This window comes from Pieris rapae, chromosome 24 (genome assembly GCF_905147795.1).
Source record: "Pieris rapae chromosome 24, ilPieRapa1.1, whole genome shotgun sequence".
Taxonomy (NCBI): Eukaryota; Metazoa; Arthropoda; class Insecta; order Lepidoptera; family Pieridae; genus Pieris; species Pieris rapae.
In genome coordinates, this window is record NC_059532.1 from 2,399,670 (window position 1) to 2,521,565 (window position 121,896).

Here is a 121,896-nt window from a genome sequence, read left to right on the forward strand (position 1 = left end):
ACAGAACGTCCTCCCACCAAATATATAAATAAATAATTAATATATTTATGAATAGAGATAATATTATAGTACAATCTTAATTCTAACTTAAATCTAAATTATATACTAAAAATTAAAACTAAGAATATCGTCTCTATCCACTTCACGGAAACTTGAACGCCCACTCGATAAACCGTATGACGTCAGACCGCCGCCAGACGACCGGCGCCACACAATGCCGTCCTTTGCACCTTACTTGTCAATAACAAGATGGCGTCTTATAATATTATCTAGCTAAAAATGATGCTTAGATCAATATTTCCTTCTTCTTTCTCCCAATCTCAACTATGAGGTATGAAATCAAACCGCCTGATCACGGCGGAGACGATGGTACTCAATTGGTGATTCAACCTCCCGCAATGTTGTGGTTAAAAAACCACCTCCACTTTTAAAAAAATATTTACGGCCAACTCTGTGAGCCGATTTTTAAATTAAAAGTACTCACTCATATACAAGACAATCCACACTACACAAACACAATGAACATAATACTACTAGTATGTTGAGTAGGCATTTTTGCTTGCTTGAGTACCTAAATATGTATATACGTAGCATATGTGTGCATACTAAGTAGAACTTGATTCTTACAAGCGCAATATCTGGGAAATAGAGGGGTCTTAGAGGAAAAATCATAGGGACCATTTTTATAGAGAATTTTAAGATCTACAACTTTGCTCTGAGGTAAAATTTACCGTTTTCGAGAAAAATCCAAAAAACCTAAAATTTTGACCTTGGGCCCCCAATAAGTCCCTAAGCTCACATGGGACTGATGGGGACTTTTGACACTTTTTTCCTTGTGGTAAACCTAAGGTCTCTACGAAGATTTGGCTCTGTCGGAATTTTCTTTATTTCAATTGTCTAAAATGACCGGACTGTAAGAGATTTTAATTTGTCAATAAATATCAACAATTCATTTTGTCATACATTTCCCCTTCTCCCAAAAAACAATATTATGGTTGTGTTACTTGTATAGTTTCCACACAAAACTTTGTCTAAAATGTTTACAGGGGTGGCTCCGGGCATACAATGATTAGTTAACATTTTGTCGGAGGACTGATATAATTTTTCCCTGTATCATCACTTAACAACAAAATTTCACTTTTATATAGAAACTGTCACTAACACTATCTAGGCTTACTTGTTAACAATAGTGGTTCCACATTTGTCTCATTAAAATGACACTGACAGTTATTGGTCAAAGACAGGAAGCGTTGTTCATTGTATTGAGACAACAGAATCTCATCCATGGCCGATATGTGTTCCCCTATTTGTTGGGCACAACTGTATTTATCTGTCATGTCTTCAAGGGAATCATGAAGACTTGTAATCCTCGTATTTTATGTAAAAATGTCAGCTTCATATTTATTTTTTACAGAGTCAACCTCACTTAAAAATATTTTACATTGATTAATTACATTCCTATATTTGTTTGATAAGTTTATGTGATTCCTGTAAATATTATGCCTTTTATTAATCTTTTGGGTTTTTCAATGAATTTTTGCAATTTAATATATTTCTTTAATTTGTTTTTGCTGTTACAATTGAATTGAGTTGGTGTATGCGATTCAGAGTCATCACCAGTCAAGTCAATTGTTGCAGTGGACCCGATACAGTATTTACCTTTATTTAACATGACCAGTTCTTCATACAGACTTTGAGTATGAGAAGATTCTAACTGTTAATTTTAAGTTCGAGCTGTTCAATTGTTTTGTAGGCACAAGAGAGTTAAGAGTCTCAAGTGACTCAGCTCGTACGCTCTCGTTCATCGAGTCGCGCGTTAGTAAAGGAACGGCAACGGACTTTAGATTTAAAAAAAATTTATTTAAATGAACAGAGTGACAGCACTTAAGAACTAAACAATAATCAACTTAATATCTATTTCCTCACGGATTTATACATTCAAAATTACTTACTAAGTATTCACTTTTGCTGACACACAACCTACATTTGGTTTAGTGCTAGTAAAGCTTATATGAGTAGGGTTGGTACTCTTAACTCGTTCGGCTGACAGTGGCGCGAAAACAAAGGACGGGCTACACTGTAGTACCGTAAACTCCGAATAAATTCAACTATTTGGTATAAAACAAATATGGTGATTAACCAGTCAGTAAATGTATAACGTCGAAGTATGAATGAATTTTTTTTTCGAATGAATTAGTGAATGATCTTAATCGTATTACGCGATTACGCTCAAGATTAAATCTTAAATATTTTCAATCTGGATTAAACGGACCAAAATAGAATATATTTTTTTTGTTAATTTTAAATATATTTAATTTTTATTGAGCTGTAAGTACACTGGTTGGATCTAGACTAATCAACATGAAAAATATTACAAACAAAGCAAACGGTTATGACTACTATACAGAAGTACAATATTAATGTATGGCTCTTGTATGAATGCGATATCAGTGTTATTGTTGATGAAGTTTGGGATTCAGTTATAGCAACGGTATCCCTATCATTTTCTTTGAAAATTATTTTATACTTATCACATGCTACTATTGCCATAATTTCAATTTCTGTTTTAGTTACTTTTTGGACAATACAAACATATTTGTAATATCTATGTGAGGAAATTAAACTTAAATGTGTTGCAAAATATTTATTTTAAGAAGCAATATGTAAAGTTTGCTATTTCAGTTTAAATCACTTTTTATTCTATTTACTAAGAACAAACAGTTAAATTTAAACAGTTCAAATTAAAAATGACTGATACATCATAGACAAACAAAACTAGTTTCTTTATCACATACTAACACAGAAAACTAAATTAAATTTATAAAAACAAAATAGATAAATAATAATCTAAATAAAGAAATATCACTAGGTATTTCCTAGTTTCCGGTTCTCCTACCCCCAAAAATAAAAATAAAATAGCATTACATAATAATGCTAATAATTATCTTCATCCTCTATAGTCTACTGTATGGTGGGATCAGTTTTGTAATATCGAATAAGTTTGATTCATTCTTTCTGTGCACTTTTGTAAATAGAGTCCGATTTTTTTATTATATTTTCACTTTTCTTTAATAACCTCTTATCAGTCTTAAGTTTTCGTGCTTTTTCAGTCTTCCTTTTTTTCTGATTCTCTAATTCAGTCTTTTTCTTCTCGTTGTTTATAGAATGTTTGTAGAAATATTCAAGGTTGAGAGATTTTCAGTTGGTGGTAAGACTTTAGTTTTTCTCAGTAGGTCTTCAATGTTTTTATAAAATTGAAACAATCCAATATTTTCGTAATTTTTTTCTAAAGCAATATATTTACCGCTTTAGTATTTCTGGATTAAATACCAAAAAGCGAAATAGACATTGTAAGATTCCCCATCTCAGCTTCGAATAAAGTTTCATTTATTATTTTTTCAGCCAACAACTGTTGCTGTTTATTTTTAAGTCTCGAAGTTTCAATGCTACCATTTTTCCGAGAATGTCGTAGCGATCCTCTTGATATGTCGGCCATTTGAAGTGGTCCTGAACGGATTGCAAAACGTATTTTGTTAGATCATTACTTTTCCGCTTGTTTGCCGATTAGATGCCGAACCATGAGCAGGCGAAGTTGAAGCAGTAATTGAGGTGAAAGCCGCAGGACTCTGAGCAGAAAGATTTTCAGTAACATCTAACCATACTCATTGTGGCACATCGGAGTACATGTGAATTGAGAACATACTCTTTGTGGTTAGGATTTTGGAGAATATCTAAAAATTAAATAAAAGCTTTTAAATAACAAGACAGAAAAAACATTAGTACGCCTACTTTTAACATATTTTTATAAAAGAAAGAAAAAGAGACTGAACGAATAACAAAGATTTACATTTGTACCTTATTAGTACCTTGTCATGCAAAAACATGTTATATATTTCACACACAAATCGCGTTCGTTCATTAAAGGGTAATTTTCTTAACTTTTTAGCTATAAGTTTTCCATGGAAGTCAAATTCATAATCTTCTTGAATTTGTCGATTGCTCATAGTTTCTTTTAGTGTAGAAAGAGCATGTTTGACTGTTTCTCCAGCATCTAACAATTCTGCAGGGTTTTCTGTTCAGACAGGCAACTCTGTTCCTTTGAGAGGGGGGCGATTTTGAGAGGGGCGTATCCCCCCTGTCGGTAATTAATGCCTGTTCTAACATGTTCAATAATAGTCTGCGGTGTAGCTTCAGGACCGCCGCTGACTACTATGGAAGGGCCAGGTGTGGGTTTCGGGGAGGGGGAGGTGGTGGCCGCAATTGTGGCATATGACGGGGCTGTATCTTTGGTGTGGTGAGAAATGGGTGTAGCGCGGGTTTGTTTCTTTAATGAGTCTATTTTATTAGTTATTTGTGCTATACTATTCTTGCTGTCCTGTAGTACCTTGGTGTGTGCATCGATTTTGGCCGTAAGGGCGTGTGCAGCTTCGGTGAAGGCTGCGATGTCAGGCGTGGGCTGAGGGACTAGGTGGGGTTCAGCTTGGGGCGAAGGTAGCGGAACGACGGGTGAGACCGCTAGATCGTAGAGTTTTTGCACCGCTTTCTCGATGGTCGCTTTAAGCTCTGTTTTAAGATTTCTAGATGTGTTCAGGGCCTCCCTGGCCTTCTGGAGCCACAACTTAGCCTCCGCGTGTGTAGTTAGGTTTGAATTAACTAGACGCGGGGCCCTAGCGGTGGGTCCAGACCCAGAAAGAGCCGCGAAAGAGAGGTCGGCGAGAAATTGACCTAGCGGTCTACTTGTTGGTATGGAGTGTTGTAGTGTATTATTCAAACAAACAAACCAAACCTTCCGTGGGTGGAGCGGAATTTAAGGTGCCGTTGGGTCGGTTGCCCTTAAGATTGTTTCACGCAGAGTGAATGAAAATTCTCTCAGAATTTGCCTCCGACGCACCGTTTGTCCGCTAGAAAGCCGACAAACTTAAGCGGTACGGTAATGGTGTCGGCGGCCCTTTCTTGCAAGACAATTAAAATGAAAATATTGACTAAGAAAGCAACAAAAATTACTATTGAAATCTATTTTAGATAATCTAAAAAATGGTGTGATAAGAAAAATGAGCTGTTAAACAAATTATTGGTGCTAGAAAGTGGCAAACTTTTAAGGGCTCGACCACTTTCTGCAAATACCCTTATTTTGGAAAAAAATTAAGCAAATTATTAAATGTTGTATATAAAATGAAAGCCCTTTAAAAGGCCGTTTTAATGATGTATGACACGGTATCTCACCACCATTTATCACCATTATCACCGTTTTCCTTTTTTTATTGGCTCTGGCTCCGGATGTAGTGAACGGAACCGCTTGATCTGGGTGTTGTCAGTTGCGTCTCAATTAGGTCCTTCTAATGGGTATATGTTGGTGGTGATGAAAAATGGTTTGAAACCACTTTCCCCCCAAAAACTGTTTTTTACTGGATTGAGGGGATATTTCTTATCCGATTTTGGTGACCAGAATGTCTACGGATAGCCCTTGTTCTGGCGGATTTTAAAGAGATTTTAAAAAAATTATAAAATATAAAAGCGCCGCTGAATGGGGGGCTAAATACTAGTTTTTGCCCCCTAAAAATTCTGATGATTGTCCAAAAATTACAAATTTAGTATCAATCGATAGGTCTCTTTAAGGGCTATCTAGATATGTTAGTAGTAGGCTATCTGTTATAGATCTGTCCTGAGAGTTAATTACCTTTTAGTGGTTTTCTGGTCACCAAAACCTCAAATCTGAGGCCTTATCCTCAATTTTGGTGTCGAAATGTAGAGCTAATTGAGCTCTACACACTGACTTTGCACTTGTTTCTCACTTTACTGTAACTATTTTTAATTTTGAAAAAACTGTTTTTTTTGACTGTTTTTTGTCTATAAAAAATGAAAAACTAAAAAATTTTGCACTGAATTTTACACTATTGTGATTTACACGATTTTTCTGCGTCTATTGGTATACTGCACTTCACGGAAAACTGATGAAAACTATTTTTAAGGAATTGTTTAAACTTTTTGGCTCACGGAGCGACGCGGTCTACGCTAACAAAGCGGTCACAATACTGCCGGCGGATGTGTAGAGGAGGATTAACGTGCTCAACCTGCAAAGCATTAGTACGGTAGGATTTCATTTCGCCTAGAATTCATGGCAGTGTCAGGAGAGGGCAGGTCTATAGGCGTCTGGGAGAGCGATTTTCTCAATGCTGCTTTGCAGTAACCTTTGCCTATGGTTTGGCGGTTTTTGCATGATGTGGGCCGGTATCTCGTTGGAGGATAAAACGCAACTCGTTTTCGTGTCTGGAGAAGGCCGAGGAGCAGGACTGACAGCTGATAGATACATCATAAATATTCTCCTGGAACATATTGTGCCCTACTCAGGATTTGTTGGCGAAAACTTCATCCTGATGCACGACAATGCTCGATGCCACACAGTGCGCGTTACTCAGCAGTTTCTTCGAGAAGTCGATTAGCTTGCGCTCAGCCCAGACATAAATCCCATCGAGCATTTATGGGATGAGCTCAAACAAAGGGTACGAGCAACAAATCCAGACCCATCGAGTCTTGAAGATTTGAAAGCAGCTTTGTGAGAGGAGTGGGAAGGTATTCCTCAAGACACCGTCAAAAAATTAATAAGGTCGATGAAGAACCGACTATGGGCTGTTATTATAGCTAGGGGGAGCAATACCAAATGCTGAACTAATAAATTTTATACTTATAAAGAAGAAAAACGTGTTTAACCCTAGATAACTAAACTATATTTACAGTCACATAGTAACTAAACATTCGTCAAGCAGACTACGCAATAAAAAACGTGAATAATATTCAAAAGTATTTATTAGAAATAGTAATTTGGCACATGGCAATTAAGTTTGGTTTTTGTTTTGGCTTTAATTTGTGCCAACTGGGCACAAGGTACTTCGCCAGTGTCGTGTAGATGGAGAAGGCACGAAGGAGATTGATCGGTAAAATTTTAAAAAACCTAAAAAAAATAGTTGGAATTCGATTGCTAGTTTAAAGACACAGACAACACAAACATGAGTAAAAACATGATTAAATACTATTTGCTACTTATGAATAATTTATATATATATATATATATATTACAATTTAATTTTATTACTTGCTATATATTTACATAAAAATCTGCAATATGGACTAAACACAAACATTAACAAACATTTAACACTTAAAGGACGGGGGACTTTAGGGGGAAGAACGTCATAGAGAGGATAGGTTAGTTAAGGACAGTTGAATAGTATGTGAGATACAGTGCCTTCATCTAAGCCACACTCACAGATAGAGTGATCCCTTATCCGAAGCTTGGCTAGATGAACAGGAGTGCAAGCATGACCAAGACGCAGACGTGAGATTGTGGACGTAATCGAGCGATTTGCATTCCGATAATGACAAAACCAGGGTTGTCTTGGTATGTTTGGTTGTATTGATGCATAAAACTTACCCTTAACCGATTTTGAGTCATTCCAAAAAGTATTCCAGGTTCTGTCCAGGTATGTCTTTGCAAGAGCACAAAGATCATGTGCTGAATTTTTGAAATAATCTAAAGAACCTGACTCAACAGCTGCTTTGGCAGATGAATCAGATGTTTCTAAAATGAAAATGAAAATATTGACTAAGAAAGCAACAAAAATTACTATTGAAATCTATTTAAGATAATCTAAAAAATGGTGTGATAAGAAAAATTAGCTGTTAAACAAATTATTGGTGCTAGAAAGTGGCAAACTTTTAAGGGCTCGACCACTTTCTGCAAATACCCTTATTTTGGAAAAAATTTAAGCAAATTATAAAATGAAAGCCCTTTAAAAGGCCGTTTTAATGATGTATGACACGGTATCTCACCACCATTTATCACCATTATCACCGTTTTCCTTTTTTTATTGGCTCTGGCTCCGGATGTAGTGAACGGAACCGCTTGATCTGGGTGTTGTCAGTTGCGTCTCAATTAGGTCCTTCTAATGGGTATATGTTGGTGGTGATGAAAAATGGTTTGAAACCACTTTCCCCCCAAAAACTGTTTTTTACTGGATTGAGGGGATATTTCTTATCCGATTTTGGTGACCAGAATGTCTACGGATAGCCCTTGTTCTGGCGGAGTTTAAAGAGATTTTAAAAAATTTATAAAATATAAAAGCGCCGCTGAATGGGGGGCTAAATACTAGTTTTTGCCCCCTAAAAATTCTGATGATTGTCCAAAAATTACAAATTTAGTATCAATCGATAGGTCTCTTTAAGGGCTATCTAGATATGTTAGTAGTAGGCTATCTGTTATAGATCTGTCCTGAGAGTTAATTACCTTTTAGTGGTTTTCTGGTCATGGTATATATTACAATTTAATTTTATTACTTGCTATATATTTACATAAAAATCTGCAATATGGACTAAACACAAACATTAACAAACATTTAACACTTAAAGGACGGGGGACTTTAGGGGGAAGAACGTCATAGAGAGGATAGGTTAGTTAAGGACAGTTGAATAGTATGTGAGATACAGTGCCTTCATCTAAGCCACACTCACAGATAGAGTGATCCCTTATCCGAAGCTTGGCTAGATGAACAGGAGTGCAAGCATGACCAAGACGCAGACGTGAGATTGTGGACGTAATCGAGCGATTTGCATTCCGATAATGACAAAACCATATATTAGGGGCTGTCATACTGTAAGCATCGTAATTGTGTAGCTCCGTATTATTGAGTGCTAAAAAATAATTTCGTACACTGTTCTTGAGACTGCGACGTCACAAAACACAAATTGAAGTGTCGTCCGTGTAGTGGAACTACCGATTTCACACAATATCACGTAAGTTCTTGAATTTCAACAAAAGTATCTCCAAAAAGTGATAATTAGAGGTTAGAAATCCACCAATCATATTGAGCATAGACAAAAGATCAATGACATTGACACTTGTCACAGTAACAGCTAACTAGTGTTGCCAGAGCAAGTAAATAAAAACTACCACTAATTACGTTCCATAACACGCAGATTTAGTTTACAAGAATGGAGGATCAGTTTCAACTATTGTTTGATAAAATGAAGAATGAAACAATTTGATAATGTTTGGAGTAAATGAAGGCGAAAGGTCTACACAAGAATTAATACAAAATACAATACATATTTTCAAAACTGACCTTGACATACAATTACAAGAACATGAGATAAACAAAATATATCGTCTAGGAAAGGGAAAGTCTTCTGGAAAACCAAGACCAATTCTGATTTCCTTTACGAGCGAATGGAAGAAGAATGAAGTTATGGGAAAGAAGAAAAACTTTAAAAATGTATATGTTACAGAAGACTACACAAAGGAAGTAATAGAGAAAAGGAAAACGTTGCAGGCGCAGCTAAAAGAGGAGAGAGAAAAGGGAAATATCGCGTACCTGAAATTTGACAAACTAGTAGTAAAAGGAAAAAATACTAACATAAATAAGGAAAAGCGCAAAAGAGAAACATCATCATCCCCACAAAACAATGCTCAACCAAGGAAACAACAAACTCTAATGCCGCCGATTAACAATAGACCAAATGCTTTCGACGTAATGAGGATTAGAGCTAATTCTCTTTCGTCTCTTCCCGCTAAGACAACAACTAACAAAGAATAACAATTAACTGTCGGTAAACGGAAAAATAAACAGCTCAACATGAACCAACATAAAATAACAAAACAAAATACTTCCCCAAGCCGACTGGTCATCGTGGGGAAAAATGACCACGACCCTCTAAAGGAAAAAAATAACACTAACATGAAAAACAAAGTAAATGACATCCACATAGCAACTATTAACTGTCGATCTCTTAGAACACCTGAAAAACTCCAAGAACTAGAGCTGGCAATAGAAGAGTTAAAGTGGGATATTATAGGTATTAGCGAAATGCGCAGATTTGGAGAAGGTATAGAAAACCATGGCAAATACGTACTACATTATAAAGGGGAGACGCCCGGGCTGTATGGAGTTGGATTCATGGTGAAAGTAAATCTAGTCAACAACATAGAAGAACTTAGTGGATTCTCGGAACGTATTGCAATCCTTAATATAAAACTGCCCGTGAACGGAGATAAAGAAGAGAGATGGTCTATTATACAGGCATATTCACCAACTGAATCTGATAAAAAAGAGGACGTAAAAACAATTGAGGAATTCTATGAAAATCTCCAAAACGCTATTGATAACGCACACAAAAACGTCATCGTGATGGGAGACTTTAATGGACAAATTGGGATTCAAAATAGTGGGGAAGAAAATACCATAGGAAACTATGGGTATGGAAATAGAAGCAAAAACGGAACAAGACTAGTAAACTTTGCACTGGAAAACAGATTAAGTATTCTAAACAGTTTTTATAAAAGGAAACCATCAAAAAAATGGACATGGATCTCACCCAATGGACAATATAAGAATGAAATCGATTTTATTATGTCTAATAATAGAAAAGCCTTCAAGAACATTTCGATCATAAACAATTTAAACTTCCACACAGACCATAGGATGGTTCGAGTTGCGATGTCAGGAATGTTCAAGAAAACAAGACGATTTCAAAATAAACAATTAGCGGTACAATACTCAGGTGACCCTAAACTATTACTTAATAATCTTCAAACATCTCTAGATGCCGCGGAATTAGAGAAGAAAGAATATCCATCGATACAAGAAAAGTACAACCTATTACTAAATCAACTAAAAACAGTAACCAGAAAAACAAACAAAAGTATCAAGAAAGAAGTCTCACTTACAATCAAACAATTATTACAAGAACGAAAAGAACTTTTACGACAAAAGGAAATTAAAGGAAACCGCCAAAGAGTAACAGAAGTAAGCAAAAAGATCAGTGAACAACTTAGGAAAGAAAGAAAAACTAAAAGATCTAATACAATGAAAAGTTACATAGAAAAGACAGGAGGAATAAAAAAGGCATTGAAGGAGTTAAACTACAAAAAGGACTGGATACCAAGTATGAGAAAGAAAGATGGTAATAGTACAGGTAAAAGACTCGAAATATTAAAAATCGCTACAGAATTCTACCGAAACTTATACCGAAGTCAAAAAGAGAAAGACACTATAAAAGAAAACGACGAAATAACTAATGAAGAATATATACCGGAAATAATGAAGGAAGAAACCATAAAAGCAATAAATACACAAAAACTCGATAAAGCCCCTGGATCTGATCTTGTTACAAACGAACTTCTAAAAGCAACGTTACCAGTAATCGCTCCAAGACTTACAGATATATTTAATGAAATTATCAATACGGAAAACATTCCAGAGGATTGGACAAAATCTACAATTATACTACTACATAAAAAAGGTGACAAAGGAGATATAGCAAATTACAGACCAATCAGTTTAATGTCCAATATTTACAAAGTGTTTTCAAAAATAATATTATCTAGAATCACAAACACACTTGAAGAAAATCAACCCAAAGAACAAGCTGGATTCCGTAGACATTTTTCAACAATAGACCACATACACGCCCTTAGACAAATACTCCAGAAATTTAAAGAATATAACAAAATTTACTACATAGGGTTCGTGGATTTCAACAAAGCATTCGACACACTTGAACATAGATTTATCTGGGACGCACTAAAAGATCAAGGCGTACATGCAAAATACATACGGATACTGAAAAACGTATACACAAAAAGCACCACACAAGTAAAATTAGAATCTATAGGCGAAGAATTTCCGGTTGAGAGAGGTGTACGCCAGGGAGACCCAATTTCACCAAAAATATTTGCAGCAGTTCTGGAAATGATATTCAGAAATCTGGATTGGACGAATAAAGGACTAAATATAAATGGCGAAAATCTGAGTCACCTACGCTTTGCAGACGACCTAATCTTATTTTCGGAAAACCCGAAAACCCTAAAGGAAATGTTGCAACAGTTAGCGGAAGAAAGTGAGAAGGCAGGCCTGTCAATGAACTTAACGAAAACAAAAGTAATGTCTAACTCCTCACAAACAGAGTCCATAACAGTAAATGATGAAGAAATAGAGTATGTAAAGGAGTATGTGTATTTGGGACAGTTAATATCTACTGAGGAATGTATGCAAAAAGAAATAGAAAGAAGAATAACTAATACTTGGAAGAGATATTGGTCACTCAGTGAAGTCATGAAGAACCAGGATATGTCTATGAGGAACAAGAGGAGAATATACAATATGTGTATCTTACCATGCTTACTATATGGGTGCCAAACATGGGCATTGACAGAAGAACAAGCAAGGAAAATAAAAGTTTGTCAGAATGGAATGGAGAGAAGCACAATAGGAATTAAAAGAAAAGACCGAGTTAAACTAAAATGTATCAAAAACAAAACAAAATTTAAGAATGCATACACAACATACAGGTGCTTAAAGTGGAGGTGGGCTGGGCATATGATAAGAGAGAAGAAGGAGAAATGGACGAGAATAATAACTGAATGGCAACCACGAGATAGTAAAAGAAACAGAGGCAGACAGACTAGAAGATGGGAGGACGACATCAAAAAAGTGGCGGGCCCAATATGGACGCGCATAGCGAAAAATAGAACAGAGTGGAAATCTTTAGAGGAGGCCTATGTCGAAAGACAAGCTGAAATGTAGAAACGACCGTTTACCGATACCTGATTTATGAAAAGAAAAGAAACTGTTAAAAGTTATAAACGTATTTGTAAGAAAAATTACTGTAAAAATAAGTTCAGCAATAAAGGCTATTTTATTTTATTTTATTTATTTTAATGACAAAACCAGGGTTGTCTTGGTATGTTTGGTTGTATTGATGCATAAAACTTACCCTTAACCGATTTTGAGTCATTCCAAAAAGTATTCCAGGTTCTGTCCAGGTATGTCTTTGCAAGAGCACAAAGATCATGTGCTGAATTTTTGAAATAATCTAAAGAACCTGACTCAACAGCTGCTTTGGCAGATGAATCAGATGTTTCTAAGGTTACTTCGCACGTTTCACCTGCATGAGGCTGAGCACACCTGTAACATCTAGCCTTAGATCGGCAGGCCGATTTGATATGACCAAAACGGCAGCAGTTTAAGCACTGTATGATAGGAAGTCTGTAGGTTTCGACAGGGAGGGAAGCGTGGTACGAGTAAATCTTATCCGGGAGCATTTGCCCCCTGAAAGTAAGGACGACGGATTGGGTAGGCACCCAGGTGGTGACACCCTCAGTAACTAATTTTCGGTTCAGTCGCCTTGACTTTACTACCTCACCACATCCAGGAGGGAGCTCTAATGAATCCACAAGCTCATCCATTGACCAGTCCACCGGCACACCCCTGACCAATCCCATTCTGGTGATGTTATAAGTAGGGATAATAGCTTTAAACTTGCACATACCGAGAATCGGGTTGACCAGAAAGTTGTTGGCAGCTTCAGCAGAAGAGAATTCAACTGTAATTTTGTTACGGCCTACGTTTTTTACGCCATCGTGTATGACAGAGCTTATTTTGTGTTTATGCATAAACTGATCGAATGTAATAGCACGTAAAGAGGCTCCGGAAGATGGATCCTCTACTTCCCGGGAGACTTGGATAATGAACGGACCTTTATCATCATTAGAGTAAGACCGAGGGCCATCGGAGAAGGACGGGTGGACATAAAGGTGTTGAACAGACGGGTTCGCCTGAGTGGGATCCGTAATTGTTTTTTTAGAGGAAGGCACATTTCTCTCCTCTCCTTGTCGTTTGCGAGACGTAGAAATGGTTCCCGGGTCGGGGGGCTTGGGGTCAGGATCTAGATCCATTTTACCGTCTATATTAGTATAAATTTTATACTTTACCAGCACCAATAGGGTTAGTTTTATCTAGATAACAACAATAACAACTATTTCAGATTTGAAAAATCACAGAAACACCGAAAAAACATCGAGATCTCACTAACACGTGCGTCAACCAAAAACCTTTTTCAAGTTTGGTTTAATAGGAACTAATTATAATAATAAATGACTATTCTACACAGCTACTACACATGTCTACATTGTGTGAGCCACAAATTGCATTTTTGCATTTTATGCACCGATGTTTCGTCATTCTTCGAGCCTTTGACGGACATAAATAACATATTTTGCGCACGTTTGAAGCAGAAGGAACAGGAGCTTCTATATTAGAAGAGTCGCCGAGAATGTCTTGTATCATTACTTTGATATCACGCCTCAAAGTCACTGTCTGTATTCGTTGACGTAGACCACAAATAGAACTGTAATCTAAGCGGTAGCGTAATCACACGCGTGGCTTCTTCTGAAGCGCGGGCGCATGTCGAATGGTCCCCCTCCTTCCACACTTTAATATTGTAAAAGAGACAGAGTGGTGTCTAAGAAATGGGTGCGGTTAGGACAGAGAGGACTTTAGGTGATTGGATGGCGTGAAGATATATTTACCTGTGTCCGCCGTGATTCGCCAACGTGAACTGGCTTTCGATCTGTGCGAACCATAGCACGGGTTCTTCGGGCCAAAATGGCGGCACTTTAACACTGACGCTATTGATCACAGGAGCGTCGCGCACGTCTTGATTGTCCATCGTTACTGTTTATTTATATATATTTACATTAGAAATAACGAAAAACCAAGACTTTACACACTATATATACACTAAGTCGGGCTCCGGCCTTTTAAGTTTTTATTTTCACAATGTTCAAATCACGTCGGGGCACCAATATATGGGGTGTAGTATTGGTAGAAATGAAACCCCATATATTACTTATTAAATTAATACAATGTATCGTTTAAGACTAGGTGTTGTAATCCATGTCGCGATACATGGCAAAGGTGCGATCGTACTGTTACGCGGTAATTGATTGGGATCTTTTTAAAAGAAAGATTTATTGATTTCAATATAGGTATATTATAAATTCACAATGGAAATAGCACGAAATAGAACAATTAAAAAATATGTCTGCTCGGATAAGAGTTAGGAGAGCGACTGACTTGATGGGAAAAATGAGAGGTTGTTGTTGCATGGGGAGAAATGATGACTTGGGTTTAAAGCGGGATGTGTCAGCAATATGGTATGCATTGAGGAGTTGTAACAGTACGACCCGCCGGCGACGGAGCTAGGAACGACTAACGTCTCCCGCGCAGTGCTGCCAGTCCCCACAAATATCTCCAGTGTGGTCAAGGCCACTTGTAACATCTGGCCTTTGACCTGCATTGGACCTTGGTGTGCCCAAAGCAAATAGAAGAATATACATATAATTTAACAGGCATAAGTTATAGCACATAAATATGCATCTAGGCAAAACCATTGTCCATCATGTAAACACAAGTTTTGTGAAGGTTTCCATGAAGTTGTGTTATTAACCATTACTTTGTAGTTAAGTCTCCTTGTTTTTAGAATTTCCCCACACCCAATGGGTACAGTTTTCCATAATGTCGTCAGGAGACCCTTCAGTTGGTACTCCCCTAACTAAACAGATCCTTGTAATATTTAAGGTTGGGATATTAGTTTTTTTTTTAAGTGACAAAGCTGTTCGCGTCTGTATTATTACTAAAAGAGAGGGTCATTTTGTTTCTACCAAGACGTTTCAAACTATCTGCCGAGTACAACTAGGTATATTGTACTATCATCATCAGCAGACTGTATTTTCTGCGCATGTACTACAAACGCGCCGTGGTCATTGGCATCATAAGTAGCCCTACCAATTTGTGTGTTGGTTTTAGGAGAAATTCTGGTGGAAGGAACCGGTTTTGAAGTAGTATAAGTGTAAGGAACACGTGAAGGAAAACTAATAGTGGTCTCAGCTAATACATCTTTACATTGACAGTCTGAGAGTTTAGAAGTTTCCGAATTACTTTTCCGTTTTCTTTTGTTGCAATTTGAGTGTGCGACCAGCCAGGCTCCCGAAGATAAACCACTCCTTATATGGAAATTGTATTCGTTTTTACAACAAACTCCCAAGCGAAATTAGAGAACTATCACTAAATAAATTCAAAGCTCTTGTTAAAAGTAAAATAAATAAAGCCTTTTATAAATGTGACGAATACTTAAATGATCCTAATCCTTGGGATTGATTTGCTCCAGTTCAAACAATTTGTATTAAAAACTTGGCGATTGAAAAGAGTTGCGGAAAGTTTCTTGCCAGTTCTTCTTACCCGCTCTACGCCCTTGACTTGCGAACTGGTGGTAAATGTAAATTTACGATTAATTTAATTTGTTTTTCTTGACGTTCATAATTGTACATGTTTACCTAAATGAATAAAGATATTTTGATTGATTGATTGATTGATTGGTCTTGGGTCACTTCCATTTTCCCTTCAGTGAAAAAGGTAAAGCATCACATACTTTTGTCTTTTTTCACTAGTAAAATTAATTTACTTTAGAAGGACTGAACGAGCGACTGCTACCAGTATCTATAAGAAATTTTGAATTTAGTTCTGGAATTGATATGTGTGGTAGCTTTAAGAAGATGCTATCACAGTAATTCAGATTTATTATTTCGGAGTGTTCGAATTCGAGGCCTCTTCCTGAAAATTTACCTGCTCTGATTCGATTTCTTCGTTATCTCTAGAACTTTCTTGATTTTCTAACAAATTAAAATTATGACACACGGCTGTTTCACTTGATTCGTAGAAATCATAATCGTTAGGATCGTTTTAATAGTATGGTTCGTAATAATATTCAGAGTCATTTATCATATTTTGTCTTATCGGCGCGGTTCGCATAGAAACGTCTGTGTTAACTGGTTGTGGGTTCTGTTTTTGGTGTGGTATACCGAACCTAGGACCCTGCTGTGGCTGGTAACCAAATTTATAATTATGTTGGGGTGAACCAAATCAACCATTATTTTGAGGTGAAATTCCAAACCGATAATTATTGTGTGGGGGAATTCCAAATTTATAGTTGTTCTGTGGTGGTATTCCGAATTTAAAGTTGTTCTGTGGTGGTGTTCCGAATTTAAAGCTGTTCTGTGGTGGTATTCCAAATTTAAAGTTGTTCTGTGGTGGTATTCCGAATTTAAAGTTGTTCTGTGGTGGTTTTCCGAACCTAAAGTTATTTTGTGGGAGCATACCAAATTTTAAATTATTCTGTGAGGGCATTCCGTAATTAAAGTTATTTTGTGGAAGCACATTTGATGCTAAATTATTTTGAAGAGAAATTTTGTAGAGGGGGTGCATTATTTTTCCACGATTTATTTTTAGTCGAATATTGATAGTGAAAATTAACCTCTTCTGTAACAACACTTAATGCACTCCCTAAATTAGTACAGCCTTTTAGGCGAACGATGCGTAAAAGATCTTCAGTTAAATTAAAAAGGAATATATTAAGAGCCGTAAATGATTAATTTGGCTGCTTTTATACCCTCATCGGTTATTTTGTGTATTATTTTACACTACAATTAGTAAAATTATATTTATCTCTTTTTCACTTGCGATATTTGAGTCATGCCATTCTATTTTAGCGATACATTGTGATGTAGTGTGTATTGTAGTTATATTTAGTTATTCATGTGTGCGTTAGTGTGGCGTTTTTGAAGATAAAGTAACGTGAAGATAACGTAACGTAGTAAAGGCGGTTGATCAAATAAAACAGTCTAAACACAGTTGGTATTTTTTATTTGAAACAACTTTGTTACACTTTATAAAAAATACATATAACATATCGGTTGTCGAGAAGATTCCGATTTCCTCCAAACACGAGTTTTTCAAATTTCATTTGCAGTATATGTCGAATAAAGCATTGGTATTTCATTCATTATTGATGTGCAAGGAGTTGTAAACTTCATTTTACAATTTACCCCAAGATCCGTCTGTTATTACGGTCTATCGCCAATTGTTTTTCTTCTTTGCCTGCTTCAAGCATGTCTTGCACAGCGAAAGCTGTGTGTATATCACCTAACTTACTACATATTTTGATATAATAACGCTCAGACATATTAGGCATATTTAAACAAGCAGATATTTCGTCCAATTGGGCATATTCATTCAGAGTTTGGAAAACACCTTCTACTGCATTGGGATTTATATAATCTTTTTTGTTAGTTTCTTGAGAATAAATTATCTTTTCTATATTATACAAAATGAAAACTTGACATGAACCCTACCCTTTTTTCTTTTATAAATCCATAGAGGTGAAATTACTGTCAAATGCATGATGTGACAGTTGCAAGCTGACTGAAAAGATAAGCGATGTCGAAAACTCAATTTCCCTCTAGTTATTTATTTCGTAATCCTACAGGTAACATAAATTATATATAATTACAAACAAATACACTGTAAATATAGCCAAAGATGGAATACCTATATCTGAAAAATAAAGATGTTACTAATCAATGCTTGCTAAATTTTTGTGGTATTCTTCGAAACCACTAAAGAGGGGCATAGAGGAGTTTTATCTATGCACCCTTTACAACGATAGCTTGTCTCTTTTCTAATATTTTTTTTATTACAGACTTTGCACTTCAGGAAGACAAACTTCTTTTTTATTCTAGGTCTAGATGGCATTTGCTCCGGCCAGTGACCACTCATTATATTTTCACCTTCAGTGGCGTTCCTGGGCTGAAAAGCAGTCGATGTACGGGATCTAAATCTCCTATTATCATAAATACTGCTTGTATTGATGATACTTACTCCTTTCAGATTGAGATCACCGATATCAATCATTATCTTGATGAGTTCAATTTTAAATTATTCTGTGAGGGTATTCCGTATTTAAAGTTATTTTGTGGAGGCACATTTGATGCAAAATTATTTTGAAGAGAATGGCCGGGTTTAAAATGAATTCGTTGAGAAATTACAGGTTTAAAATTGTTTTGTAGAGGGGTGCATTATTTTACCACGATTTAACACAAACTATTATTATTATTTTATTTATATTGAGCACAAACTTTGAATCCACATCGATACAAAGCCAAAATTTTATTCTAAACTTATCAGGCTTGTTAGCAATGTATTGAAGAAACCTGCATTTAACCTTATTAGAAAACAGTTGTTCGTCTACTGTAATATTTTATCCTGGCTTGTAGCAAGATAAGCAGTTCTCAATAAATTTCTTCCAAACGTCTGATATTAGTGCAGATTTGTCTTGTTGAAGTCATGAACTTCTTTCAGATCTATGAACAAATCGCAAAAATGTCATAAATTCTTTGTATCTGTCACGAGGTATAACTTTTGAAAAAAAAATTTACTCCCCAAGTTTTACTCCATAGCTCATTTACTGGAATAATTTTTTGCACCGTAGGCACCTCGAGCATAGCAAATAGCGATAAAACTTTCCAGCTGTTCCAAAGTTAGTATCCAATTATTATTAATAATAATAATAATAATAATTTATTCATTGCACGAATATGGTACAAAATGTCAAGGTGGTACAATTGTGGCCTAGTTGCCTATTAGCTTCTTCTTGAGTACATGTCTGAATATCGATACCTTAATTTGCAAACCAGCTAACTCCATACAAGCAAATTTTTCAGGAGACACTTAAAATGTTATAAAAAAATTTCTAGACTACTTATGAAAAAATTTAAAGTACCGTTGGTAAATATTATCGTAAACTGTTATTTACAACACTATAAAATTCTTTATACTGTTTCATTACGATACTACAGCATTTTTAGGAGTTATCCGTTTTTCCTTTTCTGTAAAAGTATGTGGTCTAGGAGTTAGCTGATTTATTTCATAGATTAATTAAAAAAAAGTTTTTTTTTGTTTTAATTAAATGAAAGTATACTTAAAAATAATCATAGAATTATAAATACAAGATTAAATTGTACACAATTTTTTTTTAATTGCTGTAGCGTAGGGCGGGGCTTAAAGGTCCGCGGGTAAAAAGGTCCATCACAAATATTTCAAAAACAAGTGAAGTATCATTCTTTCTAACGATAGTGATGGAATGAAGCCGGCGCGGGGGGAGTAACGCGCCATCGCCGACTAGAGGTGAGTCGTACTCGGTTAAAGACAGACCAAGTCTTACGAGTACAAGTACTTTAAAAAACTAGTTACAAATACTAGTTCCACGAGTATTTAGTAAAATGCGACTGTGTCAGCAAAATATAGGAATTGGTTAAGTAATCTTTAAATATGCTGTTGGTCCACAGAGCACATAACATTCACTGAGTATTTAATGTCGAAACTAATATGAATAAACTCCACAGAGCACAGAACATACACTACGGGCCCCCACGCACTAGGCAGCCAGAATATTTGCGCAGCCAGTTATAACAGCCAATCAACGACTAGTCTAGATCCTTCCGTCGAGCAATATGGACGTGGAAGAACTTATAATTATTGCTTACCTATCTCGTAAAAAACGCAAAATAAAGAAAAGATACTGGATTCATCCTCTTTTTATAGAAAGACGCTCAAAAGGCTTATTCCAAACCTATTTCAAAGATATTCGCGCATTCCCAGACCGGTTTTTTAACTACACGAGGATGTCAGTGCAATCGTTTGATAACCTTTTGGGAAAAAAACGAAATTCAATCAATGGCATTGATACTCTTATGCGAGCTTGTATAAAACCTGAAGAAAAACTGGTGATAACTTTGAGGTGAGTACGAAAATGAAAGATATTGTTAATCAGTCTCTTAACATTTATTAGGTATTTATTTCTTACATGTATGGTAATGAATTACCTAGTTCAAGTTGTCCTGTGTAGTAAATAATTCTAGTAATTCAGAACCCTGAGACACATCTGTTGCATTTGTGTCAGTTGGTGATAACGCATCAGTATAAACAGTATTATCTTGCCTGTCTGGAACAGCCGTAGAATACCCACGGCGGCCTTCAGTGGTCGAGGCTTCTGGTCTATAATTCGAGTGTGTCGAGTATCCATAGCGATACTGCCTTGCCTGCCTGCCTGCTTGTGGTTTCCGGTCCATATTCAGTCGAGTATCCTTGACCTTGGCGATATTGTCCACTGAACGTTGTTTGTGGTCTATATGATCTGGCGGCCGATGCCCCTGGTTCATAATCAACATTACGTTGGCGAAACGGACTAAATTCGGAATCGTGAGTTTGCATTTGAGCTCTTTTTATAACTTCAATTAACTCCATTTTTGTAGAAAGCTTACGATGTCTCGGGATGTTTTTAAAATCATCTAGAAGTGAAAGTATAAACAGTCTATCTGAATCACTCTTGCTGTCTTTCACGCTCTTTTCTCATTACAATACTTTCCCTTAATACCTGCACCAAATTATCGTCGTCACTTGTCTTCTTCTTTTTGGAAACAGGTCGTTCACCTTGAGTACTACCGCTGCTAGCGTTGGTTTCGGCAGTGCGTGTTTCATCCATGCTATTTTGAGTTTCATTAATTACCACGGTAGGCCGAAGAAAATGAAGTTGTTCGAAATATACGTATGGACTCTTACGCGAAGCTGCACTTGCTCTGTAGAGAAGAAATACATAACAAACCTGAAAATTATATTTGTTCTTTGTTACAGATATCTTGCTACAGGATGTTCTTTAATGGAATTGAGTCATAATTATCGGATTGGACATACAACTGTCCGAGATATCATACATGAAGTTTGTATGGCGATTTGGGAGAATATGAGACAGTCATCGTTTCCAGAATGTGCCCCCGTTGCCCGCAAAGCACGCACGCCGGCGGCTCGGCGCACGGAAGTGTGCGCTTGCAGTCCGCGGTGCCATGGTCGCCTAAGCACTTAACGCAACGCGCCCTGGCGAAACAGTTACGGGCTGCGTGCCCGTAGAATTGACAGCGATGACACTGTCGTGTAAATGAATGTTTGAGGGGAGTTTCGACCCTCAGTCCAGAGAGCTTGCAACACTCTCTGAGACCGAATATCTTTTTCCCACTCGGGGTGAGGTCTAGCACTACGAGTACCATATCGTACTCTTCTTTGGTAGTGCGTTGGAGCATTCTGAATACCTCCCTAACGGGGTACCCTTGCTCTACTAAGTCGGTTTGGACTATCCCGGAGTCTATTTCCTTCGGAATGCCCTGATAACTACCCTAAGGACGCGCTCCTCGGGTAGGGGGAAAGTATGTCCTCCGATACCTTCAGAGCGAAGGTGGGAGGTTAGAAAACGGTGGTGATCCGGTGACAACACCTGTACGCATAAATTATCCCGCAGCGTACGGGCTTTGTAATTTATCGACTTAGTGTCGAGAAGCTTAGAGAGGGCGGGCCATACACCCTTGTCCCTAATGTAAACGGGCGGCGGTGTTTTAATACGGTCCGCGGGAGCGGACGGCGCGGGTTTTCCTGATAAAAGGGAGCTAAGATCCCTCTTAGGAGGGCTTGAGGGCTGGGTTGGCCTCTTGGCCGGAGGACCGCCTTTAGCCGAGCGCTTTTTCTTGCGCCCTACCGTTTCGAAGCCGTCTGATTCGTTCGACGACGTTTCAGCCCGTAGGAGTTTGGGTAAATAGAGCCCCTACGGATGTGACAGGACCCGTCCAACAGTGGACCTGTTTTTAGCCGGTTGCAAGGAAAGTAGTTGGAGTACCTACTCCCTATCGCGTGCCTACTAGGAGGCCCGGCCGCCAACAGGACTTGGAGGAAGCGGAGGGGCTGTTACGCGCCTTGAAAAAGGCACGGTGTATGCACCCCGGACAAAATGCCATCGATGGCAAGCATATAAGAGTGATAAAACCCAGCGATTCAGGGTCACTGTACTATAATTATAAAAATTATTTTTCCATTGTTTTGCTGATACAAATCTACCACCGTAGAATAGTTTATATGAGTGTTGCCCAAATGCAAGACTAAGATAGACTTGAAGCGATGCTCAATTGGAAATGACTGAATTTGAAATAAAAACTCATATTTATAAGCACACAAGCCGAAGACCGACAAAGAAAAATGCGGCATTCTTTGATAGAATAAACCGCTCACCGTTAGCATCAATAACAAAAATGTGGCCATTCCTGGTCCAACACTTGCTTATTCCGAACCGCCTTCTTGCTGCCATAAACACATTATGCCTGGTTTTGGTCAGAAACTCAGATAAGGTGATACCGGTCACCTTTAATCCAGTCTTAGCCAACCAAATCTTGTCCTTGTCACAATGTTCCCGTAGCTTAATTAGTACTGGGCGAGGCTTGCCATCACGTCTTATGCCCATTCTGTGACATCGACTAAAACTAGCTTCACTTATGTTTGGGCATTTGAGCAGCACGGATAACATGTTAGCTATTGTACCTGGGTTCTCATCCTTTGTTTCATTGATGCCATGTAACAACAAACACATACGTCTGCTGCGCATTTCCTGCTTTTCTTGCACCTTGGAAAGAATTTCCATTTGTCCCTGGAGATTCTTGAGGCAGAACAGAACGGAACTTTTGAAAGCCTCAAACTCCCTAGTGAGCGGTGTTTGCTCGAGGGACCATTCCTGTGCTGCTGGAACTCATCCATTTTGGAGGACACCATTACTGACACATCAATCAATGACTTTTTTAGCTCCTCCATAATTATAATGTATGGTTGGGTGTTCATATGAATGTTTTGTGTCGGATTTATTGTTTCTTGTGCGGTACATGGCTGAATTAAATCTATCTGAACGGGGCGCAAGGGATAAATTCCTGCAGCTCTAAATCCACTGGCAGCTTTTTCAAGGTTACTACAACGGTTACTACGTACGTACGGTACTTACGTATTGTGTAATGGGCTGTCCAAATCGCTCTGCCATGCGATTCTCACATTCTTGATTGTATGCAGTCTTGATAGGGCCAAAATATGTCAAGTCCAAGGGTTGGAGTCTATGTGAGGTGTGTGGTAGCAGAGATAGCATAATGATTCCATGTTCTCTGCAGAGTGAAAATGCATCAAGACTTATATGACTCTCATGGTTATCTAAAATAAGCAAAACAGGGTCTTTTTTTGAAGGCTTTGCATACATAATAAAGTGGTGTAGCCAATCCACAAATAGGCTTTCATTTATCCATCCAGAGTCTGACACAGCTCCAACCATATTAGGGTTACTACCATGCAGTAATTGTGGATTCATACGCTTGCTTTTATATATGAAAAATGGAGGAATGTACACTGAACACACATGAACTAAATTCACAAACAACTGTTGTTGTAGACCCCCTTTCAGCAGTTGTTGCCTTAGCAACTTGTTTCTGACCTTTTACTGCTACTATTCTCTGATTTTTTTGGACCGTTGATATACCTGTCTCATCGACGTTAAAGATTTTATCAGGTTGAATATGATGTTTGTTTTGTATGCAAATTATCATACAAATTTTTAACGTCAGTTTCATTGAATGCAGTGATACGATTCAGTGAAGTCGCCTCAGGTGTTCTCAGAGATATGCTGGGATGTCTTTTCATGAAATTGTAGTACCAGTCTTTTCCAGCTAGCTGTTTCACTCGGTCGAATTTGTGTGGAAGTTTGTTCTTCTCGGCATATTAAAAGCTTCTGCTGCTTTGCCGAGAGTGAGTTTTTTGGTTTTAACATCGTCTAAACCTTTTTTGAGATCTTCTAAACTGTACTTCAGTTCGGTCTTTCTTTTGTAAGACGAGTACGAGGTATCTGAACAATAATTAAAAAATGTTGAACGGGGAACCAACACAAGGGAGTGGGGTAATACCGACTATTTCTCCAGATGGTGCATATTTAAGAGCTCGTATGTCGGTAACCTGGAAAAGAGAAACAGAACTTAACGTATCGATCCAATATAGTAATATGAATTAATTAAATGTAAGTAATTTACCTTAGGATCTCCTTTCATTTTTCCTGGTCTTATCCAGTTGTAAAACTGTAAGTTCTTGAAGTTCTTGAAGAATAGTTTAGGTATTCAACTATATACGGTTTTGATTTTTTTGCATTCTTGCAAAAAGTGATGTACTCGGCTGGAACATTTATTACTTGATTTATTAGTTTTTTTTTCAATCATTGCGTGCATACTGTCAACCTCCATTTGGGTGTGACCTACTTCCAAATATTTTTGCTCAATTGTCACATTATGCAGCATGGCTATGTTGAGGAGAGCGTTGCTTAAAATGACGTTTCTGTTATGATACGTACACCCATCAGTATACAAGGTTATGTATCTGTTGTAATCTCCGTTTCCAGATTTTAAGTAAAGAAATTAGTTAAAATCGTTGCAAATATCGTGGACACATAGCTTAGTCTTGTAGTAATTTGATGACACATTAGACCGCGGCGCTTAAAGTACTGCTGGTATAGCTGGTAGGTCTGCAGTAAAGACAAAATCCTTTTTTTATTTATCAGATTCTTTGTCCATTCTCGCATCGTTCTTTTTATTTACATGGTCGTCATAAGTCTCTTTGGTAATATGGCCCAGCTTGTATCCATTACAGGTGTCACACAAATCTTTCTTTGGTCTAAATAAAGCTATTTTTTGTATGGTTAGGGTGTTTGTAAAAGTGGCTATAGATAGTGTTTTTTGTGTTTCGTCGCACAATAGTCTGTGTATATTTTATAAAGTTGCTGTTTGGATGAAATGTCTGGTTGTATATATGTCAAAGTCGGCCTTTTTCTACAATAATGTGAAGGCATTTTAGGTAACTCATCTAAAAACTCCTGCAACATTTTAATTTCTTGATCAAATGGTATTTTTGACGAAAAGTGGAGTTAGCTGGTTTGCCAATTCAATCATCAATCACAAGCCTCCACGAATCTGATATACTTACCGTGAAATTTCTTCTTGCATATGAGGTAGGCCCTGCTTGCTCAGTTATGATATTGTGCTGTGCTCGGCGACCACTTCGAGTTGACTCCACTTGAAGTGACCACGACGTACCGTCGGTAGAGGTGATAAGACCTTGAAGTTCAGAATCATCTGAACTATGACTCCTACCACGGCCTCGACCACGAATCGTTTAGTGCTCCAAACAGCGCTTACTGCCTGTCGATTCTGTTAAACCGTGATTTCAACACACAACTCATTTCATAAACCGCGCTCCCTTCGTCACTCACTTCATTTTTGGAATCTCACGGTATTCTGTTAAGCAATTTCACTTTTCGTTTTTGTGAGTGAAGGGAGTTGGTAGATGACTTACTAAGTGAGTTTTTTTTGAATATCGTGACAATTAACCCATTTTATTTATAAAAAGAGTTAATTGTCAAAATTTTCATAATAATAAACAAAATACATGTTTACTATTTTATTCGATAAAAATAAAAAATAGAATACGTACATCAATCATGTTTTGGGGGACCTAGATTAAATTCAAATTAGATAAATACACTTGTTTAATGTAGTGTAAATATAAAAACGTTTTGCCAATTATAACCTTATGAATATTGTTAAGATGATATTGATATTGACCGTAAAGCCCATCTGGCAAAGGGGCCGCTTAAAGCTATAAATTTATTTATTAGTACATCTTAAGTTACGTGTTTTATTTATAACTTCCAATGAAGAGTTTATATTTAGTATTTACTATAACCCTACAGGCGACAACTGAAAGCCGTGGTGTATGTGAGGGACAGACAACTTAAAAACATTCATTATATTTCGGCACGAAACAAATGATACCCAGCATCTGGATATATTATCACAATTTAAGAATATTATCTTAACAAAAATATTATCTATCATGTCACTCTTAAAGTGATACTCTCCGCAAATGGTCTAAGGATTCAAACTAAACAGGATGGATAGATATCTTAAATTTCAAAATGTTACTAAAGGTGAGTACCAAAAAAAAAAAAAAAAAAAAAAGTATTTTATTGAATCACAAACATTAACATACATGTAAAATTGAGGTAGCCCCAGTAAGTTAAATAATACTTGTGATGGAGCAACCTCGCAACTTCCCTTAAATTATAGATTACAATGTTTGGACCAAAACAACTGAAATATGACTTGAGAAACTTAGTTACAAAATATATTATTTTTCTATTTATTTATTTTTGAATTAAAAACTAACTAAATTAAACAAATAATAACGCACGGCCTTTGCGTGCGTGCGTGTGAGTGCGTGCATGTGTGTTTGTGTGTGTGTGTGTGTGTGTGTGCGTGCGTGCGTGTGTGTGTGTGTGTGTGTGTGTGTTTATCTGATTCTCGTCAAAATTAATTCTGTTTCTTCATATGTGATAGTTTTCAACCACCCAATTACGGTATTCTTACAATTATATAATAACATCGGATATATATTTAATTTCTGATTCAGTTTATTATAGATGTAGGCAGCCTGTGTAGTATATTGACGTTGAGCAAAAACTGTGTGCACGCGTGGGGCGTATGCTACAATATCTTTACGTCTCTTCTTTAGTTTACCTGGACTAAATGGTAGTGTTTTGTGCATACGTAGGGTGATATGCAAAATGTATAATTTTCTAACGCTCAATAAACCACTATTTCTGTAAAGGTCATCGGTAGAGTATCTATATGGTTTGTAGTTCATTACTTTAATAAGGGCCCTTTGAGATCTCTCTAAATCTAAAAACTTAGTTTTAGTTGCTCCTCCCCATACGGGAATGCAGTATATTATAATAGATTGAGCCAGGGCTAGATAAACTTTATTAAGCAATGACGCGGGCATGACGTAGCGTAAGTTTTTAAATATCCAAATAAGTTTTCTAACCCGGGCCATAATTGTTTCGATGTGTAAGTGCCATGATAACCTTTGGTCCACTGTAACTCCAAGATATTTGGTAGAGTTGACACGTTCTATGGTCTGACAGCTACAATTCTGGGCAATCGGATCACCACACCTATGAATCCTAACTCCAAAGTCGTAACCCGGCTGAGATCTTTGATTCGCAGTAAAACATATAAAATTTGTTTTATTAACATTAAGTGAAAGTAAGTTGGTATTAAGCCAGCCAGCTACTTCAGCCAGACCTAGTTCAGCTGCGGATTTCACAGCCATCCAAGTCGCTCCCGTGTACACAATCGCGGTATCATCCGCGTATGAGTAGATCCGTCCGCCATTGCTCCGAATATTACAAAGGTCATTTATATATATCAGGAACAATGTCGGGCCAAGCACGCTTCCCTGCGGGACGCCATATTCCACGGTTTCTTCTTCACTTATCAAATTATTAATTTTAACTTGTTGTTTTCGACCTTGTAGATAACTTCTAAAAAGGGAGAGAGCTGTATCACGAATTCCTATGGCTTCCAGCCTGCGCAGAAGAATGGGAACGGAAACGGTATCAAATGCCTTTTTAAGGTCCAAGAATATTGTTACGCATTTAATACCTCTGTCTACATTATCAATTATGTCATTAGTAAGTGCAGTCACTGCATCTTGTGTAGACAGGCCCTTCCTAAATCCGTATTGTGTGTTGGATAAAATTTTGAATTTATTTAAGTAATTGACCAGTCTATTGTTCAGTAACTTTTCTAATATTTTAGAGATACATGGCAGTACGGATATAGGACGGTAGTTATTGACGTCGTTCAGGTCCCCACTCTTATGCACAGGCGTAATCAACGATCTCTTAAATACGGCTGGAAATATTCCTGTTTTGAAGCAGGAATTAGCCAGCTGGCTAATGAGCGGGACAATAAAGTCTCTGGACATTTTCAAAAACTTTGTGGGTATACCATCCCAACCAGGTGCGCTCCCAGAATCGAGACCCATGAGTATAGCATCCACCTCACGAGGACTAGTCTCAAGAAGAACAAACGAAGACACCCGAGAACAAATGTCTGTAGTTGTTGGGTTACCGAAGTTAAGTAAAATGTCCTCAGCTAAAGTTGACCCTATTTTAACAAAGAATTGGTTGATACGGTTTAGTGAGTCAAGCGGATTCGGAGTAATATTCAGTAGACATGTATTTGAGGATTTGGGGGTTTTAAATTGAGTTACTTCATTAATTTTTATCCAAAGCTGTTTAGGATTTTTAACTGAGTTAGCTATTTGAGTTTTATGAAATTGTCGTTTAAGTTTTTTAATTAAGTTTGAACAGAAGTTACGAAAGCGTCTAAATGTTATTTTTAAGATTACGTTAAAAGGATTTTTCTTTAGTTTAAGTTGCATTTTATTGCGAAGTTTAATACAGCGTAGGGCTCCTAGTGATATCCAAGGTTTAAGAATTCGCTTGCTATTAGAGATTGTCTTAGTTTTAGTGTTACAAAGTAATATGGTTTTTATTTCATGGATAAATTTATTAGCCAAGGTCTCCGGATCATTGTAAATATTGAAAAATGACATGTCTGAGTTAAATAAGTCTTTACACGCGTTTTCAAAGTCAATAGAAGTTGAATACCTATGGCAGTTTCTAGTTACAGTTTTTTGTGCTAGGTTTAATACTACCATGGCATGGTCCGTGATAGTTGTAGTCAAGACAGCCACAAAAGCAGAGCTCTTAAGTTTATCGAATTTCAGAAAAACATGGTCGAGGCAGTTCGACTCTCTAGTAGGTAGACAGTGCCCGGGAAGCAGCCCATGTCCTGCCAGCATGTTTAAATAATTTAATCTATTGTGACGCTGTTGTAAGGATTCAGACACTCTACCTATTAGGTTGATGTTTATATCCCCAGTTATTATAATATTTTTAGGTGTAGTAATAGTATCGAGATAACTATTTAGGGAAGTTATGAAATTATCTGCACAGGCGTGTGATGGGGAACGATATATACCTATAATAACGTATTCGGCGATAATTAGCTGTATAGCCGAGGCGTGCGAGAGTGAAACTTTTGTTACCCGACAGAGATGGTTGTTTTTTATGTATGCTACAACGCCATCATTTTGATTGAGCTGATTTGTAGTATGATATGAAGAGTAATTACGGAGGAGTGGTAAGCGTTTACTATTATTTAGTCTGCACTCTGTAAGGATCATTACATCCACATCATGATTCATTTGCTGTAAATTTACCTGAAGGTCGTCAAAATTACTGTAAATACTTCTAATATTTTGTGTCAAGACAGTGAAATTATTTTGCTCAACGTAGTTACTAAATTCTTCGATGTCAATTACGCGTGCAGAATGGCGTAGCTTGCCCTTTACTCTATTGAATAATTGCATGTAAGTACCGTTGCAGGATAACGATGTTTTGAGAGTACATATAGTGCTATTGAGACAGTTAAACTTATTGTGTAAGAGTGTGTATGATTTTGTGTATGTGTGTTTAAGTGTGTATGTATGTCCGTAAAAAAGGGATTTTACACTGAATAATACTTTTAGATACCGTAGATTACAACTTTTTGAACTACTGTTACTTGGTTTATCAAAACAATGTAGGTTAATTATAAATGCTAAAACTTTAAGTATGAATAGACTAATAATTATTTTCTTAATACTAATACATGCACAAAAAATAAGCGATAAGAATAGTAAGAAATAAAAAGAAGTTTCACAGTATAGTCACGTTTCCTGTAGCAAAAGGTGTACCTGGGCTTCGCTGTTAATGAGGATAACCCGAGAATTTTCATCTTTCTTGACGAAGACTCGGCCATGTTTAGTCCAGCAGAATTTGTACTCTTTTGATTTTGTAAGGTCTCGGGCCAGGAAAAATAGTCGGGCTCCTTTTGATGTTAACTGTTCCGATATAAAGACAGGGGTTTCTTCATTTTTGGTAAATCCGAGATGTTTAGCCTGTATCTTTGTTTTATTTTTAATATTGTAGCTCTTGACTTTCAGAAGTAAATCCATTTTAAGAATCGATGAGGCTAGTTCGACAATTATGGGGGTGTTATTTACCCCAGACTTTCTACTCTGGATTCTGTAAATATCTTTTATGTCTTGCTGACTCATATTAAAATTTACAGATTTTGAGAGACACAATACCATATTAATTAAGTCGTCTCTATTTTCGTTTCCGTTCTTTGGCACATTTTTAATTTCAATACATGTCTTCCGAGTTGTCCTTTGCAGATCCTCTATTTTATCTTCTAGGATATTAATATACTCCCTATCTTTCTTAGTCTGTACCTCTAGTGATTCTATCTTCTTCTGAAACTCTTCTTGTTGAGCAAACAAACGCGTGATTGATGTTTCTATGTTACTGTTAGTTAATTGCATTTCCTTGAGATTGTTATTAATTTCTCTAAGTTCTTGTTGCTGAGTCTTCGTAAATGACGCGAACAATTCTTTCATGTATAATTTAAATTGAGAAAAATCCGAAGGTTCAGCGGGTGAAGTATGCATTTCCTGTTCTCTTTCTACTCTGCACCTTTTATTGACCCTACTATTTCGCATGGAAATAAAATTCGGTGGTGTACTTTCAATACCTGCTTCATTTATGTTACTGTCAGATAACGACTTATTTAACTGTGTTGCGGACATTGTACCAGGGAATAATGCACAGCAAAGTAACCACTAATGCGTATCTTACAACGGGCCAATTAGTCACAAGGTAATTAGCGAAAGGGGTGTCGCTAATTAGGTAATTATCCAGTGGCGCTTGTGAAAGGTGGAGCTTAGCGGTGAGTGGTCGCCTTCAAGGTCACGTATGACCAATAGTTAATAATTAGGTGTGTTACCCGTACTTCTTGTTCGCTGCGCAGGCGCTGGTTTGTTGTCGCCGATCTCAGGTACCAGGGTGGCAGGATCGTTTCTCTGTCTACGTAGTCTTCACACGTTGGGTATCTTCACACGCCGGTTACCTCTTGTGATTTTATGCGCTCCTATTTTCTTCTTTGAATTTAGTGTTACCAAATTTATAATTTAATATTTAAATAAACTTTTACAAGGGGTCCACTACACGTCTACACCTATCGGCGGTCCGGGGGAAGAGAAGACCAAAGGTTTCATATAATATTTTGATCAGAATAAATGTATAATAATCAATTTGGATCAAATCTATAAGCTTTCAATTGCTCAAATTCATACCAGTGTAAGTGATCAATATTGATTTTTATTGATATGTTGGAAATGACATTGCTATAACTTATTTTATAAATATAGAAGCAATCAATATTAAAAAAGTAGTTATTGCTGCTGACTCCAGTTTAGCACTAAACATACCCTTTATGAGCCTGAACCATTGATTTGTTTCATTTATAAATAATTGTTTTAATCCAAATCAAAGAAAATCTAGGGCAAACCTATATTAAGATATAGGATTTTTATTCATACTATTGAATCAAATATTATGTGCAAAATAGTGTAATAAGTGCCTTTGTTACCATAAAACTCTTAATAATATTTGGCTTATTTATGAAACTAGTTTTTAAGAAACTTTACTCAGTGTTTAGTCATGAGTTGCAATAAAGGAGTTGAAGAGAGAAGACGCGTTTGAATTTAATTTAACAATATGTGGTATTAGTATAGTGGTAGTGATTGAATATTGAACCTTAAGTGACCGAACATTTGGTCTATAATCGAGCCGGATGAAGTAAACGTGCAAAACAAAAAAATAGTGAGCTCGGCCGCATTCCTTAGATAAGAAACCGGTTTTTGATGCATTGAGTGGTCGTTTTTCGCATAGAAAGAAAAAATGTGAATAAGTGAAGAATAAAGACGTTTTGAAGTTTTAAGATATATTTAAAATATAAACATTATATATATATATATAAATAATAATGACGTCAACAGTGCTGAACAGCAAGTGCTTTTAAATAAACTAGAAGATTTAGCCTCTAAAATTAAAAAAACCGAAGTAAATTTTAAGAAAAGTCCGAAGTCAAGAATTACTACTGGATATATTCGTGCGAGGCTGGAATGTATTGAAGATTATTGGAGGTTATTTAATGTAGCACATGAAGATGTCGTCATGCACTCCAAGGGAGCAAAAGGGAATATTACCCTATTTTCTAAACGAAGAATATTATAAATATGAAGAGATGTATTTGTATTTTAAAGCCGATATGTTGGACATATTAAGTAAGAATGTGATTGGTAGCCAAGAAAGTTGCAGTAACCACCAGAGGTTAAGCACCGAAACAAATTCATCTTGTGTAAAACTGCCTCAAATCGAATTACCCGTATTTTCCGGTAATTATGAAGATTTCTTAACTTTTCAAGATTTATTTTTAACCCTTATCCACAATAATAATTCGCTTGCCAATGTACAAAAGTTGCACTATCTGAAGTTAAGTGTCACCGGCGAAGCAGCTGCCTTGTTAAAACATATTAGTGTAACAGAAAATAACTATGACCAAGCATGGAATATTTTAAAGAAGCGTTACGGAAATAAGAGAATAATTATAAATTACATATTAAAAACTGTTTAACCTACGTAAAGTCAACACACAGACATCAAATCAAATTAAAATAATTTTGGATACAACAAGTGAGTGCTTAAATAATTTAAATAACTTAGGAATATCGACCGAGTCTTGGAGTCCGATTATAATACATATTGTGGTAAATAAACTTGATCAAGATACGCATAAAAATTGGGAAGAACACATATACAAAGATGACTCCGACTACTTACCAACTTGGGAAGACCTAAAGAATTTTCTAGAATCCAAGTATCGAACTTTGGAGCTAGTAAACACAACTAACCAAAACTGTTCAAAAGATCTAAGACCAATAGTACAAAAGAGTTTTACATGGCTAAAGAAGGTGTTGATACTAAGTCTTCATGCTCCTTATGTAAGTTCCATTACATTTATAATTGCAAAGATTTTATTAAGCAAAGTGTGGAAGACAGACATAATATTGCATTAAAAAACAACCTGTGTTTTAATTGCTTGCTACCAAATCACAAGGTGACTGAATGCAAGCGACACATTTCATGTAAGTTATGTGGGAGAAAACATAATTTTCTTCTGCATTTAAAAAGGAAACAAGAAGCTCCTGCATCACTAAAAACAACTTCATTGACATCACAAGATATTGAAACAAAGGTAGCATCACATTATTCCAGCGAAGAAAAATCGAGTCAAGGTGTTTTATTGGCTACTGCACTAGTTCACGTGAAATCAAGCTCGGGTGACTATCATACACTCCGTGCCCTTGTTGACCAGGGTTCAGAAGCGACTTTTGTAACAACCAGAGTCGTTGAACTTCTTAACTTAAAGAAAGAGAATGTCAACGGCACAGTTTCGGGTATCGGTGAAGAAAAGCATTGCCTTAAGTCTAAAGTCCAGCTATCAATTAAAGCTAATTCTACTTACATTTACACTGAAGCCTACGTTCTAAAAACTATTTCATCATTAATACCTGCGAAGAAAGTAATTATGAATAAAAGTGATTTACTAAATATTGAGTTGGCTGACCCTACCTGTTTTATGCCAAGTCGAATTGATTTATTATTGGGTGCTGGTGATTTTGCAAAAATAATAGAAGATGGGTTAATCCGTCTTGAATACGGTTTAGTAGCTCAGAAGACTAGTCTTGGTTGGATACTGTCTGGGAAAACCCTATGGTCCAACTATCTTTTTGGGAAATTGACAAAGATTTATTTGAGAAGAAAGTTATATACACAAAAGAAGAAGAAGAAGAATGTAAAAGAATTTACTCAAGCACAACCCAAAGAGACATTGACAGTAAATATATTGTACAACTACCACTAAAGCGAAGTAAAGAAGATACTATTAAGCAAGTATCTAGAGAAAAGATTAAATAAAGATTTACAATTAAAAGATGAATATACAAAAGTTATTTTTATAACTTTTGTATATTCATCTTTTAATTGTATATATCGATTTGGGTCATATGAAAGAGCTTGAAGATCAGAATGACTGCAATACAATTTCTACAACATCTACCTCATCATGCGGTAGTAAGACAAGACAAAGATACTACGAAGGTTCGAGTAGTCTTTGATGCATCGGCGAAAGGTTTTCAAGGATATTCCTTGAACGATACAATGTTGGTTGATCCTGTAATACAACAAGACCTTCGAAGTTTAATTATCACATGGAGACAACATTATATTTGTTTTGTCGGTGATATAATGAAGATGTATAGAATGGTGAAGATGTCCGAGGAACACACAAAATTACAATGCATCGTTTGGCGAGACAATTCAGATGAAATATTAAAAAGTTACCAATTAACGACTGTAACATTTGGAACGGCTGCAGCTCCATTCCTAGCTGTAAGAACTCTATTAAGGTTAGCCGACGATGAATGTTCTAGTGATGTTAAGTATTCTGAAGCTATGAAAGCAATAAAAGAGTCATTTTACGTTGATGATTTAATGGGGGGACATGAAGATGTAGAGAGGGCAAAAAAGTTATGTGTTGACATTAAAGAGATATTAGAAAAAGGCGGTTTCAAAATAAAAAAATGGTCAAGTAATTGTAAAGAATTACTACAACACATTCAAGAAAACTACAAAATTGAAGATTCATTGGAAATTAAATTAGACAAAGTTATTAAAATCTTAGGACTTACTTGGGATTTAAGAGAAGATGCATTTAAAATAACAGTTAACTTACCTTTACTTACCTATTCTATAACAAAAAGAAATGACTTACCAGCTCTACAACACATTAAAGTGCCTCGTTGGTTTCATATGTCATCATACACGAAAGAAGTACAAATTCTCGGCTTCGCAGATGCCTCAGAAAAGGCGTTTGCAGCTGTTGCTTACCTGCGAGTAGTTGATGAAAATACTGCAATCTATGTATCAATGATTGCATCTCGAACAAAGGTGGCTCCTCTAAAACAGCTTTCTATTCCAAGACTTGAATTGTGTGCTGCTGCATTGCTGTCAGAATTAATGGAAGAAGTCACTGAAATACTAAAAGTTTCCATCGATGTTTACGTGTACACCGATTCCATGGTAGTGCTATCTTGGCTTCAATCTCAGCCGGGTAGATGGCACACATTCGTCGCCAACAGAGTGGCAGAAATACAAAGATATCTTAATAGTAGCAAGTGGAATCACGTACAATCATATGAAAATCCAGCTGACGTTGCCTCCAGAGGAGTAAAATCCAGTGAACTTAACAACATTGACTTATGGTGGAATGGGCCAGAATGGCTTAAACATGAAAGAATACAAATCTTAAGAAATTATTCTATACCTCAGACCTATGAAGAAGAAAAAGAAGGAAGTGAAAAAGAAGGTTTTTATCATACCAACATATTACAGGAAGACGAAAAACCAATATGGGAACGATTTTCAACCTTAAACAGATTGAAAAGAGTTATATCGTACTGTATGAGAATGAAGCAAGAAGTTACATATAACAACCAAAGAAATGGAAAATACATTACAAAGGTGTGTTCATTTTTATCAAGAAAGAATATATCAAAAGGACATCGAAGACTTGAAGAAAGAAAGAAAAGTCAAACCCAAAAGCTCACTGTCAACATTGTGTCCTTTTCTAGGTGGTATATTAAGAGAAGGAGGAAGACTGCAGAATTTAGAAATTTCTGAAGCTAGTCAACATCCAATTATTTTATCTCAACAAGTGTTAACGTTTTGACGTTTGAGTAGCACAAATAGAAGCATGTCTAAACTCCCGCCCCATATACCAAAAGAGAAAGATTTCATGTTATGATATTTTTTGCATGATATTTTTTATTAATACAGTCCACTATTCGAAAGGAAGTTTTTCAAGTATTGTTACATTTTTTTATAAGGTTAATAAGCATTGTTATTTTTTGTATAAAGTTAAGTAAGAAGTTTAAGTTCAATATAATATAATGTAAAGCTTTAAGTTAAAAACAATATGTTTTGGTGAGCGGTATGTTTAGTCATGAGTTGCAATAAAGGAGTTGAAGAGAGAAGACGCGTTTGAATTTAATTTAACAATATGTGGTATTAGTATAGTGGTAGTGATTGAATATTGAACCTTAAGTGACCGAACACGAATTACAATGGTATTCCATACATTCTTTTTAAACTTCACAAGACACTACGCTTTAGGTTATCCTAATCAAAATAGTTTTAGTTTTTGTGTGTTTGTATTAATTACAATTAATAACTTGCAGAAAACAATATAATTAAATTGCTATTGCTATGCAATATTATTGTGTATATAGGTATGGTCACATACAACATCTCACTATTTACAATTTTAACAGATAACAATTGTATTACACCCATCAGCGGTAGTCATCAAGAACAAAGCAGATAATGAACAATGATGGAAAAGAAGATATATTAAACTGAGATCAACAATTGATTTATATGAAAAATTGTATGACTGTGTTTAAGATAATTGTGTACTTCATAATCTTTTTTTTGTATTTAATAATATTATATTAATAAAATGATTTATTAAATCTACTATTTATTTCATGACTGCCTAATAAAAACGTAGTAACCTTAAATACATGGATAAGGAGAAATAAAATATATATATATGTGTGTTTCTGTATAGGTAAATTAAAGAACAGAATAAAACTTATACAACATGATTTAATGTCAATAATAAACTTTTAACACACTACAAAATCACTTTCAGTAATACAAACTTAAACTTAAGTATAATAAAAACTAATCAAACCCAGCCTCACAAAAAGCTAATCAATTACTACTTTATTTTGTAGACAAATATATTTATTTATTTTAATATATTTTCTAATCAGTTCAGAAAAAGTAATTGTTATGAACAAAAAAATTAAAAAGCTTAATAAGTACTTAAACTATCATGTACATAATGATGGTGTTTTATACTTGTGTAAAGCAGAATAATGTTTTTATTCAAAACCTTAATGTTATACCTATCAATATTTATAAAGATATAAGAACCGCCAAATTTTTAAATATTTGGTTGTTCGGGCTGTGATATCATTTATTATAAATTGAAGGATAGTTGAAATTCAATTATTTGAAAATATTTGCACTATTGTGTCTTTCTATATCCAGGGTCTTTGTCATTGATACAAATGTGATATTCTTCAAAGGCAGAAAAATCAACCAGGATTTTTAGACCATTGGAACTCTGAAATTATTACATTAATAATTTTAGTATACTTTACCTACTTATAAAATAGGATGAATCTACTGGAAACAAGAAATGATGAGTCCATTGAAAAATTGGTTCTGACATAAAAATTATATTTTATTGCTAAAATAATCAAAATGTTTACCTTAGATTATCTATTTATTAGACTCTTCGTTCATCTCAGCAGGCCATATAGGAAATGTTATAGGTTTCGTAAATACCACATAAGTAACGTCTTGGGTATTGGAAAAAAGCGATAGTAACCAACGGCGAGAAACCAATTGGTCGTTTCATGCATTTTTCTTCGCCATCAATAGATATTGTATTAAGTATATTTTAATTATTTACATAATTTATTTATTGAAATAGAGGTTTAAAGTGGACGGGCCTTCTGTAAATAAAAATATATAAAAAAGTTTATCGTAAAAAATGCTATATTTATAAATATTAATTTATAAACTTACCACATATATATAGATTGTCCCATATTACAATATTTTCACATAAAACAGCCTTTAACTTCGCTACAAAATGGCTAACTCACTTGTAAATCATGGTTTCACCTAGGAAAGAGCAACTTTTAATTTGACGTAAAAAATCGAGTTCACTGCCGATTTTAATTCACACGAGATGTCAAATGGTGTCATCAGAATGCGAAATAACAAGACTATTTGAGCATAAGTGATGTGAGTCTTAAATTATAGTTCCAAATGTAAACAATCTCACTTGAGCGGCGCTTTTGTCGCGGTTATTGTTTATCAGAATATGAAATTGTAACCTGACACCTCTTCAGGAGTGATTTGAGTGCGGAATCCGCTGTGAGAATTTGTAAAGTGAGTTACAGAATCGACAGGCTGTGCTTTAATCGTTTTGATATCGGACTCCGGTACACGAAGGAAGAGAGAGACGCCTGTTGGGTCCTGTGTTCTCCTTTCGTGTGTAAGAGGCCATGATCTGATGTTTAAGTGGCGGTTTTGCCTCGTTAGAATTCTCATTTGGCTCTCCGTACTGCCAGTGTACTCTGTAAACATGTAACAGACACGGAACCTTTCTTGGGATTGCCGACTGAGGCTGAACCACCAGTTTATTATCGATTATGGGGTTGTTGATGACATCGCAGGTTCTGGTTAGCCACCTCCGTACCAAATCTTAAGGACACCGTCCGAGAAATGGTCCAATGGATTTCCAAACGGATTGAAATCCATGCGTCCAGGCCAAATGGACGGCGTCTGCGGCCGTCAATGTCAAAAACGTGCGCCACGCCATATGGAAGCAGTCCGAATTGTCCGTGAATGGGCAAAACGGCGCCCATTTTTTTAAGATTATTGTTCCAGTTTAGGATTTGATGTCGATGGTGGTGCAGGTGCTGTGTATTTGTCAAGCTTTATAATTTTTTTTAATTATGTCTTTGTCCGCGCGTGACTTTGTGTTGGAAGTAATAGAAAAATATAAATCATATCCATGTTTATGGCAAGTAAAACATCTTGATTATCACAACAGAGAAAAGAGAAATGCAGCGATGAATGCTTTGTTGGAATTGTTTAAAACAAAGGATCCAGAAGCCATACGGTTAGAAAAAAGATTACCACTTTAAAAAATTGTTTTAAAAAAGAATTAAATAAGGTATGTGTTGTAAATTTATAGAAAATTATTAGTTTCGGTAGTTATATGTAATATGTGTAGACAAATAAAATAACACAATAAAATAGAATATTTATTTCAAGTCTTCGATCATTAATATAGGTACATTAAAATTAGGAGTTTATGTTAACATGATTAACGAATTGTTTAATTACTTATTTATTATATTTGAACCGACTTTATATTGTGTTACAGGTTAAGGCGTCAGAAAGATCTGGTGCAGGAACAGCAGAAATTCATGTCCCTAAGTTGTGGTACTACAGTGAAATGTTCTTCTTAGCAGATGTGGATGTACCAAGGGTCCCAAGATCAGTGAATTCCATTCTCGATGACATGCCATTTGAAGATAGTGCTGAGGTACATGCATATGTTATACTATTTTATCATCTTGCCAACTGACACTACTTTCTTCATTAAAACAAAGGCTTCCCTTACATTTTTTGCATTACTGCTGGCATTCCTATTTGTAATATTTAATGAAGTAAAACCGATTGCAGAAGTTGAATCATTAGTATTGATGTCAATATCGAATACATTATCCATTGAATAAGGGGAGCTAGATTTTCTAAGAAAATTGTGAAGGAGACAGCAAGTTAAAACAACTAGGTCTATTCTGTCTAAACGTAAGTTTATAGCAGTATGAAAGATTCTAAAACGGTTTGACATAATACCGAATACATTTTCTATTATTCGCCTAGCTCTTGACAACCTATAATTGAAAATTTTTCTTTCTTTTGTCAGAGCTGCTCTGCTAAATAAATGGCTTCATAAAATCACTTCGTAGAGCAAAAGCTTCATCCCCCACAAATACAAAAGGTAGTTTAGTGTGGCTGTTTTGACACCTGTCATCATTGGGGATGTTAAGTTCCTTTCTCAGTAATTTTTCATAAAAAAATTGTATTCTGTATGGCTCCTCCATCTGAAACTCGACCATTTGTACCAACTTCACACCATATAAATTCATAGTTGGCATTTGCACAAGCCATTAGCACAATGCTATTGAAATTCTTGTAATTCCAAAAATAGGAACCACTACCTGGAGGTGGTATTATCCTTATATGCTTTCCGTCTATAGCCCCTAAACAATTAGGAAACTGCCATCTTTCTTCAAAGTCCTTTGCGATTTTCCTCCATTCTTCTTCAGTATCTAACAGTAACATAAACATTTTTTTTTTCAGATGAGCGATGATGAAACTGAAACCAATTTACCAATTAATGTGCCATCGCCACCTTCACAAAGTAGCGTGGCTTCATCATCAAGGACTCCAAAAAGAAAAACCAAAGCCCAAGCTGACAATGTTTTAACAAAGATAGCCAGGAAATTGGATGAACCTGTGAAAATGAAACAGCAATATGACTCATTTGGTGAACATATTGCAGAAAAATTAAGAAATTTGCCGGCAATGATGGCTACATACCAAAAAATAATTAATGATGCAATATTCATGGCTGAGACCAACAATTTAACGATTGATTCGCACATTGTGAATAATTCATTAAATGAGCCTGGATCTTCACAACAGCACCATAATTTATTGCATGAAGCATTTGTTGCCACTATAGACATAGGTTCAGACAACATTAAATAATTACTTTTAAATATGTTACTTTTACTGTAATAAATGATTGTAATACTTGATAATGAAAATACTAAATACACATTGTATTATTTACTTACCTTCATATAACTCTTCAAAACCGTTATGATTGCCTTGCAAGTTTCTGGAATAATAGTTCCCAGGCACTGTGCAGAAATTGCAGTTTCAAATTTCAGATTTTCATATGTCGTTCCTGAGGCTAAAAAACGAAGTGTAGCACATAGCCTTTCGTGAGCAGTTATGGCTTGCCTCATATTAGTATCATTTTTTTTTATTATTGGCGTCACAAGTCCAAGTAATTTGAAATACGTCTGTTCGTCCATTCTTAAGAAGTTTCTCCAATCAGTGGGCTCTAGAGACAATTCAGACAATAAGTTGGTATGTGTAAAAGTATTTCTTTGTTTCAACCAATCCTTCATTCACTTTCTCTTAGGTTTTTTTAATAAAATACACACAGCTGCTGCCACCAGTAAAGTATTGTTATCCATAATATTATTTATTCCCGTTCCGTACGATTGCAAAGTTCGAAGTGGCGCCATGCATCCAAATGGAAGTATTTGTGAATGGTACCGTGATCTGGATATATTTCCATTTGGAGTGCATCCAAACGGAAGTCTACTAAATGGACGTATCGTCAGTGGCAGTCTTTAGATGATTTATCGATCAATTTGGTGGCATGAGGTGCGGCGCGGGGCGGGCGGGTTACGCGCCGCTTGCTTGCCGGTGCGCTATTGGTTCGTCAGTTAACCTTTGCTTCCCGCGCTCTGTTCACGTTACGTTTGTTCTCAAAGTACTACCACACACAAAAGTTTTTAATTACGAAATGGTTTTTCACAGAAAAGTGAGAAAAATGATTTATGATGTATATTGTTATTGAAGAGAGAAGCTGATAATAATTCAGTTGATAATTTAAAACAATGCATGAAACGAACCGCAGTGGCAACAAAATGTTCCGTGTCTACAGTGAGACGAATTGTTAAAAGTTCAAAAGATTCAGAATTTCTGACTGTCTTCCGAAAAATTTAAGAGGAAAAAATAAAAGGAATAAACAAAAACCAATAACAGATATTGACAGCTTTGACCAGGGTGTAATAAAAAGAATCATCCACAATTTTCACGTCACTGAAATTGCCTACCATAGGTAAGTTGAGAACGAAGTTACAGGAAGATCTACATTTCCAAGGATCTGCAACAAGTCTCAGGCGAATAATAAAAACTTGGGTTTTAAGTGGAAAAAAACAGAAAACAATAGAAAAATTTTAATTGAGCAGTCACAAATTCGATTTCAGAGGATTGATATATCTGAGAAAGATAAAAAAATAGAGAGGAAGGAAGACCTATCATTTACACTGATGAATCATACATCGATAGTTCCCATGCGTCTCACCATTCTTGGACAGACAGCCCTACCAAAGGCATTAAAAAACCTATATCTAAAGGTAACCGATTGGTCATAGTCAAACATAGTCAGACATCAAAATAAAAAGGAAATGAACTGGTTAAATTATTTTAAGTAATTAATTTGTTATGGAAGAGCTGGGAACCCTAACACAGGTATATTTACTTAAAAGGGTTCCCAAATCTTACACTATGAACCAACTTAAATGAATAAAGACTATTATTATTATTATAGTGCACGCGGGTGGAGAAGCGGGTTTTGTGCCGAACGCTTTGCTGACATTCAAAGCCGGTACAAAAAGCGGCGACTACCACGACAACATGAATTAGAATAGAGAATTACGAGCGGTGGCTCCGTACTAAAATAATACCAAATTTACCGCCTAATTCAGTCGTGGTAGTCGACAATGCATCGTATCATAACAAACAACTCGATGCCGCACCAACGTCCACCACTAAGAAAGCAGACATGCAAACCTGGCTCCAACAAAAAGAAATTAAATTTGATGAATCCATGCTAAAGCCGGAGTTATACAACTTAATAAAAAAATATAAAGAACAATTTAAGAAATTTAATATCGATGCTATATGGAACTGTTATATCATAGCCTTGCACCCTATGTGGCTGACATACTAGTACCTTCTGTTTAGTCAGCATTTCTCAACCGAGAGGTAAAATGAATAATTAAAATATGAAGCAGTTCGGTATCATCCTTCGTCGCGCACACACATTTGTTGGCTTTCATTATATCGTGTAATTAAATAAAGTTGTGAAAAAGTGAATTCATCTTTCTTTTTTTAAAATCCCAATTACTGGGATACTTCTAACAGAACGAAACAGGCCATGCGGTACTTCGTTTGCCTCCATATCACCCGGACCTTAATCCCATCGAAATGGCCTGGTCCCAAATTAAAGGATATGTCGCCAGCAAGAATGTAAGTTGGAACCTTGCACGGATAACTGACTTAATTAATGACAAAGTGAATTTAATGGGAGCAACAGAATGGTCGAAGTTATGCACCAAGGTAAAGGAAATAGAGGCCGATTACTGTAAAAGCGATCATGTGGTAGATATGATGACAGAAACATTTGTTATTCACGTAGGGGATGATGATTCTGAGTCAAAGGACGATGAGAGCTCAAGTGACGGAAGCGACGATGATGAAATGGCCACCTCTAGCACCAACACCGCGTCCTCATCTGGATTTCACGTCACCCATGACGATTTAATGGAAGGAGTTTCACCTTTACTTTAATTTTTTTAAACATTCTAGATTAAACATTTTAAACTGCACTCAACATGTTTTAGTTCTATTTACTATTCCATATATTTATAAATGTACCTAGCATTAATCAATATACGAAACGGCGAGCAAAAAGATCGTAAAAAAATAAAACAATAGGCCTAGTATAGTACTTGCGTGCGCGAAGTTACCCGCTCCACTTTCTCCAAGCGCTCTTTTTACGTGCCGCGGCCTGTACAGATGACGCATTTTTGGCATTGACGCTTTGTGACATTATTGAAACGTGTGAAGCAATAAATGAAAAACTAATGGTCTAAGATCCAGCCCTAAATCGTCCTGCACCGGGGTGATTAATGAACGAAACATATCCTGATCAATCGTGACCTGTGTAATTCTTGTATCTCCTGTTCGTTTTGTAATTCTCTATTTGTAAGATTAGCTTTTTAGTTTTAGTTAGTTTTTATAATATATATAGTTATAAATAGATTAAGGTTCTATATATTAATATAAATTTATCTTGTTTTTTATATAACTTCTGCACTTCTTGCACCCATCATTTTTTTTTTTAATTTATTTCTTTTCTTACTAGGGTTGCCTGGAAGAGATCGCTTGTTAGCGATAAGGCCGCCCGTTGCATGCCTTGTAATTTATATATATTGTGTTGTTTGTATTTCTTTAGCAACGAAGTATAAATAAATAAAAATAAATAAATAAATATTTTAAATGAAATTTAAAATATTAAAAAATAAATAAACAATGGGTTCGCTGAAAAATTCCTGGACAGGCTATATTAAATGATTGATTAAAAAATGATTTTTTATTAAAAATTGTACTGATGAGATTAATAAGAAAATCTTATACCAGCTGAAAGTATGAGACTTGCAGAATGTGCAATTGTTAGGTTCTTTATTTTTTTCCTGGACGGAAACAAGGTTCACAGGTATACATCAATAAATTTTATATCAATGTGAGCGCTGTTTTATTGCAAACACGTTGATATAAGGTTCACTGCAAAAATGTTGGTTCTAAGTGCGGTTCGCGAATTTCGACAATTTGAATTTTAGTCCGGCTGGGAACAGCCGGTCGATTCTGTTACAAATTCTCACTGCGGATTCCGCTCTCAAATCACTCCTGAAGGTGTCAGGTTACAATTTGGTATTCTGATAAACAACAACCGCGACAAAAGCGCCGCTCAAGTGAGATTGTTTACATTTGGAACTAAAATTTAAGACTCACATCACTTACGTTCAAAAAGTCTTAGTGTTTGGCATTCTGATAATACCATTTGACATCTCATGTGAATTAAAATCGGCAGTGAACTCGATTTTTACGTCAAATTAAAAGTTGCTTCTTCCTTGGTGATTTTGAGATTCACAAGCGAGTTTGCAACTTTTGAGTGTTGTTTTTTCATAAATAATACAAAAACAGGAGGTTTACTTGTATTTTAAGGTAAGAATTTTAAATAAAGTTAGTAAAGAAGCATTTTCTAAACAAAAATAAATTATCTTACTATATCATCACTATTCTAAAATAAACTTAATTTTGTTATTTTTGTACGGATGGCTCATTCCTTTTTATTATTAACGCTATTGAAAGAAGCAAATGATTTTGATAACTTATTGAGCCGCAGGCAGAGAGAAAAGATGAAACACACAATTAATTATACGCGAAGATGACTACGTTCGCCTCTTTCGTCTTACCAAACAATTAGTAGATGATGTGGAAGAAAACCTAGAATCAACTCTAAAAACCACCAAAACTTTAAACAGTAGAACTAAGGTTTGTTAATCATTTCAAAGTACTGAAATTAATTCTGTAACTATATTTATTTTTCTCTCTTTCCTCTGGTTTTTAGATATTGTGTACTTTGGCATTTCTTGCGAGTGGTTAATAATAGCTGCTAATATTTTTTCTTATGTCTCCCAACCTACAATGTCTCGGTGCATTCACGATGTGGTAGATGCTTTGTCTCATCCAGATATTGTAAGAAAATTTATTAGATTCCCTCAAAATTCTCAAGAAAGGCAATTGCTCAAAGAAAGGAACCTTGTATTAATATGTAATAAATTCTTGTCTTATACCTCATCTCATACAATTTATATGACCGCCATAGGTTTTCTTATTAACTTCACTTAACAAACAAGTGTCAATTGCACACTCCATGTATGTAAAAAATTTTTAAGATAGTAGCTTCAATTAGATGGAAGTATATTACACTCAGATTGTGAAATTTTGAAGATTATACATCTTTTATTGCATTAATAAATCCACACAAATTTGTTATTACTACAATTATGATTATTTTCAGATTTTACCAGAAGTTCAACATTAATGCAATGGTTGCATTGGATGTGTGGATGGGACTTTTGTAGCAATGATAAGGCCAAAAGAAGATGAAGAAAGATACTATTGCCGAAAGGGCTATCATGCTAGAAATGTTCAATTGGTGATTGCAATAAACAAAACCAGTCATATTTTTTATTTTTGCAAACAAAGTTAACAAAAAAATTGATTTCAGATAGTAGATGCAGATTTTAACATTTTGCATGTGGATGCATCATATGGAGGTTCTTTTCATGACAGTTTTATATTTAACAACTGTGTTATAAAAGAACATTTAGAAGCATTGAATGATTCTAATGAAACTGTATTTTTGCTTGGTATGTTATAATCCCATATTTTAAATTCCCTATTATATTATATTAAACATGATCATACTTTTTGAATTTAATTATAACAACCTGCTTTAACTCAATTATTTTTTTCATATTCTTTATTACAGGTGATAGTGCTTATTGTCAACGAGCATATATGATGGTTCCAGTGCCTAATGTTGCAAATGGATCCCCTGAAGCAACATACAATAAAGTACATGCTACTGCACGTAACTCTGTAGAAAGGCTAATAGGTATATTAATAGGTATATTAAAAGGACGATTTCGCTGCCCGTTAGTTCATCGAGTATTACATTACAGCCCTAATACTGTTGGGAAAATTACCATAGCCTGTTGTGTACTACACAATATTTGTAATCGTGCAGGGCTGATAGCTCCTGAATTATCGACTGAAGAACTTACAGAGATCATGCTTCAGGGACAATATCAATATCAAAGAGATGGTAATAATGAGGAGTTAGAGTTGGGTAGACTTGCAAGAGCTCGCTTAATAAGAACAATCTGGCACAACTCAAGACCAATTTAATAAAACAATAACTTTGCTTATATATTTTTTATATCAGTTTTTATATTTTTATTTACAATATTCGTATTTGTTAACAATTACACAATTTTTTAGAAGGTAATCACAAAGATAATTTTCAATTTTCTTATTGTGTGTTTGTATCAAAATATATTTCTATATAAATATTCTAGAGTTTTCTTTTTAATTCACAAACAAACTATTATATAGTTTTTATAAAGAAAAATCACTTGTGTGTAATCCCAGAGTTACAAGAAATAAATGTGTATTTACATATACAAGTAATCAGTATCTGTGTCCGATACACACTGTTTTGCTTGTATTATTAAAAAAAAAAATTAGAATTTGTAATTTAAATGTTTATTTTTTTATTCATTATTTATTGTGTGCACAACAAAAGTTTGTTGTACTTAATTACTTGTTAATTTTTTTAATCATTACTTAATTATTAATTTTGACTATTTATTAATTGCCATTGCAATTGTTTTGAGGGCTTCAACAATAGCATTCTGGCCTTTGATTATGGCCTCCTGGTTATTAGTAATAGTTTCTATTAAAACGGTATCCCTTATTGATTTTTGGTTAAGAAGATCTAAAATCTTTGTATCGAGGTTCAACCGCTGTTCCTCTATTCTTAAAAATTTTTCGGTGGTGCTATGCAGATAGTTGCGGCGTTGACTGGGATGTGATGGCTGTAACCTTAAACGCCTTCTTACTCGAGACTCGCCATATTCGCTGCCGCGACAACGAAGCCGACTAGGGGCTGTTACATAATTATACATTACTAGCGGATCCGACAGACGTTGTCCTGTCTATACGTCTTTAATTTGAAAATTTCAAACTGTTTTTAATAAGCTAAAACATTCTGGACCATTTTGATGAAAATTATAATTCAAATGTTATGACAATATCTAACGATCCAGCACATGGTCTACAATAACACAATGATAACAAAACTTTTGTTTAATTTGATCGCAGCACTAACTGTCGGGACAGACTAAAATTAAAATTCGAATATTATTTAAAATTTGACAGTGCGATGGTAGCGCCGTCTGTCGGATCCAATGTAAAACATTCCAAAATCAACAACCACTAATTAATTAAAAAAAACATTGTCCAGCGGACAAAATTGTGAATCTAAACCATTCTCGAATCTCCACGAACACACACAAAAAATTTCATCAAAATTGGTCCAGTCGTTTAGGAGGAGTTCAGTCACATACACACGCACACAAGAAATATATATATTAAGATGTGAAATGGGGACATCAAGTATTAAGTACAATATCCAAAAAAAAATATTCATCTTACTTGAGCCCCGAGAAGTTGGTTGGCGTTGTTCTGGAAAGTCAGAACTTCCAGCAACTGAGTTGACTAATGAATGTTGTGTGTTATCCTAAAATTTATTATTCAAAGATTTGTTAATAATATAACAATTATCTAAACATTCATATTGATGACAAACTCTATGTCATTCTTAATTATAAAACATCAGAGGTAAATGAATTTTTTTTAATATATTTCCAAGACTATCAATTTTTAGAAGGAATACATAGTAACTCACATTATTATTTTCAGCAATTGTCGGGTTTTCCCAAATATCTGGGTTAATGTTAGGTGTTGTACTTGGTTCCTAAAAGAAAATATATGATATAGGTACTATTATTTTAAATAAATCACAAAACTCAAATAGATATATGAGATGATTACATTAAATTCATACACACTTTATTATTTTCTACTTACAATTAAATATTCTTGTGCAATACTATGCGGTTGTGTAAAAATTCTAATACTGCCTGAGGAACTATTGGTTGGGTCCTGTGAGAAATATATATCAATGAGGACATTCAATAAAATATTTTAGTCATAAGCATTTTAGGATGTAGGTTTTCTTACAGAAAATGGATGAACTCGAAGCGAAGAATCTCCATTATAAAATCTTTCACCCCCCATTAAAGAAATAATCCGCTCTTCCCATTCAGTTAAGTGCACTATCTCTGCTATACCACCACCAGTTTGACGCCTTTCTCTATTCCTTATGGCAGCTTTTTTTTAACTGCACTCTTTTTATCACTGCAATACTATAAGCAGAAAATAGGGAAAATATTACATGCCTATATTTCAATTTAATGGTATTTACCAGACCTACAAAATTTAATGAATTTTTAACATACCTTTAACCATCTTTTCGGAGATTTAACACAGCCACTCCCTTCACTATTTAGTTTTAAAGTTAATTTGGACCACTCGGCGTGTGCATGCTCTCGAACTGAGGCTAGTTTTGAAAAACATTTTGCTAAACTAGGTTGATCTTCTAAAAATTTCAATAAAATTTCGAGCTGATTTTGCGAAGGATGGGTTCTTCTTTCCATACTTAAACTACAATTATACACTAAATTACCTAATTATAAATATCCTGAAAGAATTCAAACAAATAAGTGGAATTAATAGTAAACCAAACCCAAACGCTACGTAATATAATGTAAGATGAAACTTACACTTAACTATTTGCACTTAAAACACTTACACTTTAAATTAAACACCACCACACACACAACCACCATATATGGGAAACAGGATTTTTGCTTCTCTCTTAAAAACTCAGAGAATTATCTTTCTTTTAGTTAACCTTAATTAATCTTTAATTTCAACAAAACAAATATGAAATATTCGTTATTTGTTTACCAAATATTGAACAGTTAAGAATTTTAAATTTTGACAATTAACTCTTTTTATAAATAAAATGGGTTAATTGTCACGATATTCATAGACAACAACTCACTTAGTAAGTCATTAACCAACTCCCTTCACTCACAAAAACGAAAAATGAAATTGCTTAACAGAATACCGTGAGATTCCAAAAGTGAAGTAAGTGACGAAGGGAGCGCGGTTTGTGAAATGAGTTGCGATTTGAAATCACGGTTTAACAGAATCGACAGGCAGGCTGACAAAATCCGAGCTGAGTATCTCATGGGACAGAAAAAGATGCAGCAATAATAATAATCAGCGAATAAGAAACAACCAAACCAACACCTTGATTGCATTAACTGCATCGACTTAGCACTAAAGTTGGGACCAAAATTGTGTAAAAGTCTACCTGCTTTCCACGCATTCACAGGGTCTGATTATACTGCTGCATTTTATAATAAAGGAAAAGTGAGACCATTTAAAAAAAATTCCAAGAACGAGACGTACCAAACCATTTTTAAATCACTAACTGATGAAGCTGATATTTTCATTAATGAAAAAATGGATATTGTTCAAGAAATTACGGCAAAAATGTATGGCGTTAATTACTGCAAGAAATCGTATTTTTATAAAAAACTACGGTGTAAAGGAAAACAGCGAACAATTAAAAAAAAATTAAAAGTTTTGATTCAAACACTATACCACCATGCTGGATTTCACTACTACTAGAACTATGTGACATCAAAACGTGGATTGCGTACCAAGTGAAGCGATCTTCTGAGTAGTATTTTGCTAAACTCTTATGACATACTTTCTGTTCACGAGCACGCGTCGTTATCTGCACCGGCGGTAGTGGGGCGGCATGTTCCAGCTAGCAGTTGAAGAACCGGCGCACGGCGTGCGAATCGCATAATAGTTATTTATTCCCATAATATTTTTATAATACAACATTTAATCAGTCCAGGTTGTTTGATTGCTGCAAATTTTGTACATAAGCCATTTCATCTCCCGGACACTATCTTTTACGGAAACATGGTATTTATGGCATTTATAAAAACGAAATATTTGCCAATAGATGCGTGGTCTTGAGGTGTGACAAAGATTATGATAAAAGTAGACAGACCAATGGCGGAGGGGGTCCTATTTGCAGTGAATCGTAATATAAACGTAAGAGACCAAGTAGAATGGAGGCAATCGACTGAGGACATTTGGATTTGGCAATAACGTCTGGAGATAAAAAACAAAAAAATATCAACAATCTACACATCAAACAAAAAATAAAATAATTATCTTTATTTTTCAGTTATTAAAAATTTTCATAAATTTACGCTCTACTAAGTAAAGTTGGCTTTTTCAAGTTAGCGTAGGTAGTCTAAATTGTTGGTGTCGAAATGTAATAGGTGCAATTGACTGTACTCATATTAGAATAACCAAAGTACAAGGACCTAGTGGTCAATATTATATAAATCGGAAAGGATACAGTTCCTTAAATGTTCAAGTTGTGTGCGATGCAACAAAGATTATGAATATCATTGACTCACGGATTTTCAATGAAAGCCAATTGTTCGAGCAAAAACTTGTTCGAGCGGGAACAATTTCATGGCAGGCTACATGGAGGCTACTATAGGAGACTCTGGCTATGCTAGCACTCCTTATTTATGAACACCAATACTCCAACCACTCATAAAGAAGAATCATACAATTATGCCCATATCAGAACTCGTAATAGCATAGAGATGTTTTCGTGTATGGAAAAACAGATTTAGGTGTTTATTGTCGGGATTTAGAACAACATTGATAGATAAGGTCGTATAATATTTCTAAAAAGTTGCTGTAAGAAAAGCAATAAACAAAAGCATTGAATAACCGTTCATCCTGTTTCAGTTTTACTCAGAATTCACAATTCTACATAACTTTTCTTCTTTCTCCCAATTAATACAGCGTTCTCTTTTATTACTAATCATTGCAATGTCGTATGAAACTGGTTATGAATATGATAATAAAAACAAAACGGTTTAAAATTAACACAAATGTAACCGTCAAACTGACAGAAACACAGTTAACATAGACAAGTTTCTGTTCTTTTCATAAGATTATCTATGAAATGCGACGTTGCCGGCTTGTGCATATGGCATAACGAAGGAATACACCAACGTAATGACGAGTTTATTTGTACGAAATTATTATGTCCTTATTCTTAGCTTATTCTAATCATAACTATTCCTAGTAAAAGGTTAGAATAAGTCCTTTTTTATTTGTGCGACTGAAGAAATGCAAATGAGTCTTCGTAGGATACATCCCAGCCTCCAGAGCAACGAATATCCTCCAAATCGATTGCCGATTTATGCTCAGGTGCCAGTACTTATCATATGCAATCTTGACCCTGATCACAGCCTCATTGGGTGACTAATCATATAAGCCTCGAAAGAGTTGGTGAATACTTTGATACATTTGGACGTAAACCTATTGAAGCAATAGAAGGGTTTTTAGGAGAAATTCTTGCATGTGGAGGTACAATAGCGTTACGGTTCAGGATTATATATCGCGGTGTGTGGAGAGTACTGTTTCGTATATGTATATTACAAGTTCAGGGGGATGAGATTAGAAGACTTCCATTTCACATTAACTCACTGAATAATGATATGGTGCTAGTAAATTTGTGTAGAAATGAACAAAAGCTATCGATTGTATATAGAACCTTAGTGCAAAATGGTGACACTGAATGTTATACGTTATAGTAACAATATAATTATATAAACATTTTTGGAAACGGCTTCTAAGAAGAATCTAATGGTACCAAAACCGTATGGCCGAGTCAAACAGTGCCGGGAACGTAAAAGAATAAATGGGGGTACATCGGCAGCTGGGCCGGTTGAAATTATGCAAGTGGATAATGAAATCACTTCTATATCATTCTGTCTTCTTTGCCGATGAGTAGGGATGCCAACAGGCTCGAATTTAATGACTTGGAATAAGTGATACCATGATGATCTTATGTTCCAAAATAAACGTATTTTTTTTTATTTGACATAGACAAACCAACAGACTGTGTTTAAATAAGAATAGGCAGACTCCGCTGGGAGATGATGATGTAAATTAACATAATATTGTTTTTTACATAATACATATTTTTATTTTTAAATATGTTTCCTTTAATCTAGAGAATTAATTACATCACTCTCAATTTAGTGAAACCTATTTTGGATACATCCAATGTGTTTATTTTTAACTTTATTTTTATTGTAAAGATGTATCTGTTTTGTTTCCAAATAACTAAATAAATGAAGGAACTAAATCCGACGGCCTAAAATTATCAAACACATGGCATCCAATAATCAGTCATAAAAAAAATATAAAAATAAAGAGTCATAAAAATTACAAAAAAATGCGACAATATCACTCCCTGAAAATGTCCAGAATATTTACTAATACGGAAATTCTCCACTGGATGCTTATATGTTCGGATCCTGTTGTGACTATTCACAGGCCAAAACCCAAGAAACGAGGAGAAAAATTTAATGACTTTGTTGTAGGAATGCTACGAACCCCTACATATCTATATAGCAAAGAAATGGATGATAAAGACAGTGAAGACTCCGATGATGATGTGGACGATCAAGATTAGTATGTAGCATAGAATATAATTTAGGGATATTTGATTTGTATTAAGAACAAAAAATAAAGATTTTGCACTGACTTTTTTATTAATATTATCATCTCAAAACTATACTTACCTATAACTATATAATTTTATAATAACTATGATACCTTCTAATAGTTATTATTAACCATAATTAGACCTAAACATAGTTAGATCGTAAAAAAGTTACATTATATTTTTGGCATCGTAAATTGGTAATATGGCCTTGTGGACTGGCTCTTATAAAGGCGCCCGGAAAATGTTTCAGGAACGCCATCGCCTGCCTCGCATCTCTCCAACTCGCCACAACAACAGCAACCATACAGCCAATAGATAACCATAATGGTATTCTGGTATTAACAGAAGCAATTATAAACCTATTGTTTCTTAATATAAAGTAATAAAATTAGGTTTTTAATTTTTTTTTTTCAATTTCTTACTTCAGACCTCATAATAATATATTGTTGTAAATTTAATATAAAAATACAATCTTTATAATAAATATTAGTTTCCATACTAAACAACGATACTAACTTCATCTCATATCCAAGTTCACTCATTCACAAGATTTAAAATAAAAATATTTTGTCGAATTTCACACTTACACCAATCTAACTAACTACAACAATTTCAATTTGATTCCACCTCCATTTGGTTAAATAACCAATTTCTTGATGACACTGGAAGAAACTAGCGTTTAAGGTACAGGCTAGGCCTAGTTTAAACGCTAATACTCATAGATGTATATTATATATAAGGTTGACCACAATGAATGTTGTAATATATGTAATGTAGTATTTGTTTTTGGGTCAAATAAAGAAACTTTTTATTTAATTATTTTTTTATTATTATTAATAGCTCAATATCAGATCGACACCTATCACTTAGCAGTCATTTATAATACAACAAAAATTAGAGATATATAGCAATTATTATACACTAAAGTTGAAACAAAATAGTTCAGTAGACTAAAACAATATTTTTAAACAAATAGATTACCTTATAGACAACATAGAAAATAAGTTACTTTATTTAGGATTTAATAAATTAGGTTTCAAGTCAAGTTACCGCCAGAGACGTGGCTTAATAAACGGATTAGGTTCAGTTATAAAATCTATCACAGGAAACCTTGACCAAGATGATGCTATCAAACGATAACGAAATAAGACTAATAAAATCGTCAATAAATAACAATAAAGTAAATCAGCGCAAGAGCACAAATATAATGCAAAATTTCATGAAAGATTACGAAAATAATCTAAACATAATTAAAAGTAATCAAAAGAAAATCTACAGGTCAATAGATAGATACTCTGCACAAAGGAATTCGAAACCAATTTCTTAACAGTAACTATATTCAATCAAATTGAAAGCTCACTTCAGCAACTTTACGATAGACTAGAAACCCTAGAAAATGCCATAACATTCTCGCACTTAGAAAAAATGCACCCTAGTATAATCGATGTTTCGTAAATTAACGGTAATTAAGTGTTCGACCCAAAATATTAACAATATTCATTTGTGGGAAAAAGCCATCAAAGTAAAAGCCTATAGCACTAACGAAACACTAAACTTTATTCTGGACCTATAGTGGCGGAACAGTCATATAACCTCCTACACCTATATTCTATCACTGATAATAACAACACTATCCTCATACCCAAAAATCCTTACCTTATCTTGGGAAATAACGAGTTTGCATACCCCCACGAACCCTGTAGCAGAATAACAGAAAACGAAGTAATCTGCAAGCATCTTGAATGGGAAACCTTATTTCACTCCAACGATTGCATAGCTCAACTAATACAACATCAGGAGCCGCATAACTGCACTTATGCAACAGCAAGTTACGAAAATAACATCATTCAACAAATCAAAGATAACAGCTGGATAGTAATAATGAAACAAGAAGAAGTTATAAAAACCATCTGCAACAAGGATATTCAATACCAACGAAATAAAGGTGTTTTCCTAATAACAACCGACAGTAACTGCAAAATTCAGATTCAAGACAGAATCTTAGCAACTCATCAGAGATACATCAACCTTAGAGAAACCATACCATTACCCCGAGCATACCAAACACCATACGTGGCACCAATTAAATTAAAACTAGACAACCTAAAGGATGCTATAAAAAATTCGGAAGAAATCAACATCCCGGAAGAAGACATAATAACCATACCTACAATACCTAGCTGGCCATCTATAACGATGTATGCCTTAGTACTCCTCACTGGAATTGGAACAGCAGTTTACAAGTTCTGGTGGAAACCTAGATCGGCGATAATCACGGCTCAACACCAACCTGAACCTGAAGAAGTCCAGCTTCGGTCGCAGCCATCATTACGCCCCCATCTTAAGGGGGGAGGAGTTATGTCCTCATAACAAGGTCACTACATAAGGACCACCTTTGTTACTTAGAATAATTAGGTAATACGGTTACTGTACACATTACTTCCTGGTATTTGTCAGGAAGCCATCATGATTAAGATAGAACCCTTTGTTTAGTTAAGTATAGGAGATAAGTCTTGATGTAAGTTTAAATAATAAAAGTCAGTCTTGCTTTGTTATTTAAGCAGAAAACACCTACAACTTGTTTTTTTAAAAACCCTTTCGCCTTCGCTCACTACCTAACTCGATCCGCACATTTTTCTTTAGTCGTTTTACAGACTTAGTTGGGTAGCGTTAGATGCATTTTCATATATATACTGTACTGTTTGTCAATAGTTACATCCTCCATTTAGATTTTTATAGTAAGTGTTTTGTCCGTGTTCGTGAACTATTATTGTAAAGCAAGGTACAGCATCAGTCTAACCTCTCTTTGTTCCCAAACTAACAATTTCTCCATCCTTACGGCTGACGTCATTGTGTGCCTTTCTTCTAGGACTTATTTTAGTATAAGATTATGTATCGACGGCCTCCGAACCGTTCTTTGTGGTACAATATCTTATTTAAAAATAGACATGCTGGTATAGAAAGTATATGTTATATATACATTGCACTTCCTTTGCCCCTCATAACTAATACCGGTATCCCTCTCACGCAACACCGTATTAAAAGAAGATGGACAACTTAAACCAGCAGCTTTGATGGGAATTCTAAATTAAATTCACAACAAGAAGAATTTCAAGAATACATTAAAAATGATTCAGGGTCTACTATTTCCCCGTCTATACTAGAAGGGAGTGCCAATTTAATGAAAGATTTTTTGATTTTCAAGCCGACCAACAAATAATATTCTATTTAATTTACTAATTATCAGTCCAGTTACAGACAATATCTGTGTTCAGTTTATGTTTCCACCATACAAACTTCTACTATTAAGATTATTTATACAATAAATAAATAAATAAAAAAAAAATGCTTTTGTAGTAATGTCCTTGATTTGAAAAATAAATGTTAAATTGAAAAATAATATACCTACTGTGTTTTTACTCACCTTGATCAAATGTTTTAAGCATTTGCATATAGCTCGATTCAGTGCGCGTACGAAATAATATACTCCGTAGATCAACTACGTAGAGTACGCGGAGTAATTTAAGACTTGTTTACCTATATTAATAAAGATATTTTTGTTTGTTTGTTTCATAGACTTTTAAGTTTAATCAACAATTCATAAGAACCGAGGACATCGGACCTCACACGGCGCATCCAGAAATCTATAACTAAAGGTATAACCATCGTCGAAATGATGTAAGTTACACATTTCTTAACGATAGTTACTTACCTATGTGTTACCCAATCATACAAAATTTTCCATCCTAGGAAAAACCGGGGAATCGAAGCCCCAAGTCTTGCCTCTCGCATCGAGTTGGGAGGTCGCAACAGACGTCTAGATTAGATTATTTAAAAGATACTTTAGAAGTGCATCTGGCGCAGGACAAGACACGCTTTAAGAAATTCACGGCCAACCTTCAGTAATAGAATTCCAGGGAAGAAATATATCCGGAGAAGATTTAACGTCCAGAAAATAGTCCTTGGCGTCGAAGTTCGAAAAATGGTCGATCACGTTGAGATTCGGAACAATGAAAAGGTAAAATCTGATTTCGCCGCGACCTCTATCATGAAAGACTGTAAAGTAAAAAAAAATCAATTTTTCGCATTCAGTTTTAAAACTTGTGACGAATATAAAAATAATCCACCGAATGCGATGTTAAGAACGACGAGTTTGCTGCCATTAATGAAAGCTTTGCCTCGTATCGTATCGAGCGATCAATATCAAATTATTAACGATGAGTGGCGTCAAATACAGTCTGTTGAGCAGACATCGACGTAAAAATCCAGTCGATATCTTTGGGCAAAATAATATAAAAACACAAAACAATAAACACTAAAACGCGTAATAAAATGGTGATTCCCACTGTACACGATGTGCTCTCAGCTAAACAACGAGTTAAAAATAAAAACATAAGAATACAGTCGGATGAACAAAGCGTTAAGCACTGTCAAAAACTCCACGTTTTGCATCGTGACGTGGATTCGGAAGAATAAGGGCCAGTTTTTTGATCCATAGTTAACTCAACTAAATTATTTAGGTTAAATATCGTAACTATTAGTCAAAAATCAGCAAAATGCGTTTTTTGATCCGTGGTTAGAGTAACTCATGGTCAAATATCTAACCATTAGTCAAAAAAGTTTACTCAGTATAGGAGGGTTAAACAAGATGGCCGCTGGTTATTCATATAGTAACAACTGTTTGTCACAGAAATCAAGTTGTGACAAATACGTTTATTATCTACTATCTAGTGATGAATTTAAACATAGATACTTTGATGTCGATAATTCTTGAGAAGACGATTGTATTATATTAGAATATGTGTAAATGAGAACACCAAAAATATTTAGGAAATGCCATTTACCGCTAGAAACCTGGGATGATGTAGATTTTTGTCACGATTACCGTCTATCGAAGGAAACAGTGCTCTGGATTGTCCCTGAAATTGGGAATGTTCTTAAAACGCCCACCCTCAGGTATGTACATAGTACCTAATAATACCTTCATTCTTGTCTTTTTTGCTTCTAGGTACTTGAAATACAAAAAATACAAAATTTCTTAAATGAGTTTATATTCCAGGAATTGAAAACCCCTTGAGCAAATGCTGCTTACATTGCGGTTCTACGCCACAGGAACTATGCAACAATGCTCTGCAGATCTATTGGGAGTGCCTAAATGCTCTGCGTCTAAAATCATCCAGTGTCCCCAAAACAATTTGCATAAAGCTAAAATATTTTATTGAAATGCCACGTAATGCAGAAGAGCTTCAAAAAATTGTGGGAAATTTTTATAAAATTGCTGAGTTTCCTAGTGTCGTTGGTGCAATTGACTGCACTCATTTTCGCATCCTCAGTCCTGGTAATCAAATTCTCATGCATAAATTTATTTTCTTTTTTTTTAACGGTGCCCTTACGTCAATACACTACTTCTTCAAGTGTTTCCTGTTATTATTACTTGTTATCTATCTCTTACTTATACATGAGTTTGTGTTTTAAGTATGTAGTTGCAAAGTATTAAAGTGATATAGTGATTTTAAAGTGTGTTAAACTGTGTCAGTGACAACTGTGTACCGGATAACGTACTTAATACGAATCGTTGTCATCCAAATTCGATAAATTGTATTTCTTTTTCAATTCCTACGAATAAATAGTGTAAAATAAGTAAATTAAATAAACGAGTATCTATTGCAATACAAATAATCTCGCCACCTATTCTAACTTTATCAATCTTTGATTCTTAGTCAAGTTCTGTAATTTAAATCATAAATAATGACTACTCGCAGTGCCAAGAGTCGCCAGTTGGAAAGGCAACTCCAACTCGCGCTCCAAGAACTCAAAAAGTATAAGGAGCAGTGAGAACTATTAATTGTCGAAAGGAATGTCAACGAAATTGAGACTTTGAAGGTCATTAATAGAAATACTTTCCTTAAAGCTGAGATAATAGTTTCTCTCTTTGCTTGGAGGCTCAGGAGGAAAGAGACCGGCTAAAAAGACAAACAGGCAACTATTCAATAAGCTAGATGTTGGTTTTGTTTCAGGGGGTGATAATGGAGAGCACTTTAGAAATAGGCAGGTTACCTTCTCCATAAACACCCAGGCAATCGTTGATGCCGAACTACGAAGAAGGGATTTAGTCACAAGGTGGCCGGGCTCAGTGCATGACAGCACCATATTTAACAATAGGAGGGTGAAAGTTATCATGGATCAGCTAGATAAGTGATGTCTTTTGGGAGATCGCGAATATCCCTTAAAAAATATCTATCAACACCATTGGGTGATCCCCTAACAGCAGCTGAAAAACTGTATAACAAAAACCAAATTAGAACCAGAAATGTGGTGGAGAGACCATTTGGAGTGTAGACGGTTTTCCTGCATAGGCTCACAATCAAGAGTGGCTTTAAAAAATGTCCAGCCTATCATTGTTAGCGCTGCAATATCTGCCAAAAGACAATGGAAATTCCACACTTCACCTTTCGATACAAGAGCATCTAGCTTTCCCAGAAACGCCCAATGAACATGAGTACAGACAGCAGTTCATACAAACCTATTTTGCTTCATTACTAGCTACAGAACCACAGTAAATAATTAAGTATATTAATAAATAATATTAATTAATTGTTAGCACTGCAATATCGCATAATATATGCATAGAAAAGAGGGAATATCTGCCAAAAGACAATGGAAATTTCACACTTCACCTTCCGATACAAGAGCATCTGGCTTTCCCGGAAACGGCCAATGAACAAGAGTACGGACAGCAGCTCATACAAACCTATTTTGCTTCATTACTAGCTACAGAACCACAGTAAATAATTAAGTATATTAATAAATAATATTAATTAATTGTTAGCACTGCAATATCGCATAATATATGCATAGAAAAGAGGGAATATCTGCCAAAAGACAATGGAAATTTCACACTTCACCTTCCGATACAAGAGCATCTAGCTTTCCCGGAAACGCCCAATGAACAAGAGTACAGACAGCAGCTCATACAAACCTATTTTGTTCATTACTAGCTACAGAACCACAGTAAATAATTAAGTATATTAATAAATAATATTAACTTCTTGAAACGCCTGAATTTAGAGCTTTGTTACATCATATTTTTGATGAAACATCAGAAAATGATGGTTGTACTACTGGTAAAGACAAAGAGTCGCCAAGCTGTAATTTACTCAAAGACAAAGATATCAACATGAATGTTGCGGGTCCTCCACGGACCCCAATTCTAGATTCGCCTAATTTTACTGCTGATATCTCCATATCTGCTCCACTATTAGTAGAACCTTTGTTTTCTGTGACTTCCACTGACAGTCAACATTTTAATGACGAAGATTGTACTCCTGTTTCATCATCTTGAGATTTTGAAGATAGTTTGAAATATTCTGAAGAAGCTTTAGCACCGGTTTCTCATGAAGCCACAAGTATACTACCAACCACCCAGCTGCTAGAGTTGGAGCAGATATCATTTACCAAAACCAAAGGGAGTTATTTCCACCTGAATTTGATGACGATGAAGGACCTAGTAAATTGTATGACGGCGTCACTGAACAGGAACTAGAAAATTCAGTCAACTCCCGTGATGTGTTGGAGTCTCAACCAGAAATGCCTTTCACAACTGAAGATATTTTACAGGATCTCACACCAAGAGGATGTCATATGTCATACTTGCTCTGGTTTCAGATCAATATTGAAATGTCGAATAAAATGTCAGCTGCTTCATATTTTTGATAAGGTTTAAATATTTTTTTAGATTTTCTGATTAATCCCATGCTGAAAGTTGCCCCAATATTTTAACAGATTATTTATTTGTATTGATTGATATAATAAAAAAATTACATTATGAAGACAAGATTGCACTTGACCCCTGTCGTCATAGTCATTGATAATAATGCTGATAGTACTACTGACGCTACTGATGTCGTGGAAGCCGTGGAACAAAAAATCTCAAGAAAGAGAAAAATAGCCCTGGAAAGTAGCAGAGAATAGCGAGGAAAAATAAAAGAGAGGCTGGTGAAGAATATGTAAATATTAAAGGAAAGAATTGTCCAGCAAAACGGGTCCAAGCTGGATGTGACCAAAAGTGACCATAAAACTGCTCAGCCAATTTTTCAGAACAAGAGAGGACTAGAAGACGGCGTTTTATTCATTAAACGATGCTTCGAAAACTAAATATTATAACAAATTTCATGTAGGGTACACTCGCAAAGGAAAAGAACGACAGCAGAAGAAAGTTCTCATTCGAATACTTTTTGTTGAAAAATGAGCAAAAGACGAAGGTGTGCCAGAAGTTTTTTTGTGGTACTTTGGATATATCGGCAAAAAGAATATTATATTATTTTCACAAATTACTGAAGGCGTCAAGCGGTTTTACCGGTGTAACAAAGTGAAATATCGGCCGGCAATTCAATGTTCCGCGACAGTTTATCTACTATTTGATGCCTCAAGTGATGACATAATATTATTTTGCTATGAAAAATGTCATGATCATGACAATATTGAATCCCGGTCTACAAGTGGATTAAATGAAGCGACAAAAAGTGAAATAACTAAACTTTTTGAAATGCGTCTAAAACCGAAGTCTATTTTGAAGAATTTGAGCAAGAAAGAAGGTCTGATTCAGCCGACTATGTTACAATTATGTAATATCTTAATATGTTACAAACTACAGTACCATTACATTCCAAGTCTCCCTCAACATAGAAATGTGTATATAAATGTATTATACATCTTGTTTTCCAAATTTACATGTCACAATTTTTTTATATACTATTATACAGATATATAAGTAAATCCTGAAATAATAAATGGGTCGGAATTTACCCACTGATTCCAAATGTTTTCACACATCAATATTTTCTGGCAATTTCATTGGTGGCTCAAGTATTAGAACAAATAACTAAAAACCAAGTCACAAATATCCAGAATATTGTCTGACAGTATGGCTATAATTCCAGAACATAAATCTCATTTGGCATTTTCTTCAAATAAGTATCAATGCTCTGAATCTGTTTTAACACCTCCTTCCTTCCTTCATCCTTGTCCAATGGAAACAAGTAGAACAACAACAATTGGAGGAGGCCTTTGCCACCTGGCAAACGGACAGGCAAAAATGGAAAAAAGGAACAATTTACGAAAAAAAATAAAGAATATGCTGTCATGTCCGATAAAAGGCTATTATATATGTTATATATATGTATATCCTTGTCCAATATAGCAAACTAACAAATTATACAAGAATAAATACCCCATGATAATACACCTGACACCTGCAAAATGGATTGGAATTTGAAAGAGACTTGGAAGAAAAATCTCACAGCAAATGAACCCATAATATTACTTCACTATCTGGTCAAAGTAACAGTATCTTTTGGAATTATATACAGACTTAAACTTCAAAATAGAAGAGCGTCATAGAGCAATATTTCATTTTTAAAAAGAACTTTCTTTTGCCCTCTTAAACTTAAAAAGGTAAAGGTTGATAATTTTTATAGACAATAGGAGGAATGTAAATTAAATAAACCTACATATTTAAGAAGTATAATTACACATTACATATTTACAGAATATATTAACATATAGCAATAAATTTGAAGTAACTGAAGCCAATAGGTTTAAATACCTTTATTCTTTGAACAAACCAAACCAAAAACAAGAGTAAAGTATGTAAATGCAGTGAAAACATATCCTCAACAGTCATCTTTAGAATGTCAAATCAAATGGCTAGGGATTATACTCCCTGAAAAGAACACAGAACATGCACATGGTAGACAGAGGTTGGAACACTTCAGGAATCCACCCATTTGGAATGTTCCACTCTTTAAGAACTTAACTAGACTGAACTAGTTCTGACAATTTTTTACAAAACAAATAAAAACGTTTCTCACATGATCTGTTTTGATTTTTGATTGATTTAATCCAAGGTAATCAATCAAGTTAACACACAAAGGACGTTTCGCCTTTCGGTATCTTGCAATATTGAGATTTTTTTGCAAAATGAAGGATATTACAAAACTGACCACATTCAAGGATAAACTTTCCAATAACGACCAACGATTTGAAGCCCAATATTTTTTAGTAGATGTATTCACTAAAACAAAGCGTTTTACTAAGTTTTAAGTTGCGAAAACTTACGCTTTATGAGATACATTTATTTATATTTTGCAATTTCCATACAATTTGGAAGTTGGAACACAACGCCACGCCATGACCATAAATTTGACAATTTTTTTTACGCCCATGGCGCAAGCTATGGTCTTTCGACCATACCGCCTAGACTTTCAAACACATACATAATTATTATTGATATCAAACGTCAATCACTTCATGTTTCAATTAGTAAAGGGTTCCGAAAAATTTGAAAGTATCGATACTACTCATAATATGGACCAACGATTGTTATATATTAATATCCAAAAAGTACCCTAAATCGAATCAGAGCATCCCACTATCCACGTGGTTGTGCCTGAGCTACCCCAAGAGTGTAAGGTGGGGTTAAAACAGGGGGCTAGTCCTCCCTTCTCACTCTCTGCCCCCCAAAAAACTTGTCAAGTAACGCTGTCTGTGTAAAAAAATGTCGCTGAAGTGCGGCTTCGTCTGGCAATATGAGTTTATTGTCTGAATTTCTTTAAAAAAAAAGAGTAATGGTAAAAAAATTGCTAATAATTAATGTCGTGTTTTCACGATAAGTCTCACAGGGAGAAAAGGGTAATAGGTGTGAAAATAAAATATCATTATTTTAAGAATTACAAGAATCTTGCCACGGTGCATTTCGTTAGTCCCAATATCGTAACAGACTTCTTTTACGCTTTCACCAAAATATCGCCTCAAAGCATCTCGGTTCTAACTATTATTTTTATGAGTTTTAGTTTTAGTTAGAGTTTAGAGAACTGTTAATTTCCGTTGATAAGTTTTTTTTACGGTTATTTTGTCTTGAAAACACAATTAAACTTAAGAGTCCCACTATAAACAATATAACGTAGAGTTCTAGCTAAATAACTATGTTCTATGTTTTGTCTATGAGTTATGAGTTATGACACTTTTTTAAATAATCTGCCACTTTCAAAAATGGCGGTTAAAAATTGTGTATGAATTGCATTATGTGAAATAACATGAGAAATTTCTTAATAATAAAGGCAATAAAAACAATTAAGAAGAAGAAATGATTCCGTATGAAAATACTTGACAACTTCGCTCTGCGATAAATACGCGCAAGCATTACCCGGTATGTATTTCCACTTTCGCTCCTGTTTTGATGTTCGCTGAAATTATTTTTCAACATATTTTTCTTTAATAAATATTAAACATAGTAACTCACGCCTGTCTCCTATAGTGGTAGGCAGTCGATGGTATGTGATTTATAGTGTCTACATTAGCTTACATTTATGATACCATGGTTTGATTGGAAGTTCTTTTTGGATCTCTGCATACCATCTTCCTTTACTTTTCGAAATATCCTTGTAATATTCATTCCATAGTCTTTTATTGTTCTATAAATTCATGTATAGGTCAGTAAAAGGAATCTTGCATTCGTCGCTATGATCGTCATCGTGATTACAATATTTGACTGCTTTGTCAACGACTTCATTGCCTTTGATACCTCTGTGAGACGGTACCCATTTAAAAGTCACATTGATTATATATAGAATATTTCTAATCGTATACACAATATAATTGACCTTATATAATTAAAACTGAAATTATGTAATGACAGTAGTACACTTTTAGAGTCGGAAACTATTATTATTTCATTGTATTGTTCAAATTATTCAAGTTTTGTACATAAATAAGAGTTTGAAAAATTGCATATGCTTCTGCTGTATAAATACTACAATTTTGATCCAACTTAAAACATTTAGTTGTCTTATTTTGATGGTCATAAATATATATATAAAAATAAATAAAAATTAAATGTATGTTGATTATTGGAATTTTATAACTAAAGATAAATTTCTAAGATACGAGGCATTCATTTAAAAAAACTGTGATTGTTTTGTTTGATAAATATATAGTTATTGTCATATGAACAAAGTGTTTTCATTAGTGTCTAGCATTAGTGACTTTACCTTATCTACATTCAGTTTACATATTAATGCTTCATATTTACATTCATATATTGGCCATGACTGACTCTTGTGCATATTTCCAGACAAATCATTGACAAATCCCATAATCCGGATAATTAAAGGATATTAACTAAACATAAGGAGTTGCTTGTAAAGACGATTGCAGAACCTCAGGTAAACAGATCCTACTACTGACTATTTCATTATTTACGGCTAAGACTTTTAAACTGAATTTCTCTGTAGCGAATTAAAGCCTTATACATAATGGTTGTATACAAGTCTCTGCTTCCATATTATGTATAGGAGTTGTACACATAGCACCGCTAATAATGCGCAGCGCCATATTTTGTATAACATCTAACTTTTTAGTAAAACTGGACTTATGTTCGTTCATAGATACAACTGCACTATAATCAAAATGGCTGCGAACTAAACTTTTGTATAACATACTTAGGACTTTAGGGTCTGACCCCCAAAATGTACCAGCTAATGATCTCATAATATTTATCCCTCATTGCATTTCCACAAATATAATTTATATGTTTTTCAAATTTTAATTTTGTATCAAAAATTACACCTAAAAACTTTTTTTTGTCTGTTTGTGTTAAATGGATATTATTATATTTAATATTTACAGACCTATTGCTACCAAATACTAAAACTGAACTTTTACTTGAGTTAATACTTAGCTTTAAATCATTTGAGTAATAAGAATTATAAAATAAAAAAATATATATAAAAAAAGCCTTTTAATTCTTACAGCAGAACAAGTTACATTGATTAAGTTTACTTACATACTAGTGTTAGTTTTGTTAGTAATTAAATTTGTATCCTAAATTTAGTGTTAGTTTTTCCTACTTCTAAACTTTTATTTTTCTGTAAGAACTCCTCTATGGGGAAGGCCTTCTCCAAGGACAGCCAGTCCTCTCTCGACTGGGCCACTTGGATCCAGTTGAGACCAGCTGCTTTCTTTCGTCTTCCCAGCTAGCCACAGGTCTACCTCTCTTTCGTCTTCCCAGCTAGCCACAGGTCTACCTCTCTTTCGTCTTCCCAGCTAACCACAGGTCTACCTCTCTTTCGTCTTCCCAGCTAGCCACAGGTCTACCTCTCTTTCGTCTTCCCAGCTAGCCACAGGTCTACCCCTCTTTCCCTGTGGACCCGCCCAAGTGGTTACCGTTTTTGTCCATCTCTTGTCACGTAGCCACATGTCCAGCCCACCTCCATTTAAGTGACTGAGCGTGTTCTAATCCATCTCTTGCCTTGGTTATATTTCTAACTTTGGTGTGCCTTATTTTTTGTATCTTTCTAATATTTAGCATACTACATTCTATACCCCGCTGACATGCAATTATTTAATCTTTTGTTTTTTTGTATTAGAATTAAGCTTATCTAAAGCTAAATTAATGCATGAGCAATCTTTACATTACTATTCACACAATATATTAAACATCATCAGCAAACTGTAATATTTTAAAATCTTCACGTAAATGATGATGGAGAATTTGTGAAGTATGTATATAAATTGTATAATATTGGTGACAAGGAGGCACATTGCATTAGACCTTTGTATGCATTTTTTGGGCCATGTAAAATATTATTATACTTAACATATAATGTACATTTTACAACCAAACAAAAAGTTAAACAGCCACTTTATTAATTTTCCAGGTAGATTCAAAGAATGTAGAACCTTTGCCATTTGATGAAGATTGATATTGTCATAGGCTCCCTGCACATCAAGGAACACACACTTCTCCTGACATAGACAACAAATAGTTCTTCATATCTATCAGGTATGTAGTAAAACTTTCGACTCCACTTTTTCCTTTCCTAAACACAAACTGGCATGAATTATATTCTTTCTTCACCATAATAGTCTAGTCTCATATTTATCATTTGCTCACATAATTTTCCTATACAAGAGGCTAAAGAGATATGTCTACATGAATTAGGATCATCATCCAGTTTATCTGGTTTCAGTATAGGTATAACACACTGACTTTTCCACGACTGGAATCAGTTGTTGTGGCCATAGTGAGTTTAGGATCTGTGTATATGTATATAATAGGTCCGTTGTGCGTGAAGTCCTGGCTAACTAAGCCAGCCTAACTCCTTCCAGAAGCACAGAAGCTTCCTGGGCACTTCGCAGGCTTCTTGGAGTGACCTCACAAGTTTAGGATCTGTAATATACTATTTTTAGCTGATATGTGTAACTTTTGTAACATAATATATGGAAAACTGTCTAATCCTGTACTAGTGTTCTTTCTTAAAGCAAATGCTATATTTAATTCCTCATAATGGTTGTAACAAAAAAATTGTTGTTTCATCATTACTATATGAGTTAAAGATATACTCTAAATCTATATTAGTAGCATTATTTGCAGGTTGTGCCAATTTGTCTATAAAGTTACCAATCAATTCGTCATTCAGATATATATTTCTACATATTCTTTTAATTATATATTTGTATTTATTCTTTTAAATCTTCGTATATAGTTTCACACTCTAGAAATTGGTGTATATCTATTAAAAGATGAACATAACTTTTTCCAACTTGAGCTTTTAGCTTCTTCACTACATATTATAAAACAAAGTCGCTTTCTATGTCCCTTTGTATGATTAAATCTTTGAAACACAACTAATTTTGATGCGGTTTTTTTAATAGATAGAGTGATTCAAGAGGAAGGTTTATATGTATAATAACATTCATTAAATAGTGGAGAAGTACCTACTATTATTTTTGAGGTTTCTAATGTGATGTCGTAAATAATTACATTTTTTCCGCTTACAATGCAAACGCAGGCTGAACCCTACGAGTATCAAAATAATGTACGAAGTATTGTACACATTGAAAAGGTCTACAGAAAAGTCTCTGATGGTATATGTCTATCTCCTATGGATAACCCACATTTTTATTACAACGTTCACAGATTTTCTGTAGTGTATTTAGTATCATCATTGCACCCGTGCGAAGCCGGGGCGGGTCGCTAGTTAATAATTTTTTTTTTCCTAGCATCTAGGTTTTGGTAGTTGTTTCACAATGTTTCTTAGCTTATTTATCCTAATGAGACTATTGATGATTTTTGTTTTAGGTGGGTAGTATACACAGAGGATTGAAAGAGGACCGTTTGCTGTGGACATAGAAACTGCTATGGATTGAATATCTTGATAAAAACTAGTCTTCAGATGTTTATACTTAATGGAGTTACGGATTAAAATACCACCGTGTCTGTCCCGATTCTTGTAAAAAAACTGGAATACATAGGTATAAGAGGTATACCTCTAGCTCTTTTTAAAGATTATTTATCTGATAGGCAACAGTGTGTCAAAGTAGATAATAAGGTGAGTCAGTATTGTAACGTATCTTTTGGAGTGCCCCAAGGAAGCGTACTTGGGCATACACTGTTTCTCATCTATATTAACGATTTACTAATGTCTCAACTTAAAAATGCAAACTTTTTCTCATATGCGGATGATACCGCTATAGTTTTTACGGGTAAGACTTGGAAATCTATAGTTAGCGACACTCAAGCAGGACTCTCTCAAGTTAATCTTTGGTTAAGCCACAATCTACTGACCCTAAACACGCAAAAGACGAAGTATTTATGCCATACTATAAATAAATCCACTCAACCTCCTCCAGACCTAAAAATATACATACATAAATATAGCTGTCAATCCCTGGAAGATTGCTCTTGTCCCACAATTGAAAAAGTTTTCTCTATAAAATATCTTGGTATACACTTAGATCAGCACTTAACGTGGTATGTACATCTTGAGGCAATAGGTAATAGAGTAAGGAAACATATCTGGATCTTTAAAAACCTACGGCACGTGGCATCCAAGCTTCTGCTAAATTCAATTTACTTGGCTCTTGCGCAATCAATCATAATTTATTGTATTACGGTATGGGGCAGTGCCGCAAAAACCAAGTTTTTGGATGTAGAAAGATCACAGAGGGCTCTTCTAAAAGTTGCCTACTTTAAACCTAGATTGTACTCCACTGAGAAATTGTATAAAGATTGTGACCTGTTGTCGATTAGAAAACTATATGTTCTTCATGCAACACTCAGAAAACATAGATCCATTATTCCTGATCCCATCTTTTGAAAAGAAGAAAAAATGCAGTTGTCATGTTGACCAGTTTTTCGAGCAGTTTTGCTGGGCGTCAATATAAAATACAAACAGAACATCTGTATAAAGTGGTAAATGAAAGGCTTGGTATCTACATATATACATGCTAAATAAACATGAAGTTAAACATAGGGTGACTGAATGGTTGAAGTCATTAGATTATGCTGAAACTGAGGATCTTTTGATGTACCCTGGATAAAGCTGCACGCACCGCACTGTTACCTACACACACACACAAATACACACACACACACTCACCACACATTTCTTTCATTTCATGAATCACAGAAATCACAACTACATTCTTGTTTACAAATTTGCTTATAAATATACCTATGGTACGAAAATCTTTTTGCTATGGAAGAGCGTGGCCTTCTAACACAGGTGTTTTTGCACTTAATTGAGGGTCCCAACCATGGAATGTTTTTTGTACCGTTTTTGAAGAAATAAAATATTTTTCATTTTTTCATTTTCATACCAGAGATTGATAAATAGGGGTTTGAATCTTTTAACTAGGTTTCATTGAGAAGACACACATCTGTGTTATTTTGAATTAATGATGATTTGATGGGCCGTTTTATTATTGACACTCTGAATATTATGTTGCATTATTTTTAAAACAGCCATTACTTGGTAAGATTTTCTATATATTCAATTCTAATATATCTTTAATGTGTGTGGTTGTGTTTGTTTTATTTGAATTAGCTAACATCTTGTACAAGGTAATCATAGGTCGAGGTGTTGGAGTTAGTTGGTGTTTGAATGGTTGAAATCGGTGCTGTGATATTTTCATGACTATTTTCAATTTTCTTAATCGGGGTAGACTTAGTTTTCAATGCAAATGTCAATCATTTGTCTGTTATCGCTTTGGCAGGAAAATCTTTGTTTGATTAGCTGTTGAATACATTCTGGTCAAGTAACTTGTTTCATGTCCTCGTTGTTCTATTTTAATGGGACAAAATTTAGATATTGATAGGTGGTCTCCCACCACAGTTGCAACACTTAAAGATGTCTGATGTGCACCTCAACATCTTGAACATACCTCATCATTTCGACATATTTTGGCATTGTGCCTAAACTTCATGCACTTGAAGCATTGCATAGGTGGCATATAAGTGTATACCCTGTACCTCCACTTATTTATTTATTTATTTGGAAACAAAACAGATACATCTTACAGATACAGAGCGACCTATTTGGTGAGCGTATGGCGGTAGTTTACTCTCATTTGAGGGTATACCTGGAGAGTATTAGGGGTTAGAATAAACTGTGTTTTATGTTATTTTAATTAATTTTGTATTGTATATATATTATAGTCTATTTTATTGTGAGTTTAGCCATGTCTGTAATTAATAAATAAATAAATAATAGATAAATCTTTACAATAAAAATAAAGTTAGAAATAAACACATTAGATGTATCCACAATAGGTTTCACTTATATAACTATATGATACAAACAAAACAAAACATGACAAAGACACATACACATGGCAGAGTTAGGACATTAATAGTTGTTTTTTTTTTTAATAAAGCAGTGGAGGAGTCCATTGTCCAAAAAAACATTGTGGGAGGGAAGTGCCTACAAATATTACACTCACCATAGTGAGAGGGACTACTTCCTGACCTACTTTCTTGGTGAACCATCTCACAGCTATTTCGGCATCCGCCATCAGTTCTTCATACAGTTCTGCATTGCTCGACGAATCTAATAGTACTGGTTCTCTCCACCGACGCTAATGGTACGCCTTCAAATTTTCCTTAAGACAACTATTTATTTATTTATTAACACTTCGTTGCATTACATAAAAGGTAAAAAAAATATTAAACATAGGTAATTTAATGAAAAGCAACTGGCGTCCTCATCGCTTTAGAGCAATTTCTTCCAGACAACCACTGAGTATATTACATAAGGTAGGCAATAAGTGCAAAAATACAAATGGCTAACTATGACTTAGGAAGTCATTTGCTGCTACCGCCTGTTTGAAGACTACTATTATTTTGTTCGCATTTAATCTACGTTTTTCAACTATGCCCTTTACATTTTTGAAAAATTTCCACATATATAAGGGGTTTTTGTTCCCAATTTTCTCATTAATTCCTTCAACATATATCGGGAATTCCTCCTGAGAGCTGTTGTCCGGGTATGTCCTCTTGTATTCAGGTTTAAAGTAGGGTTGGTAGTTATCGTCCGATGACGAAGACGCTGATGAAGGCTTATCCTTAATTTTTCGCTTCTTTGTTGTCCGCGGTGTCGTCATACACCATACACTCTCCGGCTCCATTACTAGTCCCAGCTAGGTATTTCGTTAGTTTACCAACTTATTTGAATTTTTTCAAAAAAATTTTTAAAATGGCGCCCAAGTTCCAGTTCCCGCCAAAAAACATACATAGATCTATACATATCTCTCTAAACATAATCTATTGTGTTGTCTATCTATTTTTATTATTTTGTCATTCCTACCATTGGTCATGGTTTTAGTTTTTTTTTTGATGTCATTTAGAGTCCAACTTCTTTGCTAGCTGTATTCAGTTATGTGAGCATTTTTTGCGTGCATTAAAAAGCCTTTTAAGTATTTTTTTCCTTATACTCTTAAACTATTATTCTTAACTCTGTAAGAACTCCTCTGTAGCTGAAGGCCTCTTCTAACGATAGCCAGTACTCTTTCGATTTTGCTACTTGAATCCAGTTTGGTATTGACTCAACCAAGCATTATTTCTTACTCCACTACTCTTCTTTTTTGCATTATTCATAAAATGCTTCATCCCTCATTATCAAATTAATATTCAGGTATATAACACTTAAATTAATTAAAAGCTAAGACTTCTAAAACTTATCCAATTGTGTTTTACTTTTCTTCTCTTTTTCTGAAAAAAAAAAAAATATTTTAGTTAGTTCTTTCATCAAATACAAAGCTGACAAACTAAACTCCAAGGTTTATTCAATAGGCAACTTTAATTTAACACTCTTTACTTTATAAACTTAAAAATATTCTTTTTTTTTGTCTTTTTATTCACTACGATCTGTCACAAATTGGACGACATTAAGTAGTTGGTAGGTCGGGACTTGTCATAACATGCTAGGAATGCGATTGGTCACAAAATATACTTAATTTGTCACTTTGCTGCTAATTGTCAATTAAAGTTTTTAATAATTCATAAGGGACTTACTTGTGTTCAAACTTCTCAATCGCAAAAGCGTGGGTTTCAAGAGACAATACCTCTGTGCCTTCGACGTGCATTGTCCAGTAAGGAAGAGGTGGGAAAGCTTGGCCAGAAGCTGAATAGCTTATTGTTAAGGTCCAGCAAACGGTTAAAGCGATTAAAATAGTGCAGGTTAACCTGCAAAGGAAAAGACTTGCAATGAGTGAGCTTTACGAGGCACAATCGAGGAAAATAACAGTCGCTCTAGTACAGGAGCCGTAGATTGTTGCCCTGGGCAGGGTGAAAGATTACAGGGGACTACGGCGGGTAAAGTTATAAAGGCAGCAGTGTTGATTTTTGACGAGGATATTGGTATTACCCAATACCCCGCACTAACAACAACTAATATAGTGCCTATTAAATTGAAGACCACGGCACAAACTGGCTTGCACTGATCTCATACTGCATGGAACTCTACCCAGCCGATATAGGACCCTTAAGCGCCTGGAAACGACGGTGAATGAGCTCAAGAGTAGAATAGTCCTAGGGGGTGATGCAAAAAACGCCAAAAGTCCGCGGTGGGGAAGCCCAAAAATAGACGATAGAGGACAAGCCTTCGGAAGATGGGCAGCAACCAACATTTAAGGTTATAAGGAGTGGAACCAGAGTAGTCAGCAACTTAGACGTAACAGTGTGCACGAATGACCTACTGGGAAATTCAGGGAAGACAATCTCTCTTGAAGCTCGTATGAGTACCTGGGAGTGTAGACTTTTGCAAGTGGAAGAACAAACGACCAACAATGAATCCTTGCCAAACGTTGAATGATGCGCAAGCATATATATGTATTCTCGCCTTTTTGCTTTGATGGAAAGGAGACTGCAATATGGCTACATCTGTTCCATGTGAACGAGTATTTTCTAAACCTGGCCATACAATTATTGAATTGGAAGACGATCCACCTTTTACCACTTCCGAAATCATCAGTGCCATCAACACCATCAGACACATGAAGGCACCAGGAAATGATCACCTCACTAGTGACATCTGCCTGGCCTTCGCCCTCGGCTACCCTGACCTAATAACCACACTCTACAATCGATGCCTACAGATAGCATATTTCCCTACATTGTGGAAGGAAGCTATAGTCAAGATTATACCGAAACCCAACAAACAGGATTACACCAACCTCGGCTCATTCAGACCTATCGGTCTTATCCCCGTCTTTGGTAAAGTGCTCGAAAAACTCTTTACCAAACGACTCACATTTAAAGCACACCAACTCAATCTACTGAACCGATCTCAATACGGCTTTACAGAACAGACCAGTACCACACACGCCATTCACAATGCCCTCGACATTATACACAACGCCAAACATGATAAATTACACACCATAGCCGTATCCCTTGACATCAAAGGCGCCTTCGACAACGCTTGGTGGCCTGCGGTGTTAGGGCCGAAACACATAAGCGCGTTGCGGCGCCGCGCCGCTGAAATCGGCAGTGCGCTATAGCGGTGCGGCGCCGCAACGCACGACGCGAATTCCAGCGTTATGACGTCATACTTGTTGACAAGGATGCAGTTTGTTTCTAACACTCTTGCAAACAACACGTGTCAACCGAGAAGCAGTTTTAAAATTAAAATGTCTGACGTTGACGTCGATCTGTTTATATCTTCGGTTCAGGAACACCGTTGTTTGTGGGATACTAGTGACAAAACCTATAAAGACAAATTTATAAAACAAGCATGGAAAAGCATTTGTGAGATCTTTTATGTTGATTACAAGGAAAAAAACTCAACCGAAAAATCAAAACTGGGTAAGTAGTAACATAGTATTGTCTTAGGTTTACGCGATCACTATTCACAATAAAACTACAATTTTTACTGTAGTAAAAACGTAAAAATCTGATCCGCGGTTTAAATTGTAAAAATTGTAGTTTAATGTAAGTAGCATGTATCTTTTTTTTTTTAATCATATGAAATACACCATTTATTTTAATGCCCTATGCAAAAGATTTTCTCTAAGTTAAAATTATATTTTTTCTCGCGCTCTTATTCAAAAAGGTAAACAAATACTATAAATAAAACCAAATTGCCATTTAAATTGTTTATTCGCAGTTCACAACATGTTAAATAGTTTGAATCAAATGTATTAAGGTATTATTTGTATTTTGAACTGAGTAGGTATACGAACATTCATATTTTGTTTAATTGCCAACTTAGGGCGCCAACATCACTGGAAAAGTAATTACAAAAATCATTCCGTATTAGATGTGGGCTTAAATTATTTTCATTTGCTGTGGGCAAATGCAACATTTGCAGATCAGAATCATCAAAGATAATGTCATCGGTCGCTTGTACTCCATCTCGATTCAAAACAAAGTTGTGCATTACACAACATGCCTTGATAATGTCTGTCGCAAATTCGTATTGCACATTCATAGATCGATGAAATATGCGCCATTTATTGGCTAGGATGCCAAAAGCGCACTCGACATATCTTCGGGCACGACTCAGTCGATAATTGTAAACTCTTTGTTGTACCGACAAATGTTTCCCTGAGTAAGGGCGCATGACGTTATTCGAAATTGAGAATGCTTCATCTCCTACAAAAACAAATGGAGTTTCATTTTGAGAACCTGGTAAAGGCTTTGGTACAGGAATAGGTAATTTGCGTGTCATAATCAAATCATAAAGTTTAGAGTTCTGGAAAACGGTGGAGTCACTTTCCTTGCCATACGCTCCTATATCGACAAAAATGAATCTATATCTAGAATCTACAAGAGCTAATAAAACTATTGAATTATAGCCCTTATAATTGTAAAACAGTGATCCACTGTGCGCAGGACATGTAATACGGACATGTTTACCATCAAGAGCTCCTATGCAGTTAGGAAAATTTGCTTTCTTGTCAAACTCAATAGCGACATCTTCTAGAACCTGTTTTGTTATAGGAGGTATATTTTGACTTGATAGATGTTTCCATATGGCGCGACAAACTGTCCTTACAATTTTTGCTATTGTACTTGCTCCTCGGAAGTAATTCGTATGCATGGTTTTAAAGTCACTGCCGGTTGCTAGAAATCTAAAATGAAATAATAATTAGTAGGCAAATAATAAAATAATACAAATGTAGGTATAATCAAACTCAAACTGCGCAGGTAATAGTGTTGCTAAAGGAATAGATTTTCAAAGATAGACAGGTAGTTTTTCAAAGAAGTACTCAAGAAATATTTTACATTATGGTTGTTCTAGGCAAAGTCAATCAGTTTTTAACTTGCCTAAGTCAAGAAAAAGCAGAAAATTGTTCTTTTTCGGCGGCCAGCCATTTATATGAAATTGGATGGACCGAAAGTACTTATGAAAGTTATATCAAATGTTATATGTAATTTTATATGTAGTATAAATGGAATCTAGGGAATTTTAGTCTTTATTACTATTTTTCACTTGTGAAGTTATTTGTTGCAGGTAATGATTTAGTCAAGAAGTGGAAGGCCATAAAAGATAATTTTGCTAAATATCAAAAAAAACTAAAAGATGCCAATCGATCAGGAGCTGGAGCTGCAAAAATTAAAGAATATCACTTGAATAAACAATTACAGTTTTTGAAAAAGGTTTGACAAAATGCAACTGATTCCAGTTTATGTGTAGCGGAAGGAGATATTGAGAATGAAATAACGGCATTGCCTCGTTATAAAAGTCAACCACGAAAACGAAAGGCAGATGATAAGGATGATATTGAAGAAGATTTATTGGCAATATTAAAAACACCGGAGAATAGACATTTGCATTTTTTCAAGGGGATTTTACCATCTCTACAAACGTTAAATGAGAATCAAACATTGATATTTCAAAGTCGGGTGCTTCAAATATTAACGGACATTCTTCAACCTTCAATTCATCAAAATACACATCACGGCTATAATCAAGAATATCAGCATCAGGGTTATAATCAAGGATATTCAACTATGAGATACGATAATACGGTTCAGAGTGGCTACCACACTTCTACTCCTGGAAGTTCGATTACTGAACAGAGGACTACCTCATCATCAAACCAACAACGTCCAATAAATTCACCATTTTTACTGGACGAAACGTCAGCTACTTCCTATGTTTCACAAGATGAGGAGTTTGATTTTTCTTAAATTGATCATTACATTTTTTAAGGCCTATTAAAGTATTCTTAAAGTAAGAAAATTGTATAATGCAAAAAGCTTAATTTGATTCTGTCTTGTTTCATTTGAACCTGGCTTTGTACCACTAGGTACCCCCAAACCATGAACACTAGTGATGCAAAATTTTTATCGACACCCCGCTAGTACCACAGGTGTATAAAGCCAGGGGTACAAATAAAACTAAACATTTGATTCCGAGTGCCATAAACATCAATAAAAACAAAATAAGAAACCTATTTGTTTTACCTTAAAGTTAAGCCCAGCATTTCCAAAGCAGTAACTGGTTTCCTTCCTTTATTTTTTTTCTTCTGTATATATTTTGATAACTCGCTTAATAGCTCTTCAAATGATGATATACTCATTCTAAAGTAGGCAACAAATTTTTTTTCGTCTATCTTTAATGCTTCGTATTTTTTAGAAAAGAACTCGCCATTTGGATTCATACCCTTACTTAATGGATGTATCCAGTATCTTCTTTGCCGTATTTTTAAGATAGAATAATGTCTTCTTAATAACAAATAAGCAATAAGTTTATTACGATCCATCGCAGAGAGACGTCTATCCACACTCAAAAATCACGAGAAAATGGTTACCCTACCATAATGCCCTGTTTCGCGACGCCGAAACACATAACGCAACTGCCGATTTTGGCGTTGCGGCGCCGCAAAAATAAGCAGTTTGCGTTATGTGTTTCGGCCCTTAGAGTCCAACTTCTTTGCTAGCTGTATTCAGTTATGTGAGCATTTTTTGCGTGCATTAAAAAGTATTTTTTTCCTTTTACTCTTAAACTATTATTCTTAACTCTGTAAGAACTCCTCTGTAGCTGAAGGCCTCTTCTAACGATAGCCAGTACTCTTTCGATTTTGCTACTTGAATACAGTTTGGTATTGACTCAACCAACCATTATTTCTTACTCCACTACTCTTATTTTTTGCATTATTCATAAAATGCTTCATCCCTCATTATCAAATTAATTCTCAGGTATATAACACTTAACCCTAGATAACTAAACATTCGTCCACGCGACGACGCTCCTTTCCGCAAAAGTCGAATGAACTGGTTTCCCCGCGCCCCCCGTCGGTAAATCTTTTTCTACCTTCCTGATTGGTCTAATTAGTATGTCGCGTGATGCGATTGCAAGCACACGCTAATTAGGATCTGACCTGCGGCCATCTCGTCGTCCGATTGACGAAAGTTTAGTTACTAAGCAAGTTTTTTTGATAAGGTATGTACATTACTGTTTGGCTATTTTTTTTATTTTACTTGGAAAAAACACATGTTTTTTTATGTTTATTATAAATAGATAAATTATGTTTACTTTTCTACGTTACTTACTAATTTTCTAACTTTCATTATTTGTAAAAGAAAGAATTTTTTTTGCCTATTGTTTTTATGTTTGTTAAGATTTATGTACCTGCTTAATTTTTTAGATGGATTTGAGAAATCAAGAGGATCAGATACGCCAGTGGCTCGATGCAGAAACAGATGATGAAATTGAGGAAGGATCTGATAATTCGGCTTCGGAGACGGAGGACAATTTGGAGGTAGAAATTCATCACGACACTAGCAGCGATTCAGATTCCCCTAGTGAAACTTCAGCGTCAGAAGATGATACCATGCGACCAAGTAAGAGACAAAGAACTCAAATTATAGATTCTGATGACTCTGTAACTGAAGATATTGCTACAACGAATTCTCCAAACACAATCCAGATTAATCCTCATGTTCTTCAGTCAACCTCCCGATTTCTTTATGGCAAAAATAAACATAAATGGTCTTCGATACCTAGATCTGCTTCGACCCGTACCTTAAGACGCAACATAGTGCATTTTATACCAGGCCCAAAAGAAAACGCTAGAGAACTAAAGGAACCAGTAGATTTATTTTTGCTCTTTATAACTGATGGTATGTTGCAACAAGTTGTGACATTTACTAATGCAGAGATACTTGTCCAAAAGAATAAGTACAAGCACGATTCGCATACAGTATCACAGACTGATTTATTGGAACTAAAAGCTCTGCTTGGTTTACTATTCAATTCAGCAGCTTTGAAAAGCAATCATTTGCCAACTCGCATGCTTTTTAATACTCGACGTTCAGGATCAATATTTAAAGCTTGTATGAGTGCAGAAAGATTTAATTTTCTTCTAAAATGTATTCGATTCGACGACAAGCAAACCAGAGATGCTAGAAAAGCAATTGACAAATTTGCACATATACGTGAAGTGTGGCAAAACATGATTGATAACTTTCAAAAATGGTATACACCGGGATCATATATTACTATTGACGAACAGCTGGTTGGATTTCGTGGAAGATGCCCCTTCAGAATGTATATTCCAAATAAACCTAATAAATACGGTATAAAACTTGTAATGGCTGCAGATGTTCACAGCAAATATGTAATAAATGCCATTCCATATCTTGGGAAAGGAACAGATCCACAAAAACAACCACTAGCCACATTTTTCGTAAAAAATATAACATCTTCTTTACATGGCACTAATCGTAACATAACAATGGACAATTGGTTCACGTCTGTATCTTTGGCTGATGAGTTATTGCAGTCACCTTATAATTTGACTTTAGTGGGGACGCTAAGGAGTAATAAACGCGAAATCCCTAAGAAACTACATAATGTCAAGTCCCGCGCAATCGGTACATCGATGTTTTGTTACGATGGTGCTAAAACATTAGTTTCCTACAAACCCAAGTCAAACAAAGTTGTTTTTGTTTTGTCGACAATTCACGATCAGCCAAATATTAACGAAGCTACAGGAAAGCCAGAGATAGTCCACTTTTATAACACTACCAAGGGAGCAGTAGACACCGTTGATCAGATGTGTTCGATTATGTCTACTAATAGGAAAACCCAAAGATGGCCACTATGCATTTTTTATAACATGCTAAACTTATCTTCAATCAATGCATATGTTATTCACGTCTCAAATAACGTAAGAAACAATAAAAAACCAATGTCTCGACGTGATTTTGTAATGAAGATAGGAGACCAACTAATGGAGCCCTGGCTACGTCAACGAATACAGACAGTGACTTTGAGGCGTGATATCAAAGTAATGATTCAAGATATTCTCGGCGACTCTTCTAATATAGAAGCTCCTGTTCCTTCTGCTTCAAACGTGCGCAAAATATGTTATTTATGTCCGTCAAAGGCTCGAAGAATGACGAAACATCGGTGCATGAAATGCAAAAATGCAATTTGTGGCTCACACAATGTAGACATGTGTAGTAGCTGTGTAGAATAGTCATTTATTATTATAATTATCATAATTAGTTCCTATTTAACCATACTTAATTGCCATGTACCAAATTACTATTTTTAATAAATACTTTTGAATATTATTCACGTTTTTATTGCGTAGTCTGCTTGACGAATGTTTAGTTACTATGTGACTGTAAATATAGTTTAGTTATCTAGGGTTAAATTAATTAAAAGCTAAGACTTCTAAAACTTATCCAATTGTGGTTTACTTTTCTTCTCTTTTTCTGAAAAGAAAAATATTTTAGTTAGTGCTTTGATCAAATACAATTACCAACTAAACTCCAAGGTTTATTCAATAGGCAACTTTAATTTAACACTTTACTTTATTCTAAACTTAAAAATATACTTTTTTTTTGCCTTTTTATTCTCTAAGATCTGTCACAAATTGGACGACATTAAGTAGTTGGTAGGTCGGGACTTGTCATGACATGCTCGGAATGCGACTAGGGTCACAAAATATACTTAATTTGTCACTTTGCTGCTAATTGTCAATTAAAGTTTTTAATAATTCATAAGGGACTTACTTGTGTTCAAACTTCTCAATCGCAAAAGCGTGGGTTTCAAGAGACAATACCTCTGTGCCTTCGACGTGCATTGTCCAGTAAGGAAGAGGTGGGAAAGCTTGGCCAGAAGCTGAATAGCTTATTGTTAAGGTCCAGCAAACGGTTAAAGCGATTAAAATAGTGCAGGTTAACCTGCAAAGGAAAAGACTTGCAATGAGTGAGCTTTACGAGGCACAATCGAGGAAAATAACAGTCGCTCTAGTACAGGAGCCGTAGATTGTTGCCCTGGGCAGGGTGAAAGATTACAGGGGACTACGGCGGGTAAAGTTATAAAGGCAGCAGTGTTGATTTTTGACGAGGATATTGGTATTACCCAATACCCCGCACTAACAACAACTAATATAGTGCCTATTAAATTGAAGACCACGGCACAAACTGGCATTGCACTGATCTCATACTGCATGGAACTGGACCCAGCCGATATAGAACCCTTAAGTAGGGATGGCGATCTGAGATCGATTAATCGAAGAATCGATTTTTCGAGCAGAAAATATCGATTTTTTAAATCGATATGAAGTACTGTGTCGATTCACTGAATCGATATATCACCCTTGAAAATCGACATTCGATTTTTTCTGTTTTGGTATAAACCATACAATTATTTGCATTTAGTTGAATGTGCCTGAATTATAAGAGTGCTGCCGGTTAAAGAGTTAACTACTCATAAACTCGCGAGATGGCTGTATGTTTAGTATCCTTTACTCGCCTCTCTTTAATAAAAAAGTTACGTTTGTAGTCTTTGACTTTATGTATTTATAATCTGTGACGATTGATATTGCATTATTCATTTGTTGTTGTCGTTTAATGAATACTGTTATTAGCGTAATATAAGTATTTTCATGATTGATTTTCATCAGATTTTCATGTAGTGTTTGTTGCGAAATAATAACTAATTGAGAGTAGGTAAGTAAATATGTAAAGCGCTTCTTATTTTTTACTTTGACGCTATTATTTTCAGTTTGTTCTGTTAGTTGTGATTATCATTTAAATTTACTTTTACACAGGAATAATCAGCATTGAAATAACTAATAAGTAATATGTGGAATTCTTATTGATGGAAGTGTTCATACTTCATTCACGATTACTTTATGTCCAATTATCTATTTAACGTCAAAGCATCAAATTATTCATCTTGTTTACAGAAAAAATAGTAAAGCTCCCATTATCATTTTAAAAATAAACTATCGCTTTTACTCTAATTTTATTTTAATCAAGTAATCGCCAGGCTAGTATGATAGTAGTAGGATGGCGATTCTTTCCGAAAAATATCAATTTTTAAAGCAATTCGTATCTTAATTAATCGATTCACATTTGGTGCTATTTTTATATAAAGGTTACTTTTTTATAAAATGTTAAACTATTCTTTCATATAAAATATTCTTTTAAATTCATTAAGAAATTATGCTAACTAATCCTAATAGGATTTTAAATATTACTCGAAACTAGTGACTAATAATACTAATATAAAATAAACACTTCAATTTTGGATATTACACGACAATCACTTCCACAAAATAATAGTGAGGAAGTCGACTCAATAGAAAGCGCTGATAAGGATATGAAAAACGGAATATGGGATTTTCATAAGTTGCTTGTGAAAAAGCAACTCTCTTTATGCAATGCACTTGCACAGGAAAATCAAGGCTTAAATGAAGAATTCAAACATTATTTATCGCAGGCAGTTGTGCACCTGAAGTATGATCCTGTACTTTACTGGCAAGAACAAAAGAGCTCCATTTATCATCACGTTCACCCAATCGCCATGATGTATATGAGTATCGTTGGATCATCCGTTCCTTGTGAGCGCCTGTTTTCAATTGCTGGAAACATCGCAAGTGATGAGCGTAACCGCTTGGATCCCAAAAAGCTTGACAGACTGTTGTTTTTAAAAAGTTTAGATATTGAGCATTGGGAACTATAGTTCCCAGTTATAATTCCCAATGCTTAATATTTAAACTTTTAACTCTTACCTTATTTTTACAATCAATAAAAACATTCAGTATATAAATACTTATTTTTTTTTATAGTTGATCTTATAGTTTGATACGGTAATAAAAATAATTGTTATTTTTGAATTCCCTGATTTTATTGATAAGATATCGTTAATTGCAATATTAATCTTGTATTTAGTAAAATTGATACAAATTTACATTCTAAACGCAAACTTGAAAAAAAGATCGATTTTTTAAGAATCGATTTTGTAGGCCTCGATTTTTTCGTGAATCGATTCATTAGACTACGATTCGAATCGATTTAAAAATCGATCTTTTTCGTAAAGAATCGCCATCCCTACCCTTAAGCACCTGGAAACGAACGAAGTCCTAGGGGGTGATGCAAAAAACGCCACAGGAAGCCCAAAAATAGACGATAGAGGACAAGCCTTCGAAAGTCTTGTAACTGAGCTTTGCACACACTGAATGATGGGCAGCAACCAACATTTAAGGTTATAAGGAGAGGAACCAGAGTAGTCAGCAACTTAGACGTAACAGTGTGCACTAATGACCTACTGGGAAAGATCGAAGATTGGAGAGTGGACATTGGAATGGTTTCTTCGGATCATAATGTCATATTATTCAAAATTAATGCATCAAGGAATCCAGAGAAAGAGTAGAACAAAAAATTTACAACAGTAAAAAAGGCTGATTGGGTAAAATTTGAAGCTGAAATGTTATTTAATGTAGAAAATTCTCAGTAAATCGAAGACGCCGTAAGGAAGATAAATAAAATTGAAGACTTGGAACTCTTAAGACCTGACCTAATTTCTTGCAGAAATTACACCGAACCACCTTTTTTGTGTGTGTCGAGGCTGTGGCCTCAGCTTTAGAAGTTTCTTAGGTTTTCTCGCTGGTGTCTATTATATTTACTTTTCCCGCTTTCTCTTTTAGTAGAGCCTCTGTGCTGCGTGCTTGCTTCAAAAGGTCATCAAAATCCTGTACCTTCTCCCTAGGTACCCCTCATTTGAAGGTTTAGCAAACCGTAGACGATATTTAGCTGCAGCTTAGAGTTTAGTTCCTCGCTGGGCAACCCTGTCCAACCAAATCATCTGTAGATACGCCAGGCGCTTGCTTCGTTCCACAGGCTTTTAAATAAATTTTATATGCAGGTTTCTTCGTTGTAAAGGTGTTTCTCAAAGCATCCTCGAAAACCTTCCACGATGCAATGGTAGTTTTGGTTCCTTGCCACCATACAGCCGCATCCTCACGTAGAATGAGAGGAAGTCCATCCAGTGCATCAGTATCGCTGATATTCTCCAGTTTTTAAAACACTTGCACTGCGGTAAGGAAAGCTTCCCCTGTTTCCCTATCTTTGCGACCGTTATATGTCGCTTTGCATGTCGTCATCCTTTCTTGTCGGTTGTCTCCTATACGTGATAACAGCTGTTGAAATTGTTTCTGTGACAGGCTGACACTCATCGTACTTCTGGGTTTTCCTTGACGACTTTTACCCGAAAAGTAGTTTGCCGTCCGGACCGCGCTGCGCGCGGCTGCGTCGCGCGAGGAGGCATTGGCTAGACTAGCTGCGTCAAAGAGTGAAATTTTACATTAGGCTTATACGGGTTCTACGTCGAAGAAACTTGCACTGGGCCTGTGAAGATTGTGCGTGTATTGGATAGGTAGCTCCTTCTGCTTAGGTTAAGTTACTTAGGGTACTACAGCTCCCCCCTCCGCGGACGAATTAATAAAATAATTAAAAAAAAAGGGAGTAATTACTGGTGTGGTGTGATATTAAGTATAAATCATCTATATATTTATCTTATACAGAGAGTCGCGAAAGCGGCAGTCTCTAGACGGGGCGCGGTGAAAAGGCCTAGCTGTTACCCGCCCTCGTCTCATAGCGCACAGTGGGCCTTGGTGATTTTAGTGGGTATGGGGTCATCGTATTTTACGACCTTGACTCCCACACTCCCCGCGCCACTTAACAACTTGCCCAGGCGCGGGCGCCCGTAATCGGGTTTCCCCAGGTTAAAAAAAAATTTCATTAAAAACTTGATGATACTCCCGGTGCTTATGACACTCCGTTTTGCTAGGCGTTGCTTTTAATGAAGATAATTTATTATCAAAGTCAACTCGGCATTCAGTATGATAATAGATGTTTGAGCCAGAAAAATTATCTAATTTGTTAGGAAAATCCGTAAACTCTTTATGACCTTCAATATTAGGTTAGACACTTTCTTTAAATTGCTGAACATCATCTGCATGAAGCGGAAGCATTCTCGATCGCACTTTTTTCTTCTTTTTATTACAAAATATACAAACAACTGCGTTATGCGGCTTAGCGTGCTACTTAAAGCGCACCAACCAAAAAAAACAATTCAAAAAAGAGATTTTCATTAATCCAACCGTTGTCAGAGCATTTGTAAACCGCTTCTGTAGGACCATCCATGCTAACTAAATATATGGATACTAAACTCGCAGAACTGAGGCAACAATGGCGGGATGATCTCAACGCTGCTATTTTCCAGGTGATGCGGAAATTCAGGGATGACAATCTCTCTTGAAGCTCGTATGAGTACCTGGGAGTGCAGACTTTTGCAAGTGGAAGAACAAACGACCAACAATGAATCCTTGCCAAACGTTGAATGATGCGCAAGCATATATATGGAAAGGAGACTCTGCAATATGGCTACATCTGTTCCATGTGAACGAGTATTTTCTAAACCTGGCCATACAATTATTGAATTTCGCAGTAGGCTTTAACCCGAAAAGGCAGTTAAACTAAAAACTTCTAAGCATGAATATACCTATTTATATAAGTATGCTTGAGTTATATAACCTAATGTTAGTTACACATGTATATAAGCCAGTATTTGAAGGATACAGCTCCGAATGAACGGCGTTCCGAGTCGTATTCGAAGACACATCCTCGATGTTCTCTGGCATTCAGAATATGGCGCGGCTACGTATAGCGATTAAAGGCACGACGAGAAAGTATCAAGAGCCTCTTGTACTCAGAGGCGACGCCAGAAGAAGTTGTTAACGCTCTATGCCGCAGATTAGGCAGACCCGACGCGCTGGTGCTAGCTGAACTGGAGAAATTGAAGGCGCTTCCCAGAACGACGGAAAATACCAGGGACATATGCGTCTTTAAGGTACTGAAGAGACCGCAATACCTCTACTCACCTGAAATCGTGAAACTTATAATAGAGAAAATGCCAAGGGAAGAGGAATCGTTCTCTGAAATCTTCGGTCTTTAAGCCTTGCGACATAGCCAGCCAATCTCCATTTAAGTTTTTGTGCGTATTTCAATGCATTTGTTGCTTTGGTTTTTGATCTTATTATTGTGTGTCGTATTTTGTCTGATTTCTTTTGTTTGAGCATGCTGCGCTCCAGTCCTCTTTGACAGGTGGTGATTAGATTTTTTTACTTTTGAAGTGAATTTCCAGGTCTGGCAACCATAAGTCAAACTTGGAAAAAGGTTGAAATTCATAATTTTTGTTTTTATGGTAATAGTTATAATTAGGCCACTTTTAAGATTTCCTTTAAATTCTAATAGTTATTCCACGTTTGTTGTATTCTTCTTTTCACTTCTAGTTCGTTATTTTTCGGATCAAAACTAATTTGCTTACCTAGCTAGATGTATGAATTTATTTATAGTAAAAATAAATATAAAAGCAAATCGCACTGTTAACAAGAACTGTCAAACACTTTATTTAGGTTATACTTTTTAGGAAAGAAAAGTCTGTTAACTCAAACCACGACATGCGATTTTAAAATTTGAATTTGGTAATAAAAAAGGTCCATCAAAGAAATATTCTTATATCGTTTGAATATTCGTCTTAAGTGACTTTCAGTAACGTGTGTGGCCGCCATGAGCCCTAACAATAATGTCAGACGGCTTGACAACGACGCGGCATGCTTCGTATGATCCTCCGAATATCTTCTTGTGGAATTCGCTCCCATTCTTCAATCAACGCTTCAGTGAGTTGATGCAGTGTTTGAGGTGCATTCGGACGCTTCCAGATGACTGACATCATTGCAATATTTCTTGTACTTCTTGGATTATTATTATATTGTAAGCCATAGCCATCGTAGATATGCCATGAGTTTAATGTACAAACAAAAAAAAGGTTTTTTTGACAAGCCTTAAGGAGCTGAAAAAGTCTGTATGCAGCAGTGAGGCAATGCCCCTTGCTGCATACTCGATTGTACTGGGAATATGAATTAGATTTGCCATTGATAAGAAATGTCAGTAAACCAGTTTCAAAAGAATCTACAATATCTACACTTCAATTGCCGCGTACTGATTAAGCGAGTAGCCTCGCGAGCCAAATACTCGGTCGGTCAAGACATGCCTCGCGCGTTGTCCAATTGTTGATGCTAAAGTACTGTTACATCCCTAGATTGTTAGCCATAATATATAAATAAACTCATCATCAATGCAGACTTAGAGGATTACGTTGCTAGTGATTTCAGTCAGTCAGCGTATCAAGTCCACGTCGAAACGTTGCCGCGAGAGCATTAAAAACGCTCCGTTCCGTGTTCGAAAAATCTAATAAATAGGTTTTTTCGCGAATATATATACGTGCTATACGTCAAAGTGTTCAGTGCAGTGAGACGAGTCGTTTCATATATCACTCGCCACATTTCGTGTAAAATTGAAAAAGTTTTCAAACAGAAGTGACGATTTTAGGTTATTTTCAAAAAAAATTTAGCGTTAAATTTTTAACGTGGACGCACGCATTTTTCGATTCAATAAAATTTTATTTTGTTTGTTGGATTAGGATCAGTAGTTTAGTGTAGTCTATGTATATATATTTGTGATTTCTTAGTTTTAGTTAATAGTGTAATTAATTCGTCTTTTAAAACTCTTCTATATAAATATTTCCTAACCTTATCATATCCTGATCAATCGTGACCTGTGTAATTCTTGTATCTCCTGTTCTTTTTGTAAATGTAATTCACTATTTGCTATTCTTGAATCTGTAAGATTAGCTTTTTAGTTTTAGTTAGTTATTAATATTGTTTTATTTTTATTTTCTCTAAATTAAGGTTCTATAGATTAATATAAATATATTTTGTTTTTCATATAACTTCTGGTTATGCACTTCTTGCATTCATCATTTTTTATTTATTGTTTTCTTTTCTTACTAAGGTTGCCTGGAAGAGATCGCTGTTAGCGATAAGGCCGCCCGTTGCATCCCTTGTAATTTATATATATTGTGTTATTTGTGTTTCTTTCTAGCAACGAAGTGTGAATAAATAAAATAATTCATAGTTTATTGGTAAGTTTTCTTTTTTTATATACTTTTGCGCCTGATGACCCTGGGGGCGGAGAAGTCCCTGGGGTTGGATATGTTGTAACTATTTCTAATGATGAGTCTGGAATGGAAACAGACGGATCAGTAAAGTCTAGCAGTGGTCCTAGAAAACGGAGAGCCAATGTAAATAAACATTGCTCCCATTGTCATAAAAAAAATTAATAGGACAAGGAAATTAAACAAAACGAATGTTATTGCATTCGTTTTGTTTAATTTGAGTCACAATTAAATTCGTTTAATAAAAAACCAGAATCTGTAGCTTGTTTAACATATCAGGCGAGTGATGCAGTACCATATATTGTACAAAGGATACAACAAACTCCTAATGACAATATAACAGTCCATCCTATTGCTTTTGGTCGTTTTTTAAAAAGAAATCCTATACATAATATTGTTAACGGAAGTTTAAACGAATTAATTAGAAATTAGCCGTAATAGGCTTTCTGTCTTAATAATTAATAATAATAATAATAATAGCCTTTATTCAGATACTTACATATTTTATATACATTTAAACAAATTTTCATATTAATCTAAATCTGGTGCATCTGTGTGCCCTTTTTTGGCAAAGGCCTCCTCCAAATCCCGCCATTCCTCTCTACACTGTGCCACTCTCTGCCATGTACCACCTGCCGTTTCTTTAATGTGGTCAATCCACCAGGTCTTAATAATTACCAAGACGCAAATTCGTTCTTAAATAGTTCTGATCTACAATCAGTTGAGTATAAGGTTTTTATCCAAACATTTACTGTGACCCGTATGGGTATTGTAAGAGGCATACCTGCTGAGTGGTCAGATGAGGAAGTTAAGGAAAATATTAATTGACTACTACTGTTAATTGTGATAATGCATTCGAACTTGCATCAGAGGACACCTTCTCGGCCTGGAGCACCAACGTCAATGAATGTAAAATAGTAGTCTGCGTCAACCACTGCCAATAAAATAATCGAATGATATTTTTTATAATTATAATATTTGGATCCAGCATTCGGAGGGCAAGTAATTCTAATATGTTTGCCATCAATGGCGCCAACACAATTAGGAAAATTCGCTTCTTTGTAGAATTTCTCAGCAATGTTTAGCCGTTTAGACAGTTAGCGCGCGGCAGCCGCAGAGATAAGACGTTCGTACATGTTTGTTTGTTGTGGCCGCGTGCACCATGACGGGTTTGCAAGAAAAAAAAAGTACATTTCAATATTATCGATTTGTACCGAGACATGCCATGACATGGCCGAAAAGCCATAAAGATTATTCGAATCAACCACTTCGTACTAAAGGATACCGGGTGTTGTTGGAAATCTATAAAACCTTTGATAACATGGCTACAGTCCAAACAATAAAGAAGTTAATGAACATGCGCATCAATTACAATAAAGAATTGGTTAAGGTATGTACCTACTTAATTCCTTTGTTATGTGTTTTGTTCGTCCCAATAAATACTACACTTACGATAAAACGAACCTGTATAACGAACGCTAGGGAACCTTAGTTTAGCTATAAATCGGGCATTTTGAATTGATCGTTTCAAGCTTCTAAATGGAAATTGTGTTTTCTTCCGGTAAATGCTTCCAAACAAACTGGCGCAGGGACAGATAAAATGTATGTACCAACTTTATGGTATTACGACGCGTTAAACTTTCTTGGGTCAAGGAGTGAACCATGTCGCATAACACCAGAGAGCATCGAATATGAGGAGGTAAATTGTATTCAATTCTTTATACCAACTTCGAAAACGCGAATAAAAACAGCTGTTTCGTAGAAATATTCAAAATTCATGGCCAATATCCCGATATGTATGGAACAGATGTTTTTTTCGCGTATTTCGAAGTTGGATAGTTACAGTTGTTAGTAGGTACAGTACATTGACCCATTTTTTTTTAGGATTTGGTTCACAACAACTAATCTGCAAAATGAAGAAGCAACATATTTAGTTACCACTTTAAAGAAACAATAGAAATACTACTGCAGATTGATATATAAAGAGTGAAAAGAAAGCTCGGCTAAGAGTGGAATTAGAACACGATACCGATAATTTCTTTTCTTGGTTCAGAGTTTCATTCTATATATTTTTTATTTTTACCTTTATGGTTGTTTTTGTATTAACACTGTTTATTGTTTGTACCTGATTTCGCTGGTCGTGTCCACATGTTTTACGGACGACACCGCTTTTCTATTTTGGTATGTATGTTATTTTTATGTGAACTACATACGGTACCCAAAGAAGATCGCTGACGTTGTAGCACGTGTATGGTCAACGCGCGGGCTTCAAGGTATATTTTTGCTGTTTCATCATTTACCGCGTTATATTAATTTTAATTCAATGAAATATGTTTTCATTATATTCGTATCTCGAATCGAAAACGGATGTATTCTTTGTAATTTAAATATAAGTTTATTAATAAATATTCTATTCTAACTTGCTATCACTCATTTTCATTTGCTTTTTACCTGTATGTATCATTTTGTGCACTGCGTAACAAAATAACTACCTAACTGCTTTATAGGTATGGGCAGATATGAAAACAAAAAAGAAATTTTCTCTGTTAAGGCGGCATTTAAGTGGAACGGGTGGTGGACCAAGCCAAAGTCAAAGTTTGACCGCTTTAGAAGAGAGGTTTATTGGTATTGTGGGGACTGGCAACACTGCGCGGGAGACGCTTCAGGCCAGTCATTACTGAGCTTCGTCGCCGGCAGGTCGTACGATCGTACCTACGCCACGTATCGCGACACAAGCCAATAATAGTAGTTAAGCGATACATTATATTAATTTATTAAGTGCAGTGAATATACATGTGTGTTTAAATATATGGGGTTTCATTTATACCAACTCTACACCCCCATAGTATAATTGGAGTGTCGGCTGTTACAGGACAGATTGGCACCCAGGAGCATGGAATTAATGTTAGTGCATATCGTCGACGATACTGCAGTAGCGCTGAACTACCATTTGTAATACCGCGGAATTGCAAAAAGTAGCAAAATACAAATTTGCGCGCCGCGCTATCCTAGTCTTCTATTGCTGCGTGTTGTTGAACACACCACTTTGAATAAGCCAATCAGAAGCTCTCTGGCGATTCGTAATACCGCGTAATTGAACAAAACGTAAACAAATTGTAGTAATAACATTGCGCTGCGTGAAAAATATTGTTAAAAAGTGGTTTTTTGTGCATGGCTAGTGATGTAATCTGTTGATTTATGTATAGGCTTGCTATGTTTCATAATGGATTGTACATTTGCATCGTATTTTTATAGATAAAATTGATTTTGATGCAGGGTTGTAATTACGCGGTTATGTTTTTGGAAAAAGCAAAGTAGTTTTGTTACTTCCGCGGTTTTGACTACATTTGAAATTAAACGGTTTTCAATTTGTTTTTTTCTTTAGAATTAGTCGGTATGGATGATGTCTGCCAACGCAGAATTGATCAAGGATTTAGTCAAACGACGGGTGGAGTTGCTAAAGAAAAGGCAATCAGTTTTAGCCAGACAAACACAACCAGACACAAGCTTCAGCAATGACACTGACATTGTTCCTAAACCTTCGACCTCAGGTGCCAACCAGACAGTTTTACTTGAGTCCATCACCACGACAACTTGCGAAGATACTATTTAACCAGATTTTAGCGACTTTTCATCTGACGATTCAGTAGCTGACCCTGATTTTGTGTTAACAATTGATGTACTTGTAGGTAACATTCGTTCTCCGACATTGCAGTCTCCTGTTGTGGAATCGTCCCTTCTTCATTTAGAAGATATCGAAAATTTCCCTGAAAGAACTATTGAAGAGGAGCGAATGTCGACAAGAAAAAGAAAAGTAATAACAGACAACGATTCATGGAAAATAATAAAAGACAGAGAATGATGGGGAATGAGTACTTAGGTTTTAGAAAGATCGATGGAAAGTATGTGCATGACATCGCCAAATCGAACAGAAAGCTTAATATGATGCCATGTTCTTCTGAACGCTGTACTTCGAGTAAAGTTTTCTGTTGCAACATGTTTTGCAAGAATATATATCGACGGCCACCGAACCGTTCTTTGTGGTACGTATTATACTTGTTTGTGATTACGCCATTGTGAGTTTAATTTCTGTAATCACTACATAGTATAAAACAAAGTCGCTTTCTATGTCCCTTTGTATGCTTAAATCTTTGAAACTACGCAACGGATTTTGATGCGGTTTTTTTTAATAGATAGACTGAGATAGTGAGAGATATTCAAGAGGAAGGTTTATATGTATAATAACATCCATTAAATAGTGGAGAAGTACTGTTATTTTTGAAGTTTCTAATGTGATGTCGTAAATAATTACATTTGATAAAATATATAATACAGTTGATAAAATATAAAAACTGACCTTGGGACTAAAATTAACAAATTGGGTGGGATTAGTATTAACATGAAATATTAAACAAGTATTTTCTGCAATGAGTATGTTTTTTTTATAGAATAAGAAATTACAAAAGAAGAGTACAAGGGGTTCTACGTCTCAAAAAGTATTTGAGGTGGTACCTGAAGATCTGGTGAAAAACAGGAAATGTAGAAATATAGATGTTGCTACTGAATACGTTATCGCCACGTAGCACTGTTTAAATACGTAAAGAAATCTATCTTGGATTGCTAACAGATGATGTCAAAAAATTTGCTTTCGAGCTTGCCAATCGATACAAGATAGATAATATTCCAGAATCTTGGAAAAGAGACAGAAAGACTGGAAAATAGTGGATTGCTGGTTTTATGAAGCGCAACGCGTCCACGTCTATTCGGAGTTCTGAGGCGACCAGCTTAAGCAGAGCAATCCTTAAATTGTTTAAGATAACTTATTAGACTTAAATTGACGCTATGCCATATGTAACCTGCGATAACTGGTTCACGTCAGTTCCTTTAGCAAAGAACTTACTAGAGCACCCATAGAACCTGACTTTGGTCGGTACAATAAGATCCAATAAACGCATTCTAGGCCTGTAAGAACATCCATATTTTGTTATGATGGGCCTTTGACATTATTGTCGTACAAACTTAAGCCTAACAAAATAGTGTGTGATTTCATCATGCCCCAAAGAAGGCACGGTTCACCCTACACCAGGAAAACCAAACATGATTCATCTTTATAATGAAACAAAAGGTGGCGTCGACACTTTTGACCAAATATGCTCGACTATGTCATGTAGTCGTAAAACAAATCATCTCATCCCACACTGTCGAACAAACGTTGGCAGAAACTCTCCAATTAATAAGTTGTGTCGCCACCATAATGATATTGCACAGAGTTTTGACATTTTTCATGGTTCGCTGGCCTCAGCTAAGAGTAGAATTAGGACTCAGTACCAATAATTTCTTTTCTTGTTTATAGTGTTTTAATTCTTTATAGCTATTATTTTTAGATTTTTGTTTGTTTATTTGTTTTGACACTTTATTGTATTCACTTAATTTCGCTGGTAGTGTCCACATGTTCTAGGGACGGCACCGCTTTTTTTTATATTTTCGTATGTAAGTTGATGTTGACATGTGTTTGTCCTAATTTTGTGGTCCAATAAAAAAAAATAGATGGCCCATGGCGCTGTTTTACGAAATTGAATATGCCATTTATAAACGCATACATTATATATAGAAAATAAAGTGCTTTTTGCCCGTCATACATTAGAAGAATGACAAAGTTCCGCCTGCCCCAACGCATTGAAGGCTAAAAGCAATTCCACAATATTAGTTAATGCTCGGTTTACATTATTCCAGTCTAGCGATCTAGTCCAGTACTGGATTGCTTACTGGAAAAATGTAAACCGGCACTGGAATGAACTGAATCCAGTAAGCATTCCAATCCAGTAACTGGGTTCGCGGTCTACTCTTGAATCCAGTGCAACTGGAATAATTTAGACGGCCAATCCAATGCCATTCCAGTGCTGACGAAGTACACACGTGTTGGTTGTGTTTGCGGACTCTTTTTCAAAATTTAACAATGGTGAAGAAGTTATCTGAAGACGAAACTGTAAAGTGTGTCACTATATACAGGGAAAATCCGTGTTTATGGGATATAACATCAGAACATTATAAAAACAAACCTATGCGCCAAACTGCTTTGCAAAATCTGTGTGTGTAATCTCATAAATATAAACTACCTAGGAACATTACAGTCTGCGTCGAAACGTCGCCGCGAGAGCATCAAAAACGTTCCACTCCGAGTTTCAAAATTCCAATAAATAGGTTTTTTTCCGAATTTATCTAAGTGCTACAAGTACGTCATAATAAGTACGTCAAAGTGTTCAGCTAAGTGAGACGAATCGTTTGATATATCACTCGCCACATTTAGAGAAGAATTGAAAAAGTTTTCAAACATAAGTGACTCTTTGAGGTTATCTCTCAAAAAATGTTTGTTTTTGCGTGCGGCCCTAAGGGCCGAAACACATAAGCGCGTTGCGGCGCCGCGCCGCTGAAGGGTCCGTTCACACAGACCGGCTCGGAGAGGAGAGCAGATTTTTATCACGTTGGAAACAGTGTTTTGAGTGATTGTAGTAAAGTTTATTTTTGCATTTGCACCTTTTTTGTCATTAAAAATGCCTGAACGCGCTTCGTGTGAAGTAATAAAAGGAGCCGACCGGCTCCGCTTGCGTGCTCTTTCTCGCTCGCGCAGCCGATCGGCTCTGATTGCGTGCTCTTTCTCGCTTGCGCAGCCTGTCGGCTCCGATTGCGTGCTCTTTCTCGCTCGCGCAGCCGATGGGCTCCGATTGCGTGCTCTTTCTCTATCGCGTAGCCGATCGGCTCCGATTGCGTGCCCGCTGCGGCCGCGCCGACCGCCATTTTGATAGCAACATTTGAACGTAATAGTTGTGCGTACTTGTACGAAAAGATGAATGATGAAAAATTAATAATACTCGTGTCAAAATATGAGTGTTTATTTGACATAACCAAGCCATCATATAGCGATCGGATAATGAAAGACAATGCATGGGAGGAAATTAGCAAATGTCTCGGAATAAGTGGTAAGTAAGGTTTTCATTGTTTTACACCTACCCCCAGATACTCAAACGAATTTTAAAGCAAGGGCTTCTTAAACTCGTGCTGCGACGTGTTAGATTCAAAGTCAAAATAGGAATAACATGAGTTTAAATGCGCCCTTACTTTAAAAACTCGTTTGAGTATCTGATCGTTAGAATATACTTATGTAGTAGACAATTTTTATTAAATATAACTTAAGAAACTCGCGTAGCCACTTGATCTTGCCAATCTAAAGCACCACTTGATGAAAAATAATCCTTAAATTTATTCCTTGTGGTTAGAACTGCGTCGCTATTAGAACTGTTTTCATTATTATTGTCTGTTATTGCTGTTAATAAATTTATATTGCTGTGAAATTCATTCTCTTGTCCTGGCGTCCGATTTTCTATTAAAAAATTATGTAAACATGTAGTTGCTAATATAATTAAATCACAGTACTTCGGCTGAATTTTCATTCGTTTTTGATAAATTTCAAATCTTTGAGTTAGCATTCCAAATGCACATTCTACGACTTTTCTTGCCCTGCTTAAACGCAGATTAAATACTTTTTTTGATAATTCTGTTCTTGCTTGTTCTCTTGGATACGGCCGCAATATATTATTGCTCAAAGGAAATGCCTCGTCTCCTATAAAAACATGTGGTAAGCTTTCAGTGGTACTAGGTAGAGGTTTCTTTGGGGGCAGCTTTAACTTATTGGTGTTGAGTTTTTTCCAAAATTTTGAATTCTGTAAAATTCCGCCGTCGCTATTTTTACCATATGATCCGACATCAACAATTAAAAAACTGTATTTCGCGTCGACCACAGCCAGTAACACTGTACTGAAAAAGTTTTTATAATTATAGTATAAGCTTCCACTATTATCTGGTGCCTGTATATTGACATGCTTTCCGTCTATAGCGCCCAAACAGTTAGGAAAATTCCAAATATTAAAGAAATCACGTGAAACCTTTTCCCACATTTCTTCATCTGGCATCTGCATAACTATGGGCATCAAAACATCACAAATTACTCTGATTGTCTCATGAATAATTGAATGAACTGTAGAAATTCCCATTCGAAAATTAAATGACAAGTTTTTGAAACTGCAACCAGTGATGAGGAATCTGTAAAAATAAAACAAACACACATTATAGAAATATAAGACTACCGTACCAAAACGAACTATAAAATAAAAAAGAGTTATGTTATTAATTTTTCATTTCTGTTCTTTCCAGTGACGCAGTGCCAGGATCGTTGGAAGAAACTTCGAGATAACTTCAGAAAAGCCTATTATAACCGAAAAGGCAAGAGTGGCGATGGTGCAACTACGTCCAAATTGATAAAATTTGAAAAAGAACTTTCTTTTATAATACCATTTTTTCGCAATCGAAACCAAATATCTAATGTAACATTATCATCGGATGATTCAGAGCCTGGCACACCAATACCACCACCATCGACATCATCTAAACGTTCTGACCATTCTGAAGTTGAATCGCTTGCAAGTACTTCTGGCTCGAAAAAGAGACCACGCTTAAGCAAAGATGTTGCTACGGTTTTCGAAGAGTATCTTGAAGAAAAAAGAAATACTACACCCCGTGACAAGGCATTACGTAATTTTTTTTTGTCTATGTCAGATACAGTGGAAACATTCCCAAAAGAAGTCCAAGCACGAATTAAAAGGCGCGTGTTTAACATTGTTAATGAAGCTGAATTAAGTCTGTATGAAAATAGTACAGATTTGAATTATTCTTTGTCTATCAATTCACCGCCATCGACTAATCAATCTACTTACCTAGTGTCAAACGAAACCTATATTCCTCAAAACTATCCAGATCAGACTACTTACGGGTACAATACCAGCACACAAAATACAAAATAATAAACAATCAAAAACAATAATAATTATAATAATAATAATTAAACACACACAAATCTGTACTATTTAATTACATTTCATTAACGTAAATAATGCTTAATAAATGGAGGGCTGTGATTTTGTGATCTATTTAGATGTTTGTGTTATTTAACATGATTAGTATAAGTAATTTACATTTCATTAACGTAAACAATGCTTAATAAATGGAGGGCTGTGATTTTGTGATCTAAATAACATGATTAGTATAAATAATTGTTTTTTATTTACCTTAAAGTTACCGTTAACCTTTCTTCGGCTGTAATGGTGCAACGATAATTTGTAGTCTTTTTTGTTATATGTACTCTTAACAAATCTGTCAATTTCAAAAATTGCCAATATTCCATACGATAATACTCATAAAATTTTAGGCTATCTCTCTTCAATTCCTCGAAAATGGTGTGAAACTCCCCATGGATTTGTCTGTTTTTCCAAATATGTTTTACCCATATTTGTTTCCGCTTGCGCTTACGTTTCCTATGTTCTATTTCAAGTAATCTTGCTAACAAATATATTTCTTCGTCGGAGCTATCTAAATCCATGTTTCGAAAAGCACACGTTAACACACCGAAAACAAAACTTAGACTGCGCGGAATACTGGCACTGCCTTTGTAGTGTATCCACCCGACTCCGAGCGCATCCGACCGGCTCCGAGCACATCCAACCGCACCCGCTTTCAGATCTCTTCCAGCCGGTCGATGTGAAATAGTTGGCGGCTCCGCTCCGGCCAATTCCAAGCGTATACGACCCGGTCTGTGTGAAAAGAAAAAAGCAGGCCGATGCTCTCCGAGCCGGTCTGTGTGAACGGACCCGAAATCGGCAGTGCGCTATAGCGGTGCGGCGCCGCAACGCACGACGCGAATTCCAGCGTTATGACGTCATACTTGTTGACAAGGATGCAGTTTGTTTCTAACACTCTTGCAAACAACACGTGTCAACCGAGAAGCAGTTTTAAAATTAAAATGTCTGACGTTGACGTCGATCTGTTTATATCTTCGGTTCAGGAACACCGTTGTTTGTGGGATACTAGTGACAAAACCTATAAAGACAAATTTATAAAACAAGAAGCATGGAAAAGCATTTGTGAGATCTTTTATGTTGATTACAAGGAAAAAAACTCAACCGAAAAATCAAAACTGGGTAAGTAGTAACATAGTATTGTCTTAGGTTTACGCGATCACTATTCACAATAAAACTACAATTTTTACTGTAGTAAAAACGTAAAAATCTGATCCGCGGTTTAAATTGTAAAAATTGTAGTTTAATGTAAGTAGCATGTATCTTTTTTTTTTTAATCATATGAAATACACCATTTATTTTAATGCCCTATGCAAAAGATTTTCTCTAAGTTAAAATTATATTTTTTCTCGCGCTCTTATTCAAAACGGTAAACAAATACTATAAATAAAACCAAATTGCCATTTAAATTGTTTATTCGCAGTTCACAACATGTTAAATAGTTTGAATCAAATGTATTAAGGTATTATTTGTATTTTGAACTGAGTAGGTATACGAACATTCATATTTTGTTTAATTGCCAACTTAGGGCGCCAACATTACTGGAAAAGTAATTACAAAAATCATTCCGTATTAGATGTGGGCTTAAATTATTTTCATTTGCAGATCAGAATCATCAAAGATAATGTCATCGGTCGCTTGTACTCCATCTCGATTCAAAACAAAGTTGTGCATTACACAACATGCCTTGATAATGTCTGTCGCAAATTCGTATTGCACATTCATAGATCGATGAAATATGCGCCATTTATTGGCTAGGATGCCAAAAGCGCACTCGACATATCTTCGGGCACGACTCAGTCGATAATTGTAAACTCTTTGTTGTACCGACAAATGTTTCCCTGAGTAAGGGCGCATGACGTTATTCGAAATTGAGAATGCTTCATCTCCTACAAAAACAAATGGAGTTTCATTTTGAGAACCTGGTAAAGGCTTTGGTACAGGAATAGGTAATTTGCGTGTCATAATCAAATCATAAAGTTTAGAGTTCTGGAAAACGGTGGAGTCACTTTCCTTGCCATACGCTCCTATATCGACAAAAATGAATATGCTCTCTAGAATCTACAAGAGCTAATAAAACTATTGAATTATAGCCCTTATAATTGTAAAACAGTGATCCACTGTGCGCAGGACATGTAATACGGACATGTTTACCATCAAGAGCTCCTATGCAGTTAGGAAAATTTGCTTTCTTGTCAAACTCAATAGCGACATCTTCTAGAACCTGTTTTGTTATAGGAGGTATATTTTGACTTGATAGATGTTTCCATATGGCGCGACAAACTGTCCTTACAATTTTTGCTATTGTACTTGCTCCTCGGAAGTAATTCGTATGCATAGTTTTTAAGGTAACTGCCGGTTGCTAGAAATCTAAAATGAAATAATAATTAGTAGGCAAATAATAAAATAATACAAATGTAGGTATAATCAAATTCAAACTGCGCAGGTAATAGTGTTGCTAAAGGAATAGATTTTCAAAGATAGACAGGTAGTTTTTCAAAGAAGTACTCAAGAAATATTTTACATTATGGTTGTTCTAGGCAAAGTCAATCAGTTTTTAACTTGCCTAAGTCAAGAAAAAGCAGAAAATTGTTCTTTTTCGGCGGCCAGCCATTTACATGAAATTGGATGGACCGAAAGTACTTATGAAAGTTATATCAAATTTTATATGTAATTTTATATGTAGTATAAATGGAATCTAGGGAATTTTAGTCTTTATTACTATTTTTCACTTGTGAAGTTATTTGTTGCAGGTAATGATTTAGTCAAGAAGTGGAAGGCCATAAAAGATAATTTTGCTAAATATCAAAAAAAACTAAAAGATGCCAATCGATCAGGAGCTGGAGCTGCAAAAATTAAAGAATATCACTTGAATAAACAATTACAGTTTTTGAAAAAGGTTTCACAAAATGCAACTGATTCCAGTTTATGTGTAGCGGAAGGAGATATTGAGAATGAAATAACGGCATTGCCTCGTTATAAAAGTCAACCACGAAAACGAAAGGCAGATGATAAGGATGATATTGAAGAAGATTTATTGGCAATATTAAAAACACCGGAGAATAGCCATTTGCATTTTTTCAAGGGGATTTTACCATCTCTACAAACGTTAAATGAGAATCAAACATTGATATTTCAAAGTCGGGTGCTTCAAATATTAACGGACATTCTTCAACCTTCAATTCATCAAAATACACATCACGGCTATAATCAAGAATATCAGCATCAGGGTTATAATCAAGGATATTCAACTATGAGATACGATAATACGGTTCAGAGTGGCTACCACACTTCTACTCCTGGAAGTTCGATTACTGAACAGAGGACTACCTCATCATCAAACCAACAACGTCCAATAAATTCACCATTTTTACTGGACGAAACGTCAGCTACTTCCTATGTTTCACAAGATGAGGAGTTTGATTTTTCTTAAATTGATCATTACATTTTTTAAGGCCTATTAAAGTATTCTTAAAGTAAGAAAATTGTATTCTGCAAAAAGCTTAATTTGATTCTGTCTTGTTTCATTTGAACCTGGCTTTGTACCACTAGGTACCCCCAAACCATGAACACTAGTGATGCAAAATTTTTATCGACACCCCGCTAGTACCACAGGTGTATGTATAAAGCCAGGGGTACAAATAAAACTAAACATTTGATTCCGAGTGCCATAAACATCAATAAAAAAAAAATAAGAAACCTATTTGTTTTACCTTAAAGTTAAGCCCAGCATTTCCAAAGCAGTAACTGGTTTCCTTCCTTTATTTTTTTTCTTCTGTATATATTTTGATAACTCGCTTAATAGCTCTTCAAATGATGATATACTCATTCTAAAGTAGGCAACAAATTTTTTTTCGTCTATCTTTAATGCTTCGTATTTTTTAGAAAAGAACTCGCCATTTGGATTCATACCCTTACTTAATGGATGTATCCAGTATCTTCTTTGCCGTATTTTTAAGATAGAATAATGTCTTCTTAAGAACAAATAAGCAATAAGTTTATTACGATCCATCGCAGAGAGACGTCTATCCACACTCAAAAATCACGAGAAAATGGTTACCCTACCATAATGCCCTGTTTCGCGACGCCGAAACACATAACGCAACTGCCGATTTTGGCGTTGCGGCGCCGCAAAAATAAGCAGTTTGCGTTATGTGTTTCGGCCCTTAACCCACTGGGAAAATAGGGGCAAAGTATTGGGAGCTGGGGATCTAATTGCTCAACCAAATTTTCACAGTGTCTCAATATTTTCTGATAGTCTTGTTGCAATTCAATTAAATAAAATGAAGTTAATATATAATAAACCTATTTATCTCGGATTTTGTATATTAGATATATCTAAAACGCTTATGTATGATTTCCACTATAATTACATGAAAGAGAAATTTACTTCCAATCTGAAGGTACTGTACACAGATACCGACAGTCTCATTTATCAAATATTTACTAGTAACTTTTATAATGATATAAAACCAGACTTTTGTACACATTTCGATACATCAGATTATGATGCAAATAATGTTTTTAACTTTCCTAAATTAAATAAGAAAAAAAATAGGTTATTTCAAAGATGAAAATTGTGGTAAAATCTTTACAGAATTTGTAGGTTTGCGATCAAAAATGTATGCATTACAGGTAGATGATAAAATTATTACTAAGGCGAAGGGTGTTAACGGTAATGAAGGGTAATGAGTCTTTTTCTGAAATAACATGGTGTTATGATGAAATGCAGCCACTATATAATATACCTGGAGTGAACCTGTGATTCATACCACAATACTATATTTTTCTTTACAATATCTGTATTTATATAAATTAATGTTAATCGATTGTTACCTCAAATATTTATTAAACAATTATAAATTCATTATCATCCTAATCTTGTCATTAAAAACAAATTAAAACTCAATTAAATAGCAAATAAATTAAGAGCTTAAGACCGGTACTCAGGTACCGGTATACATTTTCTTAACGAAGGTAATGGGATATCGAGGGAGCAATACTCAGATGGATACTGTTTACTAGCCTTTGATTTAACCCCCGACTTATCAGCTAACTCTAATATTCACTGGAATCTCATTCGTCATGGTAGTGTGAGAATGGAAGTAAGATTCGAGAACGCATTGACTGAAACAATTAACTGTGTAGTTTATGCAGAGTTTTCAAACATTATAGAAATAGATAAGAACAGAAATGTATGTGTGGATTATAGTAGTTAAGAAATGACTTATGATGTACTTATGATTAAATTGAGAATAATAAACGGAATGAAATATAATAAATAAAAATATGGTTTCTCATTTATAGTTTCCCTACTTTTCTAAATAAAGATATCACATATATTGGGATGACAATACAACGTGATGTTAGTTGAGGTGAAGGCTAATAACTTTTTAAAGTAAGCGACAACCACTACGTTTTATCACTACGTTTTTTTACACATCACCAGAAAGCCCTCACTGAGATCTACATTCTGATAACAAAATTGGATTTTTTGTGCAACATTTGGAATTTTTGGGGAGCAAAAACTGGTTTTTTGCCCCCCAACCACTGGACCTACGGGCTATACTAAGTTTCGTGTCATCATAAAATCCGGCAAATTAATAGCTATCGATTGGTACATCACAATCGAAAATCGGACAGCAAATATCTGGAGAAAACAGCCCCGACAAAAGTTGAGGTAGCCGCTGGTGAAAAATCTTAAAGTTGCGAAGGTCACTAGATGGAAGCCACAAGAGATAAAAATCAAAAAAACAATTAGAGACAGTAAGCCAACTTTTAAGTTTATATTATTGTAAAATTTGTCTGCCCACCTGGCAAAAATTCTGAGATAAGGCAAAGACAACGTTAGCACGTTCAGTTACTGACAAGCACCTTAACGTGGTTTTTTCTTTACAACAAAATTTCTCGTTTAATATAAGTCAAATCTTTTTATGTCAATATATATATTTGGAAACCTCTCTTTTCACTCAGTGTATGGACAATTTAATAATTTTAAAAATACTGCTTGTTTTAGTTTAATAAATTATTTTAAAATCACAATAAGTTGGTAATTGTCTCATAAGTTGGTAGCTTGTAACACATAGGCTAATTATATATGCGTAAATATTCTAAATTGTAGAGATAGAGCACTTCGTCAGCTATCTATAGACTATATTTTAATTAAGATCCGGCATAGGGAAATAATTTTAAATTGCATTAAAACGCAACAAGAACAGTTTGTAAAACTCGACAACCAACTTATACAAACCGATATTCTAAAAATAGATCTTAAAGTGGCCAAGGGTGTTATTTTTAAAAATTGCTAAAATATATTAAAAATTATTTAGTAGGTTTGAGGATTCAAACATACAAAAAGTTATCTCTCAAAAGTTCAGATTCAATTACTCGGCCACCCCCAGCCCTAGGAACCCCGCGTTTGGAATCAAACTGTCCGTCTTGCGGAGAGGAATCGTCTGGTCCCAACAATACTCCCCCCCCATTCTTTTGTTTCCCTCCCTTCCTTAAAAATAAAACAAATTAAGGGGTACGATCCCCACTCCCTCGAGTTTGGTATCTATCAACTCGGCTCCTCTAGGCAAACAATTTTGGACCTGTCTTAAACCCCCCCTCCACCCTCTCCCCCCGTACCAGTTTTAATTTCACCGTGTTTGTACTCCATCAACTCGGCTCCTCAAGGCGAACAATTTGGTACCTGTCTTAAACCCCCCCCCCCCCCCCCCCCTCCACCCTCGCGTACACAACAATATGCTGCCAAGAACACCTCCCAAAACATCGATCCCGAGCACCCCTTCGCCCTCGTCTACTAATCCCACCGCCAGGCGGACTCTGGCTGAGATGCTGAGCCCCGCCTTCGACCGACCGATAAAACCACAACCAAAACCATCACCACCAGTTTCAGACAACTTGGCTATGGCCAAAGAATATAGGGAAACTGGCCTACGCGCACTAGCCGCCTCTCGCAACTTAAAAGGCGAGCTTAAAACAGCCGTAACGGAGGCAATCGAGGGTCTCTTCGGGGTCGTCAGACTCGCTGAACCCGCCACCACCACCCGCCCCACCCCTCCTACCCTTAAACCCCTCACACCATCGGCCAACAACAATATCGTCAACAAAAACACAGACACACCCAACGACACCACACAAATACAACTTCTGAACAAACTCGAGGCCCACTCTCGGTTGCTTGAGGAGAGCAGTAGAGCCCTGCAGGAGCACACTAGGGCACTAAAGGCAAGACCGCAACCTACACCCGCGGAATCACAGCCTGCGGCGGCGGACTCGCACAAGATATATCAATCTTATGCTAAGGTCACCTCCGCTCCCAAACCTCCTGCTGGCCCCACCATTGTGGTCTCTGGCGAGGGCCTCGATACAACGGAGCAGTTATTAAAACAAATCAGCCAAACCATCGACTTCCGACAGGGCGGATACGCCCCTACCAAGGTTTCGCCGCTATCCAAAAACAAAGTCAAGTTCGTCTTTGAAAAAGACGAACACAAAACACACTTTCTCACTAACTTACAAAAACAAAACACAATCAAGTCACAAGAAGAAAAGCGGTTGGACCCGATGATTATCCTCAAAGGAATTAAAAAAAACATAAACGAAACCGATTTAATAAACACAATAAAAGACCAAAACCCCACCCTAGCCGATCACACATTTAGTATCAAATTCAAAACAACGAACAGGAACTCTACACTTTATAACACAGTACTCAACACCACACCCTCTGCCTGGAAAGCGTTTGCCGACCTAGGCAGAGTGAACATTGGTATGCAGAAGGTCCACAGCGGCAACTTTTCACCATTTAGGCAGTGTCAAAACTGCCTAAATTTCGGGCACACTAAAAGCCGCTGCCCTGCCAACACCCCCACCTGCGCTAAGTGCTCTGCCAACCACCTTACAGCAGAATGCAAGGCGCAAACACCAAAATGCACCAACTGCTCAGAACACAACACCGTACACAAGACCAACACAGACACTCAACACCGAGCCGACTCGGAGAGCTGCCCCAAGGTCAGAGCCATGCGCGCCCGCGTTGAGGCCAAAGTCAACTACGCCTAACCACAATTACACCAATCATCAACACCACATATCAGGTTTCGCCGCTTACAGGAAACCTTACCAGACAACTCACAATACACATTTTAAATCGCATATCACTTCACATTCGCTCAGACACTGTAGTTGATTATGATCTCAACGCACGACACAGGCTCTTGGGGAGCCTCCATATACACATATGGCCTACACACATATTTTATACAAAACAGTTATTTCAACAAATACACACAATAACACAACACACTAAACCACACATATTGCACACTTTAATACATAGATTATCTTCACATCCCTCCCTTCCCCTAATTTACTCATTAATCCACTGCATACACCCTCTACAATCCCACTTAGATAATACAACACTAGGCTATCATCCGCCTTACTTGCGGAACTTCATTTTTAAATTTATCTTAGATTTTTACTTTATTTTAATTGTAAATACATTTAAATAGTTTATCATAATTTTAACGTTATACTTTTCTTGTTTACTTTTTTACAACAACAAATTTCATGTTTTATGTTTACTTTTAGCTCATTACTCTTATTTTTATATTTTATTTAATCATGGTTACGACGCTGGTGGTTGAGCGGAAGGGATTGTATCCAATAGCATGACCGACCCTCAACCAACACAACAGCGGCTATACCTCCTACCTGAGGAGTTTAAATTATTAAGTTCTGCGTGCAAGAGCTTTTTGTACTCTGCTCTATCTTAATCACGGTGCGGTTGGGGGCGGCTGAGAGGAAAAAATTGTATCAAATAGCATGACTGATACTCAGCCGCCTCAACCGAACCTACAATCACTAGCCTAAGTTATTAATGTGTAAGACGAACTAATTGTAATTGTACCTAATCAATAATAATTTTAATTTGTAACTTTTTTCTAAATTGTAATTTTATTAATAACTTACTGTAACTAATTTTAAGACCTTCTATCATATATACTTATCACAATAGTATTATCAAAAATGTAAGTCGTAACGACGCGGACTCTAAGCAGGTGGCTAAGCGAAGGTGAATATCGTATCAAATAGCGAAGCCGACCCTCAGCCACCTCACCTACCTTTATACATTTTTTATCTGAATAAAGATTCCCTCTGAAAAAATTATTACCTAGCTTAGCTTCCTCGGCCCCGGGGCGAGAGTCGCCGGGGAGGGAGGCTAACTATTAATTAGCAAAAAAAAAAAAAACACGAAAAAGTTGGAGAATATTTTGATTCATTTGGACGTAAACCTATTAGAGTAATAGCGGATTTTTTAAGAAGAAATTGTCGGGTATGGAGCTATAATACAGCTAGCGTTCAGGACATCTATTCTGCCTTTTGTGGGGAGTATTGTGTAGTATATTTGTACTACAAGTTCTGGGGTTTCAGCTTGGAAGATTACCTCAGAAATTTTTTGTATGACTCACCAAGAAATGATATGGCACTAGTAAAGTTGTATTGTAACATAATGCAAATAAACACATAAAACACGGAAATCATATTTTTAATGTTCAGTAAATCCTTTTCCCATCTATCCTGGTGCATTTGCAGGTAAATGCGCATAGTAATTTGCTATTTATGGATACGAAACTGACTCGGTGATTAGTAAATGAGGATTTGGACGAGACGTTACCTTTTATTATGAGGTGATTAGTAAATCGATTAATTTGCAACGTATAGCAAAACCTAACTTCGAAACAGAGAGAAATATCGCTTCGGGAGTGAGTGCTATCACTTATCACAGACTCAGCACGGTCTGTTTAGTGGGGAAAAAGACCAAACTTTTTTTTTTTTTTTAGGCGGGGACTGCCGCTGAGCCAGAAACACACGGGGGGTTAGGTTGACTGAGGCAGCGAGTGAGGCAGTCCCCGGGAATCCTTACTACTTTCGAGACTATTTCCAGGGATATAGCGATCCAAAACGCGACCGATCAATGTAAACTGTACGGTCGTCTGCCTCCGTAAGCGCACACGAGCCTCCATGTATTATTGTTTTGCCGTGGTTTTAATTCTAAAACCCTACGCAAAACGCCATAGAGTAGCCGCCTGCACCCGTTCTACGCCGGCGCCGAAGCAACGAACGCGCTGCGTCTACCCCGGCTTCCCACCAGAGGGTTTCACCGGGTGATGCGCATGCGCGGGAGTCGCTAAGGTGTCCAGGCAGTCCGCCGCCCGCAGTGTTCACAACCTGAAGCCAGGCAATTATCGTACCAGGGCCGAAAAATTATCGTACATGGCTAAAAATTATCGTACAACTCCGGAAAATGGATAAAATACTTTTAAAAATCATATAAAACGTGACAATAATATGTTGGAAATGATTTATGTTTAAATCTTGTAAATTTGTGTTTTTTAAATTGAAAAAATAATAATTCAAATTAAATATTCGTCGTATGGCAAGACCTGAGCGGGAATTGGACGAGGGCACTTCGAGTGTGATGAACGTGCCAACTTTTCGAATTTATAATTCGAATTGAACAACAGTAACAACCAATGAAAGGATTGCGCCATGAAGCAACGGCATGTGATCCTAATAAAACAATGAGGCAATAGATGGCACTAACATTAAAAAAATTATAATTATTATAGGGCTGTCTGTGAAATCATCAAATTTTTCATGAGAACGGAAATTATCGTACAATCTGCGTACGATAGTCGAGTACCATCGTACGTAGCTATGAAATTATCGTACATGTACGGTTAGCTTAGCTTTGGCGTCGTCTGACGCATCAGACGACACCAGGATCACATAGATATCAGCAGCTTTCGTCTTTACTCCAGGGTTTCCAAGGGAACCACCTCACCAATAAATATAATTTTTACACTATAATATCTGCCAAGTCGTCTTCTACGGACCAGACCTCCTCACCGCATCGACCTTCATCACCAGCTCCACCAGGAAGTAAGATTCCTGGTGATCGTTGTGATTGAGCGTTGGCACAACGCCGCAAGACGCGGCGATTACTAATTCAAATTTAAATGCGGCGTCATACGCCGCGATGACCGCGTCGCCGACGGTAGCTAGTCGGCCACCACTCACGCCCCTGCCCGCCGCGCCCCAGAAGCCAAAATATCCGCCCTTCGTCTCGAATGATAAAAACACTGATGCCGCCTGTTTTAAGTGGGCACTGTTATCTGCTTTATTTCCAATTCACAAAAAAATCGGATACGGTCATAAATTAAAGTTCGGTAATATAAAATATCCAGTTAAATTAAACGATATACACAAAATTCAAAGTGTGATAATATTAGCATCAATGGTTTTGGGTTACAATTATGAAGAAAGAAAAAGACATGCTATCGATGGGCCATTGTATTTTACAAAGAATAAAATACAGACTCACATAAATTTACAATATTTGATACATGGTAAATTCGATATTATTGGTCACTACCAGTCAGATAATGCTCCGGACCACTACCCAGTTCACACCGAGCCGATTGTCGGCAAACCGTCCCAGCACATGCGGCGTCGTTGCGCGCGATCTATCACACACACACACACATCACAGCGCGGCAGGTCAACCCAAGTGACAACTATGTGTCAGAAATGCTGTGCTCCGTTGTGTATTGGGACGTGCTGGGTCGAATACCACACGTTCGAGTCCTTGTGATTATTGCCAAATTTAACAAATTACTTTTTATTATTAAAAAAAAAATCATTTCAACATATCCACCTATAATTTAATAAAAAATAACAACCTGTATACGGCACAGTTTGTGGATGAGAACTCCCTTGGACGCGATATCGCAAACAGGTTTTCGCATGGCTGTTTGATCTCGGGATACAGTGTAGTTTGACATTTTGCGTGCGGGACGTCAAAGTAGTCAAGTTTCAAAATCCAAGAAGGCTATATATCTATGTGACTTTTGCTTACAATATTTCTCAACATCAGAGCCGTTTAAATAACCATCAAATAAATGGTTGCAGACATATTTATACACTAATACGAAGCGTATATGGGTATTTCTTATCAAATTTCGAAATTTGATTCCTGAGTCATTGCTGCTGAGTCACATGAATTAATTATGGATGTAACTTTTTTATTTCAATGCAAGCTATCTATACTACTATTATTAAAAAAGAAAACGTGATACCACTAATGAAAAAAAAAATATGGGCAGTTTGTTGCCCTGAAAGTCATTCCCTCACTTGTCCCTTAGTCCAATAACATTTACTATAACGCCTGCTCATCTCAAATAAAACAATATTTTTATAAATTAAATATTGTGAACATATTAGAAAGATAGTGTTATTGTTTATATAAACTTTCATTGCACTATGACGAATACGCATAAAAATATACTATTTTAAATTATGTCCCGCAAAATAAAATCATTCCCTCACCGTATTACGGATTTTCGATTTCTAATCGTATCGAAAGAGATTTATGAACGCAACCTTAAGTTTTTTTAAACTGGCAACACTCCCAAACGTTTCAATATGGCGATTTCTTTTTATCAATAGGTGAGTTAGTGCAAAAAAATATTACGTTCAAAATAGTTAAGCATTACGTTTATGGCGGTCATTACCTCACGTTACATTTATGTAAAAGGTATTTTAGTATATGTGTTTATGTTTTGTGATTTTTATGCGTTTTTGGGAGTAAAATAATATCTCAAAACGTTAAAATCAAATTGAGGTTATGTACCGGTATTTTTGTAGCTTTAGTTAAAATTCGTCATTCCCTCACGGTCATTCCCTCACTACATTCAGGAGTGAGGGAATGACGGTTGTATGAGGGAATGATTATACAGTATTCTTTTAGATTATTTTATTTCTTTCTTTCGATTTGTGCTTCACGGCATTTCATTTTAAACAGGTATTGTATATGAAAGAAAAATGGCAAGACAAAAGAAGTTGAGTGACTTAGAAAAGAAATTGAAAAAGAAAGAGTATGACAGAAAAAGGCGAGAAAAAGTGAAAAATAATACGGAATCTTTGGAAAAACTGCGGGAAAAGGAAAGGTTAAAATATATAAAGAAAAAAGAGAAGGGTCAGGTAAAATCAGTCGTTGCTATGAATGCTAGAGAGCTTAGACAAAAGCGAAAACAATGGAAAAAAAATAGTAAAGTGTATAGGGATAAAAAAGATATAGCACGCAAAGATTTACAAAGAGTACTTGATGATACACCTCCACAAAGTCCATCTGTTTTGCAGCAAAGTAGAGAAGATATAGCTGCTCGTAATAGACGTCAGATGCGAAGACGACGAGCTATTTTGTATGCGAGGATTGTTAATTTGGAAAAAAGAGTGAAGAATGCAGTTAAGTTAAGCGAAAAATACAAGAAAAGATATTTGAGACTGAAAACAAAAAATACTGATCCAGAATCTCCTACAACTAAAGTAAATACGTTCTTAAAGAATGTACAAGTTCCGGATCTTGTGAAGAAGAAGTTACTTTTCGGAGAAGCGTTATCAAAAGACCTAAAGACTAGTTACGATGATCTTGGAAAGAAACATGAAAACAAGAAAAAGTATTACAACATGTTGAAGCTGAAATCATTGCACAAATATAAATTACTACATGCAGCGAAACCTTTTTTTAAGCATGATACTTCAAAAAGACAAAAGCCTCGTAAAATAAGCGCCAAAATGCTGAAGGTAAAAGACGATGTAATTAAATTTTTGGAGAAAGATGAAAACACAAGAATGTGTCCAGGGAAAAAAGACTATCTTAAATCTAAAGAAGGCAAAACGCAACAAAAGCGTGTTTTATATGACACACTTTATAACTTACACCAAAAGTTCCTAGGCACAGTCAATTATAAGATAAGCTTAGCAACTTTTTGCAAATTCAGACCTTTTTGGATTACCTGGCAAAATGTGAATGAGCGAAATACCTGCAAATGCGTAAAGCATGCCAATATTGAACTGATGATATCTAAATTGCATGAAGTCAAAGCTTTGAAATTTAGTAGTGTGACTGCAGCTCTAGCAAGTGTAACCTGCAATGTGCATTCTACAAAATGTCTATTCAGGGAATGTTCAACCTGCAAGGAACGCACTTTAGAATACTACTTACCAATGCCTAATCAGTTGGTGACCTATCGACAATGGATTTATGAAGTCAGTTCATTTGAAAAGGACGGAAAACAAAGGTCAGTTCGTAAACCCGTCAAGAAAGAGTATAGGGTTAAATTGAAACAGCTTGTTCAAGATTTGGAAGCAGCATTACCAGTTTTTTTCCAACATGTTGGCACTATAGCACATCAATATCAAGCCATTCAAAATATAAAGAACAATTTAACAATAAATGACGTTCTAATTCATGTAGATTTCAGCGAAAATTATTGTTGCAAGTATAATGAGGAAATACAAGCTGTCCACTTTGGGGGAGCAAGACAGCAGATAACAATGCATACAGGAGTACTGTACTTGCGCAATGGTGATACAGTCAAACCTGTATCTTTCTGTTCTCTATCTAGCAACAACAGACATGACACAACGGCTGTATGGGCACACTTAAAGCCCATATTTGACTGGATTAAAACACGAAATTTACCTATTTCCAGATTACATATGTTGAGTGATGGGCCTGTAAATCAGTATAAAAATAAATTTATGTTTGAAATGGTGTGTCGCCATCTAAAAGATTTCTATCCAGAAATTACACACTTTTCATGGCATTATTCTGAACCTGGGCACGGTAAGGGAGCGCCTGACGGTGTCGGTGGAACCCTAAAAAGGACAGCTGATAAAGTCGTAGCAGAAGGCCATGACATCGTAGACTTGAATTCATTGAAACCCATCCTTCAGTCCAGATGTCCCTCTATTTTATTGTTTGAAGTTACCTCAGAAGATATTTCACTGATGGATGATCTCATTAAACAGTCCAGGACTATTCCTACATTCCGGGGAACACAAAACATACGCCAGTTCGTATTTTTTAATAAAACCTTACAGTGTAGAAGACTTTCGTGCATAGATTGCAAAGATGATTGTACTCACTATCATTTGGGATACTTTCAAGAAAACCAGAGTAATCGTTTTAACAAGATCCGCAACAAACACCCTCAAAAGTCAAAAGATATTGACACAATCAATATAGATAATGAGAATCACCAAGTATCTCTACCGTCTTCTTCGCGCATTCAAAAACCTACTGATGCTTCTGACAGCCATCTGATTGTTGCTATTGGAGATCATGTCCTGGTTAAATGGGGCAAGGCAAGTTATCCCGGAGAGGTTCTTTCTGTTTTTGAAGATGGTTTAATGGTAAGGTGCATGAAGCGAGGACTGAAGTTTTGGAGATGGCCTACGGTTAAAGACGAACAGTTATATAGCTGGGACAACGTTATACGGAAAATAAAGACGCCAAAGTTAATTAAGGGGGAAAATTACGTCATTACAGAGTTACATGACATTGCAATTAATAATGATGTTAAGACTGAATAATCTCTTATTTAAAATACCAAAAAATACATGTGATTCATAAAGACTAATCAATATTAATAATAAGTAAAGCTTAAAAATTAGTCTAGAGAAGATATTTTTAAGAGAAATGTTAAGTACAAAGTTTAAAAAGGTTAGTAGTTTGATCATTTGTTACCTACTGTTCTATTTTCTTTAAAAGAATTTAATTTTGTTTTTTTTTCTAGACTATAAGTACAAAGTTTTGAGTTACATTTGATTAGAATATGATACTTTAATGTTCAGTATAATAAAAGTTACATAATTTCATATATAATTATTTGTTTCAATATTATAAATATTTAAAAATCATTCCCTCACTCCCTTAATCATTTCCTCATTTAATTTATTTTTGAAACTCATTTTATATAGACTTTAGACAAAAATATGGAAGACTATTGCTCATAAATAAAACTCTTATAGCTACATTTTAGATTTCTGCAAAAAAAATATTTTATATCAAACAAAAAAAAAAAATTAATAATACCTGCAATTTCGAAATTTGATAAGAAATACCCATATACAATAACAAAAAATTGTGGGGCGATATTGTTTCTGAATGTAAATTAAGTTTCGATAAATTTCAACGTAAATTTGATGTTACCTTTTGTTATGTATGCGGATTTTGAGGCTTTTTAAGTCTCTTATGTTCAAACGATCCTCCAAAATGACACACAATAAATGTACAAAAACATAATTTGGATTACACATTCTACATTTACTGCTCATACGATAATAGACTGTCTAAATATGTAACATACTGGTGAAAATTGTGCTTTAAAATTTATGGAATCACTGAAAGATACTAAGACAACAATTTTTAAAAAATTGGTTTCCAATAAATTGCAAATTAAATATCACCAATACAGCAATATAGTAAGCAAATCTTATTATTAAGAAAGAGATAAGACTATAGAAAATACGCTCACACTTTAGGTGCAAAAAATGTAAAAGCTTTAAGACTTGATTCCAATTGCTAAAATTTCTCAGCATTTACTTAAAATAATTGCATTATTCTTCATCTTCATTATATTCAACGTTATATGAGGCTAAATACAGTCTCATGTTAGAGCGAGTACAAAATAAATTCACTCGCTACCTCTACAAGATACTGTATGGAGTGTATCCCTTGTATCCCCTTATGTACCCGACCCTGTTTGTTCTGGGTATGGTGGGGTACGACCAGCTACGCCTCAGAAAACAGGTAGCTGTGACAGTTTATATATTTAAAATACTTACGGGTCGGGTGCATAATCCGGATATAATGGAGAGACTGGGTCTACGGGTACCAGGTAGAAACCTGAGGCTTACGTCTAAGCTTTTGGATGTACCGCGCGCACACCAACTTGGTTAGCAAAGCGCCACTCACGCGAGCAATACAGATCATTAACAAAATTTCCATTGAGGTGGACCTATTTGTTTGTACGCTGGCTGAGTTCACAAGAGTTGCTTGCTATATTGTTAGTTATAAGATTTAGGAATTTAAGTTTAATTATTTAATGTTTGTATGTAGGTTAGTTAATGTGGGTAATATAATGGAATTCTATCGCATTAGTTGTAACTGTTAAGATAGGAATATTTACTGGAAATAAATAAATAAGTTATGCACAAAACAAACAACCCCATCTTGTGCTAATACATCAGTTGAGCAGAAGGTAACTAAAAAGAAACGTGTGTAACTAACGTACACTTTGGACACCACAACAAAAACTTCTTTTCGAAACACATTAAACCCAGAAAACCGCCAAAACGTGAAAACTTAAAAAGTCAATATCAAGATTGACTAAACAATAAAGATAGTTACATTGTCACCACCATACTTAGGACGCACTGTCAGCATCAATACTAAAAACACTTCAAGTGTTTAACTTTGTAAGCTTTTGATGATGTAAGGCACTTTGGATGTAAGGAGTTTATTAAATATATGATCAGTCTAATATCGACCACCGTAGTTATAGGGTCTCACATCGACCACCGTAGAATTAGGGTCTAGCATCGACCATAGTATAGAATAATTGTTATTCTTTTTAATAGTTTCCATTTTTTTAAAAATCTTTTGAATATTGTCGCGATTTGACTAGATTGTTTAAAAACGAAAGTGTTTATACAAACAATATATTCATAACAATAAGTATGGATATATTCCTGTATTTCATCTTAAAAACAAATTATTGTTTACTATTGTTACTTCAACCACTTTTATTGTCTTAACTCTGTTTAAGAATACAGTAATACCAGACTAAGGCCTCTTTTCCATTACACGGTTTCTCGCCGTGAAAATCTACGGTTAATTCGCCGCGTGTAGGCACGGTCGTCAGTGTGGTATGGATCACTATATGAGCTTGTCGACATGCACGGTGGCGCCAAGGCACGGCGCCGCGGCCGCGTGCGCCGTGACTGCCCCTCGGCGCGCCGCGTCTACGCACGGCGTGATTTTCACCAGTGTTGTATGGCAGTCTATCGGGGTGTGTCGACGGTGCCGGACGTACGCACGGATTCGTGACCGCTTATATACGCTGTTTCGCGATTTTATTATAAAATGAACATAAATCAAGAATTATTAATTACGTTGATTCAAGAAAGGCCTGTAATATGGGATAAGACCATCGACGAATATAAAAATAAGCGGCTTAAATATGATTCCTGGAAAGAAATATTTATTCATTTCCAGCCCACATTTGAAGATTTAAGTGGTGATGAGAAAAACAAGTTTGGTAAGTTACAGATATTTAATTATTAACTTTTTACTTATGCATAGTTGTTTTGATAGGAGAGGCGACCTTCGTTAGATACAAAATATTGTGCAAATCTGTTGCGAACTTCATTAGCCGCCAAACTTCCGCGAACTGCATTCGTGATAGGTAACTGGATTAGTTCCGATTTTGAATCAAGAGTGGACTCATTTTCACTCGCATTGTGAAACTGAAAGTTTTCCTGCTTATGTATAAAATTTTGCAAAACACAACATGTTTTCACAATATCAACTGCCAAATCGATGGACACATTCATTGGCCGGTGAAAAATTCGCCATTTATTGGATAAAATGCCAAACGCACATTCAACGAATCTTCGCGCTCTTGTGAGTCTGTAGTTAAATGTACGTTTTAATTGATCAAGCTGATGACCACCAAATGGACGAAGCAAGTGATAATGCAAAGCAAAGGCTTCGTCCGCAACGAACACATATGGCAAATCGTAGTCAATTCCAGGCAAACGTGTTGCATCGGGTAGATTTAATCCGTTGTTTGTTAAATTTTTCCAAAATGGGGTCTCTTTAAACACACTGGAATCACACTCCTTTCCGTAGGCGCCAACGTCAACAAATATAAAGTTGTAATCGCTATCTACTACTGCCATCAAAACTATAGAAAAAAAATGTTTGTAATTTAAAAACATCGAGCCACTATCAATTGGCTTAATAAGTCTGATGTGTTTTCCATCGACCGCTCCTAAGCACAGCGGGAAGTTGGAAGATTCTTGAAATTTGCTTGCAATGTGTAGCCAGTCTTCTTTAGATGGCATTTTCATATATTCTTTATACAGTTCTAACCAAATGTAGTGGCATACTTCACGTACGATGCAACTTATGGTTTTTATTCCAATTCTATAGCTGTAGTATAGGTCAGTAAAGGTATCTCCTGTTGCTAGATACCTGAAATATAAAACAAAACGGTTCAGGTTCAAATACTAAAACCCCATTTTAGGTCGGGGTCGATTCAGTTTAGGTCGGGGGTTTTCATAAATTTTGAATTTAATAATTATTATTTATTTATTTTCAGGGCAAATGGTGATGAAGAAGTGGACCAATATGAAAGATAGCTGGATAAAATATGACAAAAAAATTAATGAATGTAAGTCTGGTTCTTCAGCAAAAAAAATAAGAAAATATATGTTCTATGATGAAATGATGTTCCTAAAAAAAAATGTTGAGCATCGCAAGACCGATTCTAACATGACTGAACATGTTCATGATTCTAGCCTCAGTAATGAAAATTTTGATAGTGCAGTCCCGAATCAATCAAGCTCGGGATACACTGAACGGAGTGAGACGCAAAGGGCTAAAAAAAAAGAAAAAATGAACTAAGTGAAGTTGACATTAGGTTTATGAAGTTTATGGATTCAGCAGAACGAGATGAGAAAAAGAAAAGCCGTAGTATGAACTTTTTTATGGGAATCGCTGATACAGTTGACAAGTTCAGTGATGAAAATATGATAGACTTTCAGTTTCAAGTAATTTCAATAATTAAAAATATTCAACAAAGACAGTGTACTCAGTATATACCTACATCAAGAAACCAATGGGATCAAGGCCATCAAGGATATTTAAGTGGTACAGCATCCTCAAATGCGCAATCGTCAACATATGGATATTCTACAGCTGCTAGATCGAGCTATGGAATAAGTCGTCCACAGACGTCTTCTCATGATTTTGGACACGGTTCTGGTTTAGAGCCAATCCACTACCGACCCGAATCACAATTATCTGTACATAGTGTAAATGCGGAAAGTATCTCGGCAGATTCTCAAGTTTCTATTGAAGACGAATTCGATTTTAGTACCGCACTTGAGTAGCATTTTCAGCGTAGTGTATTTTTTGATTTACTTGTTCTTAAATTAATAATTATTAAAATTCAATTACATGTAATAATTTTGTTTGTGTGCAATAAACAATTTTAAACTAAAATATGTCATTTAATTTTGTACCTACTTACCTCAGAGTTACAGCCAATCTTTCTGCGGGCGATATACTCTCTCGCATAAAAGTATCTTGATGTTTTAATTCCTGGGATAATTTTTGGAGCAAGTTGTCGAATGTAGTTTTCTGCATTCTAAAATAATTGTAAAACTTGTCTTCATCTTCTCTCAATTGATTCTTGACAAGTGTATGAAACGCGCCATATTCCTCCCTTTTTTCTAAAATCGGATGTATCCAAAACCTTACTTCCCTTTTTTTTTCTATTTTCTTTTTCCTATATATGTAATAAGCAACTATAATCTTTTTTTTCGTAAGAAAATTCATGACGCAGCACGTCCTACACAGCCCGAGTAAAAAGCGCTACTAGCCAGTACTTGCCAATGTCTCGCGCGGTGATTTTGCCGTATCATGTACAAGCTAGCACGTTTTTTCAACCGTACGGCTTACACACCGTACGTTTGAACAACCGTGTAATGGAAAAGATGCCTAACGCGAATTCGGAGTTACGCGATTTAATTTTCTCGTCTATACGTTTTTTGGTTGAACAACGCGCAGTCAAAGTCAAGCGGCGGCGTTTGTTTCTGACTCCCCCCTCCCGCATTATATATAAGGTACGAAGAAATGTCTTTTGTAACCGTACATGAAAGAAAGGCCGACTAAATGTCCAATTCCACCTGTACCCGGTTTTAATGATTATGCACACGGGGAAGAGGTTGCTCAATCACCTGAGATTGAGCAACAAACGACTGACACATTTACACCTGAGGTTAGTCAACAAACAGTTGGTACATTGCCAACCACAACCTCCTCAGCTCAAACTCCAAAGCACCCTCAGCCAAAGGTTAAACGAGTCCAAAAAGCAACTGATGAAACACCTAATACTGTACTAATGAGTATATAATAGAGAGTAAAAATAATACTCCACCGCCGGACGACATCGATGAAGTTATGGCTGGACTTGTAACTACATTGCGATCTTTTACGCCCAGATAGAGGGCTATTTCAAAAGCAAAGGTATTTTAAATAGTATCTGACATGGAAATAGACATAATGAGCAGGCCATCAACGAGTTCTACGGTATCCACGCCATCAACATTTGACACTTATGAAGACAATACTCCTATGCCAGAAACAATACAAGATTTTTACCAAGGTTTTCAGCCAGACCTTACTGACGAAAGGGTTTATCGGCATTTAATAATATTCCAGTTTGTTTACACAATAATGTATAATTCTGTCATAAATCTCATCATACTCGAGACATACGGCTAGTTTTTCTTTAGGTGACAAGGCTTCCTTAAAAACTGTATCTTGTTTGGTTATCAGCAATTCAGTTTTGTTTAGTAAAATGTCAAACTGATACCGACTCATACGAAAATATATGAAAAATTTTTTTTTCATCGTCAACAAGTTCTTTATAGAGTGTCTAGTATACTTCTTCTAATTTTCTTTTCTTAAGCATAGGATGTACAGCCATGCGTTTTACTCTTTTTTTAGTTTTATCTTCTTCTAACAAATATCACTTTGTTGTGTGCTATGAGCGCTGCAGGCGGTTACATTCCACCGATGATTATTTTCCCTAGGAAAAGATTGACTCCACTGCTAGAAGATGTTAGAAGGATGGCTCAGCAAGAGCGCTTTACAAATGCTCTGACAACAGTTGGAAAAATGAAAATGTCTTTCCTGAATTGGTGCACTATAAGCATCACGTTAAGCCGCTTGTAGATGAACCCATTTGAATACTAGACAACCATGCTAGTCACATTTCTCTCGGTAATTCTAAGTAAAACCACATTCATCTGCTAGCACACGTCACACAGAATGCAACCTTAGGACCTTTCTTTCTTTGGTCCGCTCAAAATGACATATAAAAAGAAAATGACTCATTTTCAGAGCCATCTTGCAGAAAAGATAACACTTTATGATGCAGCATCATTGTTGAGGAGAGCATTTAATGCTGTTGCGTATATAAGTAAAGGATAATCAGGGTATAGAGCTACTGGAAAAGTAGACTACTAAATCCAGAAGTGTTTACAGAAGTTAACTTCATCGCAGAAATCCAATCTGAGACAACCGCAATACAAGAGTGAGTGCAATGAATCTCATGCAGCTGCTAGCACGACTCCTAGCACATGAAAGAAAGTTCTTAGAATTTCTGAACAAGAAGGCCCATTTGATTTTGAATCAGATATTGTATCACCACTACCTGGCACGTCAAACAACATTATTGCTAATTTGCATGATTTTATTAACGTGCCAGAGAAAACACCTATTTAAATATAACGGTCAAGTAGAAAAATTGAATTCTACTCTTTGGAGAACGATTCTTTTAGCACTGAAAACGAAGAATCTTTCGGTAGAAAATTGGGAACAAGTATTACCACAAACCTTATATTCATTAAAGGTTTTGTCTTATTTTTACAAGGCAGGGTAGAAAGAAGCAACACGCTACAATGTGAGAGTTGCAGAATTAGATCTAAAACACCTAAAAGCAAATATGACGAGTTTTTCGAAATAATTCCTGCGTCCCAAATTGGTATGTGTAAATTGTGCCAACATAAGAAAATTGAAATAAAAATTAAATGTAAAAAAATATCTTCCTTTCTCATTTTTCGATGATGAAGATACACAGGAATATTTTCGATCGATTTGCCCGAATACGATATTTCCTAAAAGGTCGACACTAAGAAGGAAAGTCAAAGAGCGATTTGAAGAACTACAATCGAATGTTAAAAATCGACTACTAGCCCAGTCATATTAGGTAAGAAAAGGGGTCAACCTCGGAATGAAAGATAATAAGCTGCAAATTGGTATGAACCTTTGTTTTGTCATTCTAAATGTTGTCTCAAAAGTCACAATCGTTATCGTGTCCGCGTCTTAAGATATTCAAGGACAAAGGTCACAAAAATCGGTTTTTCGCGAATATCTGGCTTCCTATCGGTTGAATGAGATTTGCATTTATTATAAAAGTTGTAGGCTATAAAATTCCCTACAACTTTTGTTTAAACTTTTTTTTCATACGACCAACCGTTTTGAAGGTAGAGCGCGAAGTGCACATCGTACAGTTATATACGGCCTAATGCAAGGTTAAGCGTGAGTTATGGTTATCAGTACGTTATAAAGTCAATTATTTACTTGGAAATTATAATTATTAAACAATGCCTATTATTTATGTACTAACTATTAATTATTTATATTTAATTAAAGTAAGTAACTTGATTATTTATATATAATTATTCATATTTAACAATTTAAGTATAAAATATTATTAATTCTGCCCAAAACAAACATTATTAGAAAATGGAGTGCGCATCTTGTTGGCATTATATAATGCTCCAAAATCTGAGGACAACATTGATCATTTCCGCTACACGCAATTCATCAAATTTACAAAACTAAATAAACCTGTACAACTGTCAACACTTCCACCAACAAGTGTAGCAGCTCATCAACACATAAAACGTGTCTACTACCAGATTCAAACGTGGTTAGGGAAGGACTTAGAACCTCAAGAATGGGGCTGGATGCTTGAAAATGAAATCCTGGAGCCCATACGAACGTTATTACCTCCAGCACCAGCCGAACTACTAAACGTAATATTTTGCAATTGCAAAAATGGTTGTGGTTCCCGCTGTGGATGCAGAAAATCAGCGCTACAATGTTTTTTAGCTTGCGGCCAGTGCAACGGACAAGCTTGCCTCAACGCTTCACTGTATCCAAGTAATCCCGATGAAGAAAATACATATGATCCCGATATTCTGGAAGGTTTGGAGATGAACATGACAGATAATGAGGATGATGACAATGAATCGAACATTTTTGAGCGACAAGAAGAAGAAGAAGACGAAGAAGAAGATGATAATTAGCTTCCATTTCCAATTTCATTACAATTAAAATCAACAAAGATACTTTTGATATTTGAACTCACATTTTGATAAATGTATATTATGCCGTATTTAATAATAAATAAAAATATGTGTAAAATATATACTCTTACTATAATTTTAACTTAAAATAAAACTAAAATATATAATCCAGAATTAATAATATTTTATACTTAAATAGTTAAATATGAATAATTATATATAAATAATCAAGTTACTTACTTTAATTAAATATAAATAATTAATAGTTAGTACATAAATAATAGGCATTGTTTAATAATTATAATTTCCAAGTAAATAATTGACTTTATAACGTACTGATAACCATAACTCACGCTTGACCTTGCATTAGGCCGTATATGACTGTACGATGTGCACTTCGCGCTCTACCTTCAAAACGGTTGGTCGTATGAAAAAAAAGTTTAAACAAAAGTTGTAGGGAATTTTATAGCCTACAACTTTTATGATAAATGCAAATCTCATTTAACCGATAGGAAGCCAGATATTCGCGAAAAACCGATTTTTGTGACCTTTGACCTTGAATATCTTGAGACGCGGACACGATAACGATGGTGACTTTTGAGACAACATTTAGAATGACAAAACAAAGGTTCATACCAATTTGCAGCTTATTATCTTTCATTCCGAGGTGAAAGCCCTAATATGACTGGGCTATACAACAATATTCATGTAAAATGTCATTTACCATTGATGGATGGACGTCCATTGCTGGTAGGAGTTACTACGGGGTCACTATTCATTATATAGACAATGAATGGAAGTATCGATCTGTAGTCCTTGATTTTATACCATCGCGCGGTCGACATACTGGGTTAGATATTGCAACGATTTTCCACGAATATTTATTGGAATATGACATAATTGATAAGATACAGGGTATCACGGTGGACAACGCAACTGCAAATACCAAATTTATGTGTGAACTTGGCAAACAACTGCTGCATTTTGATTCAGACAATCAACATTTCCGGTGCTTTGCTCACATTTTGAACCTTGGTGTACAAGATTTACTAAAGACCTTAGCATTACATTGAAACTGACACTAAAGTACAAGAACAGCAGCAACAACATTATAAGAAGAGCAACTGGATTTACTGTACCACTTTAATTTTAGACCCAAGGCACAAAGCTCAGACTTTTGATATTACATTATGGGGGCAGGAAATTAAAACAGAAAGCCTGCACAAATTTAAGGAACTTTATAAAGAATATAAAAGTCTACACGTACAGCAACACTCGGTGTCTAAATCTCCAGAATTAACAAGAAATGAAAACAATG

General features: G+C 35.6%; 10 protein-coding genes, 3 long non-coding RNA genes and 3 pseudogenes across 15 annotated transcripts; 10 read left to right on the forward strand and 6 right to left on the reverse strand.

Annotated features, from left to right (window-relative positions):
• Positions 1–39,598: 39,598 nt before the first annotated feature.
• On the reverse strand, positions 39,599–41,460 carry LOC123690374. Its single transcript, XM_045633783.1, has 2 exons — positions 40,925–41,460; positions 39,599–40,397 (listed from the first exon to the last, which is right to left on the reverse strand). The coding sequence occupies exons 1-2, from the start codon at positions 41,265–41,267 to the stop codon at positions 40,135–40,137; spliced, it is 606 nt and encodes a 201-aa protein (XP_045489739.1). The 5' UTR covers positions 41,268–41,460; the 3' UTR covers positions 39,599–40,134.
• A 1,114-nt stretch (positions 41,461–42,574) lies between these two features.
• LOC111002536 lies at positions 42,575–43,539 on the forward strand (the record flags this gene model as incomplete). Its single annotated transcript, XM_045633846.1, has 3 exons — positions 42,575–42,882; positions 43,015–43,024; positions 43,078–43,539. Coding segments are annotated over 3 exons (744 nt in total), but the record flags the coding sequence as incomplete, so codon positions are not given.
• Positions 43,540–45,009: 1,470 nt separating this feature from the next.
• LOC110997001 lies at positions 45,010–46,744 on the forward strand. Its single transcript, XR_006751053.1, has 4 exons — positions 45,010–45,270; positions 45,800–45,937; positions 46,010–46,151; positions 46,274–46,744. It is a non-coding gene; the product is annotated as an uncharacterized LOC110997001 (long non-coding RNA).
• A 95-nt stretch (positions 46,745–46,839) lies between these two features.
• On the reverse strand, positions 46,840–49,226 carry LOC110997007. Of its 2 annotated transcripts, XM_045633818.1 has the most exons (6): positions 48,867–49,226; positions 48,589–48,773; positions 48,436–48,510; positions 48,254–48,322; positions 48,001–48,085; positions 46,840–47,452 (listed from the first exon to the last, which is right to left on the reverse strand). In XM_045633818.1, exons 2-6 carry the CDS (start codon positions 48,643–48,645, stop codon positions 47,148–47,150), a joined length of 591 nt encoding a protein of 196 aa, XP_045489774.1. In that variant the 5' UTR covers positions 48,646–48,773; positions 48,867–49,226; the 3' UTR covers positions 46,840–47,147. The 2 variants fall into 2 exon arrangements, with proteins under 2 accessions (XP_045489774.1, XP_045489775.1); XM_045633819.1 differs by having other exon boundaries at positions 48,589–49,226.
• An 8,743-nt stretch (positions 49,227–57,969) lies between these two features.
• Positions 57,970–59,531, forward strand: LOC123690386 (annotated as a pseudogene).
• Positions 59,532–64,139: 4,608 nt separating this feature from the next.
• LOC111003096 lies at positions 64,140–69,310 on the forward strand. The gene is made up of 4 exons (XR_006751031.1): positions 64,140–64,244; positions 65,169–65,259; positions 66,754–66,878; positions 68,178–69,310. It is a non-coding gene; the product is annotated as an uncharacterized LOC111003096 (long non-coding RNA).
• LOC123690355 lies at positions 65,820–66,757 on the reverse strand. Its single transcript, XR_006751032.1, has 2 exons — positions 66,226–66,757; positions 65,820–66,190 (listed from the first exon to the last, which is right to left on the reverse strand). It is a non-coding gene; the product is annotated as an uncharacterized LOC123690355 (long non-coding RNA).
• Positions 69,311–73,884: 4,574 nt separating the features above from the next.
• On the forward strand, positions 73,885–77,200 carry LOC123690359 (annotated as a pseudogene).
• Positions 74,456–77,086, reverse strand: LOC123690357 (protein ALP1-like). 2 transcript variants are annotated; one of them, XM_045633736.1, is made up of 3 exons: positions 76,788–77,086; positions 75,234–75,448; positions 74,456–74,969 (listed from the first exon to the last, which is right to left on the reverse strand). In XM_045633736.1, the coding sequence occupies exons 1-3, from the start codon at positions 77,084–77,086 to the stop codon at positions 74,560–74,562; spliced, it is 924 nt and encodes a 307-aa protein (XP_045489692.1). In that variant the 3' UTR covers positions 74,456–74,559. The 2 variants fall into 2 exon arrangements, with proteins under 2 accessions (XP_045489692.1, XP_045489691.1); XM_045633735.1 differs by having other exon boundaries at positions 74,456–75,448.
• Positions 77,201–77,538: 338 nt separating the features above from the next.
• Positions 77,539–79,985, forward strand: LOC123690356 (piggyBac transposable element-derived protein 4-like). The gene is made up of 2 exons (XM_045633734.1): positions 77,539–77,766; positions 77,972–79,985. The coding sequence occupies exon 2, from the start codon at positions 77,972–77,974 to the stop codon at positions 79,805–79,807; it is 1,836 nt and encodes a 611-aa protein (XP_045489690.1). The 5' UTR covers positions 77,539–77,766; the 3' UTR covers positions 79,808–79,985.
• Positions 79,986–94,055: 14,070 nt separating this feature from the next.
• Positions 94,056–96,765, forward strand: LOC123690361. Its single transcript, XM_045633739.1, has 2 exons — positions 94,056–94,619; positions 95,851–96,765. The coding sequence occupies exons 1-2, from the start codon at positions 94,487–94,489 to the stop codon at positions 96,495–96,497; spliced, it is 780 nt and encodes a 259-aa protein (XP_045489695.1). The 5' UTR covers positions 94,056–94,486; the 3' UTR covers positions 96,498–96,765.
• Positions 96,766–97,402: 637 nt separating this feature from the next.
• LOC123690358 lies at positions 97,403–100,019 on the forward strand. Its single transcript, XM_045633737.1, has 2 exons — positions 97,403–97,670; positions 99,302–100,019. Exons 1-2 carry the CDS (start codon positions 97,403–97,405, stop codon positions 99,979–99,981), a joined length of 948 nt encoding a protein of 315 aa, XP_045489693.1. The 3' UTR covers positions 99,982–100,019.
• On the reverse strand, positions 97,946–100,538 carry LOC123690360 (protein ALP1-like). The gene is made up of 3 exons (XM_045633738.1): positions 100,262–100,538; positions 98,703–98,918; positions 97,946–98,437 (listed from the first exon to the last, which is right to left on the reverse strand). Exons 2-3 carry the CDS (start codon positions 98,884–98,886, stop codon positions 98,133–98,135), a joined length of 489 nt encoding a protein of 162 aa, XP_045489694.1. The 5' UTR covers positions 98,887–98,918; positions 100,262–100,538; the 3' UTR covers positions 97,946–98,132.
• Positions 100,539–108,563: 8,025 nt separating this feature from the next.
• Positions 108,564–111,136, forward strand: LOC123690387 (trichohyalin-like). Its single transcript, XM_045633847.1, has 2 exons — positions 108,564–111,056; positions 111,119–111,136. Exons 1-2 carry the CDS (start codon positions 109,446–109,448, stop codon positions 111,134–111,136), a joined length of 1,629 nt encoding a protein of 542 aa, XP_045489803.1. The 5' UTR covers positions 108,564–109,445.
• A 3,118-nt stretch (positions 111,137–114,254) lies between these two features.
• On the forward strand, positions 114,255–116,729 carry LOC123690365 (annotated as a pseudogene).
• Positions 114,732–117,036, reverse strand: LOC123690364 (protein ANTAGONIST OF LIKE HETEROCHROMATIN PROTEIN 1-like). The gene is made up of 2 exons (XM_045633748.1): positions 116,729–117,036; positions 114,732–115,668 (listed from the first exon to the last, which is right to left on the reverse strand). The coding sequence occupies exons 1-2, from the start codon at positions 117,034–117,036 to the stop codon at positions 114,765–114,767; spliced, it is 1,212 nt and encodes a 403-aa protein (XP_045489704.1). The 3' UTR covers positions 114,732–114,764.
• Between the last annotated feature and the right edge of the window lie 4,860 nt (positions 117,037–121,896).

Bases quoted from the DNA above. Each gene is read 5' to 3' on its own strand.
- LOC123690358 (XM_045633737.1), top strand. From the start codon at position 97,403: ATGACGTCATACTTGTTGACAAGGATGCAGTTTGTTTCTAACACTCTT. The intron at 97,671-99,301 runs GTAAGTAGTAAC...TATTTGTTGCAG, and splicing joins AACCGAAAAATCAAAACTGG to GTAATGATTTAGTCAAGAAG.
- LOC123690374 (XM_045633783.1), bottom strand. From the start codon at position 41,267: ATGAAGGATTGGTTGAAACAAAGAAATACTTTTACACATACCAACTTA. The intron at 40,398-40,924 runs GTAAATAATACA...TGTTACTGTTAG, and splicing joins GAAGAGTTATATGAAGGTAA to ATACTGAAGAAGAATGGAGG.
- LOC123690360 (XM_045633738.1), bottom strand. From the start codon at position 98,886: ATGCATACGAATTACTTCCGAGGAGCAAGTACAATAGCAAAAATTGTA. The intron at 98,438-98,702 runs GTAAACATGTCC...TTGTTTTTGTAG, and splicing joins CTGCATAGGAGCTCTTGATG to GAGATGAAGCATTCTCAATT.
- LOC123690387 (XM_045633847.1), top strand. From the start codon at position 109,446: ATGGCAAGACAAAAGAAGTTGAGTGACTTAGAAAAGAAATTGAAAAAG.
- LOC123690361 (XM_045633739.1), top strand. From the start codon at position 94,487: ATGAATGATGAAAAATTAATAATACTCGTGTCAAAATATGAGTGTTTA. The intron at 94,620-95,850 runs GTAAGTAAGGTT...TGTTCTTTCCAG, and splicing joins CAAATGTCTCGGAATAAGTG to TGACGCAGTGCCAGGATCGT.
- LOC123690364 (XM_045633748.1), bottom strand. From the start codon at position 117,036: ATGAATTTTCTTACGAAAAAAAAGATTATAGTTGCTTATTACATATAT. The intron at 115,669-116,728 runs GTAAGTAGGTAC...TTTATATTTCAG, and splicing joins AGATTGGCTGTAACTCTGAG to GTATCTAGCAACAGGAGATA.
- LOC123690356 (XM_045633734.1), top strand. From the start codon at position 77,972: ATGGATTTGAGAAATCAAGAGGATCAGATACGCCAGTGGCTCGATGCA.
- LOC123690357 (XM_045633735.1), bottom strand. From the start codon at position 77,086: ATGGATCGTAATAAACTTATTGCTTATTTGTTATTAAGAAGACATTAT. The intron at 75,449-76,787 runs GTAAAACAAATA...ATTTCATTTTAG, and splicing joins ATGCTGGGCTTAACTTTAAG to ATTTCTAGCAACCGGCAGTG.
- LOC110997007 (XM_045633818.1), bottom strand. From the start codon at position 48,645: ATGGGGGGTGAAAGATTTTATAATGGAGATTCTTCGCTTCGAGTTCAT. The intron at 48,086-48,253 runs GTGAGTTACTAT...AATAAATTTTAG, and splicing joins CAATTGCTGAAAATAATAAT to GATAACACACAACATTCATT. The intron at 47,453-48,000 runs GTAAGATGAATA...ATTATGTAACAG, and splicing joins ACCAACTTCTCGGGGCTCAA to CCCCTAGTCGGCTTCGTTGT.